This window comes from Bolinopsis microptera, chromosome 3 (assembly GCF_026151205.1).
Source record: "Bolinopsis microptera isolate Bmic1 chromosome 3, MBARI_Bmic_1.0, whole genome shotgun sequence".
NCBI lineage: Eukaryota > Metazoa > Ctenophora > Tentaculata > Lobata > Bolinopsidae > Bolinopsis > Bolinopsis microptera.
This window is the reverse complement of record NC_087074.1, coordinates 20,107,141-20,251,319: the sequence shown is the minus strand read 5'-3', so window position 1 is coordinate 20,251,319 and position 144,179 is coordinate 20,107,141. Positions and strand designations below refer to the sequence as shown.

General features: G+C 39.4%; 2 protein-coding genes and 3 long non-coding RNA genes across 6 annotated transcripts; all 5 read right to left on the bottom strand.

Annotated features, from left to right (window-relative positions):
• Nucleotides 1-78,577: 78,577 nt before the first annotated feature.
• LOC134813308 (guanine nucleotide-binding protein subunit beta-1-like) lies at nucleotides 78,578-83,720 on the bottom strand. Its single transcript, XM_063821003.1, has 7 exons — nucleotides 83,297-83,720; nucleotides 82,817-83,013; nucleotides 82,233-82,386; nucleotides 81,789-81,865; nucleotides 81,585-81,666; nucleotides 80,312-80,431; nucleotides 78,578-80,145 (listed from the first exon to the last, which is right to left on the bottom strand). The coding sequence occupies exons 2-7, from the start codon at nucleotides 82,979-82,981 to the stop codon at nucleotides 79,727-79,729; spliced, it is 1,017 nt and encodes a 338-aa protein (XP_063677073.1). The 5' UTR covers nucleotides 82,982-83,013; nucleotides 83,297-83,720; the 3' UTR covers nucleotides 78,578-79,726.
• Nucleotides 83,721-85,984: 2,264 nt separating this feature from the next.
• On the bottom strand, nucleotides 85,985-109,463 carry LOC134813309 (guanine nucleotide-binding protein subunit beta-1-like). Of its 2 annotated transcripts, XM_063821004.1 has the most exons (8): nucleotides 109,371-109,463; nucleotides 108,525-108,743; nucleotides 91,806-92,000; nucleotides 91,460-91,613; nucleotides 91,069-91,145; nucleotides 90,475-90,556; nucleotides 87,409-87,528; nucleotides 85,985-87,174 (listed from the first exon to the last, which is right to left on the bottom strand). In XM_063821004.1, the coding sequence occupies exons 3-8, from the start codon at nucleotides 91,968-91,970 to the stop codon at nucleotides 86,756-86,758; spliced, it is 1,017 nt and encodes a 338-aa protein (XP_063677074.1). In that variant the 5' UTR covers nucleotides 91,971-92,000; nucleotides 108,525-108,743; nucleotides 109,371-109,463; the 3' UTR covers nucleotides 85,985-86,755. The 2 variants fall into 2 exon arrangements, with proteins under 2 accessions (XP_063677074.1, XP_063677075.1); XM_063821005.1 differs by lacking the exons at nucleotides 108,525-108,743; nucleotides 109,371-109,463 and having other exon boundaries at nucleotides 91,806-92,237.
• Nucleotides 109,464-109,716: 253 nt separating this feature from the next.
• Nucleotides 109,717-111,094, bottom strand: LOC134813317 (uncharacterized). The gene is made up of 2 exons (XR_010160000.1): nucleotides 111,014-111,094; nucleotides 109,717-110,737 (listed from the first exon to the last, which is right to left on the bottom strand). It is a non-coding gene; the product is annotated as an uncharacterized LOC134813317 (long non-coding RNA).
• Nucleotides 111,095-111,963: 869 nt separating this feature from the next.
• LOC134813316 (uncharacterized) lies at nucleotides 111,964-116,009 on the bottom strand. The gene is made up of 3 exons (XR_010159999.1): nucleotides 115,879-116,009; nucleotides 115,437-115,611; nucleotides 111,964-112,073 (listed from the first exon to the last, which is right to left on the bottom strand). It is a non-coding gene; the product is annotated as an uncharacterized LOC134813316 (long non-coding RNA).
• Nucleotides 116,010-125,195: 9,186 nt separating this feature from the next.
• On the bottom strand, nucleotides 125,196-134,906 carry LOC134813315 (uncharacterized). The gene is made up of 3 exons (XR_010159998.1): nucleotides 134,831-134,906; nucleotides 125,757-125,993; nucleotides 125,196-125,643 (listed from the first exon to the last, which is right to left on the bottom strand). It is a non-coding gene; the product is annotated as an uncharacterized LOC134813315 (long non-coding RNA).
• Nucleotides 134,907-144,179: the final 9,273 nt, after the last annotated feature.

The window sequence follows — 144,179 nt, the reverse complement described above, 5'->3', positions numbered from 1 at the left end:
TGTTATGCTTCACCACTATTAAAATATATGATACTGAAACTACAGTTAACAGCACAGATATGGCAGTACAATATCCAATTTTAAAAGCTCGGTATGATTCCTGATCCTTGAATATATTGCTTATGCAAATTGGCGTGGTCCCGTAATACCCAATCATTCTGAAGTCGAAGATCTCAGGCATATTTGTTATTTGCTTCAAATCATCCAGCATCGTTGTAATGTACTCAGTAGTCCGGTTTGGAAAGAATTTGTTATGCAGATCTGTTATGTTCTGTTCATCAAAGGAGCTCAACAAGGGATTTTCGGCAATGTTCACCATGAAGATTTTCGATTTGAAGATGTGTTCAATTAGGGGAAGCTTTACAACTGGAAGTATTGCATGAATCAAGTTGAGGGTGAAAATTATGCAGGAACTTAAAATTATGGCTTTATAAGGAATCCTGATAAATGATACAGTGCACTGGATGCTCCTTACAATACTCATCAAAGAAACTATCAAGAGAGATCCGTGACTTGCAAAAGAGAAGATCACCCCCAAAATATTGCAGTAAACGCTCGACCTCCACCAGTCAGAGCGTACACAATAGCCTCCAGTATATCGGAGAACGAGGGAAGCCAGCACGATGAAGCAAAGATAAATTCCCATCATAAAGTCATATGCAAATATTTGTATGCAAAGAAGTCTATCAGTTTTCGCAATAACATTAGTGGCTGTGCGTTTCATTGCTTTATAACCGTTCCTTACATTCAGAATCAAAACAGCTAATCCAAAGATGAGATTTGAACACGAGAGAGCATTCGATTTTATGAGGGATTTTGGAGAAGCTATGTTGCCTAGGTCACAGTCAATATTACACTCATCCATATTATTTGGGCAATCTTTAACTTGATCGCATTTCTTATCCGGTGAAACCGACAATGTCCTTTCGCTTTTAGACACATTTTCAAGGTGGTTATAGCAGTAGAATCTGCCCGGACATCCAACTTCATCTTCACCATTTGTACAGTCTATTTTATTGTCACAAATTGATTCCAGGCTAGGCATATAATGACAAAAATATAGTGCAGGAAGTGAAATATGGTTAAAGCCTAGGAGCTTGCAAAACTTATACCATTGATCTGATTTTGAAAAATAACTGCTGCAATTATTTTCACAGAACATTATTAACTGCTCATGTTGGTATAACCATATATTATTTTCAGAAAGATTGGAATTGTTTATGCATTGCGCAACTGGATTGTCCCTTTTTAAACTATTCTGTTCTATCTGATCCTTGTTTGAACAGAAACTCTCGTCACTACCGTCTAAACAGTCTTCTATGTTATCGCAAATCTGAGGTGGGAGGTGCAGTCATATTCATAAAACAAACAGGGATATGTTTATTATTATTAGAAACGTGCGATAAACAAGTGGGGAGTTAATAATCTGTGATCATTCGCACTGTTGTATTGATAAAGAAAAATAAATTTCTTATGTTTTCGTTACCTGTGGAAATGAGACACATCCAGGCTGTTGAGCACAGTAGAAAACCGGAGTCTGGGTTACTGACTGCTCGGTAGTCTCCCCTCCGCCAACCACACTCGTCAGTTAAGCAATCAGAGAAACCATCACAGACGTAATATACAGGGATCAAACAAGTCCAATTTGTTGTGTCCAGTACTGGATATATGTGTATCGACATGGGGCAAGCATGAATGTCCTTCAGGTGATCGAAGTAATGTGTCCCTATTCTTCATTATGTTGTTATAAAATGGTCTATTGTATGTCAATGAGGTGTCATTGACATTCCGATGAAGGAAATAGTCAACATCATCTCTGCACGTTCCTCTCGTAAAATCTGCACGTAGCGAAGAGTAAAGAGGTGGACTTTTGTACACTTCCGTGGTTATTATTACCTTTTCTTTAGACAAGGGTTCTCGTGGGTCATTGGAGCCGAGGACGAGGTCAAGGATGAAAACTTGAATTAATATTCCTATTATTAAATGGCTCCTTCTTGTCATGGCACTATTTTTCAAGGACTGCCAAAAAATTCGGTATGCACGAGTGCAGCTGTCCAACGTTGAAAGAAAAAGAAAGAAAACTCGACTGCCCTATATCTAAGATAGTTTATCAAATACAGAATAAATACACGAATCAACGCTCGCGTTCTTGAAGATATTATTTTTTTTAAACCACTCAGCAAAATAATATAAAATTAGTCAATCACAGGGGGGGGGGGGGGGGGGGGGGGGGGGGGGGGGGGGCTGAAGCCAGTTTTTCGATCAAACGCTGCCATTTGTAGTCAAACATCGCCAACAGTTGCTCTCGTCCAATGAAATCGCTGCATTTTGCCTGCCATTATGCATGATTGAATTATATATATTCTTATGCTAAGCTTGGCTTTCATTGCAATAGCAATTATTCCATGTTTGATGCTGTATCAAAAAACAAATTTGTAAAACTAAGCACTAAGAATAAGATCCTGATCAGTAAGAGAGCGTTGATTTGTGAGGAAAGCGCGATCCGCGAACCGTTGATTCGTGGATTAATAAACATTTATTCGTATTATTAAATTTTTATCGTGGTGTCTGCAGTTTCTGTTGCGGCTACTGCTGCAAGCCTCGGGCATCGCATCATAGATTTTTAAAGAATTGTTAATTGATTGAGGCGATGAAAAATGTCAAGGTATAGATAAGCGGGTTTAAGTATGCTCCCAACCGGGCAACATGTAGAGATACCGCATTTTTTCCAGCCATGCCGGTATCCAGTCTTCCCCTTTTATAGCAGAGAGGTGTAACCGTACCACAGTAGGACTCCACATCACCCAGAAGAGACCTGTAACCGCCGCGGTTGTGACCATACCAGGGCTGTCATGTGGTCTGAATGAAGTGTCCGTATGTGACTTAAAATACGTACTCACATAGGCCCACGGGACTATGTTAATCACGGTGATTACAGTAAAGGGGACCAGGGTGAGAAGACTCACAATATTAGTAACAAGGTTGGAATGTCTTGCCCGAATATATAAAAGAGTAAACAGCAAGTTTGGCATTGAAAATCAGATTTACCGTGGACGATCAGAGTATTATACCCGTCAACGGATGGGTAACCCGTAATCTTACTGGGCGGCGCTCAGCCTGTCTTTCCCGCCGAATCTCTATGAGTATGATTATGAACTAAAATATAATAGCCTGGGGTCCCCCAGGTAACCCGTAATAAAAATGGTTAGTATTTGTTTTAATTGTTCATGTTTCAGAAATTAGAACCGGCACGAGACGCATCTCATTCTCAGCATGTTATATAACATTTAAGTGTAAGTTCATATGCTCTGGTTATGTGTTGAGTTCAGCTTTATGGTTAAGGTTATCTAGGCTAGCTTCAAGCTTGCTGGTCTCTTGCGACTTGCTCGCTTCTCAGCAAGAAAGACTAGCAAGCTAGGTAACTATAAACCCGACTATAACTATAACATACTTAACCATAACAAGCCGTTTATATCTATTGTGTTTAACAACATTGATGGGAACGCCATCTAACTTTGACAGCTTTATTACTGATATGAGACAATATGATGAGAAAATTTGCAGTTATTGCGCTAGCTGAAAACAAACACTTGATGAGGAAAAAATAAAGATTTTATACAAATATTGATGGTACAGCAGTGAGTATAACTCCAAAACTGATGGGAAAAAGAAAGGTAGTGGCCTTGGTGTATATATTGACAATAAGTACCAATACAGCCGAATCGAAACAGTTATGTAAAGCTCTGACAATCTTGAAACACTTTTTGTTGAGATCACTAACACAGAGGTTCCACAGATTGCTGGTGTTGTCTACAGGCCCCCTAGTGGTGATATTCTAGATGCACTTGCTGAGCTTGACGTGTTGATGAAATTCCTACCGTCTAATAATGTAGCCTTGACAGGTGACTTCAATGATGATCTTTTGGCCCAGGGACGAAACATAGCTGAATATTGAAACAAACTATCTACAGTAACAATTTAATCCCTTTGATATCGATTGCCACCCATGCCAAGCGGGTTGCAACAGAAGCTTAATTGATAATATTTTTAGTGAACTCTACTGAGCGTGTCCTAGATCTGCCGAATTCTTGAATCCAAGATTTCCCATCATAACCAATCTTCTGTTTCATATCGTGTAATACTAAAGAGAGTCCAAATGATACCAAACTTAAACCTAAGTATGATTACTGTGAGTCTAATATAGAAAGCTTCCTTAATGATATTGGAAGGGATATCTACCGATCGAACTTTTCGTATGAATGAGGAAGGTTTTGAAAAATTTGTCGAAACTGTCCATGAAAAAATCGAACTGAATTTCAAATTGGACTCTACTGCTGGTTTTCAATCAAAACGCAAATAGATTGATGAATCCATGGATCACTTCTGCGTTAATTAAATCTGTGTTTACTAAAGGCTTTCACTACAAGCGATGGGAAGCTTCGTTTACCAAAATCAAACCCATTAGGTGAGGAAACTTTATATCTTAAGTATAAGGAGTATCGTTCTCTAAGATGGCAAGTACGTACGGTACAGGGCTTTAAGTACGTACGGTACAGCTACTTTTAAAGGTACGTACCGTACAGGCACTGTAAGGTACAATTTTTTTTCAAATTTTTAGAATCAACTTCAGTGAATTACTTGCAATTTTTGATTAGTATTATCATCATAATTTTTGTACCGGATCGCTCTTAACCCGGTACTACACTACTACTACTTGTAATTATCGTTAAACTCAAAGCCTTCATCCTTTTGTTTGCAGTTTACGAACACCAGCTTTTCGCTAGCTCAGGTCGCAAACTTAATCTACGCTTGTCCATAATATACTCGTAATCTCTAAAATTGGTCTCAAAATTGACGAAGAACTTAAAACACTGGAATACTATTTGGGCCAACTGTTTAAGCAGAAAAAGTTTTCCTCCAAAATATTTCCGTATATTGACGGATTAATAAGCCTTTGTACCTTTCAGCCTAATTATTAAGTACGTACCGTACAGCTAATTTAAAGGTACGTACCGTACGTACTTGCCATCTTAGATCGTTCTATCCTAAACAAAGCTATAAAATCTGCGAAAAAAGCCCACTATGGAAAAAAATTTGAACTTGCTAAAGGAAATATTAAAAAACCTGGAATTGATTAACGAACGCAGGGGTAAATCTAAAAAAAGATATAAAAGCATCATTCTTAATTGATGGTCGAATTGTAACTGAACGCGCGTGAGATTGCTGAACGGATTAAACATCTACTTCTCGTCTATTGCTCGTAATCTTAATTCAAAGTTCAATCTCTGTACCATCTGCTACGGTAACTGATGGCAATTTTTATTAGACGAAGTTTAAACAATACCTCAAGGGCAGAGAAAGAATAGTGAACTCTTTTTTTCTCAGCCCCTGTGACGAGAAGAGATAAGCAAAATCATTGGTAGCCTTGAAAATGGGAAGGCAAGTGATAATCTCTGTTAAAGTCTAAAAAAGAGTGTAAATTATCTGTCCTGGTCATATCTCTAGATTCTTTAATTGGTTCTTGGACAATGGGGTCTTTCCCAAACAAGCTTAAAACGGGCTCTATTACACCAATTTATAAAAAAGGGGACTCACGATGCCTTGATAACTATCGACCTGTTTCTACATTACCGATATTTGGAAAAATACTTGAAAAAATAATCTATAATAGGTTATATAATTACCTCAGTGCTATGAACAGTGATTTATGATCGACAATTGGTTTTAGAAAACAACACTCAACATCTCATGCCGTAAACTATTCTGTCAATAAAATACTTAATGAGATTGAACAGAAAAATCATGTAATTGGAATATTTATTGATCTAAGTAAAGCATTTGACCACAATTGAGCACGAATAAACTCCTGCATAAACTTGAACACTATGGAGTAAGAGGTATTGCACTAAAAACTCTTGCTAGCTATCTAACAAACGTAGCCAAGTAACTTCTTTTCAAACTGAAAAGTCGGACAAGGTGTTCAGTTGAGGTATGGTGTACCCAGGGGTCAGTGTTAGGACCTCTACTATTTCTAGATTTATATAAATGATATTGTGAGCTCCTCAAGCTTGGCTGAATTCGTCCTGTTTGCTGATGATACAAATATTTTTGTGATAGGTAGTTCAGCACAGGAAGCTTTTGAAAAAGCTAATCATGTAATGAAACAAGTCAGTAACTATATGGAGTCTAACAAGTTACACTATAATGCAGGGAAAAAGTTGTTATATCATTTTCAGCCAGGTTTGTCAAGAGCAACACAGACCTGTGCCAGAACACGGCCCTTTAACAGGAATCTGAACGATTTTAATAGATGGCAAAAAGCTAGAAAAAGTTCAATGTACAAAGTTTCTTGGGGTGATAATAGACGAACAGCTAAGCTGGGAACACATCATAATCATTTATCTTTAAAGCTGAACTCCCAGTATTGTATCGATTAAGAGAATTTGCAAATTCATCCCCAAATCTGAATATTGAAACTATACAATGCTCTTTTTATGTCACATCTTAGCTATGTATAAGTTGCTGGGGTGGGATCCCTAAACATAAGCTGATAAAATCTTTGCAATTCAAAAACGATGTATAAGAATGCTATTTGGTAACATTCCCAATTTTGTTCATAAAGAATACTATTTAACCTGTGCACGTTCAAGAACTTATAACGAACATATGGGCTTAGCAAGAACTACTGTCTTGAAACAAACTAAACCGCTATTCACCGAGCAGAAAATTATGAACCTTGAGAATCTGCACATGTACCATACATTTATGGAATTATTCAAATTCTTAAATTTGATGTCCCCCAGTCGATTAAAGATCTTTTCAAGTTCTGTCCTAGAAATGAAAAACTTCGTCTGATTGTCCCATTACTGAGGTTAGATATCTCCCAACAGAACTTTTTGTACACCTCTACGAAAATTTGGAATGACCTCAGCCCCCTATGTATTCGAAATATGTGATGCTAATGTAGATGGGTGATAATCCCGGGTTCTTCCAAGAATTCAGACTTATCAGCTTCGTCAGGTGTTATTAAATCTAACCTTAAAAGCACTTGCTATCCCTCCAAAATCGAGATGACCCTAATTACATGGTAACTAATCTATATTGTATCTCAAACTCTACATCCGGTACGGCTATGCACACATGATATCTCTCTCTGCCATGAAACATGGCTAACCTTTTAAACTGTGATTCAAAACCTAAAGCTAAACTAAAACTCAACTGGGCTCTCCTTTGTCACCAAACTAAACCAATAAGTAATTTAAGATTATTATATTTTTCTATATTTGTATACTGTAATTAGTATATTGACGTAGTGGATGGTTGAGGGGGTTTCAAGCACAGGTCACTCTCAAATCCTAAAGATAAGCAGTGGCCTTCGGCACTTGAAACCTCTTCAAACCTCCCCTGATTTATTTATTATTGATATTGTTTGATTGTGCCGTAAAAATAAATATTTGTTTTATTAAATATTTGTTTTATTATAAACCCGACTATATAAACCCGACTATAACTATAAACCCGACTATAAACCCGACTACCATGACTCCAAACCGTATTACTCCAAACTCTGACCAAAAACAGTAGAATTTGCTGTTTGCATTTAACTGGTATTCACGTGTCCAAAATAGCAGTGTTTTTGTTAATCAACAATAACAAATAAACTATTAGGGAAGCAATGTCATGGAGTGATTTCAGATTTGGAATCAGTGTCCAAAATACATCAATTTGCAATTTGGGTCACTTTGATATCATCGCAGGGCCCTATATGCACCTAGTAAACATTTATACACGGATAGGTCCAATTCACCACCAGACTGCTCTATTATATTTGTCGCGACATAAGTATCCTCTGCCCTGTGATATTGGTAGTGAGGTCCGGGACTCTTCGGCGGGTTAGGGTTAGAGTCTTACGCCGTAGAGTCCATTGGTAGTATCTAGCAGCGAACAAAAAATTACTCTGGGATCTATACTAGGAATACAATAACCAATTCATCATTTATAACATCTATAATATAACTTATTAACACTAACATTAAAAGACAATGCCATTACAATAAGGGACCGTTCACATGACACATATTACGTCTGCAAAAATCCAAGCTAGAATTCTGACATCATATGTTATACGCAAAAGATCCCTCATTTAAGATTCATCAAATTCCACTAATTTTCTAAGTAAATATAATTGAAAAGAGCGACATGACTGACTAAACCAGAATGCTCAAAACATCTTCCGGTTAGTTAAGAATCCCAGCGGGGATGTGGGGCAAGACTCAGTTCATGCCGGAAGAAGTAGCAGCCAGCAGAAAATTCAGCATCGCCCGCATCCACGTGGAACGCTCCATTGGCTATCTGAAGCGGTACAAGATTTTGGGAAACAAAGTTGTGGCGAAGATGTTGCCTTATCTGAGCGACATCGCATTCGGGTGTGCCCAACTTGTTAATTTGAACCCTCTTTTTTAAGGGAGTTGGAAAGTGACTTTTTTAAAATGACCAGGTCTACTTAAATAACTAAAAAACTATGTTAATATTCTGTTCATGACTGGACGATAAGGCTCCTACACCCTCCCCCCCCCCCCCCCCAACAGTTTGCATTGTTTATGGGCAGTGGGCACAGTTACATTATAACGATCACGGATCACACAATTTTTAGTTCTGCATGATGTAATCATGGCGTGTGTACCTCGGTGCAGATAGGAGCACCTTGAAATTGCCAAGCTGTAGTAGAGATAACAATGTCAACAGAGGGTAAAATACATATAAGGAAAGTAAACATACGATATAATATCCCTCTGATCACTCTTCCTGTTCGTGATTGGACGGATCATCGTCATGCGACAGGACACTTTTATTACAATTGGTCGGGATCACGGAGCGCATGGCTGCCCGTATGTTCAGAATAAATATAATTGAGTTGATAGTACGATTGTTCTATCATGGTGTTCGTCACCTACCTTTATTGTGTTTCTTTGACTTTTGACTTTGCTATTGTGCTCTGCTCTGAAAATTGTGATAGAACCTGTTCGAGTTGTTAACAAGACAATCTCCTTGTTCTTTGGTTGCAGAATCAACATGTTCTTTGTTTGAGTAACACAAGAATTTTGAGGAACAAGGAAGCGTTTAAATTGGGCTGTAAAACCAACTCAAATCGATTTCTCGTGCAACGTTGTACAGGTGAGGAACAGTCACCAAAATGAGTTGGTTATCTGCTGTGTTTTGTCGTACTCTGCTCTTCGCTCAAGTTCGATCAGTTAAGGTGAGGATTGCCTCGATCTTTCGGTTTCAGCCCTAGGTCAAGAGCCGCAGAACCGAAGGATTAAAATATATGTTGCTTAAGTTGCTCGCATTCTAAACTATAAAACATCGATTTTGAGGGATAAGGAAGTATTTATAGGTTCTGAAACCTCGCTAAATCGATTTTTCGTGCAATTTAAGGTTAGAAACGGTCATCAAAATGAGTTAATAAAAAGGTCGATTTCTCGGTTATTTTTGAGCTTTCGTTCAGAAAATAATTCGGGGCCCTCACAGGGGGGTAACAAGAAGGCGTTACAAGCGTCTCTTAAGCCTCCTGAACATGTGCTCACCCTAAAATGTAAACAAGCAATTATCACCTCATCAGCCTCCTGAACATGTGCTCGCCCTAAAATTTAAACAAAAAATTATCACCGCCTCAGCCTCCTGAACATGTGCTCACTATTAATGTAAACAAACAATTATCACCTCCCTGCCAGTATCCACATCTATAATTTAGCTAATCATTGAGATAGCAAGCTACAATTTTTCAAAAAATCTGTTTCTGTACTGTTCTACATGGGTGTAAGATTTCATTACCCTATTTCAAAAGGCTGGTGTATTAAATAACCTAGACCTTTTAAAGTCAAAAAAGCTGAAATTGTCCTTTTTAGGCTCATTTTGATCAAACGTCAGTCAGGGAACATAGGGTTGTTTTTGATGCTTGACTGCTTGACATAAAATCGTTCTCTTGAATTCTTGTGTAGTTTTTAATGACATCAAAAATGCGTTTATTCATTTTTATTTATATTTATTGGACCTCAAAGTTACAAAAAAGTAGTTATAATATTGCTATTTTTTGTCGTAAAAATGTTTCTGAAACCACAGAAACGAAGCTTGGACATTCTGGCGAACAAAAACCTGTATTTTTCCCCTTAGTGATACTGAATACTGATTGTAAGATATTTGGTATGTTTTCCCCAAACGTCTAAAGTTACTCGGTTTGGGGCTAATATATTATGCTGGAGTTGTTAACAGATAAGGCATGCTTTTAATACATTTCTGGACATCAATTTGTAGTCGACATCGAGAAAGAAACTGATATAAGCTTTGTGCTTTGATTATAAATTATTAAAAACATCAGAAATATAATTGAAATTAAAACTGTACATCATTGATTCGAATTTCTTGTAGTTATGTAATGGCTATTGCCTACGTTTATTCAAACACTTTTTTATGGAAGCTTGACAAACACCCAGAGTTAAAAACATCTTGGTTACTTCCTCATCACTCATGCTGAGGTAATTGTCACATGATAATTTTTCAGTCATTTTTAATGCGACAGTATCAGTGATTAGACCCGCTTTTAGGATCGGATTAGTACAACTGCAACGCTGAATAACGCAGAACGCTCTCTAAAGAGCGGCAGCTAGAGCTCATAAAGTCACTTCCAAAGTGCTCATTATCTTTTCCAAAGCCGTGCAATCATGAAAAGCATTGAATGAGTAAAAAGTGCCATATTCAGTCAGTTATCAACAGATATGCCTACACAAGGAAATGTTTCTAAAGGTAAAATTTCGAAATCTTTTACCTCCTTATTAATATTAATATTAATGAAGTGATGAGTTTACATTTCGACTTTGTGAATTATAATTATCCTGACATTATATTTATAATAAAAAAGAGATGATATTTGACCAAAACCCATAATCATGGGTAGATATAAAGTGGACCGTTGCCAGTGTCTCTCTTTTCCAAATTCAATAAGCTGTATTACAATTTGTAAGCCGTGAATGAATGTCAATGAAACAAGAAATTTAATTTTTAGCACATTTTACAGAGTAAAGAGATGTAAAACAATTTATAAAAATATAATGCTCATTTGGTGTATGACTTTTTGTCCTTGACTGTTAGTTTGATTTTGAAGGGACAGGCAACTAACGGGGCAGGGAATGTGCGTGCCTGAAAGCTTTTGCACACACCAAAACGCTAGTTCAGTTGAGTTTTTAGAGACAGGGCTCATATGAGGATCAGAAGAAAATTGTTAGCAGACGTTAGGGGTTCTGTTTGTGTTTATTACTATATGGGTTACAGTCTTGTTGTGACAGAAAGTCTACACTATATATATGCCTAAGTTTAAATTGTGTAGTTTGAGGATATAAGATGCAACTTTAAGATGGATATCGGAGAGCTGTTGAAAAATTATGTTCGTTGTATCAATGGTTATAATAAGCTAATATAAATATCTTAAACTATACAGTGCTAATTAAAAATTTCTTTATACTGCATTATCAAATTAAATGTTAAAAATTCAAAAATATACATTCATTTTATTTTATTAAAGACTTTCTCACACATACTTTTCTCACAGAACAAGACTTGGAAAACACTAGACTAGGGGAATTTCGCTGACATGTGTGTGACCAGCAAGTAGTGATCTTTCGAAGACAATATTGTTGCAGTCAAAATCTTTGATTGTCCAATCAAGCGGGGCGTGGCTGTGTTGATTATTTAATAGTGCACGTTTAAGCTTAATGTGGAATGCAGAATGGGAAAAGCGAGCGACAGATTTCATGATTATCAGTATCAATTTGCATTTGCGGACGATTATTCAAATTAATATCATTTCCTTTTTTTTGGAAAAGAGAGACACTGGAAACGCCAACGGTCCACTCTACCCATGATTATGGGTTTTGGTCAAATTGAATAACACAAAAATAATAAAACAACTAACTAACAAAACGGAACATAAAAACTAATATACAACAGCTTTAATTTTAACATAATATCCCAAAACTGAATACGTTGTCAAATTTGTTTTCTCTTTTTCTTTATTCTGATTTTTTGTTAAATTTTACTCTTAAACAAATAAAAAGGCACTATCCGTCGCGGAGTCGAGTCCGCGGCGGAGCCGCCGGACTCCGAGCGGACTCCGAGCGGACTCCGAGCGGACTCCGGCGGAGCCAGCGGACTCCGGCGGAGCCGCCGGACTCCGAGCGGACCCCGGCGGTGCTCCGCCAAAATGTATTTACAGTGGACTCGAGTACATTTTGGCGGACTCCGAGCGGAGCCGAGCGGACTCCGAGCGGACTTTAAAGTCCGCCGCGGACTCCGAGCGGCTCCGCGTCGGCTCGGCGGAGTGTCCGCCGCGGACTGAGCCACTAGGCGGACTCCGGTCCGCCGCGGACTCCGGCGGAGTGCTTGGCGGACTCCGCCGGACCTCTCCGCCAGACTTGAATCCGGCGGAGTCCGGCGGAGCTTGGCGGACTCCGCCAGCTCGGCGGACTCCGCTCGGAGTCCGCCGGACTCCAACAGAGTCCACTAACTTTCGACCTCCGTCTTCCGACCCTCGGCTAAATTTGTCACGTGACATACAACATAGCATTTTGCAATATTGTGGTCAAATGAAAAGGTCGCTAGTGATAAACCTTAACCATTACCCTCACAATGTCAATAGTGTACAACTCTAGTCCTAACTTTGACCCTATAATGTATAAACGTTGACCCTAACCCTCCACCAAACCGTCCGCAGCGAAATATCAATGTCATTGACTGGTCACGTGACCAAAACAATTTTTGTCATATTATCTCATATAGGGAAGCGTTTTTAGTTTTACCCTACACGTTGCATGTGGCGTCATTCGGCCGGATCACAGCAAGCAAAAAACGTCGACCATCACAGGACGACGCCAGCCAGCACTCTCTACGCTCTTCGAGCTCCGATCGTCCTGTGACAAAGTAAGGACGAAGCCTGAAGTCCTCAGGTAACATCGACCACCGATTGAAAATTCAAAGATTTTTTGACATAAAGGTCAAATGTAAAACTAAAATCTTGATGCTGATTGATTGACGACGTCAATTTTTGAGCACAGCGCGAGCGCATGCGGAAAAGTTTACCGCCAGCGAGGAGCCGCAGCTGCGACTGCAAGCCGTGTTACCCACTTCCCTGTACTGTATTGTGATCAGCATGAGTTTAATCAAACTAATGTGTATCACTCGCTTCACTCGATCCGAAATTAAAGTATATAATCCTACAACGCCAAGCTAGTAATAGAGTTTTATGAAAGCACTCTGGCCAAGTCAGTGGATTCTTTTTACCTAATTTTACCTCATCCCATTAAGGAACGCGCGCTGGGTAAGAAGAAACCTAGCCAGAGTGGAAGTCGGCGCCCTCATTAAATTTTTGGAGAAAATCGCTCGCCAAAATTTGTTGGACCAGGACGATGTCCTAGCCTGGCAGCTCATTGCGCGGCGCGTCGCAACGAGCTTCGTTGTTCGTCGACGTGCGACGAGCAACGAGAAAAATTGTGTGGCGCGTCGAGTGGCACATCTTAACGGGGGATACGCGTATAAATTTCGATCGCTGACGTACAGCGAGCAGCACAGCTGCGAATGGCGTCAGCTAGTAGGATTTCATCCTACAATGCACATCGCGTTTACCTAGCTAACCAGGTCATTTCCGCCTCCGGCGGTCGCGCGCTACTGCAAGCGAGAGGGCTATAGTTAGAGCAACACATCGCGCCACAAGCCAAATATTTATCAACATCTTGACTAGCTACTCGGTCCTTTTCCGCATGCGCTCGCGCTGTGCTCAAAAATTGACGTCGTCAATCAATCAACATCAAGATTTTAGTTTTACATTTGACCTTTATGTCAAAAAATCTTAGAATTTTCAATCGGTGGTCGATGTTACCTGAGGACCTCAGGCTTCGTCCTTACTTCGTCACAGGACGATCGGAGCTCGAAGAGCGTAGAGAGTGCTGGCTGGCGTCGTCCTGTGATGGTCGACGTATTTTTGCTTGCTGGGATCCGGCCGAATGACGCCACATGCAACGTGTAGGGTAAAACTAAAAACGCTTCCCTATATGAGATAATATTACAAAAATTGTTTTGGTCACGTGACCAGTCAATGACATTGATATTTCGCTGTTGACGGTTTGGTGGAGGGTTAGGGTCAACGTTTATACATTATAGGGTCAAAGTTAGGACTAGAGTTGTACACTATTGACATTGTGAGGGTAATGGTTAAGGTTTATCACTAGCGACCTTTTCATCTGGCCACAATATTGCAAAATGCTATGTTGTATGTCACGTGACAAATTTAGCCGAGGGTCGGAAGTCGGAAGTCGGAGGTCGGAAGTTAGTGGACTCTGTTGGAGTCCGGCGGACTCCGAGCGGAGTCCGAGCTCCGCCGGACTCCGCCGGATTCAAGTCTGGCGGAGAGGTCCGGCGGAGTCCGCCAAGCACTCCGCCGGAGTCCGCGGCGAACCGGAGTCCGCCTAGTGGCTTAGTCCGCGGCGGACACTCCGCCGAGCCGCCGCGGAGCCGCTCGGAGTCCGCGGCGGACTTTAAAGTCCGCTCGGAGTCCGCCAAAATGTACTCGAGTCCACTGTAAATACATTTTGGCGGAGCACCGCCGGAGTCCGCTCGGAGTCCGGCGGCTCCGCCGGAGTCCGCTTGGAGTCCGCTCGGAGTCCGGCGGCTCCGCCGCGGACTCGACTCCGCGACGGATAGTGCCAATAAAAAGAGCAAATACTTAACAGCTGAATAGTATATAGATATCAAATTTTGGCAACATAAATATTGAATAACACATAATTGATAAAACAACTGACTAACAAAACGGAACATTGAAACTTATAATAATATAATTATACAGCAGTTTTATCATAATCATAATCTTATTCAAGAACTGAGTACGTTGTAAAAATATTTTCTGATTTTTTGTTCAATTTTATATAACTCTCCAGCAAATACAAAATAAAAAGAGCAAAAAGTTAACATAACCAGTTGAATAGTATTTAAATATTTACTGGGCAGCGGCGCTCAGCCTGTCATTCCGCCAAATTTCCATTCGGATTATGAACATAAATATAATAGCCTGGGGTCCCAGGTTAATAAATATTAGCAACATAAATATTGAACAACGTATATTCATGCAATTAATTTAAAAAATGACTAACAAAACGGAATATAAACTAATATACAGCAGCTTTATCTCTCCAAATGAATTTTTAAAAAATTTTTCTTCAGCGTCCGAGTAAGTATGCGCTGGCGCCATAATACTCTATCCGCCTTTAGTCCGCTATTCTCGCATGTCGTTGAGACCCGTGTCAGCTCGTAGCTGTCAACATAGGTTTCATGGCGGGTCGCTCCCCCCTACTCCGCACCCCATGAGTTGGGTACCCAAAGTAGCAAGCGGTTTGCGACAGTTCTGGGTGCCGGTGGATATGGCCTGCTAGACGCATCCAGCGCTCTTGGATCTTCATGGGTTGCTCTCGGTAGTTGCCATATACCCTTCTTTGTTGGTTTTTTTCGCTGCTTCCCAATCCACTTTAAGTGCCATTCCTTAGCATTCTATGTAAGCAGCCATCATTGCTTTCTTCAATTGCTCTGGCCACGTCCACGTCCTCAGAATCCCATAAAAGAATTATTGACTCTACAGCAGCAACAAATAACGGACTTTATGTCCTCTTCTAAGGTCAGACCTTCACATCTTCGTAGCTTGTGGCACTGCCCAAGCGTAGCTTTCTGACCCGCAGTCCCCTCTCGGTTGTTGCTATCCAAGCCCAAGGTAAACAAAGTCTGTCACCTTTCCAGCTGTTTCCAGAACTAGCTATTAAGACTTGCACGCCTCCTCTGTCATTTCAGTGTCATGAACTTAGTTTAGTGCCGGTCATGCTATCCCAACACTCAGTGTTCCTTTCTCAAGCCTGTCCAGGAGTAGTTTTGCCCCTTCAATGGTATCAGTGATTAAGGGCAACAGCACTGCAAACGCGCGTCTGCGATCTGCTCGGCACCAATCCTTCTACTCCGTCAGGGCCTGAGATGATCCCCAGAGTCCGAGTCATCAAGTCTAATACTCACTGTCATGATAGAGTCAATCACGATAATGAACAAGTACGGGGCAAGAGTGTCTCCTTGCAGGACTCCAGCCAGGATATCAAAACTGTCTGTATACCATCGGCTGTAACTACTTTAGCCTTTGTGCTCGTATAGATACCCCCTCCCAATGAGCCCACTATGCTTCTGTATGGCCAATATGCTTTGCAATATCTCATGAGCAAACCTCTATATAGCCTGGAGATATATATACATACACGGAGACTATCCGCGGGCGAACAAAATATTGCATATGTCCCCGAAGGGCTCTAGCCCGAGAGACATATTTTCGAGAGCACGGGAGGCCCAATTGAGCCCGATTCTATACGATTTTCCGCCCGCGGGTCAAGGGTTACACTGATCAGGAGTATTACTATTTCAGGGCTATTTTTGCCATTGCTAAGTGCTTTGGACACGATGTTGCTGCTTAAACAGAAATATTATGACGACTTTATGTGAGATTTTAAGTAATAATTATTATATATTACAATTACCTATTAAAATTAACATTAATGAAATATTGTCTCTGTTTTTTCTCCGAAATTATAGCACTAGAAACCAGGCAGCAGCTAAACTAGAGCGGTATTTGGAAACCTGTTTATCTGTTAGTTATTTCTTGTGACGATTGGGCTCAGTTGTTGTTTCAAAGTTAATTAGTTAGACTGATTGGGTGTAAAATTATTTTCCCAAGCTACCCTGTCTAGGAAAAGTCCAAATTGGGTTCAGTTGTCCGGTAGCCTATCTAGGCTAGCTTCGCAAGCTTGCTGGTCTCTTGCTCGCTTCTCAGCAAGAAAGACTAGCAAGCTAGGTAACTATAAACTTAAACCGTATTACTCCAAACTCTGACCATAAACAGTAGAATTTGCTGTTTGCGTTTAACTGGTATTCACGTGTCCAAAATAAGAAAATAGCAGTGTTTTTGTTAATCAACACTAACAAATAATGAAATAAACCATTTTTTAAGTCATGGAGTGATTTCAGATTTGGAATCAGTGTCCAAAATACATCAATTTGCAATTTGGGTCACTTTGATATCATCGCAGGGCCCTATATGCACCTACACTGTTATACACGGATAGGTCCAATTCACCACCAGACTGCTCTATTATATTTGTCGTGACATAGTATCCTCTGCCCTGTGATATTAGTAGTATCTAGTAGCAAACAAAAAATTACTCTGGGATCTATACTAGGAATACAATAACCAATTCATCATTTATAACATCTATAATATAACTTCTTAACACTAACATTAAAAGACAATGACATCACAATAAGGGATCCCGTTCACATGACACATATTACGTCTGCAAAAATCCAACCTAGAATTCTGACATCATATGTTATACGTAAAAGATCCCTCATTTAAGATTTATCAAATTCCACTAATTTTCGAAGTAAATATAATTGAAAAGAGCGACATGACTGACTAAACCAGAATGCTCAAAACATCTTCCGGTTAGTTAAGAATCCTAGCGGGGATGTGGGGCAAGACTCAGTTCATGCCGGAAGAAGTAGCAGCCAGCAGAAAATTCAGCATCGCCCGCATCCACGTGGAACGCTCCATTGGCTATCTGAAGCGGTACAAGATTTTGGGAAACAAAGTTGTGGCGAAGATGTTGCCTCATCTGAGCGACATCGCATTCGGGTGTGCCCAACTTGTCAATTTGAACCCTGTTTTTTTAAGGGAGTTGGAAAGTGTTAATATTCTGTTCATGACTGGACGATAAGTTCCTACACCCCCCCCCCCCCCCCCCCCCAACAGTTTGCATTGTTTATGGGCAGTGGGCACAGTTACATTATAACAATCACGGATCACACAATTTCTAGTTCTGCATGACGTAATCATGGCGTGTGTACCTCGGTGCAGATAGGAGCACCTTGAAATTGCCAAGCTGTAGTAGAGATAACAATGTCAACAGAGGGTAAAATACAGATAAGGAAAGTAAACATACGATATAATATCCGTCTGATCACTCTTCCTGTTCGTGATTGGACGGATCATCGTCACGCGACAGGACACTTTTTATACAATAAGTCGGGATCACGGAGCGCATAACTGCCCGTACGTTCAGAATAAATATAATTGAGTTGATAGTACGATTGTTCTATCATGGTGTTGGTCACCTACCTTTATTGTGTTTCTTTTGACTTTGCTTTCGTAGTATCGTGCTCTGCTCTGAAAATTGTGATAGAACCTGTTCGAGTTGTTAACAAGACAATCACCTTGTTCTTTGGTTGCAGAATCAACATTTTCTTTGTTTGAGCAACACAAGAATTTTGAGGAACAAGGAAGCGTTATTGGGCTGTAAAACCAACTCAAATCGATTTCTCGTGCAACGTTGTACAGGTGAGGAACAGTCACCAAAATGAGTTGCTTACCTGCTGTGTTTTGTCGTACTCTGCTCTTCGCTCAAGTTCGATCAGTCAAGGTGAGGATTGCCTCGATCTTTCGGTTTCAGCCCTAGGTCAAGAGCTGCAGAACCGAAGGATTAAAATATATGTTGCTTAAGTTGCTCGCATTCTAAACTATAAAACATCGATTTTGAGGGATAAGGAAGTGTTCATAGGTTCTGAAACCTAGCTAAATCGATTTTTCGTGCAATTTTAGGTTAGAAACGGTCATCAAAAGGAGTTAATAAAAAGGTCGATTTCCGGTTATTTTTGAGCTTTCGTTCAGAAAATAATTCGGGGCCCTCACAGGGGGGTAACAAGAAGGCGTAACAAGCGTCTCTTAAGCCTCCTGAACATGTGCTCGCCCTAAAATTTAAACAAGCAATTATCACCTCATCAGCCTCCTGAACATGTGCTCACTATTAATGTAAACAAACAATTATCACCTCCCCGCCAGTATCCACATCTATAATTCAGCTAATCATTGAGATAGCAAGCTACAATTTTTCAAAAAATCTGTTTCTGTACTGTTCTACATGGGTGTAAGATTTCATTACCCTATCTCAAAAGGCTGGTGTATTAATTAACCTAGACCTTTTAAAGTCAAAAAATCTGAAATTGTCCTTTTCAGGCTCATTTTGATCAAACGTCAGTCAGGGAACATAGGGTTGTTTTTGATGCTTGACTGCTTGACATAAAATCATTCTCTTGAATTCTTGTGTAGTTTTTAATGACATCAAAAATGCGTTTATTCATTTTTATTTATATTTATTGGACCTCAAAGTTACAAAAAAGTAGTTATAATATTGCTATTTTTTGTCGTAAAAATGTTTCTGAAACCACAGAAACGAAGCTTGGACATTCTGGCGAACAAAAAACCTGTATTTTTCCCCTTAGTGATACTGAATACTGATTGTAAGATATTTGGTATGTTTTCCCCAAACGTCTAAAGTTACTCGGTTTGGGGCTAATATATTATGCTGGAGTTGTTAACAGATAAGGCATGCTTTTAATACATTTCTGGACATCAATTTGTACTCAACATCGAGAAAGAAACTAATATAAGCTTTGTGCTTTGATTATAAATTATTAAAAACATCAGAAATATAATTGAAATTAAAACTGTATATCATTGATTCGAATTTCTTGTAGTTATGTAATGGCTACTGCCTACGTTTATTCAAACACATTTTTATGGAAGCTTGACAAACACCCAGAGTTAAAAACATTTTGGTTACTTCCTCATCACTCATGCTGAGGTAATTGTCACATGACAATTTTTCAGTCATTTTTAATGCGACAGTATCAGTGATGAGACCCGCTTTTAGGATCGGATTAGTACAACTGCAACGCTGAATAACGCAGAACGCTCTCTAAAGAGCGGCAGCTAGAGCTCATAAAGTCACTTCCAAAGTGCTCATTATCTTTTCCAAAGCCGTGCAATCATGAAAAGCATTGAATGAGTAAAAAGTGCCATATTCAGTCAGTTATCAACAGATATGCCTACACAAGGAAATGTTTCTAAAGGTAAAATTTCGAAATCTTTTACCTCCTTATTAATATTAATATTAATAAAGTGATGAGTTTACATTTCGACTTTGTGAATTATAATTGTCCTGACATTATATTTATAATAAAAAAGAGATGATATTTGACCAAAACCCATAATCATGGGTAGATATAAAGTGGACCGTTGCCAGTGTCTCTCTTTTCCAAATTCAATAAGCTGTATTACAATTCGTAAGCCGTGAATGAATGTGGAATGCAGAATGGGAAAAGCGAGCGACCGATTTCATGATTATCGGTATCAATTTGCATTTGCGGACGATTATTCAAATTAATATCATTTCCTTTTGTTTGGAAAAGAGAGACACTGGAAACGCCAACGGTCCACTCTACCCATGATTATGGGTTTTGGTCAAATTGAATAACACAAAAATAATAAAACAACTGACTAACAAAACGGAACATAAAAACTTAAAATAATATAATTATACAGCAGTTTTATCATAACCTAATCATATCCAAAAACTAACTCTAAGTACGCTGTCAAATTTTTTTCTGATTTTTTGTTCAATTTATAAAACTCTCCAGCAAATACAAAATAAAAAGAGCAAAAATTTAACAGGTGAATGCCGAATGGTATATAAATATATACTGGGCGGCGCTCAGCCTGTCATTCCGCCAAATTTCCATTCGGATTATGAACATAAATATAATAGCCTGGGGTCCCCAGGTTAATAAATATTAGCAACATAAATATTGAACAACATATATTCACGCAATTAATAAAAAAACTGACTAACAAAACGGAACATAAAAACTAATATACAGCAGCTTTATGATTTATCATATCCCAAAACTGATTACGTTGTCAATGTCAATTTTTTTTCTCCTTTGCTTTATTCTGATTTTTGTTAAATTTTATTCTTAAGCAAGTATAAAAAAAAGCAAAATTTACCAGCAGAAAAGTATATAAACATTAGCATCATGAATATTGAATAACTCACAATTAATAAAACAATTGACTAACAAAACGAACATAAAAACTAACATACAGCAGCTTTATGATTTATCATATCCCAAAACTGAATACGTTGTCAAATTTGTTTTCTCTCTTTCTTTATTCTATTTTTTTTGTTAAATTTATTGCAATGTGCTCATCCAACACACAATTAATAAAACAACTGACTAGTAATAGTGACTAACAAAACGGAACATAAAAACTAATATACAGCAGTTTTATCATATCCCAAAACTGAATAATATGTTGTAAATTTTTTTCTCTTTTTCTTTATTCTGTTTTTTGTTAAATTTTACTCTTAAGCAAATAAAAAGAACAAAAATTCAACAGCTGAATAGGTATATAAATATTAGCAGCATGAATATTGAATAACACACAATTAATAAAACAATTGACTAACAAAACGGAACATAAAACAAATATACAGCAGCTTAATCATATCCCAAAACTGAATACGTTGCCAATTTTTTTTTCTCTTTCTTTATTCTGATTTTTTTGTTAAATTTTATTCTGAAGCAAATAAAATGAGCAAAAATTTAACAGCTGAATAGTATATAAGTATTAGCAACATAAATATTGAATAACACACAATTAATAAAACAATTGACTAACAAAACGGAACATAAAACAAATATACAGCAGCTTAATCATATCCCAAAACTGAATACGTTGCCAATTTTTTTTTCTCTTTCTTCATTCTGTTTTTTTGTGAAATTTTACTCTTAAGCAAATAAAATGAGCAAAAACTTAACAGCTGAATAGGTATATAAATATTAGCAGCATGAATATTGAATAACACACAATTAATTAAACAACTGACTAACAAAACGGAACATAAAACAAATATACAGCAGCTTAATCATATCCCAAAACTGAATACGTTGCCAATTTTTTTTTCTTTTTCTTTATTCAGATTTTTTGTTAAATTTTATTCTGAAGCAAACAAAATGAGCAAAAATTTAACAGCTGAATAGTATATAAGTATTAGCAGCATGAATATTGAATAACACACAATTAATACAACAATTGACTAACAAAACGGAACATAAAAGAAATATACAGCAGCTTAATCATATCCCAAAACTGAATACGTTGCCAATTTTTTTTTCTCTTTCTTTATTCTGATTTTTTTGTTCAATTTTATTCTGAAGCAAATAAAATGAGCAAAAATTTAACAGCTGAATAGTATATAAATATTAGCAGCATGAATATTGAATAACACATAATTAATTAAACAACTGACTAACAAAACGGAACATAAAACAAATATACAGCAGCTTAATCATATCCCAAAACTGAATACGTTGCCAATTTTTTTTTCTCTTTCTTTATTCTGATTTTTTTGTTCAATTTTATTCTGAAGCAAATAAAATGAGCAAAAATTTAACAGCTGAATAGTATATAAATATTAGCAGCATGAATATTGAATAACACATAATTAATTAAACAACTGACTAACAAAACGGAACATAAAACAAATATACAGCAGCTTAATCATATCCCAAAACTGAATACGTTGCCAATTTTTTTTTCTCTTTCTTCATTCTGTTTTTTTGTGAAATTTTACTCTTAAGCAAATAAAAAGAACAAAAATTCAACAGCTGAATAGGTATATAAATATTAGCAGCATGAATATTGAATAACACACAATTAATTAAACAACTGACTAACAAAACGGAACATAAAACAAATATACAGCAGCTTAATCATATCCCAAAACTGAATATGTATTCAATTTTTTTTTCTCTTTTTCTTCATTCTGCTTTGATTTTTTGTTAAATTTTATTTTTAAACAACAAAAAAAAAAAGCGAAAATTTAACAGCTGAATAGTATAAAAGTATTAGCAACATGAATATTGAATAACACACAATTAATAAAACAGCTGACTAACAAAACGAACATAAAAACTAACATACAGCAGCTTAATCATATTCCAAAACTGAATACGTTATCAAATTTGTTTTCTCTTTTTCTTTATTCTATTTTTTTTTGTTAAATTTACTGCAATGTGCTTATCCTTGGCATAAACCCTCTTGAGCAGATAAAAGGCTCCACAGTGTATAATATCAGCAGCATGAATAGCACACAATTACTGATGTTATTCAAGGTAAATATTGATAGAAAAACAAGTTACATTTTGTTTATTTTACATTTTACGGTCATAGCGGTAAATGCTTTTACCTATATTTGTGTCAATACTTCTGACCCATATTATTCATATAATATGTTAATGTTATGAGGTATATTCGTCAGCTTTCCTCAGTCTGTTAAATTCATGGCCGATTGATATTGTTCATTTCATACTCTGCTGTTTGGTCAGATGGATTAACTCTTTTGTTAATTCTATTAACAATAGCACTAATAATATATGAACCTTTCTGCTTGACAATTTTATACATATCACTGTAAAATATTGGGTTAAGCAAACTGTTGATGGGCATCACAAACAGGGCGAAAACTTCAAATACATATTCTGGTACAGAACTTCCGTCAGCGCCGATGAAATAGTTAGCGGTTATTATTAGGGACACCCAGCTTACCAGTTGAGATCCGATCATCAAGCAGACCTTGATAAGGAGGTCTTTGTTTTGCTGATGATCTCCCTGGTTGTCGTTTGCAATTGCTGCTGACTTGTTATGCTTCACCACTATTAAAATATATGATACTGAAACTACAGCTAACAGCACAGATATGGCAGTACAATATCCAATTTTAAAAGCTCGGTAAGATTCCTGATCCTTGAATATATTGCTTATGCAAATTGGCGTGGTCCCGTAATACCCAATCATTCTGAAGTCGAAGATCTCAGGCATATTTGTTATTTGCTTCAAATCATCCAGCATCGTTGTAATGTACTCAGTAGTCTGGTTTGGAAAGAATTTGTTATGCAGATCTGTTATGTTCTGTTCATCAAAGGAGCCCAACAAGGGATTTTCGGCAATGTTCACCATGAAGATTTTCGATTTGAAGATGTGTTCAATTAGGGGAAGCTTTACAACTGGAAGTATTGCATGAATCAAGTTGAGGGTGAAAATTATGCAGGAACTTAAAATTATGGCTTTATAAGGAATCCTGATAAATGATACAGTGCACTGGATGCTCCTTACAATACTCATCAAAGAAACTATCAAGAGAGATCCGTGACTTGCAAAAGAGAAGATCACCCCCAAAATATCGCAGTAAACGCTCGACCTCCACCAGTCAGAGCGTACACAATAGCCTCCAGTATATCGGAGAACGAGGGATGCCAGCACGATGAAGCAAAGATAAACTCCCATCATAAAGTCATATGCAAATATTTGTATGCAAAGAAGTCTATCAGTTTTCGCAATAACATTAGTGGCTGTGCGTTTCATTGCTTTATAACCGTTCCTTACATTCAGAATCAAAACAGCTAATCCAAAGATGAGATTTGAACACGAGAGAGCATTCGATTTTATGAGGGATTTTGGAGAAGCTATGTTGCCTAGGTCACAGTCAATATTACACTCATCCATATTATTTGGGCAATCTTTAACTTGATCGCATTTCTTATCCGGTGAAACCGACATTGCCCTTTCGCTTGTGGACACATTTTCAAGGTGGTTATAGCAGTAGAATCTGCCCGGACATCCAACTTCATCTTCACCATTTGCACAGTCTATTTTATTGTCACAAATTGATTCCAGGCCTGGCATATAACCATCAGGGCGTTCACAAAAAGATAGTGCAGGAAAAAAAAACAAATAATTAAAGTTAATGCCTATGAGCTTGCAAAACTTATACCATTGATCTGATTTTGAAAAATAACTGCTGCAATTATTTTCACAGAACATTATTACCTGCTCATGCTGGCGAAACCATGTTCTATTTTCAGAACGACTGTTATCGTTTATGCATTGCAAAACTGGATTGTCTCTTATTAAACTATTCTGTTCTATCTGATCGTTGTTTGAACAGAAACTCTCGTCACTACCGTCTAAACAGTCTTCTTTTTTATCGCAAATCTGAGGCGGGAGGTGCAGTCATATTCATAAAACAAACAGGGATATGTTTATTATTATTAGAAACGTGCGATAAACAAGTGGGGAGTTAGTAATCTGTCGATAATCGCTTAAATTTAAGAGTCGTTTAAATGTAAATTATCAGTGACAGTTGACCCTTCGATCACTTACACACAAAACTAAAGGGTTGCTTAAGGATTCTTAAGCATGCTGAATGCACGAAATTATATAAGGGCTGATTATGGATTGACCACAATGAGACACAATTGGTAATCTACCGATGAACGGAACGGCGATACGGTTTGTCATTAAATTTGGTTAATTTTCGAACTTTGTTGACAGTGACAAATTTAAACGCCGTAGTATTATATCCACCAGCGGGCTATATTTTCGCCAGCAGGACCGTGCAGCCCGCTAGTTAGAACTAAAAAACATGATATATCCCGGCCCGCTCTCACAGCCCGCTGATATAGCGGTAGCCCGCTATACCATCGGGCGATATAATAATATAGCCTGGAGATATATATACATATCACCGGAGACTCGCGGGCGGAACAAAATATTGCATATGTCCCCGAGGGCTCTAGCCCGAGGAGGACATATTTTCGTATAGCACGGAGGGCCCATCGGGCCCGAGTGCTATACGATTTTTCCGCCCGCGGGTCGAGGTGATGTGGATTATATCCACCAGCGTGAGCTTTTTCTTACAGATATTAGTTTTTACTTTAGTTTCTTCAAGAGATCCGTTTTTAATTTAGTTTCACTTTTACTTTCAACATGTTTTTAATACGATAGTTCCGCCCTCGTCCCTCGAGGCGAGGAATGATATCATGTATATCCATCAGCGGGCGTTTATCACGAAGCTTCAGTTTGCAACAATCACAGCAAATTAATGTACAAGATTTCAGAAAAGTTACGAAAAAATCATGTTGCTTTTGGTTTAAGATGTAAAACAGGCCAAAATGACTGACTATAGAACGAAAACCGGCTGCTATCAAATAATGTTTCAGCTCATTGTTTCAGCTTCATATTTTAATGTAAACGATCAAAATATAGGCCCTCTCTCCCTCTCTCCCTCTCTCCCTCTCTCCCTCTATCCCTCTATCCCTCTATCCCTCTCTCACACTCTCCCTATCTTCCTTTCTCCTTCTCCCACTCTCCTTACGTCCCGCTCTCCCTCTATCCCTCTCTCTTTATCTCCCTCTCTCCTCCTCTCCCTCTCTTTCTCTCCTACTCTTCCTCTATACTTCTCTACCTCTCTCCCCTCTCCCTCCCTGGAACCAGAACAAGCACCACCAGTCGCCACAGAGCCCTCTACTGCCAAGTTAGTTGTCATTATCATGTCAGTTACCTGGGTAACCAGGGTTACCCGGGTAACCAGTTACTACAGTTTCTGTAGCAGCTACTGAGTGGCTGGACACTTAAAAGTAGTAACCCAGAGAGCTCGAGATCACAGTCTGATCATGGACATTTAATATGAAAGTTAAAGATCAAATTCTTAACATCAATTTAAATGGCAGTTTCAAAACAAAAACAGGGCAAAATATCTTTCGGGAACACAATAGAATAACACGTAAAATTTCGGCCTACATTTCAAGATTTATCGACTGAACTAGTGAAATGAAAATGGTAAACACAACTGAAATGGTAAACACAAAACAATTATCGATGCCGTGGGAATTTAGAAACAGAAACTACACTAATTAGCTCACTGTACGATTATTGCAATTGAATTCATCGTTAATGAATTAAACCGGTTTCAAATATAGTTCTAAGTAACTTGTAAGTTGTTGATTTATGGAATTTCACATGGAGACGATACAGAAACTGAACCGTGCAAACTACAATAAACTGATAGGAGACGATAATGAGGAAGATGATGACGATGGAGATGGTCCGAAAAAGAGTAAGCAGAAGATACTCAGTCAGTGTGAAATAAATACAGATGTCAAAACCGAGGATAAACGCGATAGAAACAAAAAACGTGTAAGTTTACCCGGTAGATTTGAAACCTCAAACAACATCAGTATCAACGAAAAATCAAACGTCAGCATGGTGTCTGAAAAATCCTTTTTCAAAATACTTGGATTCGCCAACAACTGGGTTTTCGGCAACAGTACTGACACAACCACCATCTCTGAGAACGATGGTGATCATCTGCTCACCCCACTGAAAAGAGATTGTCATCTCCCCGTGGTTTCACCACTCACTGAAGAAACCCCGAGGACCGTCAGTGAGTCTCTCAAAAACAAAGTAATAGAATTCATCGAAAAGGATGATGATGAACAAGATTCTGGGAACAGAACACCACCCTCCCCTATTTATCAAAACCAAGTAGCCCGACTTGATATCACAAAGTCCTGGCCAACCCCGAGCATTCACATAACTCCAGCCAAGAGACCAAAGTCAGAAGCTGATGAACAAATCGATGGCTACTTCACAGGCATAGGAGCCCCTGAGATCACCCCACTGCCCATTCACTCGGGCAAGAAACGGATGTTGCTATCCCCTTACGACTCCCGTTTCAGTCGAATCCGACCGAGATCGAGATCAGTAGGCCCATACCCCCCTGCTGAAATTGTAAAGAAACGTCTTCGGCTAAAGGTCGACAAGGAGTTATTTAATGCAACACCTGTGCGGAAAAGGTCCCCATCAGAATCTGACATTAACTTTGCTGAATCATTCTCTATTCCAAAACATGAACTAGGCTGTATCAGAATTAACGAGGAAGGATACCATGATTGCTCTGCTGGGAGAGAATCTCTGATCCACATTAAACACGACTTCCTAAATGGAGACACCAACCTCACCCCGGCGAGCCTAGTCACTATACTGGAAAATACGCTAAACAGAAAGAGCTACCCGATGGGTGGCACTACAAGTAAAGACCTCAAACTGAAAGCTGACCATAAACTGGGCCATCAATCGATCGCAGTAATATGGAACCAAGAGGTTGTGGACTCAATTACAAACAGTATATCCGCTCAAGAACAGCGCAGTGATCTGTGTCACAAAGAAGCTGTCACAGACCCACTCCTCTACCTACTTGCAAAGCTTTAATGCACACTACCAGCAAATAGATATAAAAAAGACATCCCCAATGTTCAACTCTCTCGAAATTATCAGTATGGAAGGCAGAAACTTCAAGATAGACCTCAGTGAAACAGATAGAGGACTTGGAGACCCAATGATCTGTTTGCACATGGGGAGGGAGCGGGCGTTGAATATCATACCAAAGAAGCTAAACATCGCAATGATGGATGTCTTCGACGTGCAACTGACCAACCTTGCCGTTATATCTGCCCTGCCAAAAACTACCGAAAGCATGTTCATCAGCCTAGCACGCGAAAATGCACTAGAAGCTGACATCCTCAACTTCCACATAATTGTTTCACCTAAACACCATACCTTACGAGAAGAGGATAACGTTCCAACTCAACTACAGCAACAAGAATTCGATACAGACTGTAAAGTAATTGAAACTGGAACTCAATTAACAAAAGATGTAACCGCCATGGAACAAGCTGAAAACCCGGCCGCTAGCGACGAGCTGAATGAGCCAGTTATGGTGGCAGATACACAAGTCACTAAAGATGAAGGATCTGACCAATCCGAAACCAGAGAAGAGCTTCCGAATCATCACCAATCCCCCGCAACTAATGATGAACAGAATGAATTGCTGACAGAGACCCAACTCACTAAAACTGAAAACTCAGGTTCTGCTGAACAACGAGACAATGCTTGAATGCTCCGAAAAAGGAGGCTTTCGTAGAACCACAAAAAGCTCTCATAACTAATGTCTTCCTTCAAGAGAAAACCTGCGAACTCATTATTGAGGGACAAAAATCAGCCGCGATTAAGAAGTGGCTTAAATTCTGCAACCTAAAGTCCCAAGGCAACAATTTGAAAAATCAGGCCTCCCTACTTCAGCTCGTAAAGCTGGTAAATCAACAACAAGTCCAAGCTTCCAAATCGTTCATCTCAGGAATGGTAGAGAAAATGAAAGGTTCCTTGATTGATGGTGAACTCTTTCACTTGGGATTAGACTCTAAACAAACTGCATCTCTGACGGATGCAGCTAAGAAAAAGCTTCTCAGAGAACGAATACTAGATATCCAAGAAGGTCGAGCCCAAAGCAATGATAAAAAGACCTCCAAGCTTCTACCAACCATGCTGAGTGATAGCTCAGATGGTATCAGCTCGCAAGAAGATAGCGCAGATGAATGGGAAACACCAGCAGAAAACTCAAACCCAGACGTAAAACTGAAAGATTTCGTAAAGAAAAAAAAGGCACCCATTACTTCTAAAAACAAGCGCGCAAAAAAGAAAAAGGAAACATCTAAAGTTGGTACATCTACAGGATCTAATCAAACTGATACTTTGGTGAACTGCGACTCTTGTAAGTCCATAACAGAAGGCCCTCTGAAAGTGCTCCAGGAATGCCTACTTCGACTACAAGATGACATATGTAAGCAAAATGCAATCATCGAAAATCTTGCGATCCAAACCAGAACAATGCAGGAGCAACACGCCAACCCAAAAACTCCACCGCCAAACAAGAAATTAGAAGCAAACAACAAACTAATATTCGAAACTCTCAATACCCAGCAAACTTGTTTGGACACAATTACAGACTCTCTCAGTAAAATGAAAAAAGATTACACTAAAACGAAGAACAAAATCGACGCCCTAGAGCCGAACGTGCAGAAAACGAAAAAGAGTATAACTACTGACCTGATGAATCCCTCAACTAAGGTCAATAATAATGCAACATCTTCTCCGCAAGTTGCTAAACGAGAATGCATACCAGAGTATGCAGAAACCTCACAGCGTCAACAAACAATGATACTTTGTGTACTAGCAGCGTTGTGGCGTGACAACCAGGAACTGAAATCCTCCTTAAAAGAAATGAGAGGAATGGCCACCAAAGACAAATCTTTCGATCAAGCTAAAAGCAAAGCTGGAATAGAAAAGGAAAAGTCCTCAAACAACAATGGGGCTCAAAAAACCAGAGGCACTAATGAATTGAATAACATGAAGCACCACAACACAGAGTTGTCTTCACTCAGTTCAACGACCAAGGAACCACAAAAGGATGCTTGTGCTATGACGGAAAACTCAGGAATCTTCAGAATCGCGGAAAAGGACCTCCCTCAAACTACCAACACATCAGAGAAAATAATCCTGAACAGCACAAAAACTAAGGAAAACGAAAAGAATGACGCCCCACTTGATGATTCGACAGATTGGAATATGTCAACAAGCTCTGATTCGAGAAAACATCTACTTCCCAATCCTAAGACAAAGTACCAGAAAACAAACATCCTAACCAACTGCAAAGCTAATCTTCCGTTTACAGGACCAAAGAGTAGTCAAAGCAAAAAGTTCAATACACACAAATGTCTCATTGTGCATGATGCTTACTTTGACAAATTCGAGCAAGACAAATTCTCACGAGTCTTTGACATCAGCCGTCAAATCGAAAAATCTGCTGAATCTACCATCAAGAACGGAAATCTGATATCACGGATCAAGGCAGTCAAACCAGAAACTGTAGTTATTCACGTTGGTTTCGGTGACGTGCTGTGTAATACAGAAGGCAACACCATAACAAATAACTTTAAAAAGATTATTTACAATGTTCTAGAGAATACCTCAACCAAACTATGTGTTTCGCTTATGATACCAGTACCAGGATACCCTGAAACCAATAGTAGACTACGGCAGATCAACAACACCTTAAGGGAATTTATATCCTGCGAAAGAACCTCCCACAAGTACAAGGATCGCCTATTTACAACCAACAACGACTCTCTAGGAGGATACATAGAAAGAAAAATCAATGACAATGGAAAAGCAAGTATCCAACTTAGTGAACGTGGACAATTTAGGCTTTGGCTACGTCTCAGAGACAGTCTGCAGCGCTCGGTAGGAATCCAAACACCATCAAAACAAACAAACAACAGAACCCTACGGAACGATTCACTACATGAATAACGATCACAAGAAAAGGCATAGTGAGGTAGAATACAAAAACTGTGATTTGTCGATCCTCTCCTGGAATATTTACGACATTAATCACCAAACCCTTGGGAAGAAAACGGATCAAAATGAATTCACCAGAACTCTAACCAGCGGTTTAATTTTCTGCCTCCAAGAAACAAAAGGGAATGTCGAGCTTCCCCAGTATAAATGTTTTAACAAACTAATGTCTGACTCACGATCAGGCGGTCTCTGTATCGGTGTTCACAGATCTATTAGTGAATTTGTGAGGCCTATTATGTGTGAATCACAAGACATCTTGGCTGTAAATATCTCAACTACAGCTACTGGGCTCAGCAAGGACCTAATGCTTATAAATGTGTATGACTCTCCTCCCAACTCATCTTACAAAATAAAAAAGCTCGCCTTGGGCTCGGATGTAGACACAATGGGGCATACTCTTGAATTCATTGCGTCACTTAAGACCAAAGCGATACTTCTAGTTGGGGACTTCAACGCAAGAACAGGTAACCTTAACGCAGATGAAGCGGTTCAACCCTGCAATGAGGAATTCACAACAGGTCAAATCGAGTCCTACCCTTCTTACCACAAACAACGAGCAAGCAGGGACCCTGTCATCAATGACCGGGGTAAAAAATTCCTAGACTTAATTCAGAGCTGTAATATGTCTATCCTAAATGGATCCACTCTAGGTGACATATTTGGCGAGTCGACGTCACACCAATACAATGGAACTAGTATTGTGGACTATATGGCATTATCAAACGACACACGACATGTAATCAAACATTTCAAAGTCCTTGAGCTCTCCGACCTATCAGACCATCGGCCGCTGCTGTGCTCTTTGAAATCAACTCAGAAAATAATAGACTCAGAATCAGCTCTCAACCTTTACGATGATGTACAAGAAAAGGTGCAGTGGAATGGTGAGCAATCAGCAAAAGAATACAAAGCAAGGCTCCTAAAGCTAAGTACGCTTAAAACTATCTCTGACCTTGTTGACGAAGTATGTCATTCTGAAGAAGACGTCCACAGTCTTAACCTTAGATTAACCAGACTCCTTGTGGACATCAACAAAGATGTAGAGGGTCCCCGAAAAAATCATATCACCAAGAAACGCAAGCCAAGAATTCAGGCCAAAAATCGCTGGTTCGATGCAAAATGCATTATACTGAAACGAGAAGTCAACAAGCTTGCCAGAAAATATGGAAAACAGCCTAGAAACGATGTTATACGCATTGAGTACTACGCTAAGAAAAAGGAATACAAGCGTCTCATCAAGCATAAAAAATACCTATTCTACAAAGAAATCAATGAAGACATCTTGCAAGACGGGCATATCTCATGGAAGGACTTCAATAAACTTAAAGATGCCAATAAAGAAGAGTCGGTACTTGACCTCTTCGATATAGAGAACTTTTATAAATTCTTTAAAGATCTGTACAAGACCAAAACAGTACCTAACGAATTGGTGAAACTGAATGATGAAAGTGAAATCATCATCGACACTGAAATCCTTAACAGAGATATCGACCAGGAAGAAATGAAGAAAGGCATCAAATGCTTACAAAATGGAAAGGCAGCGGGTATCGACTTAATTCTTAATGAGTTCCTCAAAACATCGACGGACGAAGTTGTGAAACTCATTCAAAAACTCTTTAATGAATGTCTTAAGTTTGGTGTATACCCTTGGAACACCACTATCGTTACCCCTCTCCACAAAAAAGGTTGTCCACATGACCCGGATAACTATCGAGCAATCGCCGTGGGCAGCAATCTGGGCAAGTTATTTTCAAATATTTTGCTCAGTCGACTTCTCGAATTCAGAGCTGTACATTGCCCCGAATCACAGAACCAGAGAGGATTTTGCAAGGGGGCACAAACCTCTGATCATATTTTCACACTTAACACCTGTATTGAAAAATATGTAAAAGTCCAACGGAAAAGAATCTACAGCTGTTTTGTAGACTTTCAGAAAGCGTTCGACACGGTATCAAGAGAAGCACTATTGTACAAATTAAATAAGCTTGGTATGCAGGGGCGGTTTTTTGATTGCCTCCAATACATGTACAGAAACTCAAAAGCAAGGCATAAAATGGTTAAAAAGCTCTCGGCTTGTTTTGACGTTAATGCAGGAACGGAACAGGGCCACCCCTTGAGCCCAGAACTCTTCAAATGCTATATCTACGAACTCTCCCTCCAGATTAACACCCTAACCGGAGTGGAAAGTCCCCAACTCAACAACCAACAGATTACTCACCTGCTTTGGGCGGATGATCTGGTCCTGCTAGCCCTTAACAAGGTCAGTCTTCAGCTAATGATTGACCAACTCCACATATTTTGCACTAACTGGGGATTGATTTTTAACATTAAGAAAACTGCGGTCATCATCTTCAATCCCTCAGGAAGGCAGTTACTCGAGAGTAAAACACTTACCTACGGCAGAAGTATTGTAATCCCCTCGGTCAAAAGCTACTGCTACCTAGGTACTCATTTCACAATATGTGGCAGTATGAAGCTTAACCAAGAGCAGCTCAGGATCAAAGGACTTCGAGCATACTTCTCCCTGAAAAAGACGGTTGATCTCTCCTCAATTTCTAAAGAGGCTGTGCTCAAACTCTTCGATGCCTTTATACTTCCTGTCGTCTCATACGGTAGTCAGGTGTGGCTCCCCTATACCAACATTCTCAGCAACATCTGCCAGAAGAAAACACAGTCTGACAAAGACACACTCAGTCAATTAGCGAACGACAGCATCGAGCGCCTGCATCTCTCGCTGCTAAAATGGACGACTGGGGTCAACAAGAGAACTTCAAATATCCCGATATGGGGAGACACAGGAAGATATCCCCTTGGAATACAACTGAGTAAGCTCTTTCTTGACTTCCACAACAGGCTCGTCCTCCTTGACAGAAAAAACTCACCACAGATTGTTCGCCATGCTTTTGTAGAGCAAAGAAACCTAGAGCTGACCTGGTTCCGAACATCGAGAGCGCTGACCGACGCATTTGACCCAGGAGCAATTAAACGAACAATTGTCTCGAAGAATGTTCCCATGCCGAACAGCCAACTCGTTCGGAGTAGAATGAGAAATTGGTTCCAAGAAAAGTGGGAAAAAGCTCGACTTGAAAACAAAAAGCTTACATTCTACAACGAAGTCAAAAGCAGCTTTGGATTAGAACCATGCCTGTCTCTACCCAATCACAAGAAAACCCGATGTACCACATGGCTGAGGACAAGCTCCCACAAACTTAATATCGAGACGGGGCGATATGGCTGGAAAAACTCAAGCATCTTCTACAGAGCTTGCCACTTCTGCTGCAGCTCAGACAGAATCACCATAGACCTCCTGAACGAGCTCCCGTTTAGTGACATCATTAAAGAAGACGAAGTCCATTTGCTTAAAGAATGTCCTGTCTACAAGGAGATCAGACAAAGAAACAGCACAGTTCTTCACAACATACTCACAAATAGTCAATTCAGTAAATTATTTCATGAGGATTACATTTTGGAGACCAGAAATTTTGTTTATAATCTATTTCGTGAAAGATTTCCTAAAAGTAAGCTATGACTTAGTATCCTTATTTCGTGCACACTTTCAAACCTTTTAATTATTTATTTAAGATATTATGTTCTTTTTATTGTTTGGTTGTATAACTTTCATTTAACTGATTGGGATCTGACACATGTAATTTTGTAATGATCTTTCTAATTTCTAATTCTAATTCTAATTCTAATTCTAATTCTACTGGTCAAATTAAATGTCACTTGTTAGCGGGCTATATCATGAGCGGGCTGTAGAGATATCGAGCCCTTTGACAGCGGGCTGGTGAGAGCCCGCTATGCGAAAAAGCGCACGCTGGTGGATATATATACATATCACCGGAGACTCGCGGGCGGAACAAAATATTGCACGCGCACGCGCGTGCAATATTTCATATGTCCCCGAGGGCGCTAGCCCGAGGAGGACATATTTTCGTATAGCACGGAGGGCCCATCGGGCCCGAGTGCTATACGATTTTTCCGCCCGCGGTTCGAGGTGATGTGGATTATATCCACCAGCGGGCGTATTACAGTTAATATATAATTTTATAAATAAACAATGGAGCTTGTATAAAAGTCAACTCTAGAAAAAGTCGCCACTAATTGTTGTAACCATGGTAACACGTCACGTGTTCAATGTAAGCCAATCATAAAGGGCTGTGTCGTATATAGGGGCTGGAGATGCACTGCATTCCTGGGCCGTGGGAATAATGAATGTAATGTCAGTGACGATGAATATCAATAATATAGGGGGATTATAGTGCTGATGTGTATTATGTAGTGTGTTATAATAACTTTGATATAAATCAAAGTATCATGTCTGCATGAGCAGCCCTACCGGACACAAAAATAAAATGTATTATATATGTATTATATACCTTGTCTTCCCCAAACAGAAACCTAAAATGCATTTTGATATCACAACCCTTGTCAGTAATCCTGCTGCTAAAATACATTACAACAACACATTGAATGATATTCTAACAGACAGCCCTGTTAATCCTAACCCTGAGGAAGAAATGAATAGTTTGTTTCACAATCTTACTATATATAAAGCGAGACGATATATATATATCTGTGCCATTTTACTGACACCACGGCATCAACTTTAACGCGACTTTCCGCATAAACCGTAAAAGATATACAACTGGAACTTTTTTGGCTGGGTCAAATGCTTTAATGGCCTTCAAATCAGCATGAAAAAATAAAAAAATTGGCCAAGTAATAATGATTTTAGAGCCGAAAATTTGGACCCCCAAGTGGTGTCAAAAACGCCAATTAAATAGGTAATAATTATTTTAGTATTTTGAGTCTTGACACCGTTTAGGGTTATATTATACGGGTTCCTGCTAGTGTACATAAAGCTGCTGAGGTTAGTATTGGATACCTTCCTAGGAAACGCCCTAAAAACTTTTGTAATGACCTTGAAATTCGAGAGATGTCTGATGAAAAGAAAGTTCTACAAGCTCTACTCAATCAGAACAACACCTCTGAAGATAGATCAGTTATACGTACCAAAATCAATCGTATTCAAAATGACACTCGTAAGAGAATCAAGCTCCTTCAAGAAGAGCATGCAAACACTCTTGCTGAAGAGATAAACGAAACTGATAGTTCTAGAGCATACTTTGCAGCCACTCGCCAACTAGCAGGTATCAAACGTGCTCCAACCATAAGTGTGCATGATGAAAACTCTAACTTCATAGGTACAGACACTGGAAAAGCTGCTACACTAAAGAACCACTTTGAAGAGAAGTTCACTGCAAAACATACAGTTGAGCCTATTGACACTTTCTTTGATCAACCTAGTCCTCTCGCTGACCCTATTACTGCTATTGAAGTTGAGATAGCTGCTAAAGCTTTGAAGAATGGTAGAGCCACTGGGCCTGATGATATCCCAAGTGAATTGATTAAGTATGCAAACAGAAGTGTATTTCAGAAATATGCAGACTGTATAAATACCGCATTTGAAACAAACACCACCATAACATCTATTGGAAAAGGCAACATTACTCCACTCCAAAAGCCTAAGAAACCACTTGGTCCAGCAGCAAACATCAGACCTCTCACCCTCTCAAACTGCTCCAGAAAATTACTGTCAATGATTACCCTAAAACGTATCCAAGGCAAGCTAGATCAGTACACCGGTCCTACACAAAGTGCTTACAAGAGAGGTAGAAGTTGTGGCGATATAATTTGGTCTCAACGTATGCTAACCTCAGTGGTACTTAGAAAGCATTGGAGCTACCACAGAATGAGTATAGACATGTCAAGTGCCTTTGACACCATCAGCAGAGAAACAGTACTCAATGTTCTTGAAGATGCTGGCTGTACTAGTGATGAAATTAGGATGGTACGGCTCCTACTATCAAACACAGTGTTGAAAGTAAAAGTCAATAATACTGTATCAATTGAGTTCCAAAGCACAACTGGAGCATTTCAAGGAGATGCACTATCAGGTAATCTATTTACTGTTGTTGAAGCCGCTGCACTTATTCACCTCAGATCTGTACTCTCCCAAGTATCATCAACACCTTACCCAGTGAATCATCCAATCCCTAATCCTCCTATCTCAGAAGAATTCATGCCACTCGAAACAGGATACTCTGATGATATTGACTTTAATAACACTGAACTTGCTCCACTCAAAGAAATGCTTCCTATCGCCAAAGATATATTCCAGCAGTGGGACCTTCATATCAATTCTTCCAAGACTGAATTTGTCCATTTTTATTTAGCAGATCCTAAACCCACTGTTAAACGCAAGGTGATTGTTGGAAAAGTGTATAGAGGTGATGAAGAGTGGCGCTCTAACAAAACTTTAGGATCGTTGATGTGCACTGTTACGGATATCAAGAATCGAATATTCCTTGGTAATGTTGCCTTTAGTAAATTTCAGAAAGTTTGGATGAAGAGCAAGATTTCAGTCCAAAGGAAGATCAAAATCTACGAGGCACAAGTAGTCTCTATTCTACTCTACAACTGCAACTCCTGGGCTGCACCACTAGCTTCGTTGAATGAACTTGATATTGCTCATCGCAAACACCTCCGAAGAATCCTCAACATCAGATGGCCTACTGGGGTTATTTCTAATGAGGCACTCTATGCTCGTTGTTATGTCACTCCCTTGTCTGTGAGAGTCTCTAAGTTTCGATGGAGAATGTTAGGACATATCTTAAGAGGACAGGAAGACTCACCAGCATACACCTCTATGTTATTTGCTATAAATTCTGATATTTTTATGGAAGGGAGACGGGGTAGACCATGTTTAAACTTATTAGATGTTATTAGAAAAGACTTGACTAGTAGAAATCTTGATATTAGACTTAAGAATTTGACTGATTTCGAAGACCTTAGATTTTTAGCTTTAGGTAGGGAGGAGTGGAAGAAGTTAGAAGATGGTTGATGTTTTTTGTTTTCTTTTTTATGCGTTTTGATATCTATAAGGTGCCTAGGATGCTCTTTTAAAGAGATATTTCGTACTTTGAAAGATTTACTACTACTACTACTACTATATAGTCAGTGTAATAAGGAATTTCACATGGAGACGATACAGAAACTGAAAATATTTTAGCGAACTCCGGGCTATATTGCTACTGGTCAAATTAAATGTCACTTGTTAGCGGGCTATATCATGAGCGGGCTGTAGAGATATCGGGCCCTTTGACAGCGGGCTGGTGAGAGCCCGCTATGCGAAAAAGCGCACGCTGGTGGATATATATACATATCACCGGAGACTCGCGGGCGGCACAAAATATTGCACGCGCGTGCGCGTGCAATATTTCTTATGTCCCCGAGGGCGCTAGCCGGAGGAGGACTTTGGCGGGCGAGATGGCTCACCAAAATTTTCGCTGAAAATTTTGAATTAAAAACCGCCAGATGCAGTCTGATATAAATGTTTAAGATTAACTCAACTAAGGAGAAATGCGGATGCTGTAGCAAAAACATTAATATTGGCCAAAGATTTCTTGAGTGCCAAAGTTGCCAAAATATTATCCACAAAATTTGTTTCAAAACATCTGAATTCAAGCTGACTGATTCCATACTTCTCTGTAAAGTTTGCTCAAAAAGAGAAAACTTAATTTACAACCCGTTTAAGGACCTTTGTACCACAAATGAGGATCTCTTCAAGGATAGCGAGAATGACAAATTTTACTCCGAAAATTGGTCTGAGGCTATTGGAAGTCTTCAGACTGCCTCCTCTATCTTGGACAAATGCAGCTATTATAGGTTGAAATCCTTACACCAGCACACCCCTGAAAACTCTGGCTTAAAAACTTTATTTTACAACATTGATGGTAATAAATCGAATTTCGACTTATTCCTCTCGGAACTTGCCACTCAAAAAACTAAATTTTCTATTCTAGCTTTAGCGGAAACAAATACAGATGCTGAGAACTGTGATGTTTATGCACTTGATGGATATTCACACTTTTACGGAGATAAACTCCAAGGCAAAGCTAAAGGCTCAGGCGTGTGCTTGTATATTCATGATTCCCTAAATGCAACAATTAATGACCAACTTTGCACAATCACACCAAATTTAGAGACCCTATATGTAACTATCAACCATGGAGATAGCAAACTCAATGTTGGGGTGTTGTACAGATCTCCAAACGGAGACTCAGTCAAATTTGATGAAGAATACACACAATTAATGTCCAAATTTCCAAAAAATGCAAAAACTATAACTCTTGGAGATTTCAACTACGATTTGCTTAAAAATCAGAGTAATAAAAAACAGGTTCAGAATTTCGAGAACACTATGCTCTCTTATGGTTACTTTCCTCTTATATCTCGTCCCACTCACTCAGTAAATGTAGGCCAAAGCTCCTGCATTGACAACATTTTTACTGATGAGATTGACTTGGTAACCCTCTCAGGAGTTATTGAAGACACTTCTTCCCATCATAAACCAATCTTTGCTTTCTTTGACATCAGTCATTTAACCTCTAGGAAAACTTCCCCTAAGCCTAAGCAATTGCAAAGCTATGATTTCTCAAACCGAAATGTTGAACTACTAACAAAACACTTGCTATCTAAGAAATGCATACTAACAAATAATGAAAATCCAATTGAATTTGACGAATTTTTTTGAAATTTTTAGCTCAGCTATTGACTCATGTTGTAAACTCGACAAACCCAAACTCACCAAACGAAATCCTATAAGCAATCCCTGGATATCCGACAGCATAATTGAAGCAATTGAAAAGAAAGGTCAGCTGTATGATAACTGGGTGAACTCAAAAACGCTCCATGACTTCAAGCCAGTTGGAGATCGGAAACTCCACAAAATTTTTCGTGATTACAGACGCTGTCTTAAAAAGATAATAAAAAACCAAAAAGATACCTATAACTGTAACAAAATTCTTGAGAATTCTGATAGTTCTAAAAAGATGTGGGAAGTAATAAATGAGATAAGAGGGAAAAGGAAAAAAACCATCAAACCCCAATTTATGGTAGATGGAGTCCGTGTTGTTGAAAGACGGGTGATAGCCAACAAATTTAATGAGTACTTTGCCTCTATTGCCTCAAAAATGAATGAAAATACTCATAATGGCCTTCTTTTAGAACCTCTTCCCTCTTTCCTCGAATTCATGCCACCAAAAACTCTCGATTCAATTTACTTCCATGACTGTAGTGAAGATGAAATTTCTGAGATTATAGCCAACTTGAAGAGTGGGAAAGCTAGCGACTTTCCCATAAGAGTAATCAAAAAACTATCGGGTATTCTTAGCCCAACTCTTGTTGTTCAATTTAATCGCCTAATATCTCAAGGGATATTTCCGTCAGTTCTGAAGCTTGGCAAAATAACCCCAATATACAAAAAAGATAACGAAGAACTGATTGAGAACTACAGGCCTGTTTCCACACTTCCAATTTTTGGTAAAATTTTTGAAAAAATAATATACAAACGTTTTTACAGCTTCTTGGTTAGTCAAGGAATCCTTCACGACAGTCAATTCGGATTCCGAAAGAGTCACTCAACATCACATGCACTTAACTACTCAGTTTTTCACATCCAAAAGGCCCTAAAGCAAGGTCTTCATGTTCTAGGAATTTTTATTGATCTAAGCAAGGCCTTTGACACAATAGACCACACAATTTTGCTTGAGAAACTTGAAATATATGGGATTAGAGGAGTGCCACTTAAGTTACTGGAAAGTTACTTGTCGGACAGAGAGCAGTGTGTGTCTGTCCTGGGCGAAGTATCAGACAGACTTCCTGTTCTCTATGGCGTTCCACAGGGGAGCTGCCTTGGGCCTCTCCTGTTTTTAATATACATAAATGACTTAACAAACTCTCAACTCGATAACACTAGCTATGTCTTATTTGCTGATGATACAAACATATTTGTAGTTGCCAAAACTAGAGCAGAGGCCTACAATAATGCTAATAGGGTCCTACGATCAGTCCACGAGTACACATTGGCTAATAAATTACATGTTAACGCCAAGAAAAGTTGCTATATAGAATTCAATACAGCTAAAAGAAAACTTGATGATCAATCTTTATTAATTGAAAATAGACTTTACCTCAATGGCCTACCTCTCTCAAAGGTGCAGGAAACGAAATTCCTGGGAGTAATTGTCGACGAAGGCCTAACTTTCAATCCCTATAGAGACAAACTAGTTAGAAAACTCTCGTCCTGTTCTGGGAGGCTATACATGATTAAGGATAAAATTCCATCATCTATCCATAAGGACCTGTACCACACACTGTTTGAAAGTCACCTATCTTATGGCATTACCGTTTGGGGAGGTGCAAGTAATAATAAACTTCAACCACTATTTGTAGCCCAGAAAAAGTGTGTTCGTATCATGTTTGGTGACAAAAAAGCATACCTTAATAAATTTATGACATGTGCTAGGACTAGACCTATCAGTGAACAGAAACTTACTAGCAAATTCTTTGAGAGAGAGCACACCAAGCCAATTTTTGCCCGTCAATCACTCATGACATTGCATAATTTATACGCGTATCACTGCTGCAATGAACTTTTTAAAGTCTTTAAGTATCGAACACCAATTGCACTATTTGAACTTTTCTGTTTGTCTAAAAGACCCGGCAAAGAAACTCTTCTTATAACAACCATGCCCTCAAACAGTTTCGTTTACAAATCTAGTTGCCTTTGGAATTCATTCCGTCAGATGTTGGCACTGAACGACCTTGAAATCACTCATGGTGTATTCAAATCAAAGGTTAAAAAAGTCATTCTCTCGTCTCAGGGTAAAGGTGACAAGAACACCTGGGCCCCTTTGGCAAACTTTCTGAACTCAGGCAGCTTGAACAACTAAATTTGAAAAAGTAAAACTTCTTGTCTGAATGAACTATTAGAACCTCAAGAAGCTGATCCGCATGTCTCCGCTACTAAAATGTTTAATGAGCCCAATCACTCATCACTTAACAGTTTAATCTTCAAAGTGAGTTGTACAATCTAGGTTGTTTTAAGTAGCTGTTGATAGTGTAAAACAGGAGTGACTTGATCGTTTTCATAACTTCGATTTACAATTTGTACCATAATAAAACTAGCACTGCCATGGGGTTCAAAAAGGGTCATTGTAAGCCTCCAGCGTAATGGTCCTAAGTCTCTGCCCCATGCAGTGCCTGTCAGCATCAGCTAACAGAATAGCCCTAACATAACGATCAAGCCACAAATTAGGTTCTATAATGATTTAATATTGTTGAATAAAGAGATTTGAATATAATATTTGTTTTATTCTGAATATTTGTTTTATTCTGAAAAAAATTAATCATACAATTAATCGCAAAATAAAAACGATTTTCAATTTGATTTGTAAAATGATTTTAGAATTTAAATAAAAAACGATTTTCATATTGAAATTGAAAACGATTCTCATTTTTAAAACGATTTTGAGTTTGATTTTGAAAACGATATTGATTTTGATTTTGATTTTGATTTTGAAAACGATATTGGTTTTGATTTTAAAAACGATATTGATTTTGATTTTAAAAACGATATTGATTTTGATTTTGAAAACGATATTGGTTTTGATTTTAAAAACGATATTGATTTTGATTTTAAAAACGATATTGATTTTGATTTTGAAAACGATATTGATTTTGATTTCGAAAACGATATTGATTTTGATCTTGAAAATGGTGGCTACTACGACATCATCAAAGACATGTACAGCAAATCAGAGGGTCATATCAAGATGAATGGTAAAATCAGTGAAGCATTCAAGATCCTTAAAGGACCTGAAAGTGAACAAGGACACCCACTTAGCCCTGAGTTCTTCAAAGTTTACTTTAAAAAGCTTTCTGACCTCCTTAACGAAGCTACTGCGAACTGTCCGACACTCGCTGGACTTTCAGTGACTCACCTAGCGTGGGCTGATGATCTAGTAATCCTCGGCCTAGATCCTGAGTCTCTCCAAAAGTTGCTTACGATTATTGGGGACTACTGTAACGAATGGGGTCTGGAAATCAATATCTCCAAAACCAAATTCATGGTCTTCAATGGCAAAGGACCAGACATTCCAAATTGGCGTCCTTCCATTCACAAAAGAGATATCGAGATGGTCTCCAGCTACTGCTATCTTGGGATTATTATAAGCAGCACAGGGAAATTTCGGCAAGCAACTGACTCTCTATACCGTAAAGGACTTGGAGCTTACTTCAGCTTGAGAAGCACTATAGACCGGAGATTCGTTGATGCATCCTGCCTTAACAAATTATTTAACACCCTTGTTAAGCCAATTCTACTTTACGGCTGTCAAGTTTGGGCCCCGGTTCTACCCACCGTCAATAAGGTCCTCTCTAGCTTCAGCAAGTTTCACAATCTTGATCATGCGGTCTCTCACATCGCTAAACAGCAACTTGAGCAAGTGCATCTACGACACTTAAAATACCTTCTTGGTATAAACAGAAGGGCAGTCAATACTACAGCCTGGGGAGAAACTGGCTCATACCCAATCATTATTGAAATGTTGAAACTGAGTACTAAATATTTCAAAAGAGTTATGAGCCTCCCCTCTACACAACTAGTCAAAGCTGCAATGACTGAGCAGATTAACCTCAAATTGTCATGGTTTGTAGGCATCGAATCAATCATCAAATCATTCAACAACATCGACCTTCTTGAAAGGAATTCATCGTCGCTGTTGAACGCAACCTCACTCGCAGACTCCTGCAGCCCTGAATTAATCACAGAGAACCTGAAAAACAGTTCCGCGATTCCTGGGGTTCTCTTGTGAAAGATTCTAGAAAGCTATCATTCTACAGTGAAGTCAAAACAGAATTTGCATGGGAGCCATATCTAACCTATGCTAAGTCGTTTCAGGACAGAAGGGCAACCACACAGATTCGGTCCAGTTCTCATCACCTTAGAATTGAAAGGGGGAGATATGACAAAACTCCAATTGATGAAAGGACCTGCAACTATTGCGAGCTTAACACCAACCAGCTACTCATCGAGGACGAGAATCATATGCTCCATTCCTGCCCCCTAGGGAAAGGTCCTAGGGACAAATTTCAAAATCTCAGTGGAAACCTACTCAACAATGTTGGTAATGGTAGCTTCAATCTTGCCTCCACGTTCATGTCGCAGTCTGATTGCAAGAATACTCTCAGTGATGAGGACGTAAGTTTGATCAAACTCTCAACCAGCACCATTTACAAGATCTACAGACTAACCCTCAACTTCAAAGACAGTCTGAAAGCAGATAATTAGTTTCCTTTCTCAGTTTTCTATTTTTGTATTCTTTCTTCTTTTTTCCTCTCCTCCCTTTTTTCCTCCCAGCTTTGTATCTGTGATGGATGTGATGGAAGGCTTGCGTTCACTTTTATCCCTACATGGGCTCCCGGCCGTGCGTCCATGTAGGAGCTGTGGGGCCTTCCGAGTGATAGGGTTACAGTGACTGCTAGTAGAGAAAATATGAAGGTTCCACCAGTAGACATAAGTATCGAAAGCATGGCATTGGCTCGACCTCCGAGGCGGGGTATCCGTGAGGACCCTGGTCGTAATCAGCTCTGCACTGTTTCAGTGTATCCTGATGCCTGAAATCTCGGACACTGCCTACGTACGGGGTAGACAGCCACGGATGATTTTGTCTGTGAGCTTTTCATCACTTCCTGACATGAGCCAGACCTCAGCTGGATTTTTCCTTTTTCTTTACTTCCCGCTCAGTCTACGTCTTCATCATCAGTTTGAGTTGCTTCGCCTTGCATTTGAACTTTGCCTCCACAGTTCACCACGGCACCTCTTTTGGATGCCTCCTGCCGGGCAACACTAGCTCTCAGACACTGGCTAACTTACCGCGCACGGTTTAGTTTCTGTGTCTTTTCTGTGGCCGTGTATTCCGTTTTATGCCACCCTCTCTGCCGTTCTCGCGCTTGCGCTCACCCACTCCTCAGTGGGCTGTTCATTTGACAGAGTTACTGGCTGGCACTCCCATCATCTTCTCACTCACCATCACTGCCCAATCAAATTTATGCAATCAAAATCACTATACACCCATAATCATAATATGATCAAAACACAAAGCTTTGAAATATACTTTTTTCTGTTTGAGCTGAGATTTGAATAACGTTACTGTAATGTTCCAAATTATATTTTAAATGTTCAAAAAATGAAAACCATTTTGATTTTGATTTTGAAAACCATTTTGATTTTCAAAATGGTTTTTTTTTTTTTTTTGGTGGCGGCCGAGATGGCTCAGCTTACAGCTAGCTAATTGGCCGTATGGGATTTATGTTCCGGGGTATTTGGAACAGGTTTATGGGTTTAAATAGTTAGTACCTGTCCCAAACCATCAGAAAAATCAAGTTTCGACCTCCCAACTCACTCAGGCCACTCCCAGGGGCCACGCCCATCCCAAAATAGCTGAAATCCAGATAGTTAGATGGGCGTGGCCCCTGTGAGTAGCCTGAGTGGGTTGGGAGGCCGGGTCGAAACTTGATTTTTCTGATGGTTTGGGACAGGTACTAACTATTTAAACCCCTAAACTTGTTCCAAATACCCCGGAACATAAATCCCATACGGATAATTAGCTAGCTGAGCCATCTCGGCCGCCACAAAAAAACAAAAACATTTTCAATGTTCAAAATCAAAATGGTTTTCAAAATCAAAATCAAAATGGTTTTCAAAATCAATATCGTTTTCGAAATCAAAATCAATTTCGTTTTCAAAATCAAAATCAATATCGTTTTTAAAATCAAAATCAATATCGTTTTTAAAATCAAAACCATATCGTTTTCAAAATCAAAATCAAAATCAATATCGTTTTCAAAATCAAACTCAAAATCGTTTTAAAAATGAGAATCGTTTTCAATTTCAATATGAAAATCGTTTTTTATTTAAATTTTAAAATCATTTTACAAATCAAATTCAAAATCGTTTTTATTTTGCGATTAATTGTATGATTAATTTTTTAATTCAAAATTTTCAGTGAAAATTTTGGTGAGCCATCTCGGCCGCCATAGAGGACATATTTTCGTATAGCAAGAAAACAACAATTTTTTCAAGAAAACAACAATTTTTTATTTAAATCAATTATAGCAAACTTTAAACTTCTTCTATTACCATGGAATATACTACGGGTATGGTGACTTGGGCTATTGAGTTGTTAAGTAGATTAAGATTAGTAAACCTGCACTTGCATTGTATTTATAAAAACTAGAAATTAGGCTTCACGGTAAAATGGAGAAGCATGCTGATCTTGGAGAGAGCAGACCGTAAAGTTTACGCACCCACCAGGGCTACCTACCTACCCCAGTTGTTCTTTTTGGTTTATCAGCTTGTATTGTTATATTTATGGACCCCAGTCACCACACTAAGAAGGATTATGTAAAAAAAAATAATAATAAATAAGTTAAGTTAATATCATCATATCAGTTTAAAACAGTAAATGTTAAGTTGAGGATTGAATTTCCTAGTTAATTTAATGGTTCAAACTTTTGGGAATATAATAATGTTGGTATTTGTATCTGCTGCAGCAATAATATCGATATGTCATTTGTCTAGAAAATTTTCGCCACTTCAATAGTTATTGGGTCGGCAATTTGGTGGGTGAGTGATGAACTGGTTTGGTCTGTGACTGAGTGAGGGGCGATGTGAAAGTTGTGGTAAGTCCAGGTGTTATTATTGTTGATGGATTGGGATCCCAGGATGATACTTTTACAGCGTAATTTAACCAAAGATACAGAAGTAGTGAGGATTTCCCCATTCTCATTTAGAATCCGTTTATGTATGCTATTCCACAATTTGGAGGCTATATAAAGAAACGTGTTGGTTTTTCTTGGGAGGATTATGACATTACTTGTATCACGTTTTGATAAGTCTATAGTACAATACAACGAGTATGGAGTGCGAAATTTCATAATTCGAAATATCTCAGATATACAGTGGTATTTGTACAAGTTTTGAACAGTAAGCAATTTTAGTCGATTAAAAATGGGCTTGGTGTGCTCCTTTTCGAAAAAAAGCAGCTCCTAACCTCTGTTTTGTATAAGGTCTGGCTCGTGCACAAGTGGCATGTTTGTCAAGGTATGCATTTAGGTCTCCAAAAAGGATTCTTATACAACGTTTCTGAGTTATGAACAGCTTATCGTTTGGTTGGTCTTTGAGGGCTGAGCCCCAAACACTTATTCCGTAAGCAAGATGTGATTCCAATAATGCAGAGTATATTTTTTGGTAGTGTTCCCCTGGAACTGAATGTTTAATCCTGTTAAGTGCTCCTGTAGTGGATCTCATTTTTTTTCTTAGATATTCTATATGTGGGCCCCAGCTAAGTTTTTCATCAATTACTACACCAAGAAATTTGGTGTTACTAACCTTGACAATTTTGTGTCCATTTATAAATATTCCTTGTGATTTGTCATATTCATTGGCATACGGCCTAACTCTGGCGCAGGTTTCATCAGATTCGTATGCAGGTAGAAAATGTATGTAGCAGCATTTAGACATATTTATATGTAAGAGATTACTTCTCATGAATTTGCATACGAAATCAAGAACTTTATTGGCCTTCAAGTATGTTGATTCTTTGGACGGTCCAGTGATAAATATATTAGCACGGAGGGCCCGAGTGCTATACGATTTTTCCGCCCGCGCGTCGAGGTGATGTGGATTATATCCACCAGCGTGCGCTTTTTCGCATAGCGGGCTCTCACCAGCCCGCTGTCAAAGGGCCCGATATCTCTACAGCCCGCTCATGATATAGCCCGCTAACAAGTGACATTTAATTTGACCAGCAGCAATATGATAGCCCGGAGTTCTCTAAAATATTTTCAGTTTTTGTATCGTCTCCATGTGAAATTCCATAAGACAACAACTTAAAAGTTACTTAGAACTATAGTTGAAACCGGTTTAATTCATTAACGATGAATTCAATTGCAATAATCGTACAGTGTGCTAATTAGTGTAACACTAACTGTAGTTTCTGTTTCTAAATTCTAATTTCTAAATTCTAATTTCTAAATTCTAATTTATAAATTCTAATTTCTAAATTTGTCCAGTAGCGATATATTTTTGGGCACCGCGGAGAGGTCGGCGGCTCCGCCGCGGACTCCACCGCGGACTTGAATCCGGCGGAGTCCGGCGGAGCTCGGCGGAGTCCACCGGGCGCGCGGAGTCCGCTCGGAGTCCGCCGGCTTCCAACAAAGTCCACTGACTTCCGACTTCCGACCCTCGGCTAAATTTGTCACGTGACATACAACATAGCATTTTGCGATATTGTGGCCAGATGAAAAGGTCGCTAGTGATAAACCTTAACCATTACCCTCACAATGTCATTGTCAATAGTGTACAACTCTAATCCTAACTTTGACCCTTTAATGTATAAACGTTGACCCTAACCCTCCACCAAACCGTCAGCAGCGAAATATCAATGTCATTGGCTGGTCACGTGACCAAAATAATTTTTGTCATATTATCTGATATCATATTGATATAGGGAAGCGTTTTTAGTTTTACCCTACACGTTGCATGTGGCGTCATTCGGCCGGATCCCAGCAAGCAAAAATATGTCGACCATTACAGGACGACGCCAGCACTCTCTACGCTCTTTGAGCTCCGATCGTCCTGTGACGAAGTAAGGACGAAGCCTGAGGTCCTCAGGTAACGTCGACCACCGATTGAAAATTCAGAGATTTTTTGACATAAAGGTCAAATGTAAAACTAAAATCTTGATGTTGATTGATTGACGACGTCAATTCACAATTTTTCGAGCAAAGCGCGAGCGCATGCGTGATGCGGAAAAGCACCGCGTAGCTAGTCAAGATGTTGATAAATATTTGGCTTGTGGCGCGATGTGTTGCTCTAATTATAGCCCTCTATAATAACTGATAATTTACCTGGGGACCTCAGGCTATTATGTTCATAAACATAGAATAGAGATTAGGCGGAATGACAGGCTGAGCGCGGCCCAGTAACTGATAATGACAACTCACGTGGTAGTAGCAACTGCTCTGTGGCGACTGGCGGTTCTGGTTTCAGGGAGGGAGAGAGGTAGAGAAGTAGAGAGGGAGAGAAAGAGAGGGAGAGGAGGAGAGAGGGAGATGAGGAAAGAGGGAGATAAAGAGAGAGTGATAGAGGGAGAGAGGGAGGTAAGGAGAGTGGGAGAAGGAGAAAGGAAGATAGGGAGAGAGTGAGAGAGTGAGAGAGGGTGAGAAGGAGATAAGGAGATGAGGGAGAGAGGGAGAGAGGGCCTATATTTTGATCGTTTACAATAAAATTATATGTACATAAAACAATGAGCTGAAACATTGTTTGATAGCGGCCGGTTTTTCGTTTTATAGTCAGTCATTTTGGCCTGCTCTACAACTTAAACTAGGGGGTGCACGATAAAAATAAACTTGCTCGGATTTTAAAAATTTTTGTACCACTGTTTTCTAGAGACTGTGAGAATTTTCACAAAACCAAATTTGTCATACCTTTTTGGAAAGGTCAGTGAGTTTCGCCTAAGTGCCATATTTGATGGTGCGCGGCTTTTGGAGCAAAAGTAGCTGTAAAAGTCGCGAAATTTGACCAAATTCGTCCAAATTTGACCATTTTTGTCGTATTATTCGGATATATCTCCAGTTCCTTAAATGAGATCATTCTGGAAATTGGCGACGACCTTTCAATAGGGCTTTCACAACTGTCCGAAAAATTTGGTGGATATCGGGGTTGACATAGTAATCAAAATGGGGCAAAATACGCTGCTTTTAGCTGTAACATTATGTTTGATGGTTGGATATGCTTTAAACTTTTCGGACACTTTCCTTGTAAGTCTATGAGTAAGCTCACCAATTTTTGTTGCAATTGGAGGTCGGGAAGGATACTCAATATCTATTTGTTTGAAGAAAATTGTGCTGGCCGAAATTAGCGCTAAAAAACCATCCTACAGTCGGCACGCGCGGCTCACTGTCGATGGCGCACTACCTACTTAAACTAAAAGCAACATGATTTTCTCGTAAAATTTCTGAAATCTTGTACATTAATTTGCTGTGATTGTTGGAAACTGAAGCTTCGTGATAAACGCCCACTTGTGGATATATTACATTGTTGATATATTTACATTTATAAAAACTTAGTAAATGATCATCTAATTAGTGGCATTACAACTACACTTGAGAATTTCTAAATTCTAATTTCGATCAACTGTAACCCCTGTTTTATTTGTTCGTTCAATTTCATTAGAAACATGTTGAAAGTAAAAGTGAAACTAAATTAAAAACGGATCTCTTGAAGAAACTAAAGTAAAAACTAATATCTGTAAGAAAAAGCTCACGCTGGTGGATATAATTATATATCCACCAGCGTGCGCTTTTTCGCATAGCGGGCTCTCACCAGCCCGCTGTCACAGGGCCCGATATCTCTACAGCCCGCTCATGATATAGCCCGCTAACAAGTGACATTTAATTTGACCAGTAGCAATATAGCCCGGAGTTCTTTAAAATATTTTCATAGCACGGAGATATGTATATTTTATTTTTGTGTCTGGTAGGGCTGCTCATGCAGCTCGTGAGCAGATGACATGATACTTTGATTTATATCAAAGTTATTATAACACACTACATACAATACACATCAGCACTATAATAATCCCCCTATTATTGATATTCATCGTCACTGACATTACATTCATTATTCTCACGGCCGAGGAATCAGGCTTGTCCGCCGCCGCCGAACGCCGCCGCCGCCGGGTGATTTTGCCACGCCGAACGCCGCCGATACACCCCGGCGTACATCGGCGTACGGCGTGCATTTTCTGACTTCAAAATAATTCTGTCTTCATTTGAAGATATCAGAGTTACTGATAGCGATTAGCGGCTAGGGGCAACACACACATGATACACACCTTTAGCTAACTTAACAATATTGATTATCAGAAGAACTGAGCAGATACCTACTCATAAGTTTGACTGAAGAAGAAATTTTACAATTCGAACTTTTAAGATTTTGGGCCGATAGGCAAAAAACTTTCCCAATACTCTCAAACATAGTAAGAATAGTGCATTGTATACCTGCCAGTAGTGCGGAAATTGAAAGAACCTGGTCGGCTGCAGGTTTAATTCTTTCTAGTCAGCGATCTAGGATGAATGTTAAGAATTTCAAATATACACTGTTTTGTTCTAAAAACTATGATTTTGTTTCCAACAAAAAAGATTGAGAGATTGATTTCAGCAATAATTTATTGTTTATTTATTTTACCTTAAATAAAATAATTGTATCAATTTGTCTCAACTTTTATTTGATAGTAGATAATACCATAACAATATACCAACATCATTAATTGTTGAAGTTAAGTCTAAATTACCCAAATTAAGTACATGATCATATTCATATTTCATAGACCTCAATTTAGTTGGCCTTGATTTCACGGCTCACGCCGGCGTACGCCGCCGCCGCCGGTGTAATTTTAGTGAAACGCCGCCGCCGATCCATTTAGCCACGGCGGACAAGCCTGCCAGGAATGCAGTGCCAGTATGGATCTCTTATCTCCAGCCCCTATATACGACACAGCCCTTTATGATTGGCTTACATTGAACACGTGACGTGTTACCATGGTTACAATAATAAGTGGCGACCTTTTCTAGAGTTGACTTTTATACAAGAGTACAAGCTCCATTGTTTATTTATAAGATTATATATTAACTGTAAAACGCCCGCTGGTGGATATAATCCACATCACCTCGACCCGCGGGCGGAAAAATCGTATAGCACTCGGGCCCGATGGGCCCTCCGTGCTATACGAAAATATGTCCTCCTCGGGCTAGCGCCCTCGGGGACATATGAAATATTGCACGCGCGTGCGCGTGCAATATTTTGTTCCGCCTGGGAGTCTCCGGTGATATGTATATATATAGATATCACCGCAGCCTTGAGGGCGGTACTAAATATTGCACGCGCACGCGCGTGCAATATTTTATATCTCCACGAGGGCGCTAGCCCGAGGCGGAGATATTTTCGTATAGCACGGAGGGCCCAACGGGCCCGAGTGCTATACGATAGTTCCGCCCTCATGGCGAGGAATGATATCGTGTATATCCATGAGCGGGCGCTTAACAGTTTTCAACAATCATAGCAAATAGAAGTAAAAGATTTCGAACTAAAGCTGCAAATTTAATAGAAAATCATGCTTTAGCTTTTGGTGTAAGATGCAGAACAGGGCAACATTACTGATTATATACACATGATATAACACAATAGAAGAATTGAAATCCCACGTACTATAATGGTATTACACACCAACCATATTGATGAACAGTCAACGGGATGTTAATCATTAACATAGATTACAAATTGTGTATCTCCGTCAATCCATACTACGAGTAACACAGAATTCCTGTTACCATGACAACACGTCAGATGTACAATGAGAGTTAATCAGTACACAGTGTGTAACTATCAAAAAGAGTGCTCGCCATAACTTTAACAACTGTGTAACTATAAACTGAATGCCATCTGCAGTTACCAAGAGAGCTCAAGATAACTAAGCACGAAGGGACATTGAATATATATATATATATATTATGATTGGCTACTGGGACACGTCATACACACGGTTGGATTGTTAATTCGGTTGAAGTACCTTTACATCCATTATCACCATAATCTGAACATGATTTATTAAAAATTTGCAATATCGAAAACGAAAAATCTGAATAAACTGAAAATTTTAAAACTGAAAGCTGCACTCAATTGATGGAAGGCAAAAATTTACTCATAACTAGCAAGGTAATAACTACAAATGAACAGCAGATTTATAAATCTGCTGATAAAAATTAGATAAAAGACATGGTAACTGATAAGAGTTTGAAATTACACGTAAGCAGATAAATTGTCTAAAATTTCTGTCTCAAATCAAGTTTATAGTGCATCATGAATTTAGGCTTGTTCGATCAAAGTTATATTAGGAGATATTAGGAAAATAGTTCGGTCGGCCGGAAGGGAGTCCAGACTGAGTGTGGTGTGGAGGCAGGATCACCGAGAGACTCGAGATGCTTGTGAGAGTAGTGTACTCAACTAACCGCCATCCAGTATGTGCCACCGGTAGAAATACATATATTATGATTGGCTACTGGGACACGTCATACACACGGTTGGATTGTTAATTCGGTTGAAGTACCTTTACATCCATTATCACCATAATCTGAACATGATTTATTAAAAATTTGCAATATCGAAAACGAAAAATCTGAATAAACTGAAAAATATATATATATATTATTAGTTAGCCACAACTATCAGTAAAACAACGCCTTGACTTCAAATGTCGGTAAAATGTACCTTTACAGTCATCCTGATATAAAGACATGTTAGTAAATTTATTCAACATATCAATCCATCAATCAATCAAATAAAAGAAATTTAAAATTTAGAAATTTTTGTAACTCAGCAATTCAAGTTATGGTGGGTTGAAATCCCAAATGAGTGGTAGAGGTGAGAAAATAGAATATGCAAGAAGAAAATCATCTTTCTTCTCTAACGTTCATCCCTCCAAAGTGCTTTAAAGTTTTAAGCTGGTTTTGCCAAAAGTTCTCCCTTTGTTTACAAATACTTAGTCTATCCTGGGCACATTGCTCAAAATTCCCAACGTCAACTTGCTCTATAATAGAAACATTAATGTCCTTACTTAAAGTACTGGTAAACAACTTAGTGGTTGTACGGTCAAGATTGTGCAAAATCTCATTATCTATAAAATGGCAGGAAAGTTCACATGTCCTTCTTTGAGTTTTAATGTGGGATTTATGGTTCCTAAATCTAACCTTTAAAGAGTCTGAAGTACATCCTATATAACTTAACTTACAAATATTATCATTAACTATGTACACAACATTTTTGGTATCACAGTCCAATCGTCCTTTGATACTGAATACTTGGTTGGTGTGGAAACTGCCGATTGTGGTTGATGGTTTCAGGAAGTTTTTGCAGAGATCACATTTCTTAGCACAAGGGAAGCAACCTCCAGAATCAGAATCCTCAGCTGTGTCTGGAGAGGCGTGGCCTGGATCTTCTACAGCTGGCTCTTCAACAGGAGGGAGTTTGCTATGAATAAGAATCTCATGAAGTGTTTTTGTCCCTCTAAAAGAGGTGAAAATACCATCAGGGTCAATCACCTTGCAAAGCTCGAGATCTAGACGGAGGATGTGCTTGTGGGAGTTAAGTATCCGTCCTATGTTGGGGAGACCTGGGTTGAAATCTGTTACAAGGGGAATGAGTCTCCCTTTGCTACTGTCATCCTCCTTATGTCTCTGTTGTTGATAGTAGGAGAGCCTGCTCTTGGTTTCCACTTTATTAAAGGCCTGGTTAATTAAGCTATTGCTATAACCTCTTGCCACAAGATAGCTTGTGTATTGTGCTCGTGCTTGTATGTACTCATCATGCTCAGAAGTAAGTTTAAAGATTCTAAGTGCAGTGCTATAAGGTATGTTTTTTATGGTATGTGTAGGATGGCAAGAGGTGGGAACTAGGAAGGCATGGTCATCACATGGCTTACTGTAAGGTTTGGTATGTAGTTGGCCTGCTTTCATGTATATAAAAGTGTCTAAGAATTCAGTGCCCTCTAATGAAGCTTTTAACGTGAATTTTATGCCTGGCATTCTAGAATTGAGCCACAAGTGGAATTCCTCGAGCATTTCCTGTCCATGGGTCCAAGGGACATACACATCATCGCGGTATCTGGCCCATAGGAGAGGAGGGTGGCTCCAAGTCCCTTCCATGACATCTCTGTCTATCTTGTCGATGGCTGTATCTGCATAAGCACAAGCGTTCTTTGGTCCCATTGCAGTTCCTTTTTTCTGCTTGTATATGACACCTTCAAACTCTGTTATGTTGTTGTCTAGAGTTGTCTCTAAGGCATCTATTATACAATCTGTAGAGAGTATTGGGTCCTCTCTCTTGTCTAAATGGAGCCTACATTGTTCCAATCCTACCTCCTTTTGGATACTCGGGAACATAGCCTCTATGTCAAAGGATGCGTGAATAACTGTCTTGCCCTCAAGGGATTTAGAGTTATTCAAGTCATCGAGTTTTCTTAGTATATGATTATTGTCCTGGATGGCATATTTTAGATCAACCTTAGTAAGCTCATACGCTGTAAGTGCAGAGAGATTCTTGATTGCTGATGCGCATCCTGTGCTAATCATACGACCAGGGTAGTTCTTCTCTGGCTTGTGTGCTTTGGGGTTGACATAGTTGTTCCCGGGCTTACAAAAGTCATCAGGTGTAACCCATTGGTAGACCTTTTCCGTTAAACCAGGTTCTTCTTGATACTTTGCTATCCAATCTGAAATTGCTAGCTTTGTAGCATGCTCGGCTTCTTCTTTCTGAACAGTGTCAAAGGTTTCTGCATCTAGGTGTTCTTTAACCCTCTTGATGTAGTCTTCTCGGTCTAAAAAGAAGTATTGTGAACCTTTGTCAGCTGGTCTGATGACAACATCTTTCCACTTTGCCATATCTGATAAGGCTTTTCTGGATTCTACTGGGATATTGTCAGGAAGCTTAGATCTGGTAGAGCTGTTTGTTTGTAACAGGTCTTTTGTTACTCTCTCTATGTAAAGCTCTAAACAGTGGTTATTGCATACTTTTAAAGGCTTAGTTTCATCCGACTTAATGAGGGTTCTTTCCATACTTTTTATCGCTGCAATGGTCGGAGGTGTTGCTTTTGGCTGGGGTTGTGTGTGCCAAAACCATGCCCATCTAAGCTTGTAGGCGAACTGAAGAATGTTCAGTCTGAACTTGGAATAATCTGGTAATGCAGGTGTTGGTGCAAAAGATTTCCCTAGATAGAAGAGGAAGAGTTGGTGTGGTGTTACCTCTTGGATCTTGGTTGATAGGTTGATGACTGCGTGGCTCAGTTTGTTAGGATCTATTGTCTCAATAGATGGGACTTGTCCGTGTAGCTGAGCATGCTTGCTCTTCCTGTGTATTCTTCTATTTGTGTTGGCCCTGTTCATCTTCTTTCTGCGATTGAAACTCCTTTTTTCTGCATGGGATTGTGGTAAGGGTGGTGTTTGGGAGCAACTTGTGTAACTGCAGTTGACAACATGCTGATCTCTATGGAGCTTGGATGCTTTTGTTAGATTGGCTCTATCCTGTTCTCTGGCAAGTTGGATGTTGAGTAATCTTCTGTAAGATTGAAGTTCAACCTGTGAGCAGTGCTTTTCCAACTTAGCAAGATTGGAATAATACATAGAACTTTGTTTTCCAGTCCATGTGGTGTAGTAGAGTATGAGGAGGTCTAGGATCCTTGAACCAGTATAGTACATGAGATTCTGGATGGAATCCTGGAGTGTAATGTCATGTATAGGGGAAACGTACTTCATCTGATCTGCAATCCCTTTAGGAATAAATATATATTTTACGTTGAGTAAAAGATCAAATTCATAACATCAATATTAGTGGTAGACGGTATAGTTTCAAAACAAAAAACAGGGCAAAATTTCTTTCGGGAACACAATAGAATTACACGTAAAATTCCGGCCTAAAAGTTTAAGAATTATTACTCGAAATAGCTTGTATTGAGCAATTATGGAAATGTAAATCAGTTGAAATAAACAATGGAGCGTGTATGGTGTATACTGTATAAACATCAACTCTAGACTTAAAGTCGCCACTAATTGTTGCAACCATGGTAACACGTCACGTGTTCAATGTCAGCCAATCATATTGCACTGCGTGGTATAGGGACTGAGGCCGATAAGTGATATAGGTAGTGCATTCCTTGAGCCGTGGGAACCATTAAGATGTAGTGTCAGTGACATAAATATGGTGTACGTGTCTTGTAATAGTTAAAGTTTAATAGTTTAGGCCCCAAAAATTTGTTTGAAAGTGAAAGTGCTCCGGGCTGTATTGTTACTTGTCACGTTAACTGTCGTCTGCTCGCGTGCTGTATTTTAAGCGGGCTGGACGCGCACTGTGTCTTGTTACATCGGGCTGCGAGAGGTCAGAAGACAAAATATAGCCCGCTGGTGGATATATACACGTACATCACATTTCTATACATTGGATGAGAGCAGAGTTCGTACCCGGCAGCACATGCCTCCCTCATCACTTGCCAACACTTGTCACCCACAAGACGGTGAGGAGACCTCGGGTGGTGCTGGGAGACAGCGGTCATCTGATTCGACCAGTTCAACCGGCTCTCAAAGGTCCAAGATACATGGGAGGAAACCCCTAGCAAACCGTCACCATCCCTACATGATATCCAACAGCAATGGTGACGATGAAGAGGACGATGAGGACCCATCCAGAAACAAAATTCCTAGCCGCTGTGAACTTCAAAATCGTTTTAGCTGCCTACCAATGGAGGAGAATCTTGATGGAGAATGGACATTAGTTAAGGATACTATTAAAGAAGTGTCTATGGAGGTACTGGGTGAGCGCCCCCGGCGCAGAAAGCAGCAGCATTTGTCTCAGGAGACAAAAAGCCTTATTGCAGAACGCAGTAATATTAAACAGATGGCGCCTAGTGACAAAAACAATAGGAGCGAGTATTCTCGGGCCAACAAACTTGTCAAAAAGAGCTGCAGGAAAGACGACGAGAATTGGGCTCTTAGAGTTGCAGCAGATCTGGAAACAGCTGCTGTCCATGGCCGGCAAAGGGAAGTCTGGCAACGGATAAAAACACTGTCCGGTAAGAAGAATCGAAAATCAACTGCTGTAAGAGACAAATCCGGGAAGTTGATTGCTGATCCCTCTGCTCAGAGAGAGAGATGGGGAGAACATTTTTCGGAGCTATTAAACCCTCCTCCCACGAATGCGGATCTGTCTGACCTGGACCATCTTGAAGTGGTTCCATGCTTTCCGTATCTTGGTGATGGTGATGGTCCCCCCACTAGACTTGAGATTTTAAACTGTCTCAAAAAATTGAAGAACCACAAAAGTGCTGGGATTGACGAAATCTCTAATGAGCAGTTAAAGTATGGGGCAAGTGGTCTTGTGGATAGGATGGAGAAATTGTTCTCTAAAGTTTGGAATTCAGAAGCAGTGCCTGACGACTGGTTGAAAGGCATCGTGATAATTGTACCAAAGAAGGGTGATACCTCTCATTGCTCCAATAATAGGGGGATCACTTTAAGATCTACAGCATCGAAACTGTATCAAATCATCATTTTACAACGCATGAGTGACGGTTTAGAAAGTTTGCTACGAGACAATCAGTGTGGGTTCAGAAAGAACAGATCATGCATTGATCAGATTTATTCACTCCGCACTATTATACATAACTGCATTGAATATAATCTCCCCCTGTATGTAAATTTTGTGGACTTCAAGGCAGCTTTTGATTCTATCGACAGGAATTATATTTGGAAAGCTTTCAGTCATTATGGCCTGCCATGTAAATACATTCGAATAATACAGGCATTTTTTAATGGAACTGTCAGTGCTGTTAGACACAATGGTGAACTATCAGAATGGTTTGAAGTAAGTTCAGGCAGTGGCCAAGGAGACATTCAGGGTCCCCCACTTTTTAATGTCTGCCTCAATGTGGCTGCTGAGAGAACAGAAAGCAACAAAGTGGTGTCTCACGGAGCGGTTCTTCAAAGATCTATCAGTCCGCTTGTTGATGATATCACTGTGTTAGATACAGACTATGCAGATGACATGGCTGTACTGGATAACAGCGAGGAAGGTCTTCAAGAAACAACTGACCTTTTGTGTATGTATGGTGCCCAGGGAGGTCTCAGAATCAATGGTAAAAAGACTGAGGCTATGGTCATTGGTAAAGCAACCTCTCAACGGCCATACACGAAAGAAGCCACAGTGAACATCACTGTTGAAGACACGCCAGTGCAGCAAGTTAGTGACTTTACGTACTTAGGTACAATTATTTCCAGCGACGGTACTATCGACCGTGAGCTGTCAGCTAGGATTCAGAAAGCTTCCGGAGCCTTCAATCAACTGAGTAATATATGGAAAAACCGCAACATCCAGTCTTATACAAAGATCAGGATTTATAAGGCAGCGGTTTTGACAATATTGTTATATGGTAGTGAGGTTTGGAACACAACCAAAAAGCAGCTACATCGCTTTGAGGTGTTCCATCAGCGTTGCTTGAGGAGAATACTTAGGATAAGATGGCTCAATCGGGTTAGAAACACTGAAGTGCTAGAGCGTGCAAAGATAAATCCAGTAGAGACGTTCATAGGAGCAAACCGCCTGCGTTGGTTTGGCCATGTCACCAGAATGCCAGACACTAGGCTTCCTAAGTACCTGCTTAACTGGACCCCTGCGCATGGGAGAAGATCTAGGGGCCGTCCAAGAAAGAACTGGATGAAATGTTTGCTGGAAGATTCTGCAGCGTTTACAGGAAACACTGACATAGACCTAGAAGGAGCGAGCGAGATGGCTAGTGACCGAAAACTTTGGAGGGAGATGATACGTCACAAACGGGAGTTCATTGGTGCAGGCCACTCGAATGATTGAGGAGACCTAATCAAGTACAGGTAAGTACTGTGAACTTGACAGCAAAGAGCCAACGTTAGATAGTAAGACAGCCAAACAAAAGAAGCGGGCCAGTCTTCCCTGTAGGATTGAAATCAAGGGTAACGATGAGCTTAACGCAACCCAAGTTGTTACTGACAAGCCTAACACCAGCATGATGTCAGAAACATCCTTTTTTGGGATAATTGGATCATTCGCAAGAAGCTGGATTGTGGGTCCAAACCCCAACGGCACCATCAATGAGGACAACAGAGTTTGCCCCAGTCAAGGCTTAGGCACGCCTATGACAAACAACAATCTCGACCTGTCCCCATCACCACTTAACACCAAAATGACAACTCAGATCCCAGAAATAACAGTCCACTCACCGAAGGAGAATAAACTTAACAACTCTACGTATGATCGGCACTCTGACAACCTTGCACCACCCAAAGGCTCAGAACCCTCCAAGGACGCCTACTTCACTGGATTCGGCGACCCAATAATCACTCCAGTGCCCCGAATCAAATCGAGAGGCATGCAGCAGACACTAAAAACACTGCTGCACACACCATCGCTGTCCCCGCGCCAGCTAATACAGGAGAAGCATCGTACCAGGAGACACTCCTTCTCGAACCGTATCACTGCGGCCGCGCCGAAGGTCACCGATGAGGACATAAAAGCCCAGAATATAACACGTCACATATCGGAAGGTGATGTAGCATCCTTGAAAGCGAGCAACACCGATGGGAGGTTACTTCAGTACGAAAGGTATCAGATCCAGGGCCAAGGCCTCCATAAATGTGACGGTCATTCCTTTGAACTGAGTGAAGGTTCCGAAATCTCAATTGATTCCGTGCAGTCAGAAATCAAAGTTGCCCTTCGTGAAGTTTCACCAGAAATCACGCCGGGTCAAGCCAAATCAAGCTGCACCGAATTGTTCTGGCGCCCAGAGTTGTAAAAGCATTGTGCAATGATCTTACTTCAGGTCTACCGCCAAATACACCCAGTCCTGCCAGGACTGGTCCTGGACACCCTGAGGACAAAAACTCCCTTAAAACCTTGCTCGCAACCATAAATAACCGCGTTGGAGCTCTAACAAACAAAAATACCCTGTTCAACGGGCTCAGAATTATATATTCATTTGACAGGACCTCCAGAATGCCTCTGAAGAACACCCATAAAGATGACAATATGCCTCTTGTAATTCTACATATAGGAAAACCTAGAGACCTCAGTATCACCCCTCTTAGGTTTAACCCAGCCGTAGAAGACACCGAAGTCTTTGATGTCAGTCTAGGTAACTTTAGCCTCGTTACTCTATTCCCAGATTCCATCAAACATCTACACTGTTATTTCTCTCCTGAGCTAAAGAAAAATGAGGGCGGTGACGAACAAGTCCTGATCATCCCGTATGTCGAAAACGTAGTAGAAGCTATTGATGAACCAGAAACTCTACAAGCAACGGAATCGCAACCGGACGAAACTGAGCCTCCTGCTGCCGACGTAACCACACCAGCATCAGCTAAAGAAACAGCCTACCTGCGTTTACCAAGGAAACAGCTCACCATATCTCAAACAGCGTTCCACCTCCTCCTGACCCTTCTTTCATCAAACACTAATAATGCTCCAATAATGTCACCGCCAACAAAAAGAAGCTCTGTGACCTTCTCGAAACCTGTGAGACCACTGGTTCTAAGGAAACCGCAAAACTAGTCACACACCTTATAAACAAACTGGAAGACACCGTGATCAAATTTGAGCTCCTAGCAAACAGCCTCCCACTGAGCAATTCAGCCAGGGAAAGGAAAACTGACCTGGTTACGTTCTGCACAAACCGACACGTAAGCAGCGAAATTACTAGGCTAGTGTTTGATAGTCCAAATGAGGAAGCACCTGGAAACTCGATTTGTGTTAATGTCATACAGTCGCAGAATACGGAACATTTTGATAGCGAGCCAAGTCCCCACGATCCGGGCGATTACATAACCCCTGGTGGACCGTTATCCGGCAGCTCCGACACAAAATTTGATTTCTTAACACCCCAGGCACAACAATGCCCTAAAATTTTGAAAAAGAAAAAGGGGAAGAGCAACAAAAAGAAAAAGAGGGGGAAACGCACCGATGATCAAAGCTTATCCATTTCAGGTGACACTCAGAAATCTCACCGAAATACTTCTGATGCCTCTGTTACACATGATGCTATGATTATCACCAATGAGCTAACTACGGAAGCCAGCGATGAAAACCAACCAACTCGTGATGATAACCCTGAGGATCACTTGACCCTGAACGGTTGCAATAACTGCTCAGACCTGAAACATTCGATGTCTGTACTTCAAGACAGTCTACTCGAACTCAAAGAAGAGTTGCTTCAACAAAAAGCATTCTCTGACCTCATCCTATCATCCCCAACCACATCTGAAAAAAGTGTGTCATCCATCTTTAAAAATAAAGTTGGCCCAATAGAGACCAAGCTTAATGGAATTCGGGCTGACCTCGACCAACTTAGATCAGCAGTAGACGAGCAGAACTTAATTCTCGAGAGTCTGATCAACTTCAAAGCTCAGTTCTCGGACGAACTAAACATGATACAAAGTACGACTCTGAAAGTATTGTCATCTGCCAATTCCGCTAACAAACAGAGGATCGAGACCCTCAAGATCGGCCAAGAAAACTTGACGAAAGCCACGAAAGGAATTTTCAAGTCTGCACTCAATCAATCACATGCCTCAACCCAAGAACTTAAACACGAGCTTCGCCCCATCGTCGAGGCAATTGAAACCACAAGCGCATCGAACAGTTTCAGAATTGAAACCCTGGAGATCAACTTAGAGGACACGATACAAGCTCTAAACGCTGCTGAACAACCCGCAGCGAATAATATACCAGCGGCACTCGATAGTCCTTCCACAGGGAACTCCAAGCCAACACTCAATCGCAAAAAATCCAGAGTACACCGTAACAGCTCCAGCGATGCCACAGCACGTTCAGGTGAAAGCGAGCTTAAGCAAGCAGAGATGTCCTGTGCAGAGAGGGTTGATCAAAGCAACAAGACACCATTCACAGTGGCAAACAAGCAGAACATGAAAAACCACAATTAAAGGGGCTCTAGAGGCAATCGACCCTCTAGCGAAATGAGGCGAAGTCGGGAGAACTTCAACAGTAGAAGCCGCCAATATGACCTCGGAAGCCGAATAGAACATACTAACCCCCCCCCCCCCCCTCCCCCCCCCGATCGGGGTTCTAGTGAAACAAACTCTGCCGCTGAAGCTAAGGTTAGATAAAGGCGTCACACAGTTCTTCTCATCCATGATGAGAGCTTTGACGAGTTTGACCCGAGGCGCTTTAACAGTCAGTTCAATGTTCACTGCTATAAAGCAAATAGTTACTCAGATATGCTGAACGTGCACGCGCATTCCCTGAGAATCCCTGCCACGTTTTTTGGTCAGTTTCGCCGGGGCTCATGTCTTTCCTCGAGGGAGCATTAGTGTCTACAGAAAAACTGACAAATCCTAGCGAAGTCCAATCCGAACCACATCTTCCATCAGAGGTGGTGCTGGGTCAGCTGGTTACTGAACGGATTGGCCTGGAGAAAGGCATAGTCCTGGTATTCTCAAGTTAACCATAGAGGGGGTCAGGCGCTGTTCCCTCACGGCTGGTTCTTGGAGCCAACACCCTCAGCCCCACAGAAGTGGGAGCACTGTCGGTGGTGACTCACCCAGATAACGGACAGTGTCTCTCCTTCTTTCTTCTTGGACTTGCATTGTTGCTGGCGAGTCAGCTGGCAACAGTGTACCATACTATCATATTCATGTTCTCTTCCCCACTTCTCCTACACCTCACTTTATTACTCACTCATTCACTCACATGCCGCCTTAGGGCCGCTACCAGTTAGAGGGGATCTAACAATCAGACAAACTGCCAGCCTTAGGGCCGCTACCAGTTAGAGGGGATCTAACAATCAGACAAACTGCCAGCTATTGGCGATATAGCACTTAGATTATTTCCAGCAAACGTAAATTAGCAATAATTACGTGAACAAAGAAATTGCCAAATTGCGACAAAAAAAGGGTCTACTCAAAATACAAATTTCGAATGTAAATTCGTGAGTCAGCACTTTAGTACAGCGCGGAAATTGAGCCGCGCATGGCAAAGACAAAGAAATAACACAAAAACAACAAATGAGATGGGTGAATTCCATCAGAGGCTCAGGCATGCCTGGTAGGTTCCTGTCAGCCCACTAGAATGACAGGGGGCAGCCTGTTCTATCGAGTACCCGGGAGAACATCTAGGCATGGGTGGTGTTCTCCCGTGATCGAGCATTATGACAGTTTCCCTAACGGGAAACGTCGCTCACCAGGCTTTATCCTCTGGAGGGGCGGGATCACTAGCCCATGCCAAGTGACCCAAACCTACTGACACCTACAACCAGAGGAACCCCAATAGACGTAAGTCACTAATGACGGACGTAGCCTCCCAATAGGGAGGTAAAGTGGGTGCCCCAACATACTTACTTGTACTTGTACTTGATTAGGTCTCCTCAATCATTCGAGTGGCCTGCACCAATGAACTCCCGTTTGTGACGTATCATCTCCCTCCAAAGTTTTCGGTCACTAGCCATCTCGCTCGCTCCTTCTAGGTCTATGTCAGTGTTTCCTGTAAACGCTGCAGCATCTTCCAGCAAACATTTCATCCAGTTCTTTCTTGGACGGCCCCTAGATCTTCTCCCATGCGCAGGGGTCCAGTTAAGCAGGTACTTAGGAAGCCTAGTGTCTGGCATTCTGGTGACATGGCCAAACCAACGCAGGCGGTTTGCTCCTATGAACGTCTCTACTGGATTTATCTTTGCACGCTCCAGCACTTCAGTGTTTCTAACCCGATCGAGCCATCTTATCCTAAGTATTCTCCTCAAGCAACGCTGATGGAACACCTCAAAGCGATGTAGCTGCTTTTTGGTTGTGTTCCAAACCTCACTACCATATAACAATATTGTCAAAACCGCTGCCTTATAAATCCTGATCTTTGTATAAGACTAGATGTTGCGGTTTTTCCATATATTACTCAGTTGATTGAAGGCTCCGGAAGCTTTCTGAATCCTAGCTGACAGCTCACGGTCGATAGTACCGTCGCTGGAAATAATTGTACCTAAGTACGTAAAGTCACTAACTTGCTGCACTGGCGTGTCTTCAACAGTGATGTTCACTGTGGCTTCTTTCGTGTATGGCCGTTGAGAGGTTGCTTTACCAATGACCATAGCCTCAGTCTTTTTACCATTGATTCTGAGACCTCCCTGGGCACCATACATACACAAAAGGTCAGTTGTTTCTTGAAGACCTTCCTCGCTGTTATCCAGTACAGCCATGTCATCTGCATAGTCTGTATCTAACACAGTGATATCATCAACAAGCGGACTGATAGATCTTTGAAGAACCGCTCCGTGAGACACCACTTTGTTGCTTTCTGTTCTCTCAGCAGCCACATTGAGGCAGACATTAAAAAGTGGGGGACCCTGAATGTCTCCTTGGCCACTGCCTGAACTTACTTCAAACCATTCTGATAGTTCACCATTGTGTCTAACAGCACTGACAGTTCCATTAAAAAATGCCTGTATTATTCGAATGTATTTACATGGCAGGCCATAATGACTGAAAGCTTTCCAAATATAATTCCTGTCGATAGAATCAAAAGCTGCCTTGAAGTCCACAAAATTTACATACAGGGGGAGATTATATTCAATGCAGTTATGTATAATAGTGCGGAGTGAATAAATCTGATCAATGCATGATCTGTTCTTTCTGAACCCACACTGATTGTCTCGTAGCAAACTTTCTAAACCGTCACTCATGCGTTGTAAAATGATGATTTGATACAGTTTCGATGCTGTAGATCTTAAAGTGATCCCCCTATTATTGGAGCAATGAGAGGTATCACCCTTCTTTGGTACAATTATCACGATGCCTTTCAACCAGTCGTCAGGCACTGCTTCTGAATTCCAAACTTTAGAGAACAATTTCTCCATCCTATCCACAAGACCACTTGCCCCATACTTTAACTGCTCATTAGAGATTTCGTCAATCCCAGCACTTTTGTGGTTCTTCAATTTTTTGAGACAGTTTAAAATCTCAAGTCTAGTGGGGGGACCATCACCATCACCAAGATACGGAAAGCATGGAACCACTTCAAGATGGTCCAGGTCAGACAGATCCGCATTCGTGGGAGGAGGGTTTAATAGCTCCGAAAAATGTTCTCCCCATCTCTCTCTCTGAGCAGAGGGATCAGCAATCAACTTCCCGGATTTGTCTCTTACAGCAGTTGATTTTCGATTCTTCTTACCGGACAGTGTTTTTATCCGTTGCCAGACTTCCCTTTGCCGGCCATGGACAGCAGCTGTTTCCAGATCTGCTGCAACTCTAAGAGCCCAATTCTCGTCGTCTTTCCTGCAGCTCTTTTTGACAAGTTTGTTGGCCCGAGAATACTCGCTCCTATTGTTTTTGTCACTAGGCGCCATCTGTTTAATCTTACTGCGTTCTGCAATAAGGCTTTTTGTCTCCTGAGACAAATGCTGCTGCTTTCTGCGCCGGGGGCGCTCACCCAGTACCTCCATAGACACTTCTTTAATAGTATCCTTAACTAATGTCCATTCTCCATCAAGATTCTCCTCCATTGGTAGGCAGCTAAAACGATTTTGAAGAGCAATGCAGTACTCTTCAACCTTGGACTGATCTCTAAGATTCTCAATTGCTGGAGATTTCCTACGAGAGGCGTTCATTTTTTGAACTGCCATAAGTTTGACTCTAAATTGACCCCGAACCAAATAATGATCGGAGCCAATGTCTGCACCCCTGCATGATCTTACGTCAAGTAGAGAGTGACTCCACTTGGTAGAAATACAGACATGGTCAATCTGATTTACTGTGCGGCCATCTGGAGACTTCCAACTTCCTTTATGAATATCACGATGCTGGAAAAGCGTCCCACCGATTGTCAGTTGATGCAATGCACAGAAATCTAATAGTCGAAGGCCGTTGTCATTTGATGAAACGTGAAGGGAATGCTTACCAATCACACCGGACCAAGCTGAGTTATCTTGGCCAATGCGAGCATTTAGATCTCCAAGTAAAAACTTCACGTCATGAGCTGGTAGTTCATCAAATGCCCCAGATAGCTGCTGATAAAAGTCATCCTTTACCCCGACTGCTGCATCCTCAGTTGGAGCATAAGCTATCACAATCGAAATGTTGATATGTCGACTGTGCAGCCTCGCTGCAAGAATACGTTCTGATATCGGACTGTATGAAATCAATGAATTTTTAGTCTTCTTCGAGAGGACTAAACCTACCCCTTGTCGTCTGTACCCATCACTTCTTCCTGAGTTAATAAAGAGGGACCCATCATCCAAGGTAACCTCACCAGTGCCGGGTCTGTGCGTCTCAGTCAGCCCCAAGACATCCATTTTATATGCTGACATATTCTGTGACAATTCATACAGCTTTGAGGAACTGCTCTCCAATGATAACACATTCCACGTTCCCACATTAATGCTGTGTTTGATAAAGTTGCATGGGAGTGCTCTCCCCTTCTCCGGGTCCACATGAGTGATATGCTGTGAACTAATAACACTGTTGAAATAAGGCGACTTCTTTGTTCTCATCTGCACACTGGGGTCCTTGCGGCTTTGCCCAGAGTACTTCATCCTGGCTACACCCCTCCTTGAACTCCGAGAGTCACTCCACTTTTGGTTATTCATTGATGTTTCAGTAGCTATTTTAAGGTTGAAGGGTAGCTGGCCCCTCGAACCTGGTAGTTATTTATCGACCTTTACTGGTCTAGATCCATAGTTTTTTGTTGCACCTCATCTGTTTAAACTGGAATCACCCAGAACAGATTACTGTACTTAATAGTGGCACCTCGTAATGGGTGTACTATGATCATTGAAATAGGAGAGGTTATAAGTTACACGATCACTATTTCCTGAGATTATAAAAATCTCTTGCCACCAACATAAAAATTAAAAAAAGAAAAAGATATGCTGAACAAATCAAAGAAGCTCAACAACACTATAAAACGACTAAGACCTGAGTGCATTTACATTCACACAGGGAGCAATGATTTCCTTAAAAAGAAATCAAGTCTTGTAAGCAATGTGAAGGAACTCTACTGAACACCACAAAGGCTCAAATATGCTTTTCAGCGCTGATACCCTCCTCCAACAACTCTAGCATCAATGAAAGAATACAAGTCGTCAATGAGGAGACTAGAAACCATGTTAGCTGGCTCCACAAACACAGGCCGGATGTCAAAGATAGGATCTTCACCATTTCAAACGATAAAATTGGCGACCAAAATTCTTATTAGTTCGCAACACTGGATTCGAGCTAAGGCAGAGAGGTCAAAAGATGCTTTGGCTTCGCCTCCAGGAGGGTCTGCGGAAGACCCTGCGACTCCCCCGAATAAGCTACCACGACAATGATAAAACAAGACGCAGCACCAACAGGTTTAGCAATGACTAAACCCACACCAACGAGGTCCCGCCACTCCCTTAAGTTTCTGTGCTGGAATATCAACCACTCTCGGGACAAAATTGAAGGAGCCAAGGTTGATATAACCGAAATTCGTGAACTACTTGACACCCACGATATTTTTGCTCTGCAAGAAACAAAAGGGGAGATCAACTTAAGTAACTACTGTTGCTTTAACTCTAACAGGAAGGGATCAAATTCAGGTGGAGTATGTATCGGAGTTCACAAAAGCTTAAAAGCCGGTGTAACCAACGTTCGTATGAATTCCACGGAAGATATCGTTGTAGTTAAGCTTAAAGCTAACTACTTCGACCTAGACCGAAACACCTATATTATCAATGTCTATGACTCACCCAAAAATAGATCCTACAAGAAGCGAAGAAAAGGTCTGGAAACTGAAGACAGTATGTCAACTCTAGAGTATCTTCAAAAATTCCTGGCTGGAGTTCCTCTGAACGAGGATATCATTCTTCTCGGGGATTTCAATGCTAGAACTGGCACTCTGGACGACATGTTGTCGGACCATTGTCTAATGAAGGATACAGAGCTCGACGCTCATTTCTTTAAAAAGTTGGCTAAACGCAATAACTCAGACCCAAAGCTAAACACGAATGGGCGACCCTTCATCGAACTCCTTTAGATGACAGGCCTAGTCATCCTAAATGGCAGAACTCTCGGCGACATATTCGGTGAACCCACCTGTATTCAGCGGCATGGTGTCAGCACAGTTGATTACATTTGCGTCTCGACGAGTCTTCATGACAGAGTCCGCCACCTGAAAATTGAGAGCATCTCTCAATACTCCGATCACAGAGCGCTGTCAATGTCAATATCGACAAACCCTTTAAGACGGATTTCTAACTGTCTTGAATCGCCAAATATCCAAGATGCACCTAAAGCTTTCAAATGGAACTTATCAGGGAACCTCTCTGCAGACACAGCAACTAAGTTCTGGCTGGCACAGAATGATCAGTCATTCAAAGACAAAATGGACTGCCTCCTTGATCAACCAGTGAACACGGCAAACGTAGCTGCTCAGCTTAATGAAGACGTGGTTGCAACATACCACAATCTTGCGAATTTTGTTACTACGACCAAAAGTGGCAAACGCACCAGTAAGAAAAAGTGGTTTGACCAAAGCTGTAGACATGCTAAAAGGGTGGCCAACAGAGCCGACAGAAATGCCAACAGTAACCCACACAGCAACTTCCTTCGTGACCAGCACTTCCTCAGAAAAAAGGAATACCGAGCTATTATAAGAGGATGAAAAAGGGGAAATTCCTGTATAAGATGAACCAGAAGATAAACGAATGTGGAGAGGTAAACTGGGCAGCACTCAAACGGCTATCTGACCAGTACAAAGATGAAGAACCATTCGACATTTACGATCTCATCCTCTTCCACAAATTCTTTAATGATCTCTACAACCGGAAGTGTGGTAGGAACGATCACTCAAGGGACGATGTCACCTCTACTCCATTGTACAACAATTCGCAGCTCACCAATGAACTGGTCAATGAACTGAATCGCGACTTCACGTTACAGGAAATCAAAGATACAACTAAAAAACTCAAAAACAATAAGAGTGTGTCCGATGATCTGATATCCAACGAAATGTTGAAAAACTTCAACGAGAAACTCCAACTCGTCGTGGTAAAACTCTTTAACTCCTGCCTCCAGCATGGAACCTACCCCTGGAACAACTCCATCACAACTCCCCTCCATAAGAAGGGTGACCGGCAAAACCCTGATAACTATCGGGCCATAACAATTGGGAGCTGTCTCGGTAAACTCTTTTCGAATCTACTCCTCAAACGGCTAATCGAATTCAGAGAAAGAGCCTGTCCTGACCGACCCTATCAACTTGGATTCAGGAGTGGAGCCCAATGTAATGACCACATACTCACCCTAAATACAATCATTGAGAAATACGCCAAGAAAGAGAAGAAGCGACTTTTCGCCTGCTTTGTCGACTACCGCAAAGCTTTCGATAGCGTATGCAGGGAAGCACTCCTGTTCAAGCTGGGCAACATGGGCATAACAGGCAAACTCTTCGAATGCATCAGCCATATGTACAATAACTCTTCAACCCGAAGCTCTCCGCAGCCATTGACGTCACGATCGGTACAGAACAAGGGCATCCAATGTCCCCTGAGCTCTTCAAACTTTATATCCACGAGCTCTCCATCAGGCTGGAACAAATTGAGGAATTGGATGTACCTCTTCTAAACGGTGTTAAAGTAAGCCACCTCCTTTGGGCAGATGACCTGGTCCTCTTAGCGCTGGATGCAGACAGCTTACAGAAACTGCTGAACTGCTTGCATGACTATGCCGTAAAGTGGGAGTTGTCTGTGAATATCAACAAAACCAGTGTGATGGTATTTAACACAAGCTCACGAATACTCAAATGTGCTTACGGCTTTAAACTAGGAAACTTGGACATCGCACCAGTAAGAAAATACTGCTACCTTGGAATCCAATTCTCTCTGAACGGTTCCTTCAAACAAGCAATCGATGAGCTTAGGAAAAAAGCTCTACGCTCGTTCTTCTCTATGAGACGAATTATTGACACGAGAGCACTCTCCACTAGCACGATGCTAAAACTCATCGATAGCTTAGTCAAGCCAGCAGCTACATACGGATGCCCTGTTTGGCTGCCATCAACCAACATCGTGAAAGCCATTCTCTCAAAAAACCAAGAAGTGAGTCTCCCCAAAGCAGCAGCAAAAGATGCTCTTGAAACTACTTACCTAAAAATTCTTAAATGGATATTGGGTGTCCACAAAAAGGCAAATAACAACTTCTGTTACGGCGACACAGGAAGAACCCCCTGGACAGTGACCGTCCTCCCTCAATGTATTGCCTACTTCTATAGAGCATCACAAGCGGTAGTAGGTAACGTGAACACACTTCTGCACCATACATTTCAGGAGCAGAAACAATTGAACCTTACCTGGTATGACACTTGGTCCACTATCATCAAGATGAGCACCTCCGCTAAACCAAACTTACACCCCGCTCTTGCAGCACGTGAGCACATACACGAAACCTTTGTGAACCACTGGAAAAAGGATCTTCACAACCAGCCGAAGATGTCATTCTACACCGCGGTCAAATCTGAGTTTGGTGAAGAACAGTACTTACAGATTCCGTGCAGGCTTAAGAGAGCTAATATTGCTAAACTTCGCTCTAGCAGTCATGATCTGAGGGTAGAGAAAGGTCGATATATCATATACTAGTGATCGATACACCACAGCATTGAAAACGTGTCGTTTTTGCTGCTCTCCAGACACAGACGTCATTCGCTTTTTCGAAGAGCTACCTTTCTTTGAAACACCTATCCTAGAAACTGAGGACCATGTCATAACCGAATGCACTGAGTACCACTCCCGCCGCTCAAAGCTTTCTGATAACCTGAAAAGCCTTGTAATGCTAAAAGAGTATAGGATCATAATGAACTCTTGTCACACAAAAGAATTCGGGAAATACCTAACAGACTCTTCAAACCTTCGAAATCCTAAGAATAAGTCCTAATCCTCGCTTGACGCTTCACGTCCCCTACTCATCTCCTTGATCGTCCTATCAACTTATCGTAGTTTCTAAGTCTAACCTATCTCCTTGGACTTGCTTTTATGCACACATCCAGAATTTTTATTAGCATTTAAATTATTATAAATATCTCCGGGATTTCGACGCGGGATCATATTATCACTCAGCCCGGCCCGCTGTTAGATAAACATCTCAAGGTGATATCATCCCGCCCCGGAAATTTGTATAAACCCGGCCCGCTTTTTAGTCGTAACTGATGTTTATCATTCAATTCTCCGACTTACAATAATCAATGATACTGCTGATTAGAACACGATAATAGTAGAACAGTTAGACGCGCGATCACGTGGGCGCGTCACATGCGTACCACGTGCCACCAATAGCATACGCCGAGTCTATACCACGTGACACGAAAGCGCACCACGTGATATGAAACATCGTAACCGTCCACTTCTTTTACACGCAAATTCCTGGGAACGTTGCCAAAGCAGCTAATTCTTGGAATTTCTCCAACGCGTGGCGTGAGAAGTTGGCGACTAGCCAGTTACCCTTGTCCGTGCCCTAAAAATAGTATTGTTATGCTTGCTCTCCTTCCAGCTCTTGTTCCTGCTAACGTTCAAGCTATTGCTCCACTATGACAGATCGGTTTGACATTCAGATTGATGAACTGCTTTCCAATCGTGTTCCGGACAGTACAGTTAGAGTCAACAACTGGGCTCTAAACAAATTTAATTCTTGGCTTCAGTCATCCAGATTTGCTCTGACTAACACTAACAGTATCAATACAATTTTACATTTTGATATAGCTTGCTTTTCATCGTAAATATATTTTCTATTGCTTGTTTAACCGGTATAACTTCAATTGTGCTACTTAATCTTATTCTTAATTTACTACTGTTAGTACGTTATCGTATCACTTGTTATCACCATCACAAATAGAAATGAAAATATTACTAAAATCAGACCCGTATTCCGAAATAAAAACTATTTTATCACTCTCTTCTAAAGTATAAATCCCTTGTCGAAATCGCCGGAGATAATTATAATCCATAAACACTTCACGCTCAGGGCTAAATTAAAATAAATGTAATCCCTCAGCTGGCGCTTCGGGATTACATATTAACACAAAACTCGTGCGCTGCGCGCACTCGTATGTGTTTATGGTTTATCAGATCATCCCGCTAGCGCGGGATGATCTGTTATATAAACCCTTTGCGTGGCGGGTTTATGTTATTATATTTGATTTTATTTCCACTTCGTGATATTGTAACGCGGTTAAATTTTAAGATTTTATTTTCATACTTTTATTCGGCTTTTGTTTTATATCTGAACGTATTTATGAATTGATGTATAGCCAAAACGAGTTCGTTAGTGTTCTCCTTGGTAATTTCATGTTTAATTCCTGTTTGTTTAATTCCTGTTTGTTTAATTCCTGTTTGTTTAATTCCTGTTTGTTTAATTCCTGTTCGTTTAATTCCTGTTTGTTTCATTCCTGTTTGTTTAATTCCTGTTTAATTCCATGGATACAACAATTTATAGTGGCGATCTTGTCTATAGTTGACTTTTATACAATTACAAGCGCCCGCTGGTGGATATAATACATATCCTACTCGCCTTGCAGGCGGAATTCCGTATAGCACTCGGGCCCAATTACGGGCCCTCCGGGCTATACGGAGATATGTCGTCCTCGGGCTGTGTGCCCTCGAGGACATATATTATATCGCCGCGAGGACGCGGGCGATAAAAATTTCCGCCCGCTAGACTGCGTGGATATATATATATATGCGAGCGTGCTAAATCACTCTACAGTCGATCTTCGAGATTGTTCTAAAAGGGCCCCCGACGGTTGTAACCAACTTCAATCGATGTATTTTCGGACGCTGATTCCGAATCACCCCACATGACATAGGGTTAAAATGCTCCCCTGACGAGATATTGGCGAAATACTGTCTCGATCACGTGATATGACCGTATAAGGAAATTAGTCTTATTTCTCGTTAGGGTTAGGGTTTCAGCATATGTTTTTGTTAAGGATTGGGTTAGGGTTAGGGTTGGGATCAGATTAGAGGGTTAGGGTTTCGAAAAGTCGTTTAGAACCAGCTGGAGAACGGGTTGAAAAAGTCACGTGACAGTCGAGTGTAGAGTGATTAATCATCATCCATATATATGGGAATGTCGCCATTAGTGATCATTCGCACTATTGTATTGATAAAGAAAAATATTGTCTTATGTTTTTGTTACCTGTGGAAATGAGACACATCCAGGCTGTTGAGCACAGTAGAAGACCGGAGTCTGGGTTACTGACTGCTCGGTAGTCTCCTCTCCGCAACCACACTCGTCAGTTAGGCAACTAGAGAAACCATCACAGACCTTTTTTACAGGGATCAAACACGTCCAATTTGTTGTGTCCAATACTGGATATCCGTGCATCGACATGGGACAAGCATAAATGTCTTCAGGCGATAGAAGTAATCTGTCCCTTTTCTTCATTTTTTTGTTATAAAATGGTCTATTGTATGTAAATGAGGTGTCATTCCGAAGAAGGAAATCGTCAACTTCATCTCTGCATATTTTTATTATCGGAAAATCTGCAGGTTCTATCGAGTAAAGAGGTGGAATTTCGTACACATCCTTGGTTATAATTACCTTTTCTTTAGACAAAGGTTCTCGTGGGTCATTGGAGCCGAGGACGAGGTCAAGGATGAAAACTTGAATTAATATACCTATCATTAAATGGCTCCTTCTTGTCATGGCACTAATTTTCAAGGACTGCCAAAAAATTCGGTATGCACGAGTGCAGCTGTCCAACGTTGAAAGAAAGAAGAAGAAAACTCGACTGCCCTATATCTAAGATAGTTTATTAAATACCGAATAAATACACGAATCAACGCTCGCGTTCTTAAAGATATTATTTTTAAGAAACCAGCAAAATAATATAATTTGATCAATATCAATTATTCCATGTTTGATGCTGTATCGAAAAATGAATTTGTAAGACTAAGCACTAAAAATAAAATCCTGATCAGTAAGAGAGCGTTGATTTGCGAGAAAGCGCGATCCGCGAGCGTTGATTCGTGGATTAATAAACATTTATTCTGTATTTAATAAATTTTTATCGTGGTGTCTGCAGTTGCTGTTGCGGCTACTGCTGCAGCCCCGGGCATTGCATCATATACTTTTAAAAATTGATTGAGGCGATGAAAATATGTCAAGGTATAGATAAGCGGGTTTAAGTACGCTCCCAACATGTAGAGATACCGCATTTTTTCCAGCCATGCCGGTATCAAGTCTTCTCCTTTTATAGCAGAGAGGTGTAACCGTACCACAGTAGGACTCCACATCACCCAGAAGAGACCTGTAACCGCCGCGGTTGTGACCATACCAGGGCTGTCATGGTGGTCTGAATGAAGTGTCCGTATGTGACTTAAAATACGTACCCACATAGGCCCACGGGACAATGTTAATCACGGTGATTACAGTAAAGGGGACCAGGGTGAGAAGACTATGTTAATCACGGTGATTACAGTAAAGGGGACCAGGGTGACGGGACTATGTTAATCACGGTGATTACAGTAAAGGGGACCAGGGTGAGAAGACTCACAATATTAGTAACAAGGTTGGAAATGTATTGCCCGTATATAAAAGAGCAAACAGCAAGTTTGGCATTGAAATCAGATTTACCATGGACTTACTTACTTTAGGTACTTTAGGTTGGTTTGGCAGGGAGTGCTTCTGGACAACAGTAACTAGTACGTCCTCCATTCATTCCTGGTTCAGATCTTTCTGTAGATTCCATTCCAGGAGTGAGTTGTTGGTGATGGCGGTGTATCCTTTGGTTGGCGGGGTATCGGGAAGAGTCTCCAAAAATCGAGCAAGTGATACCTTGAAGAGTCCTAGAGCAGTTAAACTGTTCACTTGTCGTGGGAGGAGGTTCCATAGTCTCGCTGCATTCACTCCAAAGGAATTCTCGTAATGAGTGGCCATTGATCGTTGCGATTTGTTGTTCAGTGGTGGGACTATGGCTTTTATGCCATGTCGAGCGTTTTCCTTGAATACCATGTTGATGTCATTTGGAGCAAGGTCGTTTGCCATCTTCCATGTATGGATCAGGATGTATCGCTCTCTCCGCCTCTGCAGGGAGAGCAGGTCCAGCTTCTTAAGACGGTCCCAATAGTCCAATTGCTGACAACCTAAGATACGGCGAGTGTAGTTCCTCTGAACATTTTCAATTGCTTCTATATCGGTGATTTTGCTGGGGTTCCAGACCGGGACGATCAGAGTATTATACCCATCAACGGATGGTACCCGTAATCCATAATCTTACTGGGCGGCGCTCAGCTTGTCTTTCCGCCGAATCTCTATGATTATGAACATAAATATAATAGCCTGGGGTCCCCAGGTAACCCGTAATAAAAATGGTTAATATTTGTTTTAATTGTTCATGTTTCAGAAATTAGAACCGGCAACGAGACGCATCTCATTCTCAGCATGTTATAAACATTTAAGTGTAAGTTCATATACTCTGTTATGTGTTGAGTTCAGCTTTTATTGTTAAGGTTATCTAGGTTATCTTTAATATTGTTGCCAAATGGTACATTAGCAAAAGATTTCAGGCAGGGGACATGCCGATCTGGCAGGGGTATATCAAACTTCTTAAACTTTCACTTACAGGAGACAAAATAGGTCACAAAAGTTCTATTGGCCGATAAGGGCAAATTGTCCACCCCATTTATATTGCTGTCTTTGTTACTTAATTATCAATGGTTATTGTTACTATCTTACAGTACTACTAGCTGTTTTTTGTAGTACATGCCCTGCTTCCTTCCATTCCTAAACTACCTTACAAGCTCTTCCTCTTTTACACCCTTTTCACTCACTTCATTTCACTCATTCACTTCATATCTTATTACCACAGTATCTGCCAAAACCAACATGGTCCATGTGGAAGGGAGCCTTGACGTTGTTTACCACTTGGCCCTGCTTCCCAAGCTGACGGTCGGCCTCCACTCTCTAAAAACATACTTCAGTGAAGGCAGATGGTCAACAAATACTAATAGCGATGCTAGAGCTTGGTGTGAACAAATCTTGACCTACTTTCACACCTTTGGGACGACTCTCGCAAATGCGAGAGTAAATGTAATGACCCCGGGGAGGGCCCCATTGGTTTTAGTAGGTTGCATATTTATTTTTTTAAATTTTTAAAAATAAGGTTATCTAGGCTAGCTTCAAGCTTTCTGGTCTCTTGCTCGCTTCTCAGCAAGAAAGACTAGCAAGCTAGGTAACTATAAACTTAAACCGTATTACTCCAAACTCTGACCATAAACAGTAGAATTTGCTGTTTGCGTTTAACTGGTATTCACGTGTCCAAAATAAGAAAATAGCAGTTTTTTTGTTAATTAACAATAAAAAATAATGAAATAAACCATTAGGGAAGCAATGTTATGGAGTGATTTCAGATTTGGAATCAGTGTCCAAGATACATCGATTTGCAATTTGGGTCACTTTGATATCATCGCAGGGCCCTATATGCACCTACACTGTTATACACGGATAGGTCCAATTCACCACCAGACTGCTCTATTATATTTGTCGCGACATAGTATCCTCTGCCCTGTGATATTAGTAGTGGGGTCCGGGACTCTACGGCGGGTTAGGGTTAGAGTCTTACGCCGTAGAGTCCCGGACCCATTGGTAGTATCTAGCAGCAAACAAAAAATTACTCTGGGATCTATACTAGGAATACAATAACCAATTCATCATTTATAACATCTATAATATAACTTCTTAACACTAACATTAAAACTAAAAGACAATGCCATCATAATAAGGGACCGTTCACATGACACATATTACGTCTGCAAATGATGATAAAAAGACAAAATTAAGCGGCTTATTTAGAACTGACATAATGCATAATCATTAATCAGATAATTTCATTTTAACATGGTCTGTCCGTTTTGACAGACCATTAAATTGCTGACACAGGATAATTGTTTCGCGGACTATTTACACTTACACATCTCGAGATAAATTGCTCGATCTTTATCCTGAGAACAATACAAAATGTGCCAAGTGAACGTGAAACAAGTTTTGACTTATTCAGTGAGCACATCTACCATCATAAAAAGACATACCTTATCGGACCTTATTTGGACGGACATTACATGAACGGACATATTTATGAACGGACATTAATATGAACGCTCGAAGGCATTCAAAACCATCAAAAATCCGAATTTTGTTTGACGTTTTTTTGACGTTTTTTTGGCGTTTTTTTGACGTTTTTTAAATTTCAGCAAATGATTTTTAAATCCATTTTTTATACAGTTAGTAAGAAAAGCAGTCTTTAAGCAGTAAAAATGTTTAAAAATGTGTACATGATCAGTGTCTAATATCACATATCATCTTCATCAAATGGGTTTTCGTGCATGAAATAGTCCATGCTTAAAGCATCAGTGATTTCTAGCTTTATGGAAACCTTTTTTTATCAAACTACCCCGGTCCTACATTTCAGTGTTAACTTTTACAAGCCATTCGGCGTGAAGTGGTTTTATCTTAGACAACTTAAGGTTAACCTTGACATCACGTGGAGCTTTCCTAGCACTGTTTCATTATTAATATGAACTATAAAAACGTCGGACAATGTCCTTGGCAACACGATTTACCCATATAATATCTAGAGCTAGGCTGGAACAAGTTTGTCATGTTGGCGGGGACTAGTTCATGAACTATGTTGTTGAGTGCCATAATTTTGTTGACTTTTTTCCGTCAAGTGACCCTTGAAAACATCATATACTAGTAGTAGTAGTAGTAGAGTTTTCTGTGCCTCCGGCAGACCAAGGAGAACCTTTCCGTCGTTAACTTGCGGCACAATAAAGTTCTCAAAGTTGTCATATTCTGGGCAAAAAGTTCGAAATAGAAAAAATTTTTTTAAAATTTCGACGGACTTTAACTTGGACGGACATTAATTGAACGGACTTTATTTGAACGGACATTAAGATGAACGCTAGGGCCTCCAGCGTTCAAGTAATGTCCGTCCAAATAAGGTCCGATAAGGTAAACAAACTATTGCGTGTAATAACTTGACGAAGATTAAAATTAATCAAGATTGTAATCAGATAGCATGTTTTGCGAAGAAATTCTGTTATACGATAATTAAATCTCATAAAAACATATCGTATTATCTCAAGGTGTTGTATTAAGTAAATATTGTCAACCCTTAGATTTAAAACAGGAGCTCAAGAACAACTACAGAATATATCATTTACAATCAAATACAACGATCAAATATCAAATAAAAACTTAAAAGCTTATCGATCAGTGTTGAATAAAATTAAAATGTCTTGAGCTCCATGTACCCTTAACAGCAACTACTGTCTACCATGCTTTACTCTGCAACTTAAGAAGTAGCCGGCCACATCATTTATAACACTCGCAGTATCTGATTCGGTTAAGAAACTTTCCAAGAAAAAAGTACATGCCAGGATTTGTATAATTATAGTTTATATAATATTTCAAACTTATCTCAACATAACGAGTTACCGGGAATTCAAAAAATCAAATTAAAGTTCGGTTATTTTTGAAATATGACGGATCATCATTAAAAATGGGAGCAGAAAGGCAAAAAGTTGTATTAAAATATCTACTCCATAATATGAACATGCAATATATGCATTTTCACTGTCATCATAATAAAATGGCTAAAAACGGTGTGCTGCTGTGTAAACTGTATTGATACATCAGGTTCGCATAAAAATCCAACTTAGATGCAGACATAACATATGATGGCATAAAATAATAAAGGTTGATTTATAACTAAATCTCTATGATAACACATTACTGCGAGAATCAAATTAGATAAAACAGATTTTATCATACCAGGAATCCAATAATTAAACAAACAAAAATGTGGGGAGAAAATGTGTATACTTATTTGAAGATTCTGAGGAGAAACTAAGAGTTTTATTTTGAACGGTGGCTACGATAAAATTTTTGAATACCCAATTGCCAAAATATGATAAAGATGTTTCTATAGTTCCTATTTTTTGAAAGAAATTTGCTGTAGAATGTTGTTAACGTTTGTGTTAATGTTTGGTGTAGACATGAGAATAACGAGAATTGTCCCTTTTACTCTGGGAAAAGCAGAGCTCCCGTAGTTTTGAAAGTATATGACCTGATATGGGAGCGTTAGTGAATATCCAGACATACAAAGTCCCCCTAATTCCAGATTTTGAGGAAACTATCCCAGCTACCAGTACAGAGGGCTAGTCCCTCCTCGTTGACCCCCAAGCAACTCACCCTGTTCTCGTGCCCCATAAGTGCTGCGGTTTGTTCCATCTTCAACAAATCCCACACGCGACAATTGAAATCATCATACCCAGCAAACAGGACCCTGCCACTCTTGCTAAAAGCAACGGAAGTGATCCCACAGATGATGTGCTCCCCTCCGTAAACCGCCATCTCCTGGTCTGACCGGATGTCAAACATTCGACAGGTTGCGTCTTCACTTCCCGTCGCAAAGTTTAGTCCGTTAGACATAAAGGATATAGCATTTATGTCTAGTTCGTGTCCCTCGAACGTTTGGTTTGCCAACCCGTCTCTGATATCCCACAGTTTGGAGGTGGTATCACAAGATCCTGCCAAATGAAGGTTACCAGATTTGATAGGGGTTATAATATGTTCATATTAAATGAAGTATTATCCATGATCGATTCGATTTTTCTTATCCAATTAATCTTAAGCGATATACCTATGAGAGTAACATGTTATTTGATGGCAATACAAAGAGTGCCGGTCACAAACCTGAAATGAATGTGTTGCCATCAGGGGCTAGAGAGATACAGTTGACATCACCCCCATGTCCCACTAGAGAGGTTGTTTGTTGTCCGGTTTCTATATCCCACAAGGCACACGTCGTGTCACCTGGTATATACAGGGTGTTTCAAAAATAATGTCCTGATTTTGAAAAACAAAAAAACATTTTATAAAGGAGCAAAATGCCCATTATCGGTTGCCATTAGTTCATAAAGCTTACAAATTTAATTTATTAAGCTCATTTGTTCCAACGATTCAACTTTGTTAATCTTTTTGGCTCTGTTCCAAAAAGTCGAATTTTGAGAAAAATGGGGTTCACATCCAAGCTGTGACTCTATAGTCACGGTTAAGGACATGAAAAACAATAAACGATGGCGTCTGAACTCGGGATTAGTACATTAGTACTGGACTACTATTAGGTAGTACTATATATGGGGGGGGGGGGGTGGGGGGGGGCCAACCATATTAAAGTATATTAAAATGTAGGATTTTCCCGATTTTGACCCGGGGATATACTTTAATATACTTTAATATACTTTAATATACTTTAATATATCCCTATCTCCTTGGAGGCCTACATCAAAAATTGTTGCCCAAAATAAGCTTGAAATGCAATCCTTAATCGATTCCAAAAAGTTCTTGAAAAAATATTGAAAACTGATGGAGTTATTTCAATTTTAATGAAGTTATTTTGGCTAGTATTCTGAACCGAGATATTATGTGCAATTTTCCCAATTTTGTTCATGGAGGTCTTTTTACTTAGTATCCACTATATCCAACAAACACTGAGTTATATATTTCACATAGAGTTAGTCTCATTAAAAAATATTGAAATTTTATCGAATTTGGGCAAAAGCGAATTTGGACAAAAGCGTATGCCCAAATATGGGCATATTTTTTAAAGCTCATAGCTCAGCCAATTTTTGACCAATCTGGATGGAAATTCATGTACTAGTCCTAAAACAGGCTTATATTGCGAATCTGAGTGAAAAATATAGTTCATCATGTAAATCTTAACGAAGAATATAAATCTTCTAATTGTAGGTATATTAAAGTATATTAAAATGTAGGATTTTTTCCGATTTTGACCCGGGGATATACTTTAATATACTGAAATATGGTTGGCCCCCCCCCCCCCCCCCCCCCCCCCCCCCCCCCCCCCCCCCCCCCCATATATAGTACTATTAGGTACTATTAGTACTGGTGAGTCACGGGTAACAAGATTTGGTATTGAATAGAGATTAGAGACTAGAGAGCCTACCCGAGGAGGTTAAGATCTGCTCATCGTTGATGAACCTGCAACATGATAAGTAACCATCGTGCCCCGCCAACTCTCTCGTTACCTGTTAGGTTATTACTCATTAAGGGAAATAGATATATATTTTACCCATCTTTCTGCGTTTTGTTAACTACAACAATTACAATTGATATGTCACATTAAAGGCTTCAAGGAGGTGAGACTTACTTTGACGTTTCCTTCTTTTGTCTTCAAGTTATATATAGAACACAGATTGTCCAGTCCACCACATGCAACAAAGTTTCCTGAAAAAGAAACATAAATAAAAGGCTCAGGTTGCTCCGACAACATTTTGTTTCAGATATTAGAATAGCATTACAGGCTTTGGGCGGGGCGCTTAAATTATGTTTCTATACATAATACATAAGTTGTAACGACATCGATATTGTTAAGCTCGAAACTAAAAAAGCAGTACATTTGGTTCACGAACTGAAAACTATCTGCAAACTTTAACGGCAGACATTGTAGGCGGAGGGGGAGGGGGCAGATATTGGGGGATCAACAAACAAAAGTCTTGTAACACACGTCATACGGAATTAGAAAGTATCAAGATGTGATTTCTAACAAAGAAATACCACACCGCCCAGTACCAAGTGATCTATTTTGCCATACCTGAGGCAGCGTAGGTGCAAGTCATGACCCATGAAGAACGAAGTGGAATAGCGTTGACCTTGTTGGCGGTGTATGCGTCCCAAACTATGAGTTTACCATCCTGACTAGCTGAGACAAGATGTCGGCTGTCCTCAGCCCAGTCCATCGCAAAAACCTGAGGAAAAAATGAGTTACTGAGACTGTTCACCCTTTTTTGTGAGCAAAAATGTAAACGCACCTAAACAAGAATTGTGACTTCGTCTGACCATTCTCCGATCTCCATAGTGGGAAAGAACAGTTGGAATTTGGGTACACTTGAAATGTGTCACTAACACAGGTAACTATTGATATAGGCAGAAAAAAGAAACTTACTTACCTCGATGTATAAGGAAATGAAAAATGTTGAATACTCAAATCAATTTAATAATGATGATATTTGAATATTAATAATGAGGAATTCTTATTTCTAACCAGTCGTATCAATAATGTTTGAAATTAAACGATATGATAGTTTTCTATGATTACGAACACGATTTTATGGACGAAACTTCTCTTGACTCAATGTGCAACCACGTTTTGACGTCCTTATAAACTTTATTACAAACCTTGGACAGATGACCTCTCAGAGTTTTCCTAACACGAAGAGTCAACTTGATGGACTCGATGTCGCCCGTTTCGTTGATAAGCTGAGTATCACACATCTCTTTTCTACTATCCCTTATTTTCTGTTTCAAGGCAGCGGCTTCCGCTGCAAGGTCGTCACCTCCCATATCGTCAACAATCTCAACTATTTATATATCTCCTAGTATATGGTAGAAAGAGTTAATGCTTTGAGTTCAGCTACGTGCTGATTTAAGCGTGCAGATGCATAGCGATCTTAATTTTAATGCTAATAAATTAAGGACCAGTTTTTAGCTTTACATGCTTAACTTTAGTTAACTAACAATAAATAAAAACTAGGAATAATTTTAGCTGATTGCCTGTCAACTATCAGGTAATAAATTAAAGAACTTCTAAAAATGTTACAGCTTAGAAATGACGTTGGAATATCCATCAAAGCTACCTTCATTATGAATTAAAGGTACCTTCATAACGAATTAAAGATAGCGAGCGTAGAGCGTGGAGTGATTACTCATCATCCGCAAGATAGCGTAACCATGGTAACACACTACCAATAGGTAGATAGCGTAAGCAGCTTTTGTATTGGCGCCTCAAAAGTCATCTTAAAAGGTTCTCCGTCTACTTTGGGTCATGCAGCTAATCTAACATATCAAGCTAGGGAGAACTTGTGATCTTTTAAAATGGGTTAGCAGTGGTGAATGTTTAAGTCAGCGAAGAGATTTCAATCAAATTTTAGATAGCGACTGCTTCAGTATTGCGTCGTATCTATTGTAGTACACAAAACTCAATTAATCCATGTTCAACACAAAGTGTCCACACCTTGGGGGCCGAGCTAGCTCGTTATAATAATGCCTGATAATATCGTGTCCTGGTACAGTTCACTGACCACCCGGAAATAAGAATAAACTGCTAGATAACAAACAATTTCTCACTGATGAGCTTGTAAGCATGGAGCCGGTAGCTCGATCGAATTTGAGCATCTATCATGAAAACCGAAAGTTTTCGGATAATACCTAACTCGGCATTATGTCGACCTAGATACATTTTCCCAATCGCTTATCAGTGAAAATAGCGTCCGTTAATATATCTGCATGTATGCATGGTCGATTCTCCAACCCAATTAATCTAAGCGATAGCCCAATATATACACACAGTGTACACAACTAGGGAGCCGAGCTAGCTCGTTTTAACACTGACTTGAAAATATCGTGTCTTGTACACAGTACGTTCACAACAAGTCTGCTTCCCCATCCAATAGTAAAATATACGGTGTGTACACTTAGAATGATGCTAGTATCTATGCTCAGAATACAATAACCAATTCATTATTAATATAACATTTATTATATCACTTCTTAACACTAAAATTAAGGCACTGCCATCATGAGAAGGTACCGATTACATATTATTACGTCAGCAAAAACTTGAAGATTTCAGATATGTAAACGATCCCTTATCTTAGATTTAATCAATATGACCATCAAATTTCAATACCTTTTCAAGATATATATAATTGAAAAGTTTAGGTGAGACTTGACTGAACAGAAATGGAATGCTCAAAATGAGCACCAAAGAAAAGGGTGGTTGAAATTCAGTGAAATTTCAGTTTACCAGGTTAAATTCATTGCCTAAATAAACTTAAACACTAAGTATAGTACCTTAAATCTTAAATATCAGGAAAGCACTGTATAATAAACCCCTTGTTTTATCTAAGGGCCGACATCAGGATTTATAAACTTCACTTTAGACTGACAGAAGAAACACACCTGTTTTGGCATATCATACTGTCACGAAAGACAGCTATCGTACAATCAGCTGGCAATTTCAACCAATCAAATTCAAGACAGATGTAGCATGTCAAAATAAGTTCGTTTCACGGAATAGTTACACTTAAATATCTCGCGATAAATTGCTTAATCTTTAACCTTACAATAATACAAAATGCCCCACATGGTTGTGAAAAAAACGTTTTGGCTTATTCAGCGAGTAAATCTACGATCGTTATAAGACATAAACAAACTATTGTTTATATAGTTATACGAACAATATAACCTGACGAAGATTGCAATAAATTCGTGGGTCAGCAGGTTCTGAGGAGCTGTTTAACGATAATCTCATAAAAACTTGTCATATTATTTCAAGGCATTGTAAGAATTAAGTTAATATTGTCAACCCTTAGATTTAAAACATGAGCTCAAGATCAACTACAGAATATTTCATTTACAATCAAATACAACAATCAAATATCAAATAAATAGTTGATTCTCCTTACTCCAATTAAAAACTTAAAAGCTTGTCGATCAGTGTTGAATAAAATTAAAATGTATTGCCCTTCAAATACCCTTCACAGTAACCACAAGGCTGTATTGTTCAAACTAAGAAGTAGCCGGCTAATAAACAAAAGATTCAGTTAAGAAACTTTTGATGAAAAATGCTGAAAAAGTATGTACTAGATATTATAGGATTAGACATGAAGTGACTGTAATGGTTCCCTGTCATCCTATTAAAATGGCTAACAAATGGGTTTTGTGTGCACTGTTCACTGGTGCCTCAGGTTCACATTAAATCAGATGCAGACATAATTATGGCATAAATTAATAAAGGTTGGTTTCTCATCTACTTATCAATAATAACGCACTACGATAACGCACTACTGATAACGCACTACTGTCAATCAAATAAGATTAAAAACCGCACCTCGGAAAACAGATTTTGTATTACCAGGGCCAGGGATCCAATATCCAAACATCAAAACTATGTACACTAGTTGTAGAACGAATATTCTTGGAATATCTAGGTAACCGGGATATATGCCTCCTATGTTGCGGCTCGCTTTCCTGTTCCAAGCAAAAAAGAGTAACTTTAAAGTTATAATAGAAAAATACTTCTGCTAAAAAATTTCTTAGATATTTTTAAAATTCCTTTTACTTTTATGGTAACAAATTGTTAAACAAATTTTGTAATGTTTTGTAGACAATTGTAAGAATTTTTAGAAGTTTTGAAAAAAAATTTGCAGCGCCGATCAAAAGGTTACCTTGGGAAGTTCAGCACACCAGTAAGTAACCATGGTAAATACCGAATTGCCAAGATATGACCAAAAAGGTAGGTAGGCACACCAGTAAGTAACCATGGTAACACACTACCAATAGGTAGGTAGGCACACCAGTAAGTAAACATGGTAACACACTACCAATAGGTAGGTAGGCACACCAGTAAGTAACCATGGTAACACACTACCAATAGGTAGGTAGGTAGGCACACCAGTAAGTAACCATGGTAACACACTACCAATAGGTAGGTAGGTAGGCACACCAGTAAGTAACCATGGTAACACACTACCAATAGGTAGGTAGGTAGGCACACCAGTAAGTAACCATGGTAACACACTACCAATAGGTAGGTAGGCACACCAGTAAGTAACCATGGTAACACACTACCAATAGGTAGGTAGGTAGGCACACCAGTAAGTAACCATGGTAACACACTACCAATAGGTAGGTAGGCACACCAGTAAGTAACCATGGTAACACACTACCAATAGGTAGGTAGGCACACCAGTAAGTAAACATGGTAACACACTACCAATAGGTAGGTAGGTAGGTACACCACGGTGCTAATTCTACTGTGAATACTGAACATGACCTCTATGATATGATGAATTAACTTAATACAGTATCTACAAATTCCCAAATGCCTAATTGCCAAGATATGACCAAATACCGAATTGCCAAGATATGACCAAATACCGAATTGCCAAGATATGATATACATTAAGTTCATACATTGAGAGTAGGTGAGTATAAGTAATGATTATTATTGTACCTTTTACACTTTCAGAATTCTTACAGTTTTAAGAGACAAGTATTACAGGGCCTGATATATATATGGGATAGTCAGTGTATATTATGACATACAAAGTCCCCCTAATTCCAGATTTTGAGGAAACTATCCCAGCTTCCAGTACAGAGAGCCACACCCTCCTCATTGACCCCCAAGCAGCTTACTCTGTTCTCGTGCCCCATCAATTGGGCGGCTCGTTCCAATTTCAACACGTCCCAGACATGACAATTAAAATCATCATACCCAGCAAAGAGGACCCTGCCACTCTTGCTAAAAGCAACGGAAGTGATCCCACAGATGATGTGTTCACCTCCGTAGCAGGCAACTTCCTGGTCTGACCGGATGTCGAACATTCGACAGGTTGCATCGTCACTGCCCGTCGCAAAGTTTAGTCCGTTAGACATGAAAGAAATAGCGTTTATGTCCAGTTCGTGCCCGTAGAAGGTCTGGTTTGCCATACCGTCTCGAATATCCCATAGTTTGGACGATGTATCACAGGATCCTGCCAATTACAGGTTACCAGATTTGATAGAAATCGCCGTGACAGGCATAAATTTAACATTTCTCTTTTAATTTCATATCCATCATCCACGCCATCTCCATGAACGATCAAAATTTGTATTAAATTTATTTCAAATCATAAAACTAAAAGAAATACAGAGTTAACCTATCACAAAACAATGTTCCTAATATTAACGTCTTTACTATTTAGAAAGAAACGGTCCCGGTTACGGACCTGATATGAATGTGTTGCCGTCAGGAGCAAGAGAGATGCAGTTGACATCGCCCTCGTGTCCCACCAGCGCGGTAGTTTGCTGTCCAGTCTCTATATCCCACAAGGCACACGTCGTGTCACCTGGTGTAATGTCAGCTTAGATATTAATCCTGTAATTCTGGTCGGACAAAAGATAAGGCAGCTTGAAAAATATAATGGTATAATATCATAAATCAAAACTAGTTTTTTAGTTTTAACTATTGATATTTTAGTAGTGTATTTTTCAAACTACCTTATCCTTTGTTTCCACTCTGTTCCGTATATCAGTCTAAAATATGATATAAAAACTACATATTATCTACTTTCTACATAAAGAACATGCATATCAGGTTTAGTTAGTCTAATAGTCGCTGCTAAACATTCAAGATTATTTTTAACAGGGTGATTTAATTGCCATCATTTTGCGTCCCTATTGCCGTGCAGTAGCCTGTAGATCAGCTGGGAGAAGCATGAGCACTTGTGCTTGCGATCAAGTGCTGTTCCAAAAAGGGTATGTAGAGAAAGTATGCCCTCGCAAAGATGTATGTAAATTTGGAAAAAGGGCCTTAGCATGGGAAATTGCGAAAAAATAGGCTCTTAATGTAAAAATTTAGCAATGACCTAAATACTAGCCAAAACAAGTTTTTTTTGATAAAAATCGGGGATGAAATTTAGCAATGAGAGTATTCGACAGTAGCAAACAGTTGTATTGACTATAATTGATGCCAGAAAAATGAAAAGATGTAAGGAAAGAAAACTCCGAAAATTGTTATAATGAAATTAAATACGCGCCGCATAACTAACCTTATGCAGAAGATAACAGGAGTAAACAAATTAAAAATAATCCCCATGCTATTCTCCGATCATACAGTATACGTATCGGAGATGGAAAAAGAGGAGCAAGTTTAATGCCCACGATAAGAAATAATATTATAATAGCGTTTAGCTCTTTGCCTACCCCTAGATTAGGTACATAGAGATTAGAGATGTCCTAGAACTGAAAATCAAACAGGTTATTAACTGAAGGAGACGGTGTTAAATGTTAAATGATGTGTGGCGCTGATATAAGGAGGTAGTAATGTTAAATGATGTGTGGCGCTGATATAAGGAGGTAGTAATGTTAAATGATGTGTGGCGCTGATATAAGGAGGTAGTAATGTTAAATGATGTGTGGCGCTGATATAAGGAGGTAGTAATGTTAAATGATGTGTGGCGCTGATATAAGGAGGTAGTAATGTTAAATGATGTGTGGCGCTGATATAAGGAGGTAGTAATGTTAAATGATGTGTGGCGCTGATATAAGGAGGTAGTAATGTTAAATGATGTGTGGCGCTGATATAAAGAGGTAGTAATGTTAAATGATGTGTGGCGCTGATATAAGGAGGTAGTAATGTTAAATGATGTGTGGCGCTGATATAAGGAGGTAGTAATGTTAAATGATGTGTGGCGCTGATATAAGGAGGTAGTAATGTTAAATGATGTGTGGCGCTGATATAAGGAGGTAGTAATGTTAAATGATGTGTGGCGCTGATATAAGGAGGTAGTAATGTTAAATGATGTGTGGCGCTGATATAAAGAGGTAGTAATGTTAAATGATGTGTGGCGCTGATATAAGGAGGTAGTAATGTTAAATGATGTGTGGCGCTGATATAAGGAGGTAGTAATGTTAAATGATGTGTGGCGCTGATATAAGGAGGTAGTAATGTTAAATGATGTGTGGCGCTGATATAAGGAGGTAGTAATGTTAAATGATGTGTGGCGCTGATATAAGGAGGTAGTAATGTTAAATGATGTGTGGCGCTGATATAAGGAGGTAGTAATGTTAAATGATGTGTGGCGCTGATATAAGGAGGTAGTAATGTTAAATGATGTGTGGCGCTGATATAAGGAGGTAGTAATGTTAAATGATGTGTGGCGCTGTTATAAGGAGGTAGTAATGTTAAATGATGTGTGGCGCTGATATAAGGAGGTAGTAATGTTAAATGATGTGTGGCGCTGATATAAGGAGGTAGTAATGTTAAATGATGTGTGGCGCTGATATAAGGAGGTAGTAATGTTAAATGATGTGTGGCGCTGTTATAAGGAGGTAGTAATGTTAAATAATGTGTGGCGCTGATATAAGGAGGTAGTAATGTTAAATGATGTGTGGCGCTGTTATAAGGAGGTAGTAATGTTAAATGATGTGTGGCGCTGATATAAGGAGGTAGTAATGTTAAATGATGTGTGGCGCTGATATAAGGAGGTAGTAATGTTAAATGTTGTGTGGCGCTGATATAAGGAGGTAGTAATGTTAAATGATGTGTGGCGCTGATATAAGGAGGTAGTAATGTTAAATGATGTGTGGCGCTGATATAAGGAGGTAGTAATGTTAAATGATGTGTGGCGCTGATATAAGGAGGTAGTAATGTTAAATGATGTGTGGCGCTGATATAAGGAGGTAGTAATGTTAAATGATGTGTGGCGCTGATATAAGGAGGTAGTAATGTTAAATGATGTGTGGCGCTGTTATAAGGAGGTAGTAATGTTAAATGATGTGTGGCGCTGATATAAGGAGGTAGTAATGTTAAATGATGTGTGGCGCTGATATAAGGAGGTAGTAATGTTAAATGTTGTGTGGCGCTGATATAAGGAGGTAGTAATGTTAAATGATGTGTGGCGCTGATATAAGGAGGTAGTAATGTCACTTCTTCCTCGGTCCTGGTGTACAGCTAAACGGCTGGTTAGGCGTAGGTTGATGACGGTGGTGATGACGTGATGATGACGTGATGATGACGGTGGTGATGACGTGATGATGACGTGATGATGACGTGATGTGTGTTATCATTGATCGAGAGATAACACTCGTAAGAATACCCTCCTCTGAGGTGAGAAATTGTCCCAGGAAATGTGCGAATCATTAGTCAAAGACTAGACATGGTCATAGTAACGAAAAGCAATAGATGAAGGTGTCTGGACTTGGGACCAGCACTCAGTTCATTAGTATTGGTATTGGTGAGTCACTGTTAGTTACACATATAAAATACAAGTAACAGTGAATAGAGAGCCTACCTGAGGAAGTAAGAATCTGCTTATCAGAAATGAACCTACAACATGATAAGTAACCATTGTGTCCCGCCAACTCCCTTGTTACCTGGAAGATATGATAATGTAAAGAATGATGACGTAATGATGACGTGATGATGACGTGATGATGACGTGATGATGACGTAATGATGATGCTTATCAGAAATGAACCTACAACATGATAAGTAACCATTGTGTCCCGCCAACTCCCTTGTTACCTGGAAGATATGATAATGTAAACTAATGATGACGTAATGATGACGTAATGATGACGTGATGATGACGTGATGATGAGATGAACCTGCAACATGATAAGTAACCATTGTGTCCCGCCAACTCCCTTGTTACCTGGAAGATATGATAATGTAAACTAATGATGACGTAATGATGACGTAATGATGACGTGATGATGACGTGATGATGAGATGAACCTGCAACATGATAAGTAACCATTGTGTCCCGCCAACTCCCTTGTTACCTGGAAGATATGATAATGTAAAGGTGTATTTTTCCGAACCTCGTACAAAAATCATAATCACTAATATGTCGCGTTAAAGGCTTCAAGAAGATGAGGCTTACTTTGACGTTGCCTTCTTTAGTCTTCAAGTTATATATAGAACATAGATTGTCCAAGCCACCGCACGCAACGAAGTTTCCTGAGAAAATAAAAATCAATAAAGGGCACGCGTGCGTACGTGTTGCTTTAAGTTAAAGCAACACGTACGCACGCGTGCCCTTAAAGTTTAACAACATTTTGATTCATGAATCAGAGTAGAATCAGAGGTATTTTTCGATGCTTAAAGCATCTTTCTATATAATATCATATAAACGTGTGCGTCCAATATTGTGACAACAACGATATTGCTCAGATTATAACTAAGCTAAAACAGCAGGCAAGCAAATTTGAAAGGTAGGCCATAGTCGATGTTAGTTAAAGTAGTATATCGCCACAAACACCAAACTACCCTACCGGAAGGAGCGTAGGTGCAGGTCATGACCCACGAAGAACGAAGTGGAATAGCGTGGACCTTGTTGGCGGTGTATGCGTCCCAAACTATGAGTTTACCATCCTGACTAGCTGAGACAAGGTGTCGGCTGTCCTCAGCCCAGTCCATCGCGTACACCTGAACAAGATATGGGTCACTGAAACTGGTCACCCTTTTTTTAAACATGTGTAAGTGTTACGTTTGGATAACCCGTCACATATGTCTATTTCATTATACGATTCTCTGCTTGACTCGAAAATTAAGTACGCCTTAATCATCTGTCATTGTGTCAAGAAGAGAATCGCCAATATAATCAACTTTACTACAAACCTTTGACAGATGACCTCTCAGAGTTTTCCTAACACGAAGAGTCAACTTGATGGTCTCGATGTCGCCCGTCTCGTTGATAAGCTGAGTATCACACATTTCCTTTCTACAATCCCTTATTTTCTGTTTTAGTGCTGCAGCTTCCGCTGCAAGGTCGTCACCTCCCATATCGTTAGCTATCCCAACTATTTAGATCTCCTAGCATATGGTAGGAAGAGTTAACGCTCAGATTTTTCTTACTTACATATTGCAATCTATCACATTCCGAATATTAAACTTAAGCTTATAAATTTATGCAAAGCTTCTAGCTTTACATGCTTGCGCTGCCAATTTGTCTCTATTCAAACAGCAATTTAAAAACCCTGAAGATTTCTATATGAAAACTCTCATTAAGTACAGAACGTCTAAAATTTGGATCACGTGATAATGCGATTACTTGATAGCTGATTATATGTTGTTTTTAGGAACGGCATTTCTATAATATAAACTGTCAGACAAGCAGATTCAACAATTGGTAAAAATATGATTTTGAAAAATCATTTGATGATATTTATCATGATATATCCATTCACCGCGCAACCTGACAAAATCATTAAGCTGTCAAATTATACCCAACACATATTATTAAATTTAATGATATATCGAGGTTATGATTGGGAGTTATTTGACATATTATCGGAATGGCGAGTGGCATCCAACACCCTCCACCACAGTAAACTCTTCTACATCACCGGTAAAGAGAAAGTCGACAATAAGTCCCATAGTACAACATTAAACATAAAATGAAAGAACCGAACCCACAAATGGCAGCATAAAGAACTGCTAGCAGTTAAGGTGCGCAGGTAAGCCGCCACCACTGAGTACATTGCTATATAAGCTCTAATCAACTGCAATCTCTATCTCAATGTAGGTATATATAACAAAGATATAAAGATATTATATAGCCGTGTACACCGCGCAGTCTAATGGGATTGATTTGAACGACATGCTCTGCTCTCTCACTCTCTCTCACTCTCTCTCACTCTCTCACTCTCTCTCTCTCTCTCTCTCTCTCTCTCTCTCTCTCCCTCTCTCTCTCTCTCTCTCTCTCTCTCTCTCTCTCTCTCTCTCTCTCTCTCTCTCTCTCTCTCTCTCTCTCTCTCTCTCTCTCTCTCTCTCTCTCTCTCTCTCTCTCTCTCTCTCTCTCTCTCTCTCTCTCTCTCTCTCTCTCTCTCTCTCTCTCTCTCTCTCTCTCTCTCTCTCTCTCTCTCTCTCTCTCTCTCTCTCTCTCTCTCTCTCTCTCTCTCTCTCTCTCTCTCTCTCTCTCTCTCTCTCTCTCTCTCTCTCTCTCTCACTCTCTCTCTCACTCTATCTTGTAAAACGTTATCACTATTTAATAAACGAATTAAATATGAAGACTTTCTAGGAATCGATGATTTAAGTTTAAATAGTTGAATTTTCATCAACAATGACCTTATTAATCGAACTAAGCTGAGCTCAACAAACAAAATATGGATAGTGATGTAATAACGATATTAAAAGTGGCAGCTAAAGATATTTTACTGAACGTTGGATGCTTCAAGTGGGTAAAGAGATGTCGCATTCTGACAAGCTACGGATTTGAATGATTGTTGACCGTGGTTTATACAATTTGAGAATGTCGCGTGATATAGGATGCGTTCACCTCACTGGTTAAAATGCAAGATTCTACGGAGCCCTATTTCTGGTTGCTTTGAGACTTGTCCCAAAACAACCAACGCAACAAATTACTATTTCGTCGACTTCATCTTGTTTTTTAGTCACTGGTCACAGTAAACATGTTAAACATCTTATTTACGTTGATCAGGAAAAAAGGACCCGAAATTCTGATGGGAACGCGGACCGTCAACAATAAATAGCCCTAAACAAAATCTTTACGAAATTGGACGAAGTTAAGAAAAAAAGCCGAATTATGAGCAAAAATATATGGCCTTATAAGAACATGCCCAACAAATTTGATAGCCCATAAATTGGTCGACTAACGATACTTCAGAATGAGACCATACCAGTTTTAGATAAATATCGAACCGATTTCACAGTGCATGCACCCTTGGGAGCCTAACACATCGTGTGTTAGCCACCCCCCCCCCCCCCCCCAACCCCCCCCCCCCCCCCCCCCTTAATAGTAAATTTACAGTATGTTCTACTCCACTTCAGACATAATATAATATAAATAAAAAAGATACTTGAAACAAATATTCTGTGTTGCTATAAAACAAAAATGCTAACAATTAATACATTCACAGCTGTCTCTCTCTCAAATGATAAGGTACATCATACATGCAAATCATCAGCATTTTAGTGAGGTAGTTAGGTATACAATATTACAATATTGTCGGAGCTGAATTTATTGCTCAACCCTTAATCGATTGTGTCATTTGTGTGCGTGATTTTATATAATACAGTCCCAATGCCAGGGGTGTAGGAGGGGGGGGGGGGGCGGGGCCAATACAGTATCTTGACAAAAAGGGGTCCTACAGATCTTAACCTCTATCTAAAACTCTATTCCAAACCTACCAAAACATAACCTCAATCTTAGGCCTACCAATCCAAGCACGACATTAAAATCACCAAAACAAGACTAAAACCCGGGGGGTCCCGTGTGTCAGGTTACCTTAAATAATTATAAGAATCTGAAGGGAACTATTTGAGGATTAATCGTTTTAATTATAATCAGTCGGAAAGATGAAGAATAAGTAATCAAAACAGTATTTTTAGACGTGGATTCTGGTGGTGAGGTGAAGCAAATTTGTTTACCTTAAAGTTAACCCGTAATCAAATATGTGATCAATCCATACCTCATTAGCAACCTCTGGGGAGGTGAAACAAACTTTTATGACGACACAATATTACCAAATTTAAGAGGTGAAACAAATTTTGCTTCGCCTCCCCGCCAGAATCCACGTCTATACAGTTATATAAAAGGCACATATTATTATGATATCACAAACACTAATTAGTATTACAGAAATTAGTTTTACAAAAAAAAAAACACGGCACTTATCACGTCATAAACACGGTACCTATTATGAGCGTATAGCAAAATATCATCAGTCGAGAAAGAAGTAGGTTCCACAACAATTAACAGAGTGAGGAAAGAAGTAGGTTCCATTTAAACAATTAACAGAGTGAGGAAAGAAGTAGGTTCAACAACAATTAACAGAGTGAGGAAAGAAGTAGGTTCCACAACAATTAACAGAGTGAGGAAAGAAGTAGGTTCCACAACAATTAACAGAGTGAGGAAAGAAGTAGGTTCCATAACAATTAACAGAGTGAGGAAAGAAGTAGGTTCCACAACAATTAACAGAGTGAGGAAAGAAGTAGGTTCCACAACAATTAACAGAGTGAGGAAAGAAGTAGGTTCCACAACAATTAACAGAGTGAGGAAAGAAGTAGGTTCCACAACAATTAACAGAGTGAGGAAAGAAGTAGGATCACAACAATTAACAGAGTGAGGAAAGAAGTAGGTTCCACAACAATTAACAGAGTGAGGAAAGAAGTAGGTTCCATAACAATTAACAGAGTGAGGAAAGAAGTAGGTTCCACAACAATTAACAGAGTGAGGAAAGAAGTAGGTTCCACAACAATTAACAGAGTGAGGAAAGAAGTAGGTTCCATAACAATTAACAGAGTGAGGAAAGAAGTAGGTTCCACAACAATTAACAGAGTGAGGAAAGAAGTAGGTTCCATAACAATTAACAGAGTGAGGAAAGAAGTAGGTTCCACAACAATTAACAGAGTGAGGAAAGAAGTAGGTTCCATAACAATTAACAGAGTGAGGAAAGAAGTAGGTTCCACAACAATTAACAGAGTGAGGAAAGAAGTAGGTTCCACAACAATTAACAGAGTGAGGAAAGAAGTAGGAATCACAACAATTAACAGAGTGAGGAAAGAAGTAGGTTCCACAACAATTAACAAAGTGAGGAAAGAAGTAGGTTCCATAACAATTAACAGAGTGAGGAAAGAAGTAGGTTCCATAACAATTAACAGAGTGAGGAAAGAAGTAGGTTCCACAACAATTAACAGAGTGAGGAAAGAAGTAGGTTCCACAACAATTAACAGAGTGAGGAAAGAAGTAGGTTCCACAACAATTAACAGAGTGAGGAAAGAAGTAGGTTCCACAACAATTAACAGAGTGAGGAAAGAAGTAGGTTCCACAACAATTAACAGAGTGAGGAAAGAAGTAGGTTCCACAACAATTAACAGAGTGAGGAAAGAAGTAGGTTCCACAACAATTAACAGAGTGAGGAAAGAAGTAGGTTCCACAACAATTAACAGAGTGAGGAAAGAAGTAGGATCACAACAATTAACAGAGTGAGGAAAGAAGTAGGTTCACAACAATTAACAGAGTGAGGAAAGAAGTAGGTTCCACAACAATTAACAGAGTGAGGAAAGAAGTAGGTTCCACAACAATTAACAGAGTGAGGAAAGAAGTAGGTTCCACAACAATTAACAGAGTGAGGAAAGAAGTAGGTTCCATAACAATTAACAGAGTGAGGAAAGAAGTAGGTTCAACAACAATTAACAGAGTGAGGAAAGAAGTAGGTTCACAACAATTAACAGAGTGAGGAAAGAAGTAGGTTCCACAACAATTAACAGAGTGAGGAAAGAAGTAGGATCCACAACAATTAACAGAGTGAGGAAAGAAGTAGGTTCAACAACAATTAACAAAGTGAGGAAAGAAGTAGGTTCCATAACAATTAACAGAGTGAGGAAAGAAGTAGGTTCCATAACAATTAACAGAGTGAGGAAAGAAGTAGGTTCCACAACAATTAACAGAGTGAGGAAAGAAGTAGGTTCCACAACAATTAACAGAGTGAGGAAAGAAGTAGGTTCCACAACAATTAACAGAGTGAGGAAAGAAGTAGGTTCCACAACAATTAACAGAGTGAGGAAAGAAGTAGGTTCCACAACAATTAACAGAGTGAGGAAAGAAGTAGGTTCCACAACAATTAACAGAGTGAGGAAAGAAGTAGGTTCCACAACAATTAACAGAGTGAGGAAAGAAGTAGGTTCCACAACAATTAACAGAGTGAGGAAAGAAGTAGGAATCACAACAATTAACAGAGTGAGGAAAGAAGTAGGTTCCACAACAATTAACAGAGTGAGGAAAGAAGTAGGTTCCACAACAATTAACAAAGTGAGGAAAGAAGTAGGTTCCACAACAATTAACAGAGTGAGGAAAGAAGTAGGTTCCACAACAATTAACAGAGTGAGGAAAGAAGTAGGTTCCACAACAATTAACAGAGTGAGGAAAGAAGTAGGTTCCACAACAATTAACAGAGTGAGGAAAGAAGTAGGTTCCACAACAATTAACAGAGTGAGGAAAGAAGTAGGTTCCACAACAATTAACAGAGTGAGGAAAGAAGTAGGTTCCACAACAATTAACAGAGTGAGGAAAGAAGTAGGTTCCACAACAATTAACAGAGTGAGGAAAGAAGTAGGTTCCACAACAATTAACAGAGTGAGGAAAGAAGTAGGTTCCACAACAATTAACAGAGTGAGGAAAGAAGTAGGTTCCACAACAATTAACAGAGTGAGGAAAGAAGTAGGTTCCACAACAATTAACAGAGTGAGGAAAGAAGTAGGTTCCACAACAATTAACAGAGTGAGGAAAGAAGTAGGTTCCACAACAATTAACAGAGTGAGGAAAGAAGTAGGTTCCACAACAATTAACAGAGTGAGGAAAGAAGTAGGTTCCACAACAATTAACAGAGTGAGGAAAGAAGTAGGTTCCACAACAATTAACAGAGTTAGGAAAGAAGTAGGAATCACAACAATTAACAGAGCTTGGATAACATGAACATGAACAACTCCTACCACCAACAAGAGAGAGAGAGAGAGAGAGAGAGAGTAGTAAAGTTAATACGATGACCTGTCACATTACCCAGAGGTAGTAGTAGGGGGAGTAGGGGCCTGCAATTTACAGGAACACACACAGCACCCAGTGTACTTAAACAGGGGGTACAGGCAAAACGTGTGAACAAAGCTGTTTAGTGTACTGTGGTTTAGAAAGAGAGAGAGGGGGGGGAGAGGGTGGATAGTACTATATAACCGGCAATAAGCCATTACACCAGGCCAGCCATTAGCTCTCCTTCAAACACCCACTATGGAGAGCCAGGTATAGGGGAGAGAGCTGGGCACCTTGACCTCCTACACTCAAGAGAGCAAATATACGGGGTCATTATGATAAAACGTACAGAATGGAGACCAGCTAGTCCAGAGAGAAAGAGCGACTATGAGCGACGGCGAGAGTGTGACGCTCAGAGCAGAGAGAGAGAGAGAGAGAGAGAGAGAGAGAGAGAGAGAGAGAGAGAGAGAGAGAGAGAGAGAGAGAGGGAGAGAGAGAGAGAGAGAGGGAGAGAGAGAGCTAGAGAGAGCTTGGAGAGTTAGGATGTAAGTGAGGACACCTGCTGATCATTCTAGAACACGATGCCAGATACTACAACCCCCTGTGTTCAGATAGTAATTGTTAACCGCGTGCATGTGGGACATATGGTACACCGCTCACACACACAGCTGTTCACATTGTCACGTGATTATATCAGTGTGTAAACACCAGGCGGTGTGTTTGTAACGAGTCTGTGTTACTGTTAGATAGTTAGGAGAACTTGACTACTTGAGTCTCGAACACGTTGGTTTAGCTGCGGGGTCATCAGGTTACAATTAATATTGTGAGACTACAGTATAGCGGTTTAACACGTAGATCCAATAAAATCATAATTCATAACAACTAATCCGATCTATGAAAAGGGAATGATGATCAGATGATAATGAAATCTGAAACACCTGAGAGTGAAGCATTCGGAGTGCATCATGCATAATCTCGAGAGTAGAGAAATGAGGAAATTTAATTGGATGGTACAGAAGGAGTACAACTATGGAGTACAAATACGGAGGTAAAAGGCATTAAAATTCGCCGCCACCATACTTTACAAAGCGTTAAAATTCGCCTTCGCACAATATTGAACGAACACTGAACAGCAGGGACAAAAGGATTTCGCGATTTCCTTTTGTCCCTGCTGAACAGTAATCCACACAACGTTGTCAGAGAAACTGCCTGAGAATTCTCTGCTCAGTATGAAGTTAATCCTTAGCAACTGTGTCTCGTCGGAAGATCTATCATTACTGTCGCGCAGCGTGATATATGACAAAATTATCCCTCACCAAACCCAAGAATATGTTGGAAATAGTATGATGGTTCAAGGAACAAGCAATCATTGATACCCCAAGAATATGCAATTGATACGGCAAGTTACATGAACCGTTTAACTCAGATGCCACTAGCAAGTCCAGTTGTAATTAAATGGTAAAATTTGCCATATAATAATGATCATGATTTATGGCATAACCACGACATGACTTGATTCATATTCATTAATCGATTGGCCAATGGCCATGGCCCTGCAGCTCAGCAGCTGGCACTATTTGCAGGATAGGGTTCACTCTATTTATTGACACAAAATATTGTAAATTTCCGAAAATAGGACTAATCATTTAGGGGCATTTAGATGTAATGTCGCAATTTTAATTTATATTGACGATTGCACTTCGGAGACATAATCGACGAAGCCAGGGTCATGAATGACTCATGATGCGGAGGCGGGGCAGGTAAAAGTGATTCTGCAACTTAATTGGCTGATGATACCAGTGAACTGGTCAATCAGTGTAAAGTGATTCAGATAGCCCTAATGTAATGTACTGTGACCTGGTCCCAACTCCAGCACCATCACTCATTGTATTTTGTAACAATAACCCCGGCTAGTCATTGTGCACTGGTTACATCACCATCCCGCTATTACCCGCTATTACCTTCCCGCTATTACCCGCTATTACCTTCCCACTATTACCCGCTATTACCTTCCCACTATTACCTGCTATTACCTTCCCACTATTACCTGCTATTACCTTCCCACTATACCCGCTATTACCTTCCCACTATTACCTTCCCACTATTACCCACTATTACCTTCCCACTATTACCCACTATTACCTTCATACTATTACCTGTTATTACCTTCCCACTATTACCTGCTATTACCTTCCCACTATTACCTGCTATTACCTTCCCACTATTACCCGCTATTACCTTCCCACTATTACCTTCCCGCTATTACCCGCTATTACCTTCCCACTATTACCCACTATTACCTTCCCGCTATTACCCGTTATTACCTTCCCACTATTACCCGCTATTACCTTCCCACTATTACCTGCTATTACCTTCCCACTATTACCCGCTATTACCTTCCCACTATTACCTTCCCGCTATTACCCGCTATTACCTTCCCACTATTACCCACTATTACCTTCCCGCTATTACCCGTTATTACCTTCCCACTATTACCTGCTATTACCTTCCCACTATTACCCGCTATTACCTTCCCACTATTACCTTCCCACTATTACCCACTATTACCTTCCCACTATTACCCACTATTACCTTCATAATATTATCTGTTATTACCTTCCCACTATTACCCACTATTACCTTCCCGCTATTACCCGTTATTACCTTCCCACTATTACCTGCTATTACCTTCCCACTATTACCCGCTATTACCTTCCCACTATTACCTGCTATTACCTTCCCACTATTACCCGCTATTACCTTCCCACTATTACCTTCCCGCTATTACCCGCTATTACCTTCCCACTATTACCCACTATTACCTTCCCGCTATTACCCGTTATTACCTTCCCACTATTACCTGCTATTACCTTCCCACTATTACCCGCTATTACCTTCCCACTATTACCTTCCCACTATTACCCACTATTACCTTCCCACTATTACCCACTATTACCTTCCCACTATTACCCACTATTACCTTCATACTATTACCTGTTATTACCTTCCCACTATTACCCGCTATTACCTTCCCACTATTACCTTCCCGCTATTACCCGCTATTACCTTCCCACTATTACCCACTATTACCTTCCCGCTATTACCCGTTATTACCTTCCCACTATTACCCGCTATTACCTTCCCACTATTACCTGCTATTACCTTCCCACTATTACCCGCTATTACCTTCCCACTATTACCCGCTATTACCTTCCCACTATTACCTTCCCGCTATTACCCGCTATTACCTTCCCACTATTACCCACTATTACCTTCCCGCTATTACCCGTTATTACCTTCCCACTATTACCTGCTATTACCTTCCCACTATTACCCGCTATTACCTTCCCACTATTACCTTCCCACTATTACCCGCTATTACCTTCCCACTATTACCTTCCCACTATTACCTTCCCACTATTAACTGCTATTACCTTCCCACTATTACCTGCTATTGCCTTCCCACTATTACCCGCTATTACCTTCCCACTATTACCTGCTATTACCTTCCCACTATTACCCGCTATTACCTTCCCACTGTTACCCGCTATTACCTTCCCACTATTACCTGCTATTACCTTCCCACTATTACCCGCTATTACCTTCCCACTATTACCCGCTATTACCTTCCTACTATTACCCACTATTACCTTCCCACTATTACCCGCTATTACCTTCCCACTATTACCCGCTATTACCTTCCCACTATTAACTGCTATTACCTTCCCACTATTACCTGCATTATCATGGTAAAACCATTTCAGGTTCAAGTCGCACCTTATCGGGAGATTCCGTCCTAGATTAGAAATTTTCCTGTCGTCTATCTCAGCGCTGTGACAGTGTGACACGACAGTGCAGTCGATCTCCCCAGGCAGGGACAAAAGAAAATCGCGATTATTTTGCCCAAAAATCGCGATACCGCGATTTTTGACAGACTATACATAAAATTTGTCGCAAAGAATGGGAAAAATCGCGATTCCCTTTTGTCCCTGTCCCCAGGGTCTTATCTACGAAAACAGAATGTAAACCAAATATTTAGCCGATGCGTCTGCAGCATACGAAGACTTGTCAGAAACACGACAAGTACTGAGTCAAAGAGTACAAGATCAGCTCAAGTTTCGAGAGAGAGAACTCTCTCTCACTCTCTCTCTCTCTCACGTCAAGACCTATGTGGTAATACTATTTAGAGTACAGTTTGACGCAAGAGAGCTATGTCTTCCAGATTACTTTCACTTATGTAAGCACATTGCATATGGTGGAGCCTCAATTACCAAGTTAGTGAGACTGCGTTATGGTTTCAAGTATTGATTATAGATCTGGGTACACTCAGTACAGGGTAGGGAGGTGAACCGTATTTGTTTTGACACCTGAAATTTATTCCGGGTCGTGATGGGTTAACGCTGGAAGCTGATTGGTTGACGCTGTGACACGTGTCACAAAAATATGGTTCTCCACCAGATGTATACAGATTTTGGGCAATTCCAATCCATATTCGGTAACAAAGGCAACTACACGACACTAAAACAATTATAATAATTGGGACCATTGTTGCTTTCAAAACGTTTGGTTACTATTTACTAGGATCGGGAAGTTTACTCGCATTTAGCAGATCCGAATATGTACTCAAACGGTGCGAACAAAACAAGCAGCGCTAACAAAGAGCAATAACAAAGAGCAATAACAAAGAGCATTAACAAAGAGCAATAACAAAGAGCAATAACAAAGAGCAATAACAAAGAGCAATAACAAAGAGCAATAACAAAGAGCAATAACAAAGAGCAATAACAAAGAGCAATAACAAAGAGCAATAACAAAGAGCCACCCCGATCTAATCCCAGCTTATATCTCGTACGATTAATGTAAAAACAAAGCACATACTGAACACTAATCAGACCATATGAGGTAGTCAAACTCTAACCGCCTACTCTCCCCGACACATCCCACAAATCCACCAGATCAAATGTAACTTTCGTGCTGAACGTAGAGCGTCCATTATCAAGGGGATATTTATATAGACTGGGTACTCACAAAACTGTTTGGATATTGAAATGAAGCGTGTGTATTTACCTGAAATATTTCGAGGCGCAGGACTTTATTGGTGGCGTCCAAATAAGAAATAATCGATCGAACAAGCTGTCTAAGCTTGGTTATATATTAAAGGGAGAGATGATATTATTCCACAACAGAATCAAAAAGTTATTTAAGATATCGAAGCGATATTTATATTTACGGGTATTTATAGCCAAATCTGGCATAATTTTTTTGAAATCTTGACAACTTTATACTTATAAATATGGTTATTTGACAGATTCTAAAGAATCAAAGGTGATAACTGTAAACTGGTTGGACGTTATATCATAATTACAACACTACAAATCTATTACATTTATTGGGGACGTTACAGAAGGAATTAATTTAATGTAGTCGGAGGAGTCCTAACTCTCCTCAAGTCCGAAAATGGCGTGTCTCATATTGTATCAAATATAACAACAGAATCAAAAAGTTATTTAAGATACCGAAGCGATATTTATATTTACGGGCATTTATAGCCAAATCTGGTATAATTTTTTTGAAATCTTGACAACTTATAAATATGGTTATTTGACAGATTCTAAAGAAACAAAGGTGATAACTGTAAACTGGTTGGACGTTATATTATAATTACAACACTACAAATCTATTACATTTATTGGGGACGTTACAGAAGGAATTAATTTAATGTAGTCGGAGGAGTCCTAACTCTCCTCAAGTCCGAAAATGGCGTTTCTCATATTGTATCAAATATAACAACAGAATCAAAAAGTTATTTAAGATACCGAAGCGATATTTATATTTACGGGCATTTATAGCCAAATCTGGTATAATTTTTTTGAAATCTTGACAACTTATAAATATGGTTATTTGACAGATTCTAAAGAATCAAAGGTGATAACTGTAAACTGGTTGGACGTTATAATTACAACACTACAAATCTATTACATTTATTGAGGACGTTACAGAAGGAATTAATTTAATGTAGTCAGAGGAGTCCTAACTCTCCTCAAGTCCGAAAATGGCGTTTCTCATATTGTATCAAATATAACAACAGAATCAAAAAGTTATTTAAGATACCGAAGCGATATTTATATTTACGGGCATTTATAGCCAAATCTGGTATAATTTTTTTGAAATCTTGACAACTTATAAATATGGTTATTTGACAGATTCTAAAGAATCAAAGGTGATAACTGTAAACTGGTTGGACGTTATAATTACAACACTACAAATCTATTACATTTATTGAGGACGTTACAGAAGGAATTAATTTAATGTAGTCGGAGGAGTCCTAACTCTCCTCACGTCTGAAAATGGCGTTTCTCTTGTAGCAAATATGGAATACGGGAGTAGAAATAAAAACTGTTTTAAATGCGAACTCATATTTGCCCTTTGCCAAATAAGGACGATTTAAAAATAATAATAATACTGCATATGAGTAACGACCTCATCAGAATGGAATAATTTGTAATTCTTTGACACACTAAAAAGTTTGAATATTTACAATTTTCCATTATAATTATAATAATTATTATAACGCGACCGTAAACCGAAGTCAGACATAAAGCTTCCCAGTTTTTCAATTGCGGTCGAGATTCTTTTAAGATGTGATGTGTTAACCCTAGTTTTAATAACGTGTACTCTGATTCTCAATGATTTTACTGGCAGTGTGAATTATTGAAGAGCCCGGCCCGCATGACAACTTATAGCGCATGCTGATGATTCTGAGAAATACTGATGATACTAAGAAATGCTGATGATACTGAGAAATGTAGGAGAAGCACATGATAACACACAGGTGCTCTGTGGAGAAGCACAGAGCACCTGTGTGTCCATGTGTCGTGAGAGGATGGTTTTTATGTACATTATTAAACATTAATTAGGACCAGGTGGACCTTAAGTAATTAGTTTTTCGACATTCTCGACATGAAGTTTCGCCGAACAGGATCGCGTGTCTATGATCAGGGGATAAAAAGACATGTCAATATGATTAAAGTTGGAAGGATGGTCAGCTTCTGTTCCTTTCATCGTTGAGTGGTTGTCAAACTCAAATGCCAGCAGTATTATAAATCACGATTTCCAAATACGATAGATTGAATAACTACGAACTTACCAATGTTGTTCTTCCAGTTCCAGCAAGATTCTCCATGCAAGAGTGTTCGCACATTAATTGTTTATCTAAAAGCAGAAAAAGGACAGAAAATGATGAATCGATGTAAAAACACTGCGCACTCAGAACTCAGCCAAACGATGTAAAAAGAGCCTAATGTCTGAGCTCATGACGTTTCTCAAAGCCGTATATTTTCGCCGTACAATACAATTAACAGATATTAATGGTTCGTACAGCCGAGAACTATAATATAGAAAATTCTATAGCTCTAAATATTCACTTAACAGAGCAGAAAAAAAGTGATAATTACGTGAAATTCTAGGAGGAGATTACGGTTCCACACAGCGCTCAAACAATGATGTTGATGAATAGTAGTCGTCAAACGCCACGTGAAAGAATTTAACTATTATTTGGCTCTCAATCTTAAAAACTAACTACTTCCCTTCTCCCAAAATAGAATCTGTGCAGATAAAGGATCTCTGCTTGCTCGGTTGAACAGATTTAATGATTGAATGAAGATATGTTTGAAGCCAGGAATTCTGATTCTGCGGAAAAGTTTCATGCGGAGTTAACTTTGATAAGCGCAAGGATAATTAATGTATGCAGAAAAGTTAATCAATAAACGGCACAAGATGTAACTAGATAAAAATAAAATGGAGCGAGATAACAAACGGTCTAAGCAGCTCCTTTCAGTGAGCTGAAATGCTTTCCTGATTGGAGCTGTACCCTGCTTCGGGGATGGGGGTGATTGATATACCGGATCATACAAATTACGTACAAAATGTCTCCTGAAACAAGAGATTGATAACAATAAGATGCTTTATACCACATCAAAAAATGTTGATTCTAGCTAAAGACGTAACTGGCTGAAAGTTCACATTTATACACTATACATGTAATACTACATATTACATGCATATAGTTTATACACTATACATGTAATACTACATATTAAGCGTAGGGTGGGGGACTACAAATATCCACTTGAAGTATATTTTACTTTATATAATACTTCTGTGTTATGAAAAGTATTTTCTGAAGAGTTCAACATTAAGGTTGTAAAAGACAAGACACATATTTTTGATTATTAATATCTGCCCTACTGCTCTCAAATTCTAACACGTCATACAATAAATTTCCATGACCAATCACTTCAAGACCCCATCATCTAAATATGAAGTGGACACTATTATGTCACGACCTGCTGTATCGGAGTTACATTGCTTACATCCCAGCTGATCTGTGAAAGTGTAAACGAAGCCTCATCAAATTAGGCGATTGAAATGTTTACAATTGCACAACCTACACGAAACGCACAAACACGGGACGACAGGGATAACAAGATACTGTAGTAAGATGACGGCAGATCAGAAGAGAACTACCCATTCAATGTGCCAACGCACTAAGTATCTGAGAAGACCTGGTTCAATTTGGCACTGTGCTCGTCAGATGACTGACGAGAAGAGAGCTTTAGTATCCGACAATACATCTAACTACTACAATAGTGGCTTACAAAACGAGAGTTTTACTCCTTTAGAATATGCTAGAAGTGAGCTCCACAGTCCACAAGAGTACAACAAAAAACAAGGAGCGGTGAACAAGGGCCTTACACCCATGCTGCCCTCTCTCCAACTCTCTCTCTCTCATGAGCCATGTATACACACTAGTTAAACAATTGCACTGCTTCCCCCGCTACACTTCCAGTCAGCTCACCACATATAATGGCTCTCTTAAACCACGGGACTGTCGCGTATCGCGCACGTGCTCTGGTGGAGCCGCGCACGTGCTCTGGTGGTGTTGAACAGAGGGGCCAATAAGAGTCGGTGAGCCGCGCACGTGTGGGCGGACCACGTGGGAGCAGCAGCACGTGACTCAGGGGTTTTAGGGGGCAGTATATTCTTGGTTTTAGTACAGTGTTTTAATAACCTTTGATGGCCGCGTGTACCTTGTTATTCAGAAGGTACAGAGGTGGGGGGAGGTTTACTAATGAGCAATGTAACGTCGTTACTCTACATTACAGGGGATTGTAATGTAAAACAGGGCCCACTGCTAGTAGTATTGGACAATACAGTATATATTATATAGTATTATAGCACAATGCCTGTTGCTCAAGTCTACAGAGGTGGAGATATAATACTCTTTAGAAACTTAAACATACTGTTACCATACGTGGCCATTGTTATGAAAGTCTGCTTCTAGGCAAAAATTTGGAACTTTCTGTCTTTCAGACTTTCAGTTAGGGAAAATGAATTAATTACTATGACCATCTGTGCATAATTCAGCTACGGTTTCTCCGCACTGGACTGCTGCCCAAAGTTCTGGGTCAATAAGGTTCAATATCATGGGCATAACTCTCTGAATTCATCTACAATACCCTTCCCACAAAAATACATGTGGTAAATTAGGTTACGACTTTACGAGGTTTTAAGATAGACGTGCAAAGTGTTCACATTGGTCAATATATTTCTATACAACATTTGAATTAACTGAGGCCCTCGAGGCTCGAAGGCTTATTTTTTGAGAGGTTCTGAGATAAATATACTCCAGAGAGGCTAACATTTCACATGTTACTTTGTACTTTTGTAAATGAAAGAAAAAACTCAGTTCTTAAAAGTGTTGCCCCTTCTCAGACAAAACCTTTGAATTAAATGATTATTTTTAGTTTATGCTCTTCTATTCAGTACATAAGCAACTGACGGAGGATCATGCGAGGCACGTTTAAGATAGTGAGAACCAAACCGTATTCGCTTCAGGCTACTCACTACCAGCTTCTTATTTAACCCGTATTACGGACTCACGGACTGAGATGCACTTCCCGATCATTTGGCTTAGAACCCAACAGAGTTCGTATGGATATTCAAGTAGTTTGTAGTGTCCTAATATAAATATATATTATATCAATAGTCAATCCTTGCTGTGGGATACGTAATCTGTTGGTTTATAAAGCTCACAAAGCTTCATTCAGCCAAATGATCGGACAACCGCGATTAGGACTAAACAGCGAACAGGGCTACTTGAGTAAATGATACACTCTATACTATGAGCGGAGCCCCGGGCGAGGACAGTCTGGTTACCTTTTAACAGTCACTACCAAGATGGTTTCCTGTCATTAACTACGGGGCTGTTGAAAGTATGAAATAAAAAGATTATTTTGCTTCAAAGGAATATATCGCCGTTTCTGCCTCTAATCTTCTATCTATAACTCGTAATGTAAGTATTTTTATTTCACAAGATGTATGTAAACATGGCTTATATGGGAACATTTTCAAAGCCTTCGAAGCTTAGCATACTTCACGTACGTCTTTCTATAGGAAGTTATAGCCTGCAAAAGTGCAAATTGCGATAGCAGGTTCCAGTAGGAAAATAACGAAGATAAATAAAATCATTTATTACCCACTTCAACATGTACCCAAAGAAGATTTACATTCACGTCATTCAAGCGACATGGACAGTTGGTATGAAGAAATAAAAATGGGCAATCAAAAGTTTGGGGAGAGTAAAAAAGTTTCAGAAAAAGAGAAAACTTTCAAATGTGTGAAAATGTTTCAGTATAATCACTAAATGTGATATGTCGACACATGTGGTCCAACCCTCAGATTTCTTCGTGCGCTAAAATTAGACGAATGTTTTTGCGGTAGCCCGGCTCAGGGTTCACAGACAACCAACTTAATACATTCTAAAAACAAAACAAGTGACAGTATCAACTTACGTGTTATCAAGAGTTAAAAAGGGTCCACTAGCATCCTAGGGAGAATTAGAAAGGTCGATCTGTCCTGGACTAGGCTTGTAACAGCGTTGTACTCCAGTAACAGTCAGTTCAACCTCCATTGGTCAGGTGACAGCTCATGATAGCTAAGGTACCACAAGATAGAAGACTTATCAAAAACCATGAGAACGTGCGTCACCGCCAAAAATGTTGAGATGGGTTCTGAAAAAAAACCGGGAAATAAGACATAGCGCGCATTACGACGCGCCTTTCTGTCAAGGTTACAACTGCAAACCTTAATATTTTGTCGGTATAATATTTTCGCGCGTTACAAATACAAACTATTTTACGAGGACCGGCCCATATCGAGATTTCTCGCGTGAGAAGGGGTTAGTATTCGGAAGCCGGACCATTCCGTGTGGAATTCAACTTAAACCGAGGAATTAAATTCTGTTATGAGACAGCTTAATCTGTACGATAACGACAAATTCCCCAATCGCTCACCGCATTCTTTGATAAACAGGTAATATGCGAAACTGCGTTGTTGTTGAGAAACCGCGATGTTGGGACCCTTGATGCTAAAAGAGAAAAGCAGCAAATTTCAAAGGTCTTCAAAGTGACCTTCTGTCCATATTTTCAGGTTGCTTAGTAGCAGGAAACTGGAACCTGTACCTCATCGCCTTTCTTTTGGAGAAGATAACTTCTTTTGGAGAAGATAATCATGAGCATTTTCCAGGTAAGTGGGTTAAATTCCACATGGAATGGTCAAGTTTCTTGGATCCCATGTGTCTGATTACGACTAAATAATTAACGAATCAAATAAGAATAACGTTTATTTTCTATCAGTACCTTTCTATCAGAATTCTTCTGACTCGTCGCTACAACAAGGAGTTTCCTAGTTCTTTGTAAGGAGAAAGAACTTGCTGGATCAGATTCATTCATTTGTCTATAAAATTTATACTGTAACAGATACGAGGTTATACCATCTTATTTAATTATACCTACTGGTACTTACTTTAATTAGCAGTAGGGAATCCTTCCGCCTATCTTCTCCAAATTTTGTAAATGCACTATATGAGCTTAAATGCACTATATGAGCTTAAATGCACTATATGAGCTTAAATTTTACAAATAAATTTGTAATCTGCTAGTCGTGAAAGTCGGCGAGGAAACATATTATAATGAAAATCAGACATAGAGACAAAATATCAAGATATTCTACAAAATAATTTCAACAACATCATTTAATTCGTCCAAACATATTATATTTTCCATGAAATAAACAGAATAATAAGTATTTTTATTGCATAATAAATCAGAAATGTATCTTGTAATGTCCATGCGTTGTTCTAGACTGCATGCGAGTTCAACTAGCTTATCTATCCATAAAATAAACAGAATAATAAGTATTTTTAATTTCATTAATAATCTGTTTTCGCTCTTTTGAGTGGGTCGATTATATAATCAATGTCAGTCGATTGAACAAAAACCAAATATGTACATTATGACGAAAGTAAAATTGAATATTAACCAAACTCCTCGAGGTAAAATCTATTGTAGGCAATAGTACTTGGTTTCCAAAGTAACATAATACCATACAAAACATATCAAAACAGTCCAATAAAAACCCTGTCACGGCAACATAAACCTCATCAAAACAAATTTAATTAAATTATCTGGTGCCAAGTCGGTGGAACATCCCAGTACAAACAAAATATTATTAACAACTTGTACCTCATTATATCAAAATGAAAGGTTTGTAAATTTAGACTGAAAACAATGGAAACCTAACTTGGCGTGTAAATTGCGGAAAGACTAAATTTCGTTGCGCGATGACTAATTGTCGATCATATAATTGATGTTTGGGGACTCTCACTTTGTCCCAAAACATCAATATACACCAACATATATTTCTAATTTCATAAAAAATCAGAAATATATCTTGTAGTGTCCATGTCTAGTTCTAGACTGCATGCTAGTTCAACTAACTTATCTATTGATGCTTTTCATACAAACAAGTTAAAACAAATTCTTTATGTCGTGCATCCTGGGTTTGGACAGGATATGCCCGCTTAAAATACTTCCATCGCGTTACACTACATAATTCTGAACTATATTAAAGGTTTCAAGAGATTCTGGATCATTACTGATTACTCTGATGATCATCAAAAGATTGTTCCGACTTCATGTAGAAAAAAGATAGCTAGGCTATGATCCTGAAAAATAAGAGAGATTCATCCCCTGGTGCGATAGGTTTAATTAAAGAATATTATCGTGTTCCACCTGGAGATTAGGATACTCCAAGTCTGGAATGCTCACTAAGAGACTGATTTATCAGAAAATGTGACAGACAAAGTTTATCAATTGTCAAAAAGCTGGTATTTGTTTAAATTAAATTTTTATAAAACATCAATGGGTAGAAACCTTCTTTTACCACTGTTCTAACGGAAGAGAACTGTCTTACCCTTAAACAAGACATTCTTAATAATTACCTGTGCCTCATAGTTAGGATGTTTCTTGTAGTTTTTACGTCTTGTTCTAGACTGTCTTGTTCTAGACTGCATCCAAGTTCCACTAACTTATCAACCTCGCGAGGTGCAGTGCTGGGTGCAGGTGGTTGCTACTTCTAACTGAAAGGTGGTTGTGGGCCTTGTCCCATCCTGAAACATACTGAATATTATTGTTTATTTATCTATACTGATCTACACGTCTCATTCTACCGGAGACACAAAGTAGAAGGTATGAAGAGTCCATCTCAAACGAGGACACAGACCAGTGGGAAGTCAACTTTCCTCGACACCCAGATAATGATAGACGAGCAGGGAACACTGCACCACAAATCCTACAGAATGAAGTAGAAGAAGAAGATCACACTTCATGCTAGTGTAGTCTTGTAGTGTAATATTGTTTCTTAATAATGAATCTGTATAATAAACCATTATAAATATAAACAAAACTTACTTCCTCGGAAAGATGTTCTAGCGATACCAGTGGAGTCCTCCATCCCCGGTCCTATTGAAATGTATTGCATAAAATATTTTGATATTTATACCAGTAACTAAGTTTTCAAATAATAAAAATCACAGCAAAATCTTCACCCATTCGATTGAAATAAACTTAAAAAGTGAGTTAGTGCTAAACAACATTTTTTAAGTTTGTTAAAACTTACGATTTCTTTAGCCCCTTAACCGGTGTTATCTGAATCTCCATGGGAACATCATCTGCAGGGACAGGGAGAGGCTGCACAACTGACATTTAGTATTTATATCATTTTTCATTCTTGACGAAACCTACTACTAAATGTATTACAAAAACTTCGATAAAACCTTCTTTTACCACTGTTCTAGCGGAAGAGAACTGTCTTACCCTTAAACAAAACATTCCTAATTATTACCTGTGCCTCATAGTTAGGATGTTTCTTGTAGTTTTTACGTCTTGTTCTAGACTGTCTCCGAGTTCCACTAACTTATCAACCTCGCGAGGTGCAGTGCTGGGTGCAGGTGGTTGCTTCTTCTAACTGAAAGGTGATGTGGTTGTGGGCCTTGTCCCATCCTGAAACATACTGAATATTATTGTTTATTTATCTATACTGATCTACACGTCTCATTCTACCGGAGACACAAAGAAAAAGGTCCGAAGAGTCCATCTCAAACGAGGACACAAACCAGTGGGAAGTCAACTTTCCTCGACATCCAGATAATGATAGACGAGTATGGAACACTGCACCACAAATCCTACAGAAAAAAAGCAGAATAAGAAGAAGATCACACTTAATATGCTAGTGTAGTCAGGTGGCTCTTAATAATGTTGTATATGTCACCTTCATATGTCACCTTCACAACGTCTAGGAATTATAACACTTATCCCGAAACCTAAAACCCCCATTGAGTTAAACTATATAAAGAACTGGCGACCAATCACCCTTTTGAATGTAGACTATAAGATATTCACTCATATTATAAAAAATAGGATCTTAAGTTCACTTCCAACACTTATTAGTACAGCCCAATCCGGGTTTCAAAAAGGGAAGAGTACCAGCGATAATCTGATCTTAATGTATCTAACCTTAGAACATTACCATGAGAACCAAGAGGATACTGGTATGATTATGCAGGTCGACCTCCAACGGGCTTTCGACTCGGTCGAACATAAGTTTCTTTTCAGTGTCTTGGAAGGTATGGGGTTTGGAAATTATTTAATCAACTTGGTGAGAGTGGCATTTCACGCTGGTATGAGTTACGCTAACGTTAACGGACACCTTAGCAGCCCTGTTCACATACTTCGTGGCGTCCATCAGGGGAGCCCCCTTTCCCCAATTCTTTTCCTCCTAGTGTCCCAGGTACTTAGTAATAAGCTACAGTATAACCCTTGTATTAAAGGCCTCAGCATTAATGGTATCGACATACTCATGAGTCTGTTTGCTGATGACACGGATCTGTACCTGGATCCCTCCCAGGCTTGCGTAGATGCAGTTATCCTAGAGCTCAACCAGTTCGGTCAGCACTCAGGCTGTAAGCCCAACATCAGTAAAACTAAGTGCATACCTTTAGGAGCTACCAGAGACAACACTAGTCTTCGAAATTACCTTACCAGTACATACGGGGAAGACATGGTAGCTAACGAGTTTACAGCATTAGGAGTCAAGTTCGACAACACGTCTAGTGGAGCTGATCTCTGCAAAATGAACTACCACAGTAAACTTAGTAACGCCAGCACCGCTATCAACACCTGGAGTAAGAGAGACTTAACTCTGATAGGAAAGTGTACAATTATTAAATCTCTTATTCTTTCCCAGTTCACTTACCTTATCATACCACTAGAAACTCCTGATACTAACACCATCAGTAAAATAGACACTATGATATTTCACTTCTTGTGGGGTTGTAAGAGGGATAAGTTGAAACGTGATATTGTTACTTCTCCTCGTGAATGTGGGGGTCTAGGTCTCTTCTATACTAACGATTTTATTATAGGTTTAAAAGTGTCACTTATAGGAAAAGTTATCGATCCTAATTTCCAACATGCCTGGAAAAATATTATCATCAATCAGCTTTTACACCCAAATATACCAACTGTGTGTATAGAAAACTGTCTCACATTAAAGAATACTGGTTTTACCTTTAACCTTCTTCGCCAATATAAGCTTTGGAAGTCTATTTCTTCACAGTCAAGTAAGAGTACAGTCAACCACTGTGTGTGGGGAAGCGACGTAATAACGGACATTGGCTCCAAGCTCTGGAACGATATTCTTATTGATAGAAATATCATCTATCTTTCTGATTTCGTTTCAGAGGAAGGTAACCTCTTAAGTTTTCAGCAATTTCTGAGAAAGTGGGGCCAAACAAGTAGTATAATCTCTTCGACTCAATATGCGAGTATAAAGTTGGGAATACGTCGATTTAATAATACCGATACGTTTACAAGTAACATTACATTTATCGATACCCAACTTTCACTTCGCTTTTGGGGAGGTAGGAATACCCCCAACTCTAGAGATACTCCTCTCACTATCAAAGGTAGAAACATCAGAGATACCATGTCTAAGCGTTTAGATCCCAGCACCCTTCCTCCAATGAGGAACTGGAGTGCTAACCTCTCCTTAACGGATATTGATTGGATTAGTATTTTTACGGATATTTTTACTTCTTTCTCAAATAACTTCAAACTTATTCAGTACCAATATAAGCTCCTTCACCGGATTAGTACTTGTCGGTACATGAGATATAAAATGAAGATTGAAAAAGATAGTCCAAATTGCTCGTTATGTAATCACAACCTCGAAACTATCTCTCACATATTTATTGACTGTCCAGCCACAAGCTCTTTCCTACAGGGAGTAAATCTGTTTATTAGATCGAATATTGACGCAAATTATGACGACCCATATCGCCACTATTTGATTTGCTTAAATCACAGAGATAAAAGTGTTAACTTCATAAATTCGGTTTGCTGTTGGTTTATTGGAAGGAGTTTCCAGAACAAGGAACCCCTATTCTGGGAGCGATATCTTAAACATCTTAAGCTTTTCTTATTAGGTGAAAAACCGGATATTATACGGTGCCTTAAAGACGTTATACCTTGATGACCATTTTATACCCAAAGTTCTGGATCCACTATACACTCTTGTTTATTTATTCTCTCGAAATTACAGCCGTGCCTTACCTTTACCCTTTATTTCACAAGTTGTAGCCAGTGGAGTTATCTCCACTACTAGTATTGATATAGAGTCATATTTAAAACCAGTAGTATCTCTCCTTTTTCTCTCCATCTTATGTGCATTTTATTACTCTATATCCACTGACTTTATTCGACGTATTATCTAAAAGAATAAAAAAAATAAATAAAAAAATAAAAAAAAATAAAAAAAAATAAAATTGTGTGCGTGTGTTTTTATATTTATTTTACTACGGCGCATGTGAAACCCCAGGGCATCCAGCACCGGAGAAGCTGAAATGACACTCTCTGAACCCTTGGTGCCGCTCAGATTTTGCCTCTTGGCTGGTAAGCCGAGTCTTGATCGATTAACTCAGCTTCTTCGGTACAACACAGACCGGAGGGTACTATTAGCCGCTTTGCCGGTGGTATCCTCCTGGTGTCCTGGGGTTTGGCAGGTTCCTCATTAAAGAAAAAAAATAAAAAAATAAAAAAAAAATAAAAAAAATAAAAAATAAAATAATGTTGTATAAATTATAATAAACCATTATAAATAACAAGGGTTTTTCTGATTAATAGGATAAACATCCTCGATTTATCCACAACCTTCTTTGATGTTCACAATTAGCTAGATATTCATTTGACACTTGAAAAGAACCGTGATAAACAGTCGCAAAAAGTGGATACGCGGAAATTTTGTAACGGGCATTTAATGGAGCTCACGTGTATGTAATATTGAACAAAATATTTAGTTTTACTAACTTCAAATTGATAAGGTCAAAGGCTGACTTTAAGTTGTAGTTCGTGTCACCTGCTCCATATATTATAAGCATAAAGTGTTTATCGCATGAATTCGGAGAAATCTGATTCATCACATAGAACGATAAATTTGTCCTGCCATCTCCTTTATCTCCCGAAAACTTTATCACTACCTGATCTGAAAGTTATTCCAATGAATTTACCAATTCGTGCAATCAGCAGCTTACTAACTCAAACTGCTAATGGTTCAGTATGTCGAAATATGAATTATAAAGTGTCGTAATCATTTTGATAAGTAGCTCCCAAATGGTCATGTATCAGCTCATAATATTCATTTACCTCCCGATTTGTACCGATCTACACTGTAAATGCCAATGGTGGTGAAAATCATATTATTTTAAGTGTATATTGAATGAAGCCTTGAAGGCAGCAGTCCATAGTTTACCGTGATTCACTGTATCGAACAGAGTGTTCTTGGGTGTGGAATCTATTACCCTCGTCACAAACTCAATACAGTCTGCTATGTACGCCACAGGCACCTCTTTATTAATAGATACCTTGTCACCCTGACTGTTTTTCTCCATCATTCTGAAAGCAAAGGGAGTGTAATTTAATTTTGAGTATATTTATGATTTAGATATTACTAGCAGGAACCCGTATAACCCTAAAATGGTGTCAAGACTCAAGAGACTAAAATAATTATTAACCTCTTTAATTCGCGTTTTTGACACCACTTGGGGTACCAAATTTTGGGCTCTAAAACTTTCTATTTCTTGGCCAATTTTTTATTTTCTCATGCTGATTTGGAGGCCGTTAAAGCATTTGACCCAGTCAAAAAGGTTTCAGTTGTATATCTTTTACGGTTTTTGCGGAAATTTGCGTTAAAATTGATGCCGTGGTGTCAGTAAAATGGCACGGATAAATATATATCGTCTCGCTTTATATATAGTAAGATGTATAAACAAAGCTTACTTCGTTGGGAAGGTTTATTAAACCTATATATATAAGTGGAGTTCTAGTTGGTGTAGGAACTGTAGGTTGTAAATCTACATCTATTGCTTCGAACTCGCTTGAAATATATTACATAAAATATTTTGATATTTATGCCAGTAACTAAGTTCAAAAAAATAGAAATCACAGCAAAACTTTCAACCCATTCGATTGAAATAAATTTAAAAAGTAAGTTAGAACTAAAAAACATTTTTTAAATTTTGTCAAAACTTACCTTTTCTTCGGTGTTGACTTCAGAGGCGTAGTAGAAATTTCCATGTCTATATCCCCAGGAAGAGATTGCATAAAATGATCAACTGAAATTTAGTATTTATATCATTTTTTATAGTTGACGAAATCTACTACAAAATCGATAAGACAATTTTCAGCTCGCAAATGAATTTGAAAACTTGATTCTTTTTACTTACCATACCCGGTCGGTTGCGAATACTGATTGTAATATGGAGTATACATATTCGGATTTTTCATAACCTGCAAAATGTTTTCAGTTATAGGTATCACATTATCGGACTTTAGTTAAACGGACATTGATTGAACACTGGAGACCCTTATATATAGCTTTCATTTTATTGTCTGCTAAAATTAAGTCCGTTCAAATTAAGTCCTAGATTTAGCTGTTCTACTTAAATTTAGTATTTATATCATATTTTATATTTGACGAAATCTCCTTACTAAAAAATTACCAAATTTTTAGCAAGGTTGCAGAAAAAGGATATGTTCATATTATGGCATTTTTAAAATTTTGATTTAGACTTTAGATTTTTTATGAATAAGATCGGAAGAGGGGAAATTAAAACCCAGGAAAAGGTTCGAAATAATACTACTTACCATATCCGGTCGGTTCATATTGCAAGTGTTGCCCGTGGCTGGAACCATTGGCATTGAAATAGCTGTTATAATAACTTTAATCGTTGATCATGATACCTGCAAAAAATTGTTGAGTCATAACTTATACGTACTATACCGTACATAATTATCGGAATTCATTTGAACGGACATTAATTGGACTCTTGAGGCCCTAGCGCTCATTTTAATGTCTGTTCAATCACCGAATTTTTTACCAGTGACCAATCAGTGAGGTCAGTATGAGTGACACCAGTCACCAATCGAGGTACTGGAAGCTGAATATATATATTATATTATATTGCTTACCGTAATAATAATGTCTTACCTTTGTCTTTTACCTTAACCTGTAAGCACTGTCGTAATCCCACTGACGATTTATCCATTTGTGACTGATTTATTCCTGCTAAAAATGCAAGATTTACGATATTGGATATGGTTTGAGTGTGAGAGTATTAGCAAATATACCCAATGACGATACCGAATGGATTTGTAAATGTAAATAACTTACTGTAAAAACTTACTGTTGGCCATGAATTCAAGAGAAGCCCTGGTCTTTTTTCTTTTCTCTGTAATTTGAAACATCAGTTGATGTTTCTTGAAGTTTGTACGTCTTGTTCTAGACTGTATCCCAGTTCAACTAACTTATCAAACTCGTGTTAATAAGTTAAGGACTTAACTTGAAAATCTCGGCCGTACTTTTAGCACTGATAGTTTGCTGAGTGTTTAAGTGTCCTTCCTGGCTGGCCAAATCCAGAACTGAGTGGAGCCTTTGACAGGTGCCATAATTAATGTTATGGTAGCCTCATCTCCATCTACAGACAAAACCTCGCCAGGATAAAAACCGGTCCTATTATTATTCTTGCCCAACCCTATTTAGGGTGTTATGCAAAAACGTTATGTTTTGATTTTTGCCTTTGTTCTTGAAATATGAAATATGTCTGTTGATCTGGCATCGAATATTTTCACCAGGTGGGGTAGCAAGAGTGGTGAGAGGTGGTGTGTTTTGGCCCCGTCCCAATTCTGAACCCCTCTTTGGCAAGGACACCAGCTCTCCTCTCCTCATGGACACCACTGGAGTCTTACTTCATCATTTTCAATCATGCTCGAATGGTAATGAATGGCCATTATTCCTGACTTCATCTTTGATTGAGCAGTCCTGACCTCAGACTCTTGAGGCTTTCCTTCAATTCTGTTTGTCATGATGACTGATTTGATAGTTTAGCTATAGCTGTTGGTCCAATTCCATGTTTAGACCGGGTCGTCCATCAATTTTGAGCCCAGATTTAGAAAATACTTCTATTTCTTTCCTAAAGTTTTTGGTGACATGATTGACGCAGTTACTTTTGTAAAATACACGACACAACAAAAACATGTCCTCATGCTTAGCAATAAACTAAGCATATTTCTCCGTCTTCACCCATTCAGTAGCATCCCTGACATTTGTATATTTCTGTTTCACTGCTTTGCACTCCTCACTCCGTTCGTCATGTCGCTGAGAAATATCCCAGTCAACTCTTTCACATTTTCATTAATTTGACAGTTTGTTTGTGATACAAGTTATAATTTTCGTTCATTTCAATAAAAAAATCAATCATAATTGATTGTTTAAATATCATTAATTTATGAATAAAGCCGAGTCTTACTTTTTATTGACATAGTAACAATTATAATCATAATTACCTCCAGATGAGTTTGTCTGAATACGAGACCTTAATGTTATATTGAAATAGTTCTTATTATTTCAATTATCTAATCTGTTTATATTTTAGCAATGTTTATGAGATCTACCCAGTGGTAAGTTTGTGAGTTTAAGTATTTAATTGTTTACTCACACCTTTTCGTTCGTTTGATTTCACCCTGCTAATTGTTATGGATTCATTTATATGATTTATATGTTTTATATGTTTGATATATTTTCCTTTCAGATTGTTTATCATCATCAAGTCGTTTTATTCCAATAACATTGGTAGCAGAACGGAGTTGGAGAGAAACGAACTGTCACCATGTCTCGGAAGTATGCAACGCCAAAGTTTGATGGATCAAACTATACGCGATGGAAACTACTTGTTAACCTGTGGGAAAAAGTGACTGATATTGACCAAGACAAAAGAGGAGCCGCTTTAATACTTAACATGTCAGGAAGGGCTTTAGATATTGCTTTAGCAGTAGACCCGGATAAAGTATCTTCTACAGAAGTGATAGCCTTAATGGATAAAGTTTATGTGGAGGACAATGATCTTTCAATGAAATGTGATGAATTTGACCGATTGCTTAGAAGACAAGACCAAAATATGAAAGAATTCATACATATATATGAACAGAAGATAAATGAACTTAAAGCTGGAAAGGTAGTTTTACCTGATATCGTCCTAGCAACCAAGATTCTCAGAGCTGCGAATTTACTCCCCAATCATTACCTGATTGCTCGTTCATCATGTTCCACAATGACTTTTGCTAATGCTAAAGATGCTCTATTGAGAATAACAGAAAAATGTCCTGGGAGGAATGCTGTGAAAGGTGAATGCACAGACATGATTCAGGTAAAAGAGGAACCAATGGATTATGATCAACCAATAACAATGTACAATGAAACAGGCTATGGAATTCATAATGTTCATTATGGACACGAAACTGAAAAAAATGACATATTTTATCAGAGTGGAAGCCAAAACAGACGACCTTATGTGAACAGAAATTCGGCCAATAAACAGTGCTATGGGTGTGGAGAATCAAACCACTGGATTAAAGATTGCCCCAGTGTCCACCCAAACAAAGGAAACAACAGAAAATGCTATGGCTGTGGAGATATCACTCATTGGATTAAGGACTGTCCCCACTTACGTGACTTACAAGCTTTAGTAAAAAGCTTGGGTTCAAAACCTATGAGTTATGGACCAAGAAATAACCAAAACAGTCGAAATTACAGAGGGAGATCCAATGAGAAAGAATCATTTTATGCAGAGGATGAAAATTGTAATGTGTCACCAGAAAATGATGGGAACTTCCACTACTCTCAAGAAGAAACAAACAATGGTCAAGAAAAACAAGTTTTTTTCCAATCTGATGTTGGAAATGAAGTGGAAGATATACTGCTGGTAGGAGAAACAGTTAACAAAGCTGTGTTGGATAGTGGAGCTAGCAAGACCGTTTGTGGAAAGGAGTGGTATGATTGTTACATAGAAAGTGTGGATGAGAACACAAAGAAGGACCTAAAAGAATTCCCATCTGATACTGTTTTCCGATTTGGTGTAGGGAAACTCAGAGCATTAAAGATGGTTCACCTTCCTGTGAAACTATGTGAAAAACAGATCAAGCTAGAAGTCCATGTTGTTGAAACTGATATTCCTTTATTATTGTCCCTTAAAACAATGAAGACAATGGGCATGCAGATAAATTTTGAACAAGATAAGGTTGCTGTAGATGGGCAAATGTTTGACCTTGAAACAACATCAAGTGGACACTATGCGTTGTCACTTAGCAGTAATAGCCAAGAGATATATGTAAATACTGTTTCTGACTGTGTAAACGAAGCAAACATAGACGTGAAGAAAAAGGCTTTAAAGCTTCATAGGAGGTTTGCCCATGCAAGTAGCAGTAGAATCATCAAACTAATGAGAAATGCTGGAAAAAGCAATAAAGAGCTTGAGAAGGAACTAGAACTATTACAGAAATCTTGTGATTTTTGTTTGAAACACCAAAGAGCATCCCCTAGACCAACAGTGTGCTTACCACTAGCAAACCAATTTAACGAGTTGATAGCTATGGATTTAAAATTGATAAAAGGGAAATGGGTACTTCATTGTATTGACTACCTTACAAGGTTCTCAGCAGCACATGTTGTCAAGAGTAAAGACCCTAATGAAATAATCGAAAAGTTTTTCATGATATGGGTATCAATTTTTGGGCCTCCCCAACGTATATTGAGTGATAACGGAGGAGAATTTCAGGGTGAGAAATGGGAGCCTATATGTGAAGCTTTTAATATAGTTCAGAGAAGCACAGCAGCTGAAGCCCCTTTCTCCAATGGAGTGTGTGAACGACACAATCTTCTGATCGGTGAAATGACAGAAAAGATTATAGAGGATGTTGACTGTTCTCTTCAAACTGCTCTTATGTGGGCAGTGCATGCTAAGAATTCACTGATTAATATCTATGGCTTCTCGCCATATCAGTTGGTTTTTGGTTACAATCCTCACATACCGGGAAATTCAAGCAACAAACTTCCTGCATTGTCTTCGGAGACAGCCAGCCATATAGTTGCTGATCACCTAAATAGTTTACGTACTGCACGATTAGCATACATTAAAGCAGAAAATTCTGATCGAATTGCAAGGGCTCTTAGGGGACGTGTTTATGAAGGCACTCACAAAAGATTCTGCTCAGGGGATACTGTTTACTACAAAAGGCTGAAAATGAAGAACTGGCAGGGACCAGGCAAAGTGATTGCACAAGATGGGAGCCAAGTATTGGTTAAATCCGGTTCAGGTAGATTAGTCAAGGTTCACCCATGTAAACTAGTTCTCAAACGAGTTGCTGATGACAAGCTAGTGAACAATAACGTAACGTGCTTGAAAGCAAACAAAGACAGAAGACCAAGAGAAAATGATACCTCATCAGAAAGCGACAGCGAGTCTGACGATGATACTGAAAAGGTATCTGAAGAAGAGAAAGTAAGTGAAGTTTCTGAGGTTGACAGAGTTAATGAAGTCTTGGGAGAAGTAAGTGTTAGTGAAGCCTGTGAGGAAGTGAATGTTACAGATAACACTAGAGAAGTCATCGATGAATCAAACCAGCAAAAGACTATCAGGATAACTGATAACCAAATTGAAAGAAGAACAGATGCTGAAACTGAAAGAAAAACAAAAAAGGAATCAACTGTTAAACCTGGAGATAAGATATTCTATAAGATGTCTGACACAGAAAAAGAATGGGTTGTAGCAATGGTCATTAATAGAGGGGGAAAGAAATCGGGAACAATCAGTAATTACTGGAATGTGAAGAACTTGAGGTCTGGGGCCATGTCTGGATTAAATCTTGATGAAGTGGATTGGATCAAAGAAGATGCCACATCACAAGAAATAACTAACATTATAGACCAGTTATCATGGGAAATATTTATTCAAAACGTTGATGAAAAACCCCGAGATAATATTCAAGCAAAAGAGAAAGAAATTGAGAAATGGAAAAGGTTTGGTGTTTATGAAGAAGTCAATAAAAGTGACTACCCAGACCATGATTTGTTGTCATGCAGATGGGTCAATGAATCGAAACAGCTAAGAAACGAGATGACATACAAATTTCGACTTGTTGCAAGAGGCTTTCAGGAAGTAGACGCACCGATTTCGGATTCACCCACCGCACAGAAAAGTGTGATGAGAATGTGCATCATTATGTGTAATATTCAAGCCTGGAGATTGGAGAGTTTAGATATAAGAGCAGCATTTCTCCAGTCAAATGATCTCGATAGAATAGTTCTCATGATCCCTCCTAAAGAGTTCAGAACAAGCAACGAGATTGTGTGGAAGATAAAGAAACCGATATATGGCTTAAATGATGGAGCAAGAAAATGGTTCATAACCATGAAAAAGAAACTCACTGAATATGGTTGTAAGCCTCTGACCTTAGACCCATCGGTGTATGTATATCATGTAGAAAATGAACTGAGTGGATTCTGTGTGTTGCACGTTGACGATTTTTTAATAGGAGGAAACGACAAATTTTACAAAGAGATAATAGAGAAATTGTCAGCAGAATTTGAGATCAGTTCAAGAAACAAAGGTACATTTACTTACGTTGGTTGGAACATCAACCAGGACAGGAACAGCATTGTGATTGATCAAATCACGTACCAGTCAGGAATCAAACCGATAGAATTGCCGATAGCTAGGAGCAAGCAGACAGATCACGAAGCCAACCAAAGTGAAAAAAAGTTATACCAACAGTTACTAGGAAAGCTTCAATGGATATCCTCTCAATCTAGACCTGATATTCGGTTTCCTGTACTAGAATGTAGCATGATGGCTAGCAAGCCTCACATTAAGGATATCTTAAGGATCAACAAAGTTGTGAAGAAAATGAATAAGACAACGGTAAAGATTCATTTCGGTATACCTCACTGTAATGTTCGGGACTTGAAGATCCTTGCATTTTCTGACGCAGCACTAAGTAATTTACCAGACAAAACATCTAGTACTCGCAGTTTTGTTATATTTCTTAGTGGAAAAGGGAAATTGGCACCACTGTCTTGGTGTAGCAGAAAACTAGAGAGAGTTGCCAAAACAATTATCTATGCAGAGGGTATAGCACTTGGTAAATGCCTAGATGAAGCAATTAATTTAAAGCAAACTCTGACGCAGATCATGAATCTTGGAAAAGATGATGTAGTTAATCATGATCTTATTCCTATTATAGGGATAACTGATAGCAAATCGCTATGGGATAACATCAATTCAACTTCCCAAGCTGATGATTTGAAGTTGAGACGAGAAGTAGCATCAATAAGAGAACAACTGGAATTAAAAGAAGTTGCAGAAGTAAAATGGACTCCAACTGAACTGCAATTGGCTGATTGTCTGACCAAGACTACTGCTCCAAATGAGTCATTGATTCATGTCCTCACCACAGGAGAGTTTAACATCCAGCTGTAGAAAAGAATTCCTTCATCAGTCTTCGAAAAGTCTCTTTTGTTTCTGTTCAGACACTTCACTGGATTGCAGGAGAATTTTGGTTCTGTTGTGTTGAAGCACCGTGTTTAATTTGTGTGGGCTCAATTTTTTTTTGAGGTGGGAATTATGGACTAGTAGTGAGGTTTGTTTTAGAGGACTGGTTGTGAGGAGATTGTTGATTTCCACTTAAAGTATATATTTTGGGTTTACATAAAGTGTATAGATGTGTTTCAATATAAACTGAATTTTAGATGAAAACTGTTGTATCCAGTGAATTGAATTGTTCTTTTAAAAGTTGTACTTTGAGTAGATCATTTGTAATTCAATGTAAAACCTTAAGTTTTTAATTTATTTTAAACAAGTTGTTTCCAACTTGTAAGTGTGTTGTTTGTGCATGATTATTATTTTAATATTTTATTCATGGGAAAAGTCTAAAGTTTTAATTTAAACAATCACTGTTCCTCTGGGTACATGAAGATATGTAGTTTTTGTAGCATTTGACTGGGTAGACAATTTTTTATATTTGGCTTTTGTTTGGCGGGAGATTGTTATATTGAAATAGTTCTTATTATTTCAATTATCTAATCTGTTTATATTTTAGCAATGTTTATGAGATCTACCCAGTGGTAAGTTTGTGAGTTTAAGTATTTAATTGTTTACTCACACCTTTTCGTTCGTTTGATTTCACCCTGCTAATTGTTATGGATTCATTTATATGATTTATATGTTTTATATGTTTGATATATTTTCCTTTCAGATTGTTTATCATCATCAAGTCGTTTTATTCCAATAACACTTAAGGGGTTCGTTTTTACTCACTTGAATACAGACTTCACATCAGGGAATGTCTGATAAGTGTTCTTGACCCTACAGAAGAACACTTAGAAGTCCATAGTGTGCGGAAATATTGGCACCTCTATGTTGATGCAATGATGGGTGCCAATGGTTCTGAACCCACTCTGATAATATCAACATTCAACATGGTGAGAGCACACATCAATTTGGAGACTTTTAAATTGTTTTCATTTCTACGTACATACAATATTTATATTATTCGTTATAACGACTAATGAGAACTGTGTTATTATAAGTTTGATTCTAACATTTCTGTACAAATAAAAACTAACATTTCTGGTAGCGGCTGTGGTGCACTGGTGTAGGAGTGGATGGGGTGGGCGATCGAGGGGGAGGTGTTGATCGAGGGGCTGGAGGTGTTGATCGATAGGATAGGGTGGGTGATCGAGGGGGAGGTGTTGCGGATTCATGCCGTACTCTGATAATATAAAAATGGTAACACTAGACAACAATTCGACAACTTTTACAAAACTTTTAATTTACATTTTAGACGGTCTTGAGGGAAAAATACAGTTCACTAATGAAGTATTAATTAACGGACTAATTTACTGATTTGATTATATGTTTTATCAGGAGTTTATGTTAAACTTTAGCTTTACTCACATTGATGTTTCCAGGGGTTTATTATCTTCAACTTTTTTCATTAGCTCTTTCGTGATTTTTCCATAAAAGACATTCTAAGATTCTATACTGTCGAATGTTACTAACAACTTATTTTATTCAAGCACAACGAAATTATTTCAAATTCACTGGTCGGGGATCGTAAGTGGTCATCATGCGAGGGCTCTGTATTGTTGGCAACCTCTGCTGCTCTTTCTGTGGCTGCCTCTTCTCTGAGGAATAATATAACACTTTACATTTTTGTCATTTTGTATGAATTACTTCTAGATTGCTAGTACAAATATGTGTAACGTTATTTCAATATTGACTTTAAATTTAAACTTACTCTAACAGCCGGTACTGTGTTTGTAGCTGCACTATCTGTGCGGCTAATTTGTCCATTCGGACTTGCCGAGAGGCCCGCTCCCTCTTTGTCCGGCCATATCGTCTGTTCAACGATATGACCCCCCGGCCGTTGTCAAGCCTGAGATACCGGGGCAGAATTCGCCCAATTGTCGACATCCGTAGGGACTTCTCCCTGTTTTGCTCAAGCCCGTAACGTGTAAGCTGTCTCAGTAGCCACCTGTGAAGTGTGAAATATATAAATTTGTGGGCAATTCCACCGTGACGGACACCACGATTTTGCTGTTTTTAAAAGTTCAAACGAATGTTGTACTCGAGATGTTATTTATTTATCAGCTCCAACTGTTTATTAGTCCACATTTAACCTTTCTACAGGTACAGGTTGTGTGAAAATTTCAGACCCCTACCATTATTACTTTCTGAGATAGCACCCCTGTGACGGATGCGACTTAAATATGACACTTTTTTTGGGTGTCTACTCAGATGGTACCCAAATTTATCTCAAAAAGTTATCTATTGTCTCTAATTTGGAATTACAATGATAGAAGAAGGTTTAGGGATTTCTAAGATGCCATTTTCTTGGAGATTGCTCAATTTTTGTTTGTGTGGTGCCATTTTCAAATTGTGACAGACGCGACTGTGACGGACACACGTTTTTTTCCAATTTTTCCAAATCTTCCACTTGACACTTTTATCTTGTTCAGTGACATCTACTCTGTATTCATGCCAATTTTTAGGCCTCAAATACCCCCAAGAGGTCTGCAATAGCCAAAATCGTCCATTTTGGGCATACGCTAGGGTATCAGTCTAGGGGCATCAATTATTTCTCAACTTGAACAAATTTATATCTCTGGTAAAACATTCGTCACTGTTCAGCGCATCATACTGTTGAGACCATCTCCTAAAAGTTTCATTACTTTAGTGTTTAAAATGTGGAAGATATTGAATTTTTACTACAAAAATATGCGAAAATAGGGTAAAGTTCATTTTTTGTGCCTTTTACCTCTGAAAAAGTTGTAAGCAAATAAAATGGCAAAAACTCAGTAAATTTAATTATTGAATTGCATATTATGATGTTATTTGATAGTCTAGTCAACATAGTCAACACAATCCAACCTTATTTGACTTCTATTTGTCTTGGTTTTAGTCAAAATAATGGAAATATGGATAAAAATGGCTAAAAAGTGAGCCGTACGCTAAGGTTTTTTTTTTACAAATGTCTCAGACCCATAGCTAGATCTGTGAATTTTAGGCAGACCCACTCGACAGCGGCCAAATTTTGAGCCCCAAGCCCGATACCCACTTTGCCTCCCAATTATATTATCATCTCGTAACTTCATAATGAAGGTTCCGTTATTCATTTAAAGATTAAGTTTTTTCGATTCTGGGCACGTAGCCCGACACGACACGTAGCCGGGGCGAAGCTCCTTTGGTTGGCTAGGGAGGGGGGAAGGCGCAGCCCCCCAGAAAATTTTTGAGAAATTATGTGTTTTAGACGACATTTGGCATTAAAGAAATTTGTAGGACAGTAATAATCAGACATCACAATAATACAAAGTTGGGGGGCTAGGGGGCGCAGCCCTGGCCTTCGGAAAATTTTTGAGAAATAGGGTGTTCCAGACGACATTTGTAGGACAGCAATAATCAGACATTACAATAATACAAGGTTGGTGGGCTGGGGGGCGCAACCCCGGAAAAATTTTGAGAAATAGGGTGATTCAGACGACATTTGGCATTAAAGAAATTTGTAGGACAGCAATAATCATACATCAGAATAATATAAAGTTGGTGGGCTAGGGGAGCGAACCCCCAGGAAAATTTTTGAGAAATAGGGTGATTAAAACGGCATTTGGCATTAAAGAAATTTGTAGGACAGTAATAATCAGACATCACAATAATACAAAGTTGGAGGGCTAGGCAGGCGCAGCCCTGGCCTTCGGAAACTTTTTGAGAAATAGGGTGTTCCAGACGACATTTGTAGGACAGCAATAATCAGACATTACAATAATACAAGGTTGGTGGGCTGGGGGGGCGCAGTAATAATCAGACATCACAATAATATAAAGTTGGGGGACTTGGGGGGGGGGGGGGCGCAGCCCCCAAGAAAATTTTTAGAAATTATTTGTTTTAGACGAAATTAGGCATTAAAGAAATTTGTAGTACGGCGATAATACAAAGTTGGGGGTGCAGCCCCCGGAAAATTTTTGAGAAATAGGGTGTTTCAGACGACATTTGGCATTAGAAATTTGTAATTTCAGACATCACAATAATACAAAGTTGGGGGCTAGGGGGGAACTCAGTACTTGTCACATTGAATGGAATAAGTACATATTGTATAGTGGGATTTGGGAATAATTTACGAAATGCTAAAGTCGATTGCCTGTCGTGTCGTTTAATCAAACAGTCATAAACACAGCCCACTTACCAGGCGACCATGGGGACTAGGGGGTTTATTTTTTTTGGGGTTCAATTTTTTTTCCGTGGGTCTTCCCCTTGGCTACGTGTCTGCATTCTAGTTGCCAGACCCACTCTATTAGAGTGCAGACTGAACATTTTGGTTGCCAGACCCACTATTCTAGAGTCCAGACCCACAATTCTGGTTGTCATATCTCCTATATTCTAGTTCATAGACCCCCAATTCTGGTTGACAGAGTGAAGAATTACCATTCTGGTTGCCAGCCCCACTCTTCTAGAGTGTAGACGCACCATTCCGATTGCCAGACCCACTATTCTTGAGTGAAGACCCACCTTTCGGGTTGCCGGACCCACTATTCTAGACTCTAGACTCCAGACGCACAATTCTGGTTGCCATTTATCCTATATTCTAGTTTAGACCCCCAATTCTGGTTGACACTTGACAGAGTGTAGACTTACCATTCTGGTTGCCAGACCCACTCTTCTAGAGTGAAGACCCACTATCCTAGAATTTTTACCCACCATTCTTGTTGCCAGACCCACTCTTAGCTAGAGTGAAGGTCACCCACTATTCAAGAATTCTGACCCACCATTCTTGTTTCCAGACCCACTACCCTAAGGTGCAGACCCACTATTCTGATTGCCAGACTCACTCATCTTGATTCCCTTGATTGCAGACCCACTATTCTGGTTTCCAGACCCACTCTTATAGATTGCAGACACACCAATCTAGTTGCCAGACCCACTCTTCTAAAGTGTAGACCCACCAGACCTATTATTCTAGAGTGAAGACCCACCATTCGGGTTGTCCAAACCCACAATTCTGGTAGCCATATCTCCTATATTCTAGTTTATAGACCCCCAAATCTAGTTGACAGAGTGTAGACTTACCATTCTGGTTGCCAGGCCCACTCTTCTAGAGTGAAGATCCACTATTCTAGAATGCAGACCCGCAATTCTTGTTGCCAGACCCACTATTCCAGATTGTAGACCCACCTTTCTGGTTTCCAGACTCACCCTTCTAGGGCGAAAATCCACCATTCTGGTTGCCAGACACACTCTTTTAGAGTGTAGACGTACCATTCTGATTGCCAGACCCACTCTTCAAGGGTGCAGACCCACATTCATGTTGCAAGACCCACTTCTAGATTTCAGACCCACTATTCTAGCTGCCAGACTCACTTATAGATTGCAGACCCACCATTCCAGCTGACAGACCCACTCCTCTCAAGTGCAGATCCACCATTCTGGTTGCAAGACCCACTTTTAGATCGCAGACCTACCATTCTAGCCGCCAGACCAACTCTTCTCAAGTATAGACCCACCACTCGGGTTGTCAGACTCACTCTTCAAGGGTGTACGTACACCCACCATTCTGGTTGCCAGACCAACTTCTAGATTGCATACCCACCATTCCAGCTGCCAGACCCACTCTTCTCAAGTCCAGACCCACCACTCTGGTTGTCAGACCCACTCTTCAAGGGTGTACGTACACCCACCATTCTGGTTGCCAGACCAACTTCTAGATTGCAGACCCACCATTCCAGCTGCCAGACCCACTCTTCTCAAGTCCAGACCCACCACTCGGGTTGTCAGACCCACTCTTCAAGGGTGTACGTACACCCACCATTCTGGTTGCCAGACCAACTTCTAGATTGCAGACCCACCATTCCAGCTGCCAGACCCACTCTTCTCAAGTCCAGACCCACCACTCGGGTTGTCAGACCCACTCTTCAAGGGTGTACGTACACCCACCATTCTGGTTGCCAGACCAACTTCTAGATTGCAGACCCACCATTCCAGCTGCCAGACCCACTCTTTTCAAGTGCAGACCCACCACTCTGGTTGTCAGACCCACTCTTGAAGCCTGAAGGGTGCAGACCCACCATTCTGGTTGCCAGACCAACTTCTAGATTGCAGACCCACCATTCCAGCTGCCAGACCCACTCTTCTCAAGTCCAGACCCACCACTCGGGTTGTCAGACCCACTCTTCAAGGGTGTACGTACACCCACCATTCTGGTTGCCAGACCAACTTCTAGATTGCAGACCCACCATTCCAGCTGCCAGACCCACTCTTCTCAAGTCCAGACCCACCACTCGGGTTGTCAGACCCACTCTTCAAGGGTGTACGTACACCCACCATTCTGGTTGCCAGACCAACTTCTAGATTGCAGACCCACCATTCCAGCTGCCAGACCCACTCTTTTCAAGTGCAGACCCACCACTCTGGTTGTCAGACCCACTCTTGAAGCCTGAAGGGTGCAGACCCACCATTCTGGTTGCCAGACCAACTTCTAGATTGCAGACCCACCATTCCAGCTGCCAGACCCACACTTCTCAAGTGCAGATCTACCACTCTGGTTGTCAGACCCACTCTTTAAGCCTGAAGGGTGCAGACCCACCATTCATGTTGCCAGACCCACGTCTAGATTGCAGACCCACCATTCTAACTGCCAGACCCACTTCTAGATTGCAGACCCACCATTCTAGCTGCCAGACCCACTCTTCTCAAGTGCAGACCCACCACACTGGTTGTCAGACCCACTCTTCAAGAATGCAAACACACCATTCTGGTTGCAAGACCCACTTTTAGATTGCAGACCCACCATTCTAGCTGCCAGACCAACTCTTCTCAAGTGTAGACCCACCATTCCAGCTGCCAGACCCACTCTTCTCAAGTCCAGACCCACCACTCGGGTTGTCAGACCCACTCTTCAAGGGTGTACGTACACCCACCATTCTGGTTGCCAGACCAACTTCTAGATTGCAGACCCACCATTCCAGCTGCCAGACCCACTCTTCTCAAGTCCAGACCCACCACTCTGGTTGTCAGACCCACTCTTAAAGGGTGCAGACTCACCATTTAGCGGCCAGACCCACGCTTCTCAAGTGCAGACCCACCACTCTGGTTGCCGGACCCACTCTTCTAGAGTGAAGACTCATTATTCTCGAATGCAGATCCACAATTCTGTTGCTAGACCAACTTCTAGATTGCAGACCCACCATTCCAGCCGCCAGACCCACTCTTCTCAAGTGCAGACCCACCATTCTGGTTGTCAGACCCACTCTTCTAGAGTGAAGACTCATTATTCTCGAATGCAGATCCACAATTCTGGTTGCTAGACCAACTTCTAGATTGCATACCCACCATTCCAGCCGCAAGAACCACTCTTCTCAAGTGCAGACCCACCATTCTGGTTGTCAGACCCACTCTTCAAGGGTGTAGACCCACAATTCTGGTTAACAGACCCACTTCTAGATTGCATACCCACCATTCTAGCTGCCAGACCCACTATTCTCAAGTGCACACCCACCACTCTGGTTGTCAGACCACTCTTTAAAGGTACAGACCCATCATTCTGGTTGCCAGACCCACTTCTAGATTGCAGACCCACCATTCTGGTTGCCAGACTCACTTCTAGATTGCAGACCCACCATTCTAGCGGCCAGACCCACTCTTCTCAAGTGCAGACCCACCACTCTAGGCAACAGGGGTGAATAATATCAACAAATAAAGATTGTTTACTTTTTGCAAACAATTTCTCGTCATGTGACAACCCTTCCCAACCCCCCTCAACAGTCAACCCCCTACCCCTCCCCCCTAAAAAACTCATCGGATTTTTGCTTCCCGCGAACATGATTTTTTCTGAAAATTTTTGTCAAGCCAGATCTGTAAATCTATCAAATATGTAAAAAAAAAACCTTACCGTACGCCCATATGATTTGATTTGATTTGAAACTTTTACAAAATAGCAAGTATACAAATGTACAGCAATTCGAACAAACATATAAAATGGGCCGAAATGTATAAATGCTAAAAAGCGTGGGTCAGTGAAACAAGTACAGAGGACAACTTTCAGAACGGGAGTTTTTTGTTGGCCGCCCAAAGTCTCAATAACATCACCTCCACCTAGTAATAAAATTATGAAACGTGAAAAGTGTGAAACAATCAAATAATAATGTATTTATATAATATAATTGTCTCTCAAATACAGATAACGTCCGTAAACTCTTAAAATACTCCTACAACTCTACAAGTACATATTATACTGATCGGAGTCCGAGAAACATGAATTACGTCATCATGGTGCCTTCTTAACCCGGCTACAGACCTTCCCGTTACGGATGTAGTGGTCGAGATGAGTCTGTTCAGCCCTCTTCTTCTTCAGGTCAGTTACCACGTTCTTCCTTGCTGCACGCTCTTCACTGGATCTATCAGGACAGATCCATACATCTTTGTGTGCATCAGCCATCCTCAGTCTCCCTGTTTTCATCAGAATCTGATGAACTGCTGTTGAGCTTGGGACGGTGATCTTGACTGGTCGGATAGCCGTGATACCTGGCCTCTTCCAGCCGACTCTAGTCGCTTCAAAATGAGGTTTCTCCCCGATCTCCTCCAATACTGCGGTTACCAGAGCTGGAAGCTGTTCTCCATCCTCTTCTTTCAGTCCAAACACTATCAGATTCTTGCTCCTGTCCTCCTCTGCAGCCACACTCTTCATTACATTCTTCAGAATTTTACTGTTGCAGACCGCGCCATTTGTGCTGTTCTTTTGTACAGCGGCACTGTAGCTCTTAATCCCTGTCTCCACCGTTGTTTGTACTGTCTCTTCAACTGACGTCTTTAACAACTGTAGTTGTTCGTCCTTCTGCACTAGCAACTGGTCCTGCAACCTGACCATCTTTTCCTTGTCTGCTAGTGCTTCCGTCTTGAGGCACTCAACAATTTCCATCATAGCGCTCATCTGACTACTCTGCCGTCGTACGAGGTCTGTTGCTTGCATAACCCATTCTGCCATATACCTTTTATAGATAGACGGAGACATGAGTATTTCTTGGTCCATATCTCCACGAATTTCGAAGTTTTCTAATTTCAGTTGTCTTGCCATCGAAGTGAACCATCTATCAGCACAGCCCTCTACATCTTCCTTTTCTTCATAGTTGAAATCCTTAGTAAAACAAATTTTTAGTAAAACAAATTTTATTTTATACCCACAATCAATTCATATTTAGTTCAAATATTTAAAGTCAAAATAACCATTTCACATAAGTGGTTATATTATAATAAAATAATTTGTGATAAATTAATAAATTAATTTACACTCAAAAATGAACAAAATATACACAATTTTTACCTAGTGCAACACTGGTTCAGCGCGCGGCTGATCGAAAAAGTTTGATTTGATTTACTAACTACAGTGTACAGCGTACATGAAAAAATTACTTACTGAATCTTTTAATACTAGACACATTTTAATTCAGATGTTGTTCAATGAGTTAGCCACAAAAATGTTCAAATTATGTAGGAGGGTAAAGGACACAATTGCTAGTAGTGCTTCTTTGTGCCCGTTGACTACAATGAACATTTTGCGGAGTTTCTCCAGACGGCTTTTATCGGAGTGCGTGTTATTTACTTGGTTATGCACAAGCCAGGCCAACATTTTGTTTTTGTGTCAGCCGTGCTACCAGGTTGCAGAGTATCATAAACACTAAACAATTATACACTATACAAATTTGCTAATACAATATCATGCAGAGTCCGATCTAGCTGCAAACGTCAGACACCACAGTTCAGCCGCCAAGTACCGTTTAAGTGAACACCGAAACACGAGGTTTAGGTGTCATTTTGTAAATCACTTTATGGATGGATAATTCAGTAATTGTTGAAGAAAATTACAGTCACTGCCTTGAGTTTCTTCTGAGATCGGGTCAAATGTGAATCATCCTCCGTGGTGTACATTGTATAGTAATGTACAAGTATACACACGCAAAGGCTTACTACGCGGTAGCAGCAAACTGAATTTATCGCAAAGTTACAAAAGATAAGAGAGCTTGATAATTGCAACGTAAGCTACACACACTACACACTAATTGGGCATATACAAAATTATACATAACTCGGTCATTTTCTGTCCAATTTTCGATTTGACGACATAGTTGTGTTGAGGACGGCCTCAGCTTTAAGAAAAATGCATTTAAAGTCTGTTTAAAGATATTCTGGAGCATTTTCAAAAAAATGTGACGGACGCGACAAGTTGAGTTTCTTTTAAGAAAAAATTTTTTCTTAAAAGATACAAGCCTGATAATTTTTACTGTACTCCCTTACCTTCAGAAGAGATAGGTTACAGTGGTTTTTTTAATATTTAAATAGCACTATGTGGCTCTGAAAAAACTTTTTTGCTTAATTTTGTGACAGACGCGACACCATCTTTGTGGAAATTTTTTTGAAAAAGTATTTGAGTAACGGTTTTGAAACTTTGCATAGCTCTCATTCTTATGCCTATGCCTAAGTGTATGGAATTTTATAGAGAAATATTGCTGCATACCCAAACTATGGCCCTTTGAAAATTTGAATGATTTTTTCATTTCCGAGTAGTGTTCCTTTAAATGAGAAAAATCAAAAGTTAATGCAATATGAAACAAAAAACTTTTGTTGGCCTGTAAGGTTAAGAGTCTAATGAACATATTTTAACCAAAATTAGGTGCTTATCTTAACATTTTTCATTTTCACCAAGTGGAACCTTACCGTGGAATTGCCCTTGTACTGAAGTATCATAGAGTTATATTGTATATGAACGACTCCTAGACCTCATCAATAAATATATCGACCAAATGCAGTCAGCATAATTACTACACTTACCTCCAAATGCCCCTCCTTCTTCCTCTGATGTTAGCGTTCTCCTTGAAGGGGGCCGGTTTTAGGCCATGGGTGGTTGTCACCACTAGGGACTACGGGTGGAAGATGAATAAGGGGTTCGTTTTTACTCCCTTGAATACAGACTTCAAATCAGGGAATGTCTGATAACTTGCTGTTGCTGCTGATGGAGTCCGGGGTTGCTGGTTCTGTGCTAAGACCTCCTGTCTCAAGGAGCTCAACTCTTTCATCACGTCCGTCATCCACTGAAAAAGAAATTAATCACATTTTTAATGGGTAATCATTATACCACTTTGCATCAAAAACTTTGATAAATTATATAGTATTATAATAAATAATAAATTCTAACTTTTATTACACGTATTGATGACAATGAACATGAAACTTCTAATAGGTAATAAGGAACAATTCATACTGTTTGCTGGGATCCTGGAGCCCTGGAGGCTCTGTGTATACCCCTGGGGTTACTGAAGGTATTACTGATGGTAATCACGCCAGAGGGGCCAGCTACAGAGGTAAAGTCTGCTGTTTGAGGAGTAGGGAGGATGGCGGTGGCTGTAGAACTAGCGCCAGAGGGCCCAGCTGTAGGGCTGAGGGGGGGCTGCAGCAGAGGGCCCAGCTGGAGGACTGTGGGCGGCTGAGGGCGGGGCTGTAGGACTGAGGCCTCTAAGGGGGGCTGCGACAGAGGCCCCAGCTGGAGGACTAGGGGGGGCAGGAAGAGGTGGTGAGGGAGGGTCTGGGACAGATGGGGCCTGCCCTCATGTAGGCAAAGATGGGTTGTGCTGATGCCCCAATTGAGCTCATCAGCAGCAATTTGGACTCAATCCACTGTACCGTAGGAGGATTGCTTGTCCTTCTGAAGATAATCTAGGTTTGATCATAGTAGCAGATCTATCAAAACTTTTGTATGGAACTGTATAAATTGATAAAAGAAAGTTTTTAGTATATAATACATTATACTGACTTAGGCCTAGCAAAATAGTACATTATCACAATGACTTACCGATGCTTGGCTATATGGGGTTCCCTATTTTTCCAGGGGAATCCTGTTCCTTGTCTTCCTTTAAAACCACAGATCGAACAATAATACTGGATTCTTGGCATGACTATAAAAGATAATATTATATTATAGTAATATTCTATTATATAGTAATAGTAATTAAGAAATCAATAAATTTGCAAAATCACTATTACAGTAATGGATGTTATGTGTTTATTTTTTTTTTTTTAAAGTAAAACAAAATCATCACACGTCATAAGGAATATTTCTACAAAAATTTAACATTTGAATAAAATAAATATTCAGATCTGTACAGTATACTCTTAGACCCAGTAATACAAATTTGCCCAATTTATATACTTTCCACTACTATATAAGTTTATAAAACGTTTCTTTGCAACGTGTGAATTCCACCGAAGATATTCAATAAGATTTTCTTTATTATATTATTATTAAATCTTAAATAGCTAATAATTTAATTAATTATTAACAGGCCCCTTAACGTGGGCAATAACATACGCTTTATAAATTATATAAAAAAATTCAAGTCTATTTTTCCGATTTTGCTAACTGTTTCTTTAGATCTGTTTCGGTCTTTTGTGGGAGTTCCCACATCTGCTCATGCTGGTTGAGAATGCTCAACATAACATACACGATGCTTGACTGCTTTATTGACCCGGACAGGCACCGGGGGCAGACATCCCAACACCAGTGCGTTGGGACATAGTGTTGGTCTGCTTCAGGACGTGTTAGATCCTAGAGAAGCCGCCATCCCCTCTACTGCTTTAGCTCAGCGGCAGCATGAGCCCTGGTTTCCTGCCACATTGGTACCTCTGAAAGTACAGAAAAGACTTCATCAGAGACATACCAAAAATAACCTCATTGACAGATTTCTTTTAGAACATAATGAGCAAGAAGAATATGTACTTACTCTGAGAAAAAACAATTTTATTATTTATCACCAATTCAATACATAATCAATAAATATATATCCGAATAAATCTGATTTAAAATTAAATGATACAAGTATGCTAGCAGCTAGCGCGCTTGTATTTGATAAATATTCACGCTGTTAAAATGGGTTTTACCACACCGCCACTCACATTAGCACAGTTGGTGAACGGACCCAGGCGCTGTTAAGCTTTTATGAGCCCTGGTTGACTGCAATCATATTTTTCTTAAATCATATTAGTTTAACTTTAAAACTTAAAACTGTCTAAGAATTTTTGACATCTGGTGGGAGCTTGTTCCAATATGGTCTCACTCTTTCTCTCTCTCTCTGAAAAAAAAAGAACTGTGGACTTTCTTGATCACATTGCTACTGCATCTATATTAGATACTGAAAAAGGGGTGGGGGACCCCCAGCCCATGTAGCTGAGACACCTCACAGCAAGTAGACCAAAATGGATCTTGCTTGGTGGGTTGGGAGTCCCCCATGGGATCATTTCGTCCTTAAATAAAAAAATTATTCAAACAATATACACATAATATAACAATTACCCTATATAAAAATTCAATATAAATTCAATAGAAAACTAAATAAAATTTATAAACACCCTTTAAGTAGTATAATTAAACCAGTTTAAAGAACTGGCTCCAAATTTATATCTAATACTGCTATTTTTACTGCACTACTACTTTTCAACCCTCTCTCTCCTCTAAGAGCTATGATTGTTGTTCTCAATTGGTCAAATCTTACTCTCTTCCTAATAAATGTCATTGCCTCACTATATCGTTGGCCTGATTTCCTAGATAGTTTATCCGCTAATTTCTTGAAGAACTTATTAGCTTCCCTTCCCATACCCCCAGTGGTTGATAGGACTATATAAAATAGTACAGTAAAATATCTAAAAAATAGAATTATTCAAACAATATACACATAATATAGCAATGACCCTATATAAAAATAATTATAATTATAAAAATTCTGTAAAAATGGTACAAATTTAAAAACTGAGGTAAAATAAAACCCTTTGTAATAATATATGTAAAATCCACTAAATCACATCACAACAAAAAGCAGTTTAGACCACCATCCAACAAGCACTCCATGACCTTTTAGGGTTTAAGAGTGTTGATCAGGTTAAGGTCCAAATCACTTATTGCTGTGGGTGGAAGGGTTCTGGTACCTCTGTACCCCCTGATAGAGATTATACAGGTTCTGAGTAGATCAAAACGCAGTCTGCGTCTGACAAATGACATCACATCACAATACCGTTGGCCTTTCTTTAGGCTGATCTTTTCAGCGAGATGTTTTAGGAACTGTGAAGCCTCGGTTGCCATTCCTCCTGTAGTACTGAACACCAGTGGCGTGAAGGAAGCCTTTTCAACATTTAGGACTCTGTCATTGTACTCACGTTTTTTGTTTATATATATATATAAATATCTAAAAAATGTACATAAACAAATCTAGGAGACTCAAAGCTTGTCTTTGCAGTCCTTGCAGTTCAAGATGCTGGGCTATTGATACTATATTAAGTCCGGATCTGCTCATTCCAAACAGATCAGGCCGTAATCGATCAACTTATAACTTTAAAAACCTCAATAAGATCACCACATATTCAACCCTCTTCTACCGTTGTTGTTAAATTAAAAATTTCCAGTCGATAGCTGTATCATGGATATAGCTGTATTATGTATATGGAGAGTACCCACCTCTTCAATCAGACGAGCAAACGGCCTTTGGACGCTCTTCACCTCCAAAGTGATCCCCTCCATGAGCCGCAGCTGACGCGATTACAAATCTTTATTCTTCTGGGAAGTATGAATAGGGTTCACATAGCCATGTGCCTACGCGTACTGCGTGACGCGCTTGTTTCACAAGTAGGATATCTTTTGGGGATGCTTTTTGAACTTATTTGAAATTTTTTAATAAAGTTGTAGTTAATAATTTATTAATTTGGTGGTAAGATATTTATATTTTTGTATCACGTGGTGACCCCCACTGTCGCTTCACTATAGTAGAGTTTCTACGAAACAGGGGGAGCCGCGTACTCGTGCGCGGCGGGTCATACAACGTATGACAATATTTTTCCTTGCTCTAACCAGAGCCCTCTCGCTTGCAGTAGTATCCTACTTGTGAAACAAGCGCGTCACGCAGTACGCGTAGGCACATGGCTATGTGAATATTTTTCCATATAGTGATTTGATACTTTGTAGACATGTGTGACATGATGTTATGTCATGGTCATAATTTGTATTCACTTACTTACTATTATATGACAATGTTTGTTGAACATTTAATATGTCTCGACTCTCAATTATCGCGCGCTTTGTATTATATTTTATTTTTAACTATTTACGCCGTCATTCATAAATTTTGATTGACGGTGTCAACCTATCGAGATCGTTGCTCTGCGAAGCAGACAGCAGATTAACGATCGACGATGCTAGTTTGCGCGGCACGTCGAAGCGGCAAAGTCCTCCAATCATAAATTCAATTTTGATTTACTAAATATAGTGCCATTTTTTCAGACATGTGTTGCGAGTGCAAAATATTATTTAAATAATTATCTTCGACTTGTTGCGCAAGAAATTAAGAAATTTTATATTTACGGCAAAATGTGTTGCTCTAATCATAGCTAAATATCGTGCTGCGCGCGCGACCGATTTAGTCGGCTGTCATTCCCCATTCCCACTACAACCGCCTTTAGCGGTTGCGCGCGCAACGAGTTATTGGGGGGAGTACTAAGTACTTAATGATTGATCGCTGCATTGTAAAGGATGATAATTAGTTACTGTACACTCGACTGCCACGTAAATATTTTTACACTTTTCCAGACGCTGAATGATAATTCAAAACACTAATCTAATTCCTAACTGAAGCATATACTGAAACCCTAACCTTGGCCTTAACGAGAAATTATACCAACTTCCTTGAATGGTCATATCACGTGATCAAAACAGTTTTTTGCCGATATCTCGCTAGGACTGGGGAAACATTTTAACCCTATGTCATGTGGGGAGATTCGGAATCAGCGTTCGAAAACACATCAAACCAGCTAGTTTTTGACGGTCAGCCGGCCTTTTAGAAAAATCTTTAAAATGGACTGTAAAGTGATTTTGCACGCTCGCAATGAAAACAGAACTCAGTAGGAGATACAACGCTGTTTGGAACCGGGGCAGTTTCAGAGAGTGGCGGTTCAGGGGAGTATAAGAACTCTCCACTTTTGTCGTATGACTGGTCTGAGTCCCTAGTTAAGTATCTCCATAGTCTCTGTCTTAACAAGGCTACAACACCTTTATTTTCCTGGTTACATGCAGAAAGCTCCTCTTTCGCATCTTTCAGTTTCATCTTAGTTACTATTACACTTACAGCAGCATAGCTGGGGGTGAGTAAGGGTCTTCTAAGAGAGTTTCTGTTCTTGTTTTCATATCGATTATGAAGGCGATTTAGGGTTACAAATATATATTGATTCTGTGCTGGTACTTCGATCTGAACCTAATACTTCGTCAACTATTCTTCTCTTTGGTACTGAAGATTTTACAATAGTATTAAATATCAATTACAAATTATCTTACTATTTATAAAGTGAGACGATATATATATACATTTATCCATACCATTTAACTGACACCACGGCATCAATTTTAACGCAACTTTCCACGAAAACTGTAAAAGATATACAACTGAAACTTTTTTGACTGGGTCAAATGCTTTAATGCTTTTCAAATCAGCATGAAAAATAGAAAGATAGGCCAAGGAATAAGAATTTTAGTGCCCTAAATTTGGACCTCCAAGTGGTGTCAAAAAATCTAATTAAATAGGTAATAATTATGTCAGTCTCTTGAGCCTTGACACCACTTTAGGGTTAGACGGGTTCCTGCTACGTCTAGGATACAAGGATACAATTTATTGAATTCACAATAGTTATAATTCTGAAATAATTTAAGGTTACACAATTATAGTTACCTTACTCGGGATTATTACGACGGGTTTATTAACGACTGGTTAAAATCAGTGGCGTAACGTTGCCTGTTGGCGCCCCCTGCCGAAAAAAGCGCCCCCCTGTTGGCGCCCCCTCCCCTTTTGGTGCCCCTCCCTAAAATTGAACAAATTAGGTGATTTTAGAGAATACGCCGGTAAAATCTCTAAAAAAGTGTGTATCTAGAGCAAAACGCGCAGTTTTGCTAGTACTTTAGTTAAGTTTTCGAAATTGTGCCACATTCAAACGACGATTTGGCGCCCCCCTAAGACGGCGCCCCCCTGCACAGCGGGGTCAGCAGGGCCTTTCGTTCCGCCACTGGTTAAAATATGGGTCGGGAAAAATATGGCGAAATTGCTCAAAACCCACCACATTTTCCTGGTCGCCATTTTACCGGTGTCCAACCTTTCAATTTTAGATTCAAAAATTTTGTCTCAGATGTAAATTTCTTTATTAGAGATAAGCAAGTTTAGAAATTTTCGCATTGCTAAAACTTGTGAAACAAGTCGAATTATCAATAATTGTTGAAAGTAGACAGAATTTCGTCGAGCTGGTATTTTAGAGGCAATTAATTACACGCAATTCCCTGAACAGGATCCTTATAAGGACTTATAAACTTGTGGACTATTGATAGTGAGATTGTTGTTACTTATAGGAATTTTTTGTGATCCCCTTTCTGCTGGTAGTAACGTGTTGGTAGTCTAGCACTCTAGCAAATTCGTTGTTTTGAATTAGCATTAAATGTTTACGTGTATCAAATAACCATTATGACTCAATTTGTGCTCTGCTTTAGCATCACTTGACTATTTTAAAAAATTGTTTGTTCAGGCCATGACCTTATAGTCAGCCAATTGGCCATTGCTATATTATGTGTATATTGTTTGAATATTCTTTTTTCTTATGACTCAATTTGTAGAAAATCTTCGAAAGAATACATCGTTCACATTGTTTAGAATTATGAATAAATGACTGATGAAACTGATTCATGTTATTGACAGTTTTAATTAATTCAAGTTTTAATTTAACTGTTACTTTTACTTTGAGTGACAAGAATTGGGCAAAAAGGTGAATTTTTTGCAATTTTAGCCAAATGAAGTCGAAAAACCTACAACAAGTGTCCCAATAGTCTTCTTTAGTGAATATAAGACAACGATTAAAATATGAGCACCCATACCCCTAGGGAACCCTAAAAGCTGAGACGGCGGGTTTATTAACAACCGGTGAAAATGTGGTTCGGGAATAATATGGCGAAATTGCCCTAAACCCGCCACTTTATCCCGGTCATAATAATCCTGAGTAAGGTATTTACAAATGTGTAGGTATGAAATAGAAATGTTTTATAATACTATTTTTCTATGAATAGATTGGATTTGTAGATTTCGATCTTATTTTGAGGTCCTATAGCATTATGCATTGGCCAGTATTTGAGTGGAAGTCTGGGCTCTTATAATAGGCTGTAAAATGTTCGTTCACAGAGAGAATTGAATGGATTGCTCTTGCTGTGGCAGTAAATTTTGTAGGGTCTAGTGTTTTATCGGATAGCAAACCGGCTAGGTCAGTAATATTTTTGGGGTGGAAGTTAAATTTTTCTCTAACTAAGGAGTAGAGTAAACAGTCAGTTAGAACATGAATTTCGTCCTCAATAGGCCCCTGCCCCCTTAAGGGCAGGGGGGGGGTCCTCATGGAAATTTTCTCAAAATCGATTTTTTAGTTGTTTCTAATAGAGGGGAGTGATGTCTATCAGATACTTTTAATCCCATAGAAAAATATTGTTCCTAGCCGAAATTATTGCCGGTCAAAAGTCAGCGCTTGTGTGTAATTGTATTGCGCAAGGGATTTTTGATCGCGCGTCCTGAAAATCGACTCTAAAAATCTATCTTCTCCTACATTTTTTAAGCAATCACTCTGAAACTTTCAGGATATGTTCTAGGGACCATTTAGAAGAGATAAGCCGGATGGAATTTTGAGATAGGCCTTTAAACATTTTTATTCGATTTTGAAAATCTTGGACATTGTTTTTTGATGATTTTCAAAAGGTCCAAGATTTTCAAAATCGAATAAAAAATTTTTAAAGGCCTATCTCAAAATTTCATCCGGCTTATCTCTTCTATTACTGATGTTTTATAACGTTTTAACGGGGTGTAATTTTGTTAGGTAGGTATTTAACATTATTAGTCTTTTGGAAATTGAAGTTTTGATCTTTACTATTTATTGTTAATAAAATGCTCATTGTAGCCAGTTATTTTAAGATTGTCATCATCAATATCTCTTCTAAATGGTCCCTAGAACATATCCTGAAAGTTTCAGAGTGATTGCTCAAAAAATGTAGGAGAAGATAGATTTTTAGAGTCGATTTTCAGGACGCGATCAAAAATCCCTTGCGCAATACAATTACTCACAAGCGCTGACCTTTGACCGGCAATAATTTCGGCTAAGAACAATATTTTTCTATGGGATTAAAAGCATCTAATAGACATCACTCCCCTCTATTAGAAACAACTAAAAAATCGATTTTGAGAAAATTTCCATGAGGACCCCCCCCCCCTGCCCCCTTAAGCCCCTTGCTGAAAAAGCAGAAAGTGCACCATTGATGTTCTCTTGGTACTAGGGGGGTTTCGTAACGGCCCCTCTCAATGTAAAGATTGTGGCAGCTAATACAAAACTTTGTTAAGCTTTTCCGAGCATCAGGGATCTTAACCACTCCTAAGTATGTTTCTGGTTCAAAATCATGTTTAATTTGATTGTAGAATTCTAAATTAGGTGAGGATGCCTATGAATATAGATAATTTAGATAGTAAATGTGTGATGCACAGGCAACTGAAATTGCCTATTGCCTTAAAATTATTTGAAGTGTCAACAACAAATTCATCTATTTCCACAAGTCTCAGGTGCTGCCCGGAATACAGATAATATTAATTATAACAAATCTTTAACTTTTAGAAAATGATGTCCCAAACTATGAAACGATATCAGACAAAGCAGTCAATACAGAGGGATCTTCAAGAAGTAAGAAAAAAAGAGGTTCAGCAGTTGTGTAGCCAGCTAAATGTGCTGCTTGTCGACAAAATGAATAGTAGAGTAGAGGGTGCATATATCAATCAGAAAAAACTCCAAGGTCACACAAGACAGCTCCAATACAACAGTGCAAACCTTCAAAGGCAATCAGAACAGTGGCTCAAACTTTTGGATAACTTTAACGAGGCTTTGAAGGAAATTGGTGATGTGAGCAATTGGGCTAAGTCATTGGAAAATGAAATGACTAAGATATCTCACACGTTGGCATATGCTTACAAAGGCGAGGTGGAAAATTCGAATTCTAATGTATCAATATTGGAATGAGTCATTGGCAAGTACCAGCATTGTGTTCATCAGTATAATGTTATTCTGTGTTTAAACTCTCATATCAAGG

Bases quoted from the DNA above. Each gene is read 5' to 3' on its own strand.
- LOC134813308 (XM_063821003.1), bottom strand. From the start codon at position 82,981: ATGGGAGGTGACGACCTTGCAGCGGAAGCCGCTGCCTTGAAACAGAAA. The intron at 81,866-82,232 runs GTATGGCAAAAT...TTTCTTTTTCAG, and splicing joins TTGCACCTACGCTGCCTCAG to GAAACTTTGTTGCATGTGGT. The intron at 80,432-81,584 runs GTAGGCTCTCTA...TGTATATACCAG, and splicing joins GCAGATCTTAACCTCCTCGG to GTGACACGACGTGTGCCTTG.
- LOC134813309 (XM_063821004.1), bottom strand. From the start codon at position 91,970: ATGGGAGGTGACGACCTTGCAGCGGAAGCTGCAGCACTAAAACAGAAA. The intron at 91,146-91,459 runs GTAGGGTAGTTT...TTATTTTCTCAG, and splicing joins CTGCACCTACGCTCCTTCCG to GAAACTTCGTTGCGTGCGGT. The intron at 90,557-91,068 runs GTAAGCCTCATC...CATATCTTCCAG, and splicing joins CTAAAGAAGGCAACGTCAAA to GTAACAAGGGAGTTGGCGGG.